Source organism: Pleurodeles waltl, chromosome 4_1, assembly GCF_031143425.1.
Source record: "Pleurodeles waltl isolate 20211129_DDA chromosome 4_1, aPleWal1.hap1.20221129, whole genome shotgun sequence".
In the NCBI taxonomy this organism is placed as follows: Eukaryota; Metazoa; Chordata; class Amphibia; order Caudata; family Salamandridae; genus Pleurodeles; species Pleurodeles waltl.
The window spans coordinates 787,281,153-787,425,331 of record NC_090442.1 but is presented as its reverse complement, the minus strand read 5'-3'; positions in this window follow the sequence as shown (position 1 = coordinate 787,425,331).

Below are 144,179 nucleotides of genomic sequence, written 5' to 3'. Positions count from 1 at the left end.
TGTGTTTCCCATGTTAATTCTCATACACTCTCTAGACACTCCTGCAGCCCGAACCACTGGACAAAATTACAACAAATTTGGCAGAATGGAAGCTTTTGGTCCGCAGGTGAGCTTTTGTTTTATTTGGTGTAAATCTGTTCAGTAGTTTAGGAGAAAATAAAGGAAATCTAAATTTGTATATCTAGGGTCGTGAAAAATTTGTTAATACTGCTAATCTCATACAGAGATCTGATTGGCTGCTGACATTTAAACCAAGAAGTGTTGGTAGCCATTTTGGGATTTGGCTTCAGCCGAGTTTAAAACAAAAATGAAAAAAGAAAAGGGGGTAGGGTAGAGCTACAATACTCCCCTAGCCTTGGTGCAGGGGGTCCCTCAGGGAACCCCCAGGGCCAAAAAGCATTTTCTTTTCAAATCATGGTGAAAATTGGGAATATTTGTGAATTTCACAGTGATTTAAAAAACATAAAGCAACTGGGGTCTCCCACCCTTGCTTTAAATTTTGCCCCTGGAATGCCCAGGACCTGGGGACGTTTTGGGCAAAATAGGAGGTGGACATGGGGCCTCCCTCCTAAGGTTTAGAGAATCCCTGCGACCACTACCTTCATGGAGCATGAGATAGTAGGCTGGCAGGAATGTCTCCTTTATGATGGTGTGGGCAGTGTGATGTTTTAAAATAACATACCTGTTTTTCTACGAACTGCCCGGAGGTGACAACGCATATTTTTGTGTGTAGAGTAGACAATGTACCCTTTGGACTGGCAATATCTGGTCCATGTCTGGATTCGAGAGGAATCCAGACATGGCCTACTTGCTGCCTCACTTGTCTGAAACACCCCCCAGAGGCAGAAGCATCAGATTTCTCGTGCCTCCCGCAAGTGCCCTAATGATGCCATAGATGTGCTGTATTTACCATACAGAGCTCCATGACGCAAGTTTTCACAGATGCTTCAGAAATTCTGGCGCATCTGTTGCTGCCAAAGTGACACATTGCTGGAATTGAAACAACTCCAGTAATGCGTCAGAACACATAGAAGAGTATGTTAAAAGCCCGGCGCCAATCCTTACTCCTGGTCAGAGCAGGCATAAGAATTTTGACGCAGTCAAGTCGCAGAGTGATGCAGTGAAAAGTTGTCAATTTCACTGTGTCTGTCCTGCATGGCTTTTACTATGGGGGCGCCTACCCTACATACATTAAACCTGGTGCAGATTTAATGTGATGCAGACCTCTACAAACTGATACATTGTGCCCATTGCATCAGTTTGTAGATATGGAGAAGTGTGGAGCACTGATTGCGTGTCTGCTCCATCAAATAAAATGATTCAACGGCGGCACAAGCTCCTTGTAAATGAGGCCTTTATAGCCTCATTTACAAGCACCCAATTCATTGCCTTCGATCCATCAGATTTCTTGCACCTGCTGCACATCCCTTAACAACGCCATGAATGCACCGTATTTACAATACAGAGCTCAGTGGCACATGTTTTTACAGATGCATCAGAAATTCTGATGCATCTGGTGCCCCTAAAGTGATGCATTGCTGGAGTTGCATCATCAAACTGACGCAATTACATCAATGCAAAGAGAGCCCTATTGGAAAAAGCCCTGCGTCAATTTCACGCCAGGTCTGAGAAGGTGGTTACATATTAACACAGTAAAGTCGTAGAGTGATGCAGTGAAAAGTTGTAAATTTCACTGCAACCGTTCTATGAGGCTTTTTCCGTGGGTACGCCTACCCTATATACATTATGCCTGGCGCAGGTACAATGTGACGCAGGGCTTTACAAACTGATGAATTGGGCCCAAATCATCATTGTGTAAATATGGAGCAGTGTAGTGCACTGCTAGCGCCGCTGCTGCATCAAACAAAAATGATGCGGTGGCAGCGCCAGGGGCGTGTAAATGAGGCCCTTAGTTTAGGCTTTCCCCTGAATACATAAAAAAAAATATTGATACACGTTTTAAAAACATGGATGGGAGAATGCTGTAGTTGAATAAAAAAGCCACCTCAGTGCTTTGCATGAGGTATAATGCCTTATAAGTGATCAGTATCAAAATGCATTAACAATTATATAGAATAAGTCAATACTATAGCTCACATTCAATATTTGGTGTACCTGAATTGGTGCTGGTGGCCAAACCATCATTGTTTTAAATCTCACAGTTGTGTCTCTTTCTGTAATTTAACAGTTCATTTATTTATTGGTACCCACACTAGGAGAACATTTAAATCATTACACTTCGTGGTATTATTTGGGCTCCCAGAGTTGTTCTAAGTATTTGTTCCACTATAATCTACTCTTTGAACAAGCATTTGGCTTTGAACGAAATGCGTTATGTTCTTGTCATGTGAGCACCCTATTTACAATAAAGGTAGAATATTAAATAGATTTTATTTGCGTTAGTACTTGCCTTATTACGTATTTGTCCTACTCAGGGGGTTCTTAATTTCAGCAATGTGGTCAATTGTGACGTCATCCGGATCTAGGCCATCTGACACCATCTAATTTCCTATGATGTCATTGAATCAAAGGGTATTTTGGTGAATCCATGGGTTTGAGCAACCCCTGCTATAAAGCGAAAAGACATATGCGGGACAAAGGCTTTGTGAACGCTCAGCCTTCTGAAGGCTCACACGTGAATGAAGAGTGCATTGGAATTGATTGGTGACCTGGTATATGAGGAGGAATGATATTTTAAAATCAGATATGATCTCCTCATAAATAGACAAGTAAAAGAAATGAAGAAGTCTGAGGATATATTTAAGGGACTACATCACCATCGTACTAGTCCTGAAGAAGATCCATTGTGGTGCTGGGATTTGGCCCAAGGTATAGAGGGGTCGAAACGTCGATGGATATATCATAGTCTGGATTGGTTCCTGCAGAGGATCTTTGGAGGATTAAAGGAATTGATTTAGACTCTCTGAGGATTTGGAATGGAGTTAATGCAGCAAACAGAAAAGAACCAACCGACTTTTTTTAATGTTTTTTTGTATAGGTTTTTGATTCATTGGAATATGTATTATTATTCTTTCTATCATGAGCACTTTTCTTTTTCACACTATCTGTCCTTTGGTGTGTTGTTTTACTAGATGGGTTGTCCATATAGGATGAATATATTAAATTGATATTTATGTATAAGTAAAAAAATGAATATATATATTTATATGAATAAATAGTTTTTCTGTTTTCACCTATAGTGTTTTATGATATAAAAATAATTTGTCAATCTTTCCCCGTCAGGGCATTGTTGTATGTAATGGTTCACATATACGCAGCACATGGATATGCAATACATGCACACCCATAGTGCATGGCCAACCATTCATATATCTTATTACTGGACAAAGAGCCTTGGTATAGAGCATAAACAGAACCCTTTTAAAAATATGGGGAGGCTGGTAAGCTGTTGCCTCGACATTAGTGACAGGGAAAAATGCCTGCTCCCACGCAATAATCTTTATCTTAACACCATTGTCGGTCCACTACACGACGGACAGATAATAGTAGTCCCTAGTATAAGAAATGGAGGCGTAGTTGGTGTGCCCTTCAGACCAAAGAGCTAGCTCTGGGTCTCAAGCCACATTTTTAAAAAGCCTCAGTGCACATGCATGATTTTGTTGCTTGTTGAGACATGGGCAAAAAGATACTAAATCATTTTATGGGGACTTCAAGGAAGGGGTACACACTCTCCAGAATCATAGTGGGGACCTTTCTCTATCCAAAGAAAAAGCCTACCCCTTTACACATCTACAAGCTTTTAGGTCCGCAGTATGGTCAATCGCCATAGCATGCCCCTTGAACATATTAATACAGCCACACCAATTAAATACCCACATAAACATTCACCCCATGCCATGACAACACTCCATCACCATCACCTACATGCAGGTGGTGCCTTGAGTGCACTTGAAAATATCTGTTGACTTGGTGGTACACAAATTTAAATTGCACCCAATTAAGATAGAAAGCGGCACTGCTTGCTTTCATAACACAGGGCACAATGGATTCATTGGTGGCCAGAGAATCCTATTCTGGTGGCAGAGGAAACACCATTGCGATTGCGGGACCATTGGAGGAAGGACAGGTGCATGTGTTTGGCCATAGTGGCAGGTGTCATGTGGGCATTATTATCTGGGAACTGTCATCAGAAAATGTGGGAACTGGAAACCTACCTAATGTTAGAAGTGTCTCTTGCCTGTTTGTTTTTCCGAGAGCACCAGGGACAATTTTTCACAATTACCTGTATGAATACTATGGTATAAATGATGATTTGCACAGAAGTGGTGCTACTGAAAGTGGTGGCGGAGCAGCATATGTTACTAGGGTAGGTAGTTTGTCACCATTTTCGATAATGCTATGGCTGCCAGATGGTGTTACCAATGGCAGACCCAATGACAGGTCAGCTGTCAAGAACACATCCATCCACCCACGTATGAGGAAGGGGACCAATGATGTGCGTGAGCAGAAATTCTGCAGTTTTTACATTAAGCTGTTAAACAACCCTAGTATATTCTTACAGACTGTCCTATAATAGCTGGCAGTCAAAATTTGTCTCACATGCAACTAAGACTTGCTGATAGATAGTTAGAGTCACCCTCATAGACATCCCCAATCTCTTTGAGAGAGTATCAAACGCTTCCTGATACACATCATGAAACTTATTGACAAATAGTATCTCCCTGAAAGTATTAGTATTACTTAACTTTATTGTGTATCCTAGATCATTAGTAACTCTTAGCCTTGTTGGTGGTCATCAGGAGGAGTAATTGTTAGGCGTAGATGACCATAAACATACTTTTGTACCGTAAGGTACACAAGTACATTTATCTTTTGAATTACTTTAAAAGAACCCACTTAGGAGATGCAGAACAATCCTCCCAAAGAGGCCTCGGAGAATAAATCATTCCTTATTCCACTCCCAGTAGTCTGCAGCTCTGCCTCGATTCTTATACTACCGTTCCTAATTGTGGAGTAAGAAGTTTAATGATAATGTTTTACAATATGCCATTTTGCACTTGGTGTAATTACAGGTCTTTGTCGATCTACCATTCTAAAATACTTAGGTCTTGAAACACCTTCTGAATTGTGTCTCGGGTGATTGTACAACTCCTCCTCCTGAGCTTATGAGAGTTACTGATGATTCATAGATACATTTCAGGTCTCTATAAAAGGTCCTGTTCAGAGCACCATACACTGCAGTATCTTGATGACCAAAGAAACAAAACCTAAAATGGAAAGTAGTGTATCGCATCCTATGGAACAAGAAAACTAAATGGCCAGGTCCGAATAGAGTGATATTCCTCGCATCTTGAGGTATGGTGCACAACAATTGTTTGGTTCTTTGCTGCAATCTAGAGCCTCTCCTGGAGCACATATGGGTAGTTACGTTGGTAGTTTTAATATGTGAATATATATGGCTGGCTGATAGGAAATACAGAGAGCAGGGGATGGATGGTGTGCACTGTTATGAGATAAGAGGCAGAATTACACTTGAGTGAGGTCAGGAAACTGAGAAGAGTATCGAATGTGCAGAACGAAGGGAAAAAGCGATTTAGTCTGCTGTTGAGTAGAATGACAGTTGTGTGAGAAGTGGTTTGATGGGTTGAGGTATTTGAGAAAGGGAATTAAAGCATTGTGGCAACGTGTTTTATGTTTAAGTATTTATATAGCACTACCAGGCCATGGAGGTATACAGGTGCTTGGCGTATAGCCAATAACACTTTTACAAGTGGTACATCAAGATAGGGAAGGGAAGAATTCATTGAAAATAGTGAAATAGCCCTTCATTAATACATAGAAGTATTAGTCAAGGGATTTCATGCAGAATAAATAGGATGAATGTTGAAAAGATGATCATGTCCCATTTTCTTCATTAATGTAGTTGTCCTTTGGAGTAAACTAACATTTGGTTACAAATTACTTGTATATATGTGTATATTGAAAAGGGTGTTAACTCAAGTAGCAAAAGGTGTGAGCTTTCTAAAGTTTACGGCGAGAGAGTTCCATGTGGTGCCACTGCCCCAGAGAATAACTGTTTTCTTGCTAGTGAAGACGTCCCTCTAGCAACAGAATGGCTTAGCTTCTGAGGCCCAAAGAAAGGCAACTGATTCTTAAGTGTTAAATTCAAAGCTTGCATACCTCAAAGTAGGAGACGCCTCCCTTATAATAAGGAGGGCTGAACTACTTTACCATTATCACCTTTAGACATTTGTTCTGTGGGGAGGGGGTTCCTGGTGTGACTGGAGCTTGGGATGTTGCTAGACGGTTGCCTGACTCACAGGATGACAAAGCTGAGGGCCGGCATTGTATGTGCCCTGTATGCATACCACATGCACTTTCAGCTGATATGTAGTTAGTGATTTGGAACTAGAGTAAGGTATCATCAAGGTGAAACTACAAGACGATGAGAAGAGAGGGTACACTTAAGATAATTAGGATGTAGCTCTTACAGCAGATGGGAGCTAGGTGATCAGTTTACTGGAAGAGCAGGGAAGCTAGGCCCACTCATGGAAAGTTAGAAATGGTAAGAAAGAAGTATGAGGGGTTTTACAGCAGTTCCTGCAGGGTGAGGTAAACATTGACCTATTGGGTAATGCACAAGATTAACTCTGGACTCATGCAGTCTGTAGCTTCACCACTACATTTACAGCCTAAAATTGTAATAAAAACCTGATAATGAAGCTAGATGCATGCCACAGTAGAAGAACCTGAATGACTAAGGTGTATGGACACTGTGGATTGAACCAAAAGTGTGCATGTGTGTTCTTGAGAGAGGATGTAAAATATGGACCCATTCTCCCTTCCCCATTCCTTGCATCTTCTGATACTCTGACGTTGCCTGGGCTTTTTTGCTCAAAATCCCTATTTTATCACTCCTGCATTTTTTCTGCACTTCTCCTTGAACCCCAACTTCTATTCCGGCATGGTTGACAGAATGAACTCTATTTTCTGCTGTGAATTTGCGGCATACCTATATCTGTATCTATAACTAACTATGGATTGAGACTTTCACTCCATCTATCCACTCTTGTCAAAAAGGCATATGATGACTACAGTTCCACCAATCGACATCGGAGCTAGCTAACAAGTGCCCAGAGGAATAACTTATTCAGCTGAAGAACCCTTGCTGATGCAGGAGGAGTAATATGCATAAGCCCAAGGTAACTGATTAAAAAAAGTAAGTAGGCAGGACCCTACATATGCCCCATCAGCTCTGACCCAAAAGCTTGTGTGGTCTACAAGATAAGACAAGAGGGGACACAGGAGGGCATTGGAAATGAAGAACTTAAAGTCCTGCACTTTCTGCTTTTCACCCTCACTGTCTTCACAGTAGCAACACATTATCCTAGACTAGCTGGGATGCAGAATCAGCTTCTTTTTAGTATATTCAAAGAGTTATGCATACACCTTTAGTCCATACCACGTACTTTAATACTGCATGATCAGTTTGTAAATGGGATTAAATGATCTAGTCTTATACTGACGCAGGAACTCTCCGGCTGATCAATAACTACTTTTTGTGATCACGTTGAGAGGTGGAGTGGCACATATTTCAAGTACACAAATGCAGAACGTTGATATATTACTACAAGGAGGAAATGCCTAATTAAGGATAGTAAATGACAAACAAGTAGCTTTAGATGATGGTACGGCTGAGGGTCTCAGGGGAATGCTTAGAGAGGTGGAACTCATTAATGTCCTAGAACCCTATGGAAATGCCTTTACCATTGACTGTGGCAAGCTCAAGACAAACGCACCATAGGCGAGAAAAGAAAGGGATGTGATTGAAATGTGTGGGTCTGTGACTGCACAGTGTCATAGCTAATTTTTATCAAGAGGTAAAGACATTTTCTTTGGAAACGTCACTTTGTATTTCATGATGTGCGGAGTCTGTAAACAAATGAGTGCAAGCAATCAAGCATCAGAGAGACAAACATCCCATCCAATAGGGGCATGCTCTCTGTATTGGCTGCTGCATCTCACACTGCCAGCTTCACCACAGCAGTGCTACAGGTTTTCTTTTGGTGTATTCAAGCAGCCAGTGGACAATACCAGTATGACAATAAGCATAGGAAAATGTGTGCAATTTCCTCTGCATAAAGTACACAAAATGCCCCACAAATTGCCAAAAATAAAGTGCTTTTAAGTCACATGAAATGACTATCTGGCATTTTGCTCTATATTTTAGGGTCAAATGCACAAGCGCTCTGGCCTGTTGAAGTCTCTCTGTGGCCGTTTAACCACGTCCATTCTTGCTATTCATTCTTTGGTGCGCTTGTTTTAAATGCTTCATTTTTATTGGTGTATTTTGAGAAATGTCCCTCCTTTGTGTGCTGAGTCCTGCCCAGGCGATTTAACTAAGTGAACATTTTTGCTGGCTGTCACACTTCCTCCTGTTACAGCGTGTGATGGCCCCTCCTCTGGTTTCGGTTTTCCTTTCATCCAAGCAGTGATCCTTTCTAGTCATTCACGCAGGGAGCCAGTAACTCTCACACTCACGGCAACCACGGCCCATTGAATTGACTTGCTTATGTCAACTGTTTTACTTTTCATTTTCAATTTAACTGGCAAGAAAAGTTCAGTTAGGAATTTACAAGGCTAATAGCTCTAAGTCGAGCAAACGCGCGACCCCTTGCTTTGCAAATGCTTGTTTAATGTGAAATAAGTCTCGGCGTCCATTTTGGATGAAAGATCTAATTTTACACAAATAAAGAACAAAATCACGAATGCGACACACACGCTTTGATTGTTCAAGATGATCCCACGCTTCCGTTGTCTAAGATTTTTACCAGAGCCAAATCGCAATCATTCAGAATGATATAATCAGTGCTTTAAATGGGCCGGTACTCACAGGTACTGAGTACCGGCACTTCTTATTTTTTCCACTCTGAGTACCGGCACTTCTCTGCTGCCAAGGAGAGTACTGGTACTCATGAACAGTAGGCTCATTAGCTGCTAGTGCTGGTGAGCACTAGGCTGTCAGAGTTGAACCTGCCTCTGACAGCTAAGGTGCTTCTGTAGCCCTGAGCCGATCCCGCTGAGCTATTCAGCAGGCATTAAGTGCCTAATGTCCGGGTATTCACCATCACGCTGTGTCCATTCAGGCCCTGTGCTGTCAATCACATTTACACTATTGTATGCATTTGTGCAAACACAGGAATAGAGGCAGCCCAGCTGAAAGTGACAACTAAGAAAGCCATGGGAGGAAATAAGTTTACAATGGCATTAATCCCACCTGAGTCTTTTGAACGAGGGTCTGCTTATGTATGTGTGTTTGCCTGCTTGTATGTGCGTGTTTTGGTGTGAGAGAAAAGCAAATGAAAGAGGGAGAGAATCGGAAGACTTTAAGGAGGACTGTGTGGAATGCTTTGTGTGTGCGTCTGCTTGTTTCTTTCTGTGTGTGCACGTTCAAGAATATATAGTATTGTGCAAAACAACAGCAAATAACAGTATAGTATTAAGAACTGCAAATATTACAAAACAAAAGAAATGTTAAAATATCATTGTGTTTAGCTTTCGTTTTGTGTAACGAGTTAACTTGTTTTGTTTATTTAAATACATTTCTCATGGGCCTTTGGGATGTGCTGCAACTGGTATATAAGTCATAAAGTACCCTCATGTCTTGCTCTAAGCTCCGCCCCTAGCCCCACCCACCACACTACTAGTTCATGCTAATGAGTACCGGCACTTATTTTTTCCCATTTAAAGCACTGGATATAATGCATTAATTTCACGCATTTCACAGAACAAAGGTTACACAAAATGCGAGCATTTAGTAAGATTATGCTGTTGTAAACGAAATTTCACGTAAAAGACACCAGATTCGTTCAATACTTTATAGTCAGAAGAGATTCATAGCCGCATGATGTGCAAATGATTAGCAGAATATTTGTCAATCATTTTTACAAATTAAGTGTGTTGCTGAGCCCATGACAATATATTATAGAGTGAAGCGTTTCAAACATAAAAAAAAATTAACAGTACACAATAAAAAGTAAAACCTGGAATAATGATATTCAAAGATACGCAAGCATCCATAAAATAAAGTCATTAAAATGCATATTAGGGTTTAATGATATGGCAGGTAAAGTAGTCTTTGCCATAGTTCTGCACTATCATCTAATCTAATGGAACCAAAAAGAGCAGGATTCTGTTGAAAGATTTTCCACCCAGTGTAAATGAGTCACTCTTCCAAGACAAGGGGCGTTTCTTACATTTCCCTGCTTTGTTAAGTTTGTTTCTTTCATACAAATTTACTGTCCATGGGTAAACAAAACATGAGTTCGTCTGACAAAGAGACAAAGAGATATCGTGGCACCAGCCCAGCAGGTAAAAGGTGGCTTAGCGCTGATTAAAGGCATTCGGCCCTCGGTGAAGGGGAAGCATTTTTTACTAGGGGCATGTAGTTATTTCTACAGTGGCAAATGAGATGTCTTGGTTCCTAAGTGCTGCTTTGGACGTCTAAGGAAGTTCACGTGAATACCCACTCGTGTCCATGGAAGAGAGTTTTTTGCTAAGAAATATTTAAGAAGGCTTCGTTTACAAAATAAGGTACTCGCGGCCCTCTTTTCCTCCATAGCCACCACAAACAAGAGCCTGAGATGAGTTAGTTCCTTCAACGTTTCTCATACCTGGATGTCTTCAGATATAGCACTTTTTTGCAAGCCTGTGTATTCTTAGTCAACGAGATAATGCAGAGTTTGGCCCGTCTCCATTAATCTCTATTAATGCTAGAAGCAGAACAGTGTTATGTTTGAGAGATTGGTTGTCCTAGGCACGATTCGTGTTTATATTCTCTGACTGCCCAGAATATATTTCTAACCGACATTTTGAAAGCAAGCATTGGCAAGGCAGATAGGTTTGGCTTGAATGTGCTAATAAATTTAAATAGTATAGTTCTTGCATGCTCTTTCATAATGAAGCTAGGCTTATTGACTTTGCCAGCACTTCTTTTATTGTCGTTACAGTAAATAAATGTAAGAAAGACGGCAGTTCGGTCCCATTCAACCAAAAAAAGATCCTTAGACAGGCGATGGTGTTGATTGGGTGAGTTCCTCAGGAAAGGAAACCTTTCAGGGGGTCTGCAGCCCCTTCAAAGGGGACCCCTATTCAGCCAAAGACCAATGAATTTCTATATGAAACTGGAGACTCAGAGGCTCTCTTAACACTTTGCAGGCACGGTGTTAGAGGGCGGACCATCTTTTTGTGTTATCCCATTGATAGCAGGCCAATTTCTTCTCTACTCATTAGCTGCTGTCTAGGAGCCATGTTTTGCTGTAAAATCAATCGAAATTGTAATAACAATATTCTGTCCCATGGATGTTTGGGATGTGATATTCACAGCCTACAACAACCTGAGCGATTTATACCCTCCCTTTCACATATACATATATTAAATGCAAAATATAATATTGTTTATTACCAAAACGAATTCCCATCGATCAAATAATGTATCTAGTACATCCTTTTTGCCTGTAGGGACCATAATATGTATTTGTGCACACTGCGCTATAAATAATAGTTCACACCAACTTCTATGGGATGTAGAATATGCTTCTCTTTATTGAAACTTTAACAGGCAATTGAATATTTATATGACAGTCTATACTGACCTCAGCATTTATTTACACCTCTTCGTGTCTCACCAATGTGTAAAGTGAGTAGGTGCTCCTATGACCTGCGCAGACACACTAGCACCCCTCAGAAAACACATCACCACCCGCAACATCAAGAACGCCCCATGGTTCTCCCGTGAACTCCAAGACTCCAAGCGCAAATGCCGCCAAGAAAATATGGAGACTAGAACCCTCCTCAACCAACTTCTCCACCCTCAAAACCACCATTCGCACCCATCACCAACTCATACGCACCGCCAAAAGAGATCACTACAAGACACGCCTTGACAACAACTCCCAAAACAGCAAAGAACTCTTCACCATCATCAATGAACTTGCCAAACCCAAAACCAGCAACATAGACCCCGCACACACACAGCCCCTATGTGACGCCCTTTCCAACCACTTCCTCCACAAAATCCTGGACATCCACAACAGTTTCATATCACACACACCCACCACACATACCCCTCACTCACCCAACTCAACCCCCACTCAAGACCCTCCCACCACACTATCCACATGGACCCCTACCACACACGAAGAAACCGAAAAAAACATGAACTCCATCCACTCCGGTTCCCCCTCTGACCCCTGTCCACAACGCATCTACAACAAAGCTAGCCCTACCATCGCCCCCATACTCTACAACATAACAACTCCTCTTTCGACTCCGCCACCTACCCAGACCCCTGGAAGCACGCGGAAATTACCGCTCTCCTAAAAAAAAAACAATCCGACCCGGAGATCCTCTCCAACTACCGCCCCATCTCCCTGCTCCCTTTCCCCACCAAGGTTGCAGAGAAATTAGTCAACACCCACCTATCCCACTTCCTCGAAGCAACCAACACCCTTGACCCCTCACAATCTGGGTTCCGCAAGAACCACAGCACAGAAACCGCCCTCATCGCATGCACTGACGACATCAGGACCAAAGTCGACAAAGGCGAGACCGTTGCACTCATCCTCCTAGACCTCTCCGCAGCTTTTGACACTGTCTGCCACCACACACTCCGCACACGCCTCCACAACATAGGAATCCGCCACAAAGCCTTAGACTGGCTCACCTGCTTCCTCACCGACCGAACCCAGAGAGTCCGCCTTCCGTCCTTCCACTCCAACACTACCAAGATCACCTGCGGAGTCCCCCAAGGGTCCTCCCTCAGCCCCACACTCTTCAACATCTACATGATCCCCCTAGCCAACATTCTCCGAGCACACAGAATCACTATCCTCTCCTATGCAGATGACACCCAACTCATCCTCTCCCTCACCCGCAACCCCACCACCGCCAAAACCAAACTACACGCCACCCTCCTAGACACCGCCAACTGGATGACCACTAACCACCTCAAGCTCAACTCAAACAAAACCGAAATCATCATCTTCGGCCCCAACAAAACCACATGGTCCACCGCCCTAGGCCCCGCTCCCAACCCCGCAACCCACGCACGCAACCTCGGCATCATCCTCGACCCCTCCCTCTCCATGACACAGTAAATCAATGCTCTAAGCTCCTCCTGCTTCCACACACTCCGCACTCTAAAAAAATCCTTCAAATGGATCCCCCCAGAAACCAGAAAGACAGTCACCCACGCACTCATCAGCAGCAGACTGGACTACGGCAACGCCCTCTACGCCGGCACCACACTCAAACTCAAACTCAAACTCCAAAGAATCCAGAACACAGCCCCGCGCCTCGTCCTTGGCCTCCCCCGCCACGAACGAATCTCACCACACCTCAAATCCCTTCACTGGCTCCCCATAGACAAGAGAATCACATTCAAGATCCTCATCCACGCACACAAATCCTTCCACAACACCGGCCCAACCTACCTCAATGAAAGAGTAAACTTCCACACTACCACACGCAACCTCCGATCAGTCGACCTCGCCCTAGCCACAATCCCCCTCATCCAGCACACCACCACAGGACGCAGGTCTTTCTCCTACCTCGCCCCCAAAACCTGGAACTCCCTCCCCACCGACCTTCGCAAAACCAAAGACCTACTGGTCTTCAGAAAGAACCTCAAGACTTGGCTGTTCGACCAGTGACCCTCCCTGGCCCCCTCCCCCAATTTCTCCCCCCCCTAGCGCCTTGAGACCCTCACGGGTGAGTAGCGCGCTCTACAAATTTCTTTGATTGATTGATTGATTGGTTGCACCCTATTGTTAAATGTAACAAGAACAGATTCATTTTCAGCATGTTCCAAATGTCTCTTTATTTCATAATTGAAATTCGCCCTAGGGTTTGTTGATGAACAATTCTTCACTTAAAAACATAATTTTCCCTATGACTCGTGGTGGCTGCACATGGGGTGTGCTATAGGCCATTGCTATGGTGATATCTGCTAATTCGTCTCACATGCCTTCATCTCCATTATTCAGTGTCACTTGCTTGTGCTTCAGTCCTTGCAGGCATAGAAGTGAAAGGCTACAGCACCTCAGTGCTGCCCAAATGTTGGAATCCTGGTAAACCTAGGGCACCTCACCGAGGAAACCTAGTACTTATTCATGCCACATTGCAGACCATTGTTTTTGTTCACTGTGCTGCTAGAGTCCAGCCATATCCAAATCACATTTCGATCTGATGTTAGGGAACTCAACAGAGTAACTTGGAGTAGTTTAGATGAATTGAAGCATTCAGTCCATCACTTTTTGCAGTTTCAGTGAGTTGTCTTCAGTGGAGAAGGTATGCCGAGATGTGGACCCCTGCTCGCTTTGGCATAGGAGCTCTAGCAGCACATCGGTGGTGAGCACTAGCAAAGCCAAACCTGCTGTGCAGTTGCCTGTGTTCGGCTTCGGAGGGAACAAGCATAGCAGTTTAGGTTAGACCGATTATATGAGAAAAAGATAACAACTGATTTGACAGTGGTTTAACCCCTTCTGTAATGGTACAGCCAAGCTAAACAATAGTCGTATGGAATGCATACACAATAGTGGTCATTGGGTCAGATTTTTTCCAGTATTTCAGAACATTACTTTCTCCCGACCTTAGAAAATCAGAACCCATCATTAAAGCACATATAACCCTTCACTGTGTGCCTTTTAATGCTCATGGGCCATATGTAGCAAAGGTTTTTACCCATTCTATGTCTACGGGAAAATGTGTTTATACATATAGCCCCATATTCACTTTCGGGTGACTGCGAAACCGTTTTAGCTGACAAGTTTCAGCCTATCAATATTCCATGGAATGAAATCGCCATTACAAGTACTCTCCGCCTGTTCATCCTCCTACTGCTGATGTAGAAATCTGAAATTTCCTATCTTGAACCTTTGAGAAATTTTATATTTCTATACCACCCATAACTGGCTGAAAACATGGCTTAGGTTCAATCATTCATCTCCAGCTGGTTACTCCTGCACCCAAAGACTGCTTGTTTGCTGTGCCATATACATATTCTAACTAACCACAAAGAGGTCTTGCTTGGGTTATATGTGGTGATGCTTGCAGATATACAATATTGATGTTTATATTCTTGTGTAATGAGTTGTCATGCCACCTGATCTCCCAGTTTCACATTTATTATTAAACATGTAAAAAGCAAACATTAGAATTCTGTGTATTGCGGGTATTTAAAGCTTGAGTGTGTATGACAAATGTATCTGTCAATGTTACCGTGATACCCACATTTTACTGAGGTGGATTCCATGTAAAAATCAAACACTAGAATGCTTTGTAATATAGATATTTAAAGCTTGAGTGTATGTGACAAATTTATCTGCCAATGTTTTCCTGATATTCACATTTTATTGAACGTGAATTCCAGAAAGCCTTAAGTTCATTTTCATTAAATCACTGACAAATCTATGAATACCAGCACAGCTGCTTCCTTAAAATCCGGGAGGCTGAGGAGATTACCAGGTCCTCGGGGCTACAGTCTCTGTGTTGTGAATGCCAATTATCAAGGAGTGATCATTCCTGGAAGTTTGAATCTGGCTGTCATTTCCTTTCTATAGTAACCAATAAGAACTGAATCCTCTCCTTAGATGGTGATGTAACCCTCAGAAATGACACAAGCCAACAATAATACGGCTAAGATGCAGGTGGCTCTGGTTGGGATGCTGGTATTTTTGGCGGCTCTACATCCATGGGATGCCTCTGCTAGCAAACTCCAGCGCTTCACACTTCAGGCATACTCTAAAGAAGGGGATGTCATGTTTGGTGGCCTGGCACCTGTACATATGGAATCCTTCAGCAGACCTTTCAGCTTCACGGCACCTCCTGCACCAAGAAACTGTAACAGGTGAGTATGCTCTGTAGGTCTTTCGGCACACTAGTGATAAATATGCATGTTTATATATATATATATATATATATGTATATATATATGGAGGACAGTAGTTGTTTCTGTAATTGCGTTTATGTATACATTTTAAATATGTGCTGTTGTTCGGCTCTTTTGGAAATGGCCCTTTCTGCAGGATTGTCCCCAAACATTTTGCCTTCCTCTTATTTTCCAGACCTATTTGTTTTGGGCTTTAGGTCTCTGGGCACATTACCACTGCTGATTAGTGCTAGAGTGCATGTGCTCACTCCCATAAATTTGGTATGATTGGCTTATAGCTGTTTAACATATTTAACTTAGCTGTAAGTCTCTTGTAAGTGGTATACCATATACCAAGGCCTGTAAATTAAATGCTACTAGTGTGCCTGCAGCGTATATTGCGCCACCCACAGAAGTAGCCTTTCAAACCTGTCTGAGGCCTGCCAGAAAACTTGTGCTTTCATAATACCACAGTGACTGTTTGTTGCACTACAAGCACTGCACTTAGACCATTAAGTGTTGTGTTTTTGTCTTTCTCCTGCACTCTCTTTGGTCATTTTATTGTTACTCCTGTTTCAGCTATTACGCCTGTGAATCTTGTTATTGCACTTGTGCTTTGGTTCCTTGATAAAACGGAACCTACCTTTGACTCTGACATCCTGTTGTGCTACACTCTGGTTGAGTTAAAGGGGTTCTGCATGGGAGAGGGGCATACCTGTGTGTGGGGAACCTACTTTGAGGGACCTTTGGGGAGCCCTGTTGATTTTGAAGAGGACCGGGTGGGGGCAGGGTTGAGCAAGACCCTGAGGAGGATCCTGGGATCAGTGAGGACTCTGAGTAGGAGGGTTCACAATCTGCACCCCAAGTGGGCGTTGACATTGAAGAGTTTAAGGAGGAGGGAAAAAATGACTGGACAGAGATGTCAGTAAAGAGTGATAGAGAGTCCCTTACTGGGTCTAGTGCCAGGAGCAGTGTCACCTCCGACATCCTGTCACCTGAGAAACTCAGGGATAGACAGGCTGAGAGGCACCTGTGATTGCAGTTGGCACATCTGGCCGTGGAGGAGAGAAGGTTAGAGGCTGAAAAAGCCATATCACAGGATAGCATGGCAGAGGCTGAAAGGGCCTTCACTAGGGAAAAGCTTGCTTTTGAGGAAAGGAAACTGACCCTTTAGCGTAGTGTTAGAGTTCTGGACTCACCAGCACTGCAGGTCGTGTCCGTTGGTGGCAGCAATTGTAAGTCTAGTGTTAAGAACACAACCCACCTACCCACAGACTTGGTGCCCAGCTTCAAGGAGGGGATGACATATGTCAGTGGCTGCAGGAGTATGAGAGGGCTCTGGCAGTGCACAGGATCCTTGAGCAGGATTTGGAAACTGGCCTAGGAAGTTATATTCCTGGTAATCGAAGGGATGCCCCACTGGCCCTAGAAGGGAAAGACAGACAGGGACACATCCCCATGAAGGAAGCTCTGATTGCAAAGTGTGGAGTCACCCCTGAATAGTACAGGTTGAGGTTCAGTGGCAGCAGGAATCTGTCTCACCAGTCTTCGGAATAGTTTGTAGAGGATTGTTGTAAAGTACAAGAGGGATGGGTGCAGGGTAGTACAGCAAACAATTTTGAAGGGCTGTACAGTTTGGTTATCAAAGAGCAACTGATCCATTGTTGTTTTCCAGGGCTACGCCAACACCTGTTGGAGTGTAAGTTGTTCGACCCCAGGGAACTTTCAAAGGATGCAGACCTCAGGGTGAGTCCCAGAAGGTCTAGTAAGGCACTTGTGAGTGATCCTTAAGGGAGTGTCTCAGGTTCCCTCCAACAGAGGGTGGGGGGGGTTCAGAGTAGCCCAGACCGGTCCCCTTGTAGTTGGGTGGATACATGGTCCCATGCCCCTTCTCAAAGGAGAGGAACAGGTGGGGGTGGGAGATGTCTCAAAGTGACCTATTTACAGCCACAGAGCCTTGAGAGTACACAAGAGCTCCACAGGAGGGGAATCTGGTTTGTACCAGGAGACCATCCACTGAGCGGGGGGTACAGAATGCCAGGAGCACTTGGGAGGCGGCTGACACAAGCATCCACCCAGTTCTGATGTTTGGCAACACCACTCTGCAGAGAAGGGTGCAAAAGCCCCGATTGGGGGGTAGGCGCATGAAAGACTCACCCCTAAACAATGTCCAGCCTAAGGGTACAGACACTGGGTTGGAGGGCCAGGTTCAGGATATCACCCCTGACCTGGGGGAAGGGGCCGCTGTCACAAGCGTCCCTACCATTTTATCTTCTGGGGTACCACTCCTGTTCAGAGGGTGGGGAATTCTAGAAGGGGAGCAGAGGGAGGAAGGACTCACCTCTGACCCTGGTTCAACCCAAGGGTGCAGACCATGTGTTAGGAGGCCAGTTGCAAGGTGGAACCCTAAACTGGTGGAAGAGCTGAGAAGGACAGCTGACACAAGCACCATGACAGTTCTGTATTCTGGGGGTACCACTGCCAAAAGGAGGGTATGGAACCCTAGAAGGATGGGCAAAGGGAGAAAAGCCTTACCCCTGGTTCCTGCCCAGCCTGAGGATATGGATCCTGGGCTGGAGGACCAGTCTCATGATACCATCCCTGAACTGGTGGTAGTTGGAGTGGAGAAATTACACAATGCACCTGGGGCTACCGCCCCCACTCTAAAAAGCCATAGACCATTGAGACCCCCGATGGTCTGGGGCTTGGCTCTTGACACTGACAGCTGTTAGTGGCCTCTGGTGGTTGCTGTCCTCATGGACATAGTTGTCCTTCGTACTGTCTGCCTACTGAGATGCATCTGTGAGCAGATTAAAGTTAGGTGCTTCACACATGGGGTCCTCAGGTGAGGAGAATGATCCCCCATGGGCTAGCTTAGTTCGTGTTGAGAGTACAGAGAGAGGGATCCAACTGGGTTCAAAGAGGGGTAGAACTAGCATGTGCCCCTGCAGTTGGGAGCCATTGTCCATGTTTATCGCTCTGAGCAGGGAAGCCCATCAAGGCATTGATTGGTTTACCCTGGCTTTAGGCTGGAGGGGGTTGTGTTGGAAATGGCCCTTTCTGCAGGGTTATCCCCAAATATTTTCCCTTCCTCCTCCTATTTTTCAATCAATCAATCAGTATTTGTAAAGTGTGGCTATTTACCCGTGATGGTCTCAAGGTGCTGGAGGGGAAGGGAGGGTCCTCATCCGAAGAGCCACATCTTGAGGTTCTTCCTGAAGATAGTGAGCGATGGGCTTTGTAAGAGGTGCAGGGGGAAGTTTTTCCAGTTCTTTGTGGCAGTGCAGGTGAAAGATCGTCCTCTGGCGGTAGTTTTGTGGATGCGAGGGACGGTGGCCAGGGCCATTAAGGACGAGTGGAGGGATCTGGCGGGGTGTGGAAGGAGAAGTGGTGGTTCAGGTAGGCTGGTCCTGCATTGTGTATCGCCTTATACTTGTGGGTGAGAACCTTGAAGGTGATTCGCTTCGCGACCGGTAGCCAGTGGAGGGTCCTCAGGTGTTGGGAGATGTGTTCTTGGCGTGGGAGGTCCATAATGAGTCTGGTGGCTGCGTTCTGGATGACTTGAAGTTTTTTGATGTTCGTAGTTGAGGTGCCAACATAAATGGAGTTGCCGTAGTTGAGCTTGTTCGTGACTGAGGCGTGGGTGACTGTCCTGCAACAGTCTGCTTGGATCCATCTTCCGGAGTTTGCGAAGTTTGTGCCAGCAGGAGGAGGCGACAGAGTTCACCTGGCGGGTCATGGATATGGAGGAGTCGAGGATGATTCCTAAGTAGCGGCAGACTGTGTATAAAGTGTTAAACTGCCAATTTGAACTGGCAAATTAAACCTTTTGACAGGCCTAACCTTCTTTTTGGAAACATATGTCACTCCTAGGGTAGGCCCGAAACAGCCCATACGGCAGGAGCATACAATGTTTTTTTTAAAAAGCTGGCGATTAACTTTTAACCTTTACATGTACTGGTACTGAAAAACTCTTAAATTCATTTTTCACTACTACAAGGCCTAACTCTTCCTTAGGATAACATTGGATTGCCCTATTACATTTAGTTATAATTTTCAATTGGGAGCAGGTAAGAGTATCAAGTTTGGTAACTAAAGAACTGTGATTTAAAACCCTCTTTAATTGTAAAGTTGGATTTTAAGTCACAATTTTGAAAACTGACACTTTTAGAAAGTTAGCATTTTTTTGTTGTCCCAACTACTTGGGTCTGCAGCCGGCTCCTGGATCACATGACTACGTGTAGTTGGTAGTTGGTCTTTGTGCATTGCTCCGAGATCTTGAGGCAAAGGGGGAATATGTGTTGGCAGGATGGGCTATCTCTGACATGATAGGAGGGCGGAGCTGTCACCTACCACACCTGCACATCACAAAGACTCTGCCACAGCACACTCAAAAAGGGTTTGACACTGGTCTTTTGTGTCCCCAGACAAGTTAGGGCCATGGCAGGGAGGCAGGGAATTCCAAACACCTCCTATTTCAAAGCTGGCACCAAGTAAAAATAGTGGACCCTCAGCCACAACTCTTCAGTACACATTTGGACCTGTAGAAGACTGCTGTGCTGTACTGCTGCAATAAGGACTGCTACTCTGCTGCCCTCCTGCCTAAGTAAAAAGACTATGTGCATCCCAAGCCACCAGAGTGACTCTAAGGGCTAGTTGGCTGGCCTCAGGGACAGAAAAGGTCCCAACCACCTTGAACCCATCACTTTGACTCTGTCTGCTGTGAGTCCTGCCCAAAAAGTTGTACCACCACAGTCCTGGACCCTTGGAAGTGGGCCTGAAGGTGCTCTGCCAGTCCAGCTCGGGTCCTGAGGGCAGAACCGATGCAGCATGACACATCACCTCGCAGACCCCATGGGAACTGCTACTGCATGACTAATTCCCGTTGCAGGACTTCGCATCACTGCTCCGCAGCTACTCCGAACTGCTGTTGCTCGACGTATCATCAACGTGGGATCTTACATTGTTCCTTAACTAGGATTTAAGGCACTGTGTTCACAGGGCCTAACTTGATCCCTGTATCCAGTCTGCACTCTGTAGTGGTTGGCCTGAACTTGTGGCTTTATCCTAGTTCAGCGCGACCAGATACCCACAGTTGGTGCTCTGTGCTTCGAAGCACTGTTTTCACTTAAATCTTTAAAATTGCATACCTCTGGATCTTGTTGTTTTGGTCTCAAATAATTTATAACATTTTACTTTATTTTTCCAAATTACTGTGGGATTTTTCTTGAGTTGTATTTTTTCTTTGTTACTGTTTGATGTGCTGCATAAATACTTTACAAATTGCCTCTAAGTTAAGCCTGACTGCTTTTGTGCCACGCCAAGCTGCAGAATGATTAAGCACAGGTTAATTTGGGGTTGCTTGTGACTTTATCCTGACAGAAATTGTGGCTGCCGCTTCAGTAGGATTTCACCCCTCTGTCAGTAACCCAATTTCCTACAATAGCCAAAAACAAAAGGCTCTTCAGATTGTTGTGAGAAGTGCTCAACATTCCTTACAAACAGTAACAGTGGAATTTAGATTCATTCATATATTATCCTTATAAACCTGTCGGCCAGATTGTAAGAATCAATCCAAAAGACAATAAAGCACCAGAGAAAACTAGGCTGCAAATGCCCTGCTGTGTTATGTGTGCCTATGAGTTCTTATTGCTATAGTCAATTAATGGTGACAAGCGACTCTTGCTGCACTTCATAGAATTTGGCTGAAGCACGATTATAAGAGAACTGTATTCAGGCTTCCCTATTTTTATGTCTGTACCTCATGATGCAGCTATTTAGAGCCCCCGGAAAAGCCAGCACACTTTACAAAACAGAAAGTCTTCTGTACAGTGTACAGAAATACAAAGGTACAGAATTTAATTCAGCATTTTGGTCTGGACACTGCTTAATTTGTAAATAAAAACATGCCGGTGCCCAAAGCTCTCCTTTGAAACGCACCGCTGCTGCAACTAAATGTGCGAGCACTGAATGCTGAGGCAGAGTAATCCTAAAGCCATTTTGAGCCTCTTTAATCCATTTACAACCACTCTGTGTTCCATGGCTCAGCTTTGCTTCTCTATGTAACTGCATTTAGTTCACTATGAATTTCTCCGAGTTAGACAGACAGCACAACTATGAAGCAGCGATGGCAATACACCTTCCGATCCCGTTCCATATCAACACAACACAGCTCATCCCATCCTATTATAGCATAAACTACTCCATCCTCCCAGGCTTCACCGTTCTCACTACCACTCTTCGCCTAAGCCCAAACATATTTACACTTATATCCTGCCTGCCCTTTCCTACATTTGACTCTGTTAGTACATGAAAGCCATGTTTGAAAGCCTTTGACATCCATTCATCACCATTGTGGCGTGCACTTCCATCATAGTCCACAGAGCCCTGCAGAGAACACTTTTCTTTCGCTCCTTGGTTCTCTGCCGAACAGCCCCTGCCTCTCTCTGCTCACTCTGTTACTGCAAAGGTGCTGCTGTTATCAACGCAGTTTCTTCATGGACAGGCTGCAAGTGGAACAGACTCAAGGTTTGGACAATATTGGCAACTGGGGCGAGGCTGAGAAAGAAGGTGAAGCATATGTGCAAGTCTACCTGTGTTCGTGCGAGGTCTGTAACGTGAACCCTCTTTTGCATCCCTAGAACAGTCCAGCACATGCGCAACTATTGCCGGGTACAGATCTCATTGGACCTGCATAAGTACTGACTCATGGGAGGAGGCACACCGGCTGGGTAGGCCCAGGGCTAGGTCGCTGAAAGATTAGGACATGCTGCCCTGAGATGGGACAGCCTCAAGTCTGTCCTTTAGCACTCCATCAAAAGCCTACCTTTCAAACCGTGCTGTCCTTCCACAAGCCTGAATTCTTCTACAAAATAAAAATTCAATACATGCTGGTTCATTCCCTTTCAACTCGTTGTCCAGGTAGATGTATTAATTATTGAGGGGGAGCATGAAGGTCTGTCGGTCTCTGCAGGTAAACGTATCAATTACTAAAAAGAGCAACATAATCTGCCGTTTCCGGTAGGCCTCCTGGTTGAATTTCTGGAAATCTACTAACAATGGAATAAAGATCGATTGCACTTGGTCAATTCTAACAGATTGAGCAGCTATAGACCTTGGAGCTAGTTCTCTCTTGTCAGAAATAAAAGAGCTAACCCCTCGCTTGCCACCATCAGAAGCGCTATCCCTCACTTGCCACCCATTGCAAATATATCTTTCACCTTAACAGATAGTAAAAATGCTCCTTTTTCAGTAGACCGATACCTTACTCAGTGCAGATAAAAGAGCTACCCCTACTTGTCATATACAGCATTATGCTTTGTTCCACTGACTTGACCATGGATAAGTACATGGCTGTCCGTCTGTCTACTTGTCTGTCAATCTGTCTATCTATATCAATCCAACCCAGTCACCCTTGAACAAATGACCTCAAGGACCAAGAATTCTGAGGGCCAGTGAGCCATTGAACAAGCCATACTGGGGAAATTAATAATGACTTTGGTGGAACAGGGGAAGCAAGGATACAGGGAGGCAAGGGGAACAGCCAGAGGGAGACTCACACCAGCCACAAAGATATATATACAGTGGACTTCAGAACAACAGAAACAGTGCCAGACTGGGCCAGATCTATCTCAACTATACAGTAACCTGGAAACAAAAACCCAGAGCGACATGGGCCAACTTGAAACTATATCAGAAACAATACACTCCAGAGAGGAAGCATAGAATTCACAATTGCTGCACCATGAAGACTGTGACAATCAACCAGCCTGGGCATTTGGATGGGCACAATATCTGTTGCACGCACACAAAAGCATAACATTGACTCAGGTAGTGGCCTTAAAACCCAAAACCCTTATGTTAGAGCACTTCCCAGGTATTAAAGCTCACTCACAGGTTAGGATGGAGGGTAGCAAAGTCCGTTCCCACTATCCAACACCCCAATAGGGAAAAACCCTCAACTTACAAATTGCACCACCCATATATTTTTTTCCAGGGAAAAATGAATGTCCAGCCTCCATCTCCTACCCCCTACAGATTAGCCATCAATTAAATACACAGCAACATACACCAATCTATCAATGACAGGCTAAACCACCAAGATCCCTTACTAAGCGTGGGATATCATTTCATGTCATATAAGCAGCTGACAAGCAATGATCTACGTAAAAGTAGTGTACCGAACATAAGAGAGAACCCACTTGTATTTTGCAGGGAGTCAAAGTCAAAAGAGCTTTCCCCTGAGAAATGTATGCTTCAACCTAAATAGTGCTGAATCTGTTCCATTTCTTTATTCGTGATACCAAAGTTGCAAAAAAATCCCATCCTAAAGTTCTGTCTATTCATTGCTTGCAGAATATATGCAGAGATGTACCAATGTGTACTTGCCATGGTATTTGCAACTGAAGAAATCAACAGAAACACTGAGGTCCTCCCCAACATTACACTCGGATTTCGAATTCTGGACTCCTGCTACACAGAATCTGGGTCACTTCAGGGAACCTTTTGGCTTCTGACTGGTCAGAAAGGCATGATTCCAAACTTTAGATGCCAGCCCACCAAGAAAATGGCAGCCATCATTGGAGACTTGTTTTCTCCAGCCTCAGTTGAAATGGCTCGAACTTTAGGGCGTCTTAACATTCCACAGGTAAGGGAAAACCCAAAGTTGACTTTATGTATGGCAAAATAAGGGACCTGACATACAAAGACTACATTTGCAAAAAGTGATCACAAACTGCACTCTGACTTTTTGTAAATGTAATCTGATTTTGTGACCTGACCTATGTTTAAAGAGATCAGGTCACAAAATTCCGAATCACAGGGGGTCTCAGAACGACTTGTTTAATAATGTGATTTAGGAAGATCACAGTTTGCAACTCGTTTGATTGACTACAGTCAAATGGATGGTGACTTCTAAGGGACAGCAGACCACCATCCTTGTGATTGCTTTCCAAAACTGAAAACTATGGGGGTCATTATGACCCTGGCGGACGGCGGTATTTTGGAGAAAGGTACTGCCAACAGGCTGGCGGTACCTTTCTCCAAAATATGACATTGGTGGTTTGGCTAAAGCCAAACCGGCAATGTACCACTCCGTCCGCCAGGGCGGTAAAAGCAGCCGGGCTGGAGACTTCAGTCTCCAGCCAGGCGGCCGTTACTGTCCCACCAACGGGATAATGACCCCGCCTATCGCCATGGTTTTCGTGGCAATCTTACCGCCACGAAAACCATGGTGGTAGGCACTATCAGTGCCAGGGAATTCCTTCCCTGACACTGAAAGGGTCTTCCCCGCCTCCCCTCCTCTGAGTCCTCCCCCATCCTCCCACTCCCGAACCCCTGACATACACGCACAGTCACACACCAACATACACACACTCATACCCATATCCACCCACTCATGCATACATTCATTCACACACACATCAACACACACTGACATACATTCTAGCATACACACATTCACACCACACAACATACACGCACACTCACACCCATTTATGCACACACGCATTCCACACACCTGCATGCATGCACACACATACATACACACACACACATACACAACATCCCCCATCCTCCTCCCCTGTCAACCATCCGACTTACCTGCTTGCAGGGGGTCCTCCAGCAGGCGATGGGACGCAGCGCTGCTGCCAGCATCAGCATCCACCAGCAGAACACTGCCAGGCCATATCATGTGTCATGATACGGTCTGCGGCGGTCTACTGGCGTGGTGCTGCTGCTGGCAGCAGAGCCACCTAACCGCCACCCACCGCCATGACCGTAGCTGGAATTCTGCCAGCCTTCTGGCGGGATTCTGGCTACGGTCATAATATGGTCGATGGTATGTAGCCGCGGCGACAAGGTTTTGGCTGCCCTCGCCGCGGCGGTAGGCGGTCATTACCGCCAATGTTATAATGAGGGCCTATGTTTTTTTAAAGTATCCCAAGTTCCTTAAAAGAACCCGGACTGAATTAAAAAAATAACATTTTTAGTTTTGAAAAACTTGCCTGAAAAACTTGTTCGGAACAGTTTTAAATGTATGATCCTCAGCACTTTCATGCCCTCTTTGACCAGGTCACTGGCAGTGAACAGGCACACTCCTCCAAATTTTAAACGTGTTCAAATCTAATGTTCAAGGATAGTAATGTGTTTCCAATATTGTAACACAGCAGCAGCTCACTAATGTTACTGCAAATAATATGTTACAGCCCCCAATTCTCATATATGAGGTCCTTTTTTGATCTAAAATAACTTTTTTAAATGGATGCTTCATGAAATAGGAACACAGCATTTCTCTCTAAAATGTCTGTAATATGCCACATCAAAAATACATAAAAGGAAAATGGTATTGAAACAATACCTTTAATAATTATTCAAGGTCATCAGGGCAAGACTCTATGCAGAGCTGGGTTTATCAGGGCCCCCAATTGACAGGCTGGTGCCCTGGGACAGAGCCCACTTTGCCCATGCCTTAAAACGTCTCTGCCCTGCACTGTACAATGCTGGTTCGCTGGCCGCATATCTGGGCCACGTATTTGTGTGACAGGCATGGTTAGTGCCTATTGCAAAAATGCCACACATTTTGCTTTTTAGAGCTTCAAATGTTTTTTTTTTGTTGTTTGTTTTTTTGAGGCAGCAAAATTTGCCCACACAAACCATAACATCCTGGGGAGTCTGCTCAACATTGTGTCCCATTGATATTCTGGGGTCCATATTCAAGGTGCACACCAACTTGCCATGCTTTTGAAAGGCACTGCTTTTAACTTGTGTCACCTATGTTAAAAACATATATGTGCAAATTAACAAGAACAGATCTTAAATACTGCAGATATTGGGCACATAAATATATCTCAAAATGTCCTAGTGTGGTCTCTCTACGTATACTTCCCTACAAGGTTGACAACATTAACTTGAAGAATTGCACAGGACAGGAGTAACTGAAAGCATGTTAGAGCACTTCAATTAAAGTGGGTTAGGAATTTAAACCGGCTGATTTATTAAGTGGGATATTGCTGTGTCTCATGCAACTCCTTTTGAGGATGGTCTTGCTGATGTGCCACATGCCTAAGGGCATTCCTCACATAAACCTTTTTTACTTTCAGAAGAATTCAACACTGTAGGAGGTCAGCCACAGATTGTCAGGTCTTACACTTATGCTACTCATCACTGATCACAAAGGTAGCAGCAAGTTCAACATCAGATTTGGAGACAGTCAGTAGATCAAGTTAAAAGGGTTAGTGAGTTAGAACATCTAGTGCCTGCCGAGATCCAGTGGAATATAGCCCTTGCACATGCCTGTTTTATTTACGATCCATTTATTTGGTGTTTATGTTTTATTACTGTTAGAAATTGGGTTTTTGGTTGGCAAAGGTATGTACCCTATCCAAACAGGAACCACAATCGTAGTCAGGGCAAGTCGGATACACACCATGAATTAACCTGTACTCACCATCTTGTTGTTTGGCACAGAGCAGGCCGGCTTAACTTAGGACGCAAGTATTTGTGTAACACTTAAAACAGTAAAACAGTATAAATACCACACAAAAAGATACTACAACTGGTTAGAAAAATAGACTAAAACAGGACTAAAACAACAAAAATCTAATAAGTAGAAGTTGAGACATGAATTTTTAAAGAACATCTGCAAATATTGTGTCTATAAACATAAAGCGCCAACCAGGGCTATCTGGTCACCCTTCATTAGGTCAAACCTGAAAGGTCAGGCTGACCGCAATGGAGCTCTGGTCAGATACAGGGGCCAAACTTGTCCCACTGAAAAAGTTAGTTAGATAGAAGGATGTGTTGACATTGAAGGTCCGATGCAAGGAGCAGAGGCGGTGATACATTGGTTTGATCTCTATGGATGCAGGCGATGTGTTTATTCAAACATGCAGAGTTGTGTTGTTGTCGAGGCGAGCAGCCATCATTGTGATGTCCTTGAACAGCGTTGTGTCGGTGAACCCCTTTGCGATGAATGCGGTGGTGTTGAGCCATGCAGGTGGCAATGCTATGTCTTTGTCCTTGGTGGCAGTGGCGGTGCACAAGCATCAAGGGGAGATGCGCAGGTTCCAGCCAACAGATGCATGGATTTCACAGTTGCAGCACTTTATACCCACTTCCAAGTGACTAGTACTGGATTGGAACCACTTGTCAGGACAAGACTTGCAGCAAGCAAAGTCCAAATGCTGTTGCAGGATGAAGTGAAGTCATTGATGCCCTTAAGACTTCAGAAAAGGAGGCAAGTCCTTGGAGTCACTTCTGGGTACGTAGAGATGGAGGGCGAGTCCTTTTCACACCCAGGCAAGAATGGCAGCCCGGCAGTTCAGCAGAGCGAGAGTCTAAAAAAGTCCAGCAGAGTCTGGCAGGTGAACATCCTGTCAGCAGCATAGCAGTCCTTCTTCCTGGCAGAATGTCCTCAGATCCATAAGTGCACTGAAGTGGTGGTTTTTGAGGTCCAGTACTTATACCCTGTTGTGCCTTTGAAGTGGAGAAAACTTCAAAGAGAGGACTTTGAAGAGCACAGAATCCCCGCCCTTCCTGCTGTGGCTCCAGACTCACTACAGTAGGTCATTTAGCTCTTTGTGTGGGATCAAGACACAGCCCATTCAGGTGTGTCAGCTCATCCCTCCCATTTCCACCACGATGGCCCATGAATATGCAGATGGTCACTCATTCTCACCAAAGCTCCCTTTGTGTGTGGCTCTCTGGAGGAATGCACAAGAGTCCAGATGTCACCCACCCAGAATGGTTAAAGTAAGTAAGAAAATGCCAAATTTCCAAAAGTGGCATTTTCAAACTTGCAACTTAAAATCCAACTTTACCAAAAATTGTGATTTTAAATTATGAGTCCAGAGGCACCAAACTTTAAATATCTATCTTTTCCCAATTGGAAATTACACTTATAAATGTAAGAAAGTAATCTAAATATTAATCTATGGGAGAGATAGGCCCTGCAGCAGTGAAAAACGAATTTAGGAGTTTTTCCCTACCTGCACATGTAAAACTAAAAAGTGTATGCCCCACTTTTTAAATACACTACATTCTGCCCTTGGGGCTGTCCAGGGCCTACCTTTAGGACGGCGTGTATGTATTAAAAAAAGGGTTTGGGCCTGGTAAGAGGGTTAACGTACCAGTTTAAAACTGCATACACAGGCTCTGCAATGGCAGGCTTTAGCCATGTTCAAAGGGTTATTGCAGTGGGTGGCACAATCAATGCAGCAAGCCCACTAGTAATATTTAATTTACAGGTCCTGGGCACAGGTAGTGCACTTCATGAGGGACTTATAAGTAAATTAAATATAACAATTGTGGATAAGCCAATGTTATAATGTTTTAGGGAAAGAGCGCACACACATAGTGGAGAAGTGTGGTACAATGGTTAGAGCGGCAGACCCTGAAGCAGAGATCTGGCTCAAGACCAGGGTTCAAGTCCCGCTTCGGCATGTCTTGGGCTCAATTCCCTTAGACCAGATAATTCTCGCCTCAGTGCCTAATCTAATGATTGGGTCCCACTCTGCAACTCTGGGCAATAGCTTGCTTAATCTCCACAACGGCCCCAAAAGTGCTTGGATGCCTGGCTTCACCCTGGGGGTGCCCAGGAGTGGGCACCTCACAGGGAAAAAGCCAGGAGGGGTTCCATAGTGGTATGAGTACAGCGCCTTGAGACCCTAACGGGTGAGTAGCACGCTATAAAAGTGCAAAGTTTACAGTTTACATAAGCAGTGGTAAAGTGCCCAGAGTCCTAAAGCCAGCAAAAAATGAAATCAGCAAAACAGGAGGTCAGAAGGCCAAAGGTCAGGGGAACCAGTTTCCTTGAAGAACACTGCGTGCACTTTACTGGGAGGTGCCGGGCTCCTACAACATGGGCGGTATCTCATTGTTAATCTCTTTTTTTTTTTAAATTGATTTTATGGTTTTCTTTCTCACTGTTGTGCTAGTTTGTGTTATGTTACCTTGATTTCCGTCTAATAGGGGATCCTGGTAAAAGGATCTGGGATTGCTGGACCCCCATTAACTTTTTACTTTGGCCTTTTGTTTTTCTGCCTCACTCTAGCACCAACAAGCACTGAGGCCATGTCCATCTGGCATGTCCACTGTTCGTGGTGGGCTATTTGAAGGTACTCAGCGTCTGTGCAGCTCTACTTGACACCAGCACTGAACTGCCCACATCATATCGCATTTTAATTTCCTTGTAGCACATTGCGTGCACTTTACTGGGAGGTGCCTGGCTCCTACAACGTGAGCGCTAACATATCTAAGGGTTATTCCCTGTTTTGATTGATTTTATGGTTTTCTTTCTCCCTGTTGTGTTTGCTTGTGTTATGTTACCAGTATTTCCTACTAACAGCGGAGCCTACTGAAAGGATCTAGGGTTGCTGGACCCTCTGAACTTTTTACTTTTCCCTTTTGTTTTTCTGCCTTACTCTAGTGGTGACAAGAGCGCATGCCCCCCTGCCACTTCGCCTGTTCATGGATGGCTATCTGAGGGTACTTAGAGCATGTCTGTGCCACTTGCATGCCAAAGGCAACCCCGTCTACATCCGTCAACACCTGGATCGCACAGAGCGCCAGGCCTCTTACATCTGTTGGTCCTTATCACTCGTGCAGGCTAACCTATACAAAATACCAACTCACCTTGATCAAAGGTCCAGGTGAGAATACTAATTGCTTGCCAATAAACTCATTAGCATATGACTCCTCCATTGTATGCTGGAGCTGCAGCTTGATTATTAAAGAGGAGGACAGCACACTACTAGCAATAGCGGAGAGGAACTGTCGAAATACGCTAAGCCCTGTGCAGCGCCATAATAAGAAAACTTCAAACAACAAAATACAGAATGCATTAGTTAACACTAGATTCCTAGTAAAACATAAATATGAAGCGGCTGATTTCATTGAAACACAAAAGTTAAATCTTCTCTTTGTCACAGAAACCAGGCTAATCCCATGTCAGCACCAGATATGGTCTTAGCGTGTCCATAGGGATATGATATTAACAGGGTGGACAGACAGGAGAGAAGAGGGGGCGGTCTATGCACAATGTACCGCACCAACATGGCGACTAACTGTCAGCCAGTAGCTCTTTCAAACTGTGAGGCTCTCTCTTTCGCCATTGAAATATACAATACTCAAATCCTAAATGGTGTTCTGATCTATTGGCCGGCTGGCCTTAGAAGAACATTTCTGACAGACCTGAGCTCTATACTGGAATCTGGCTCTTTAGTAAAGGACTTTATTTTACTTGGAGTCATTATTTATTGTTTGGAAGACCTCTCACACAAAGATACATAAGCCCTATTAGATTTAACATCTAGCTCTGCGCTCAATCAGCTAGTACCAGGCCCAACTCACTCTGCAGGTCACTGTTTAGATGGTATCTTCTCATGCAACACTGAGCTAAAGGACGTAAACACTTTGCCACTAATGTCATCAGATCATCATGCAGTTTTATTTGACCTACATAGGCCCCCTAAAGATGAGATAAGTATTCCTCCCACTAGGGTGCTTAAACATTGTCCGTGGCACCACATCTCAGCAGATCATCTCCAACAGACCCTAACAAAATCTATGCCCACATTGACAGAGGACCTAGACACTGTTGTTGATAAATATTTATCTTGGATCAAAAATGCAGTGAATACCCTGGCACCGGTTGAAACTGCATTCTCCAAAAAGCAGAATCCCTGTCCACCGTGCTTCAATGAAGAACTCAGAGCCCTAAAACAATGGTGCAGAAGGCAAAAACGGAAATGGAGAAAAAACTACCTTCAAGCAGAAAAAGAGAAACATAAGCAACTCATGACCCAATATAAAAAACTCCTCATTAAAAGTAGACCTACCTATTTCATCCAAAAGATCAAGGCTGCCAAAAACTCGGTCAAAGAACTGAACAAGCTAACAGCTATTCCCTGCAATAACTCAGCAGCCAGTAGTCAACAATTTTGCAACTCACTAGCAAGTTTCTTCCAAAACAAAGTGGATAATATATTTTCTGGATTTTCCTGCGCCAGTTCTGGTCTCCAGTCAAAGGTGGCTGCCTTCCCCTTCACCCCTGTGTCTGAGCCTTTTCTAAACTTTATTAATACCTCCACTGATCAGGTCACTCAGCTTATAAAAACCACAGAGCTAGGCTCACCTTTGGACCCTTGTCCTCCAATAGTAGCAAAATTAACACTGGAAATTATAGCTGCCCATCTAACAATCATGTTCAACTAGATGTTTGTTAGAGGATATTTTCCTAAGCAATTGAAGACAGCATCTTGTCCCCTACTGAACCCAACAGCTATTGGCCCATTTCTCAGCTACCTTTCCTGCAAAGAATGTTGAAAAAATTATGAACCAACAATTTGCAATCTACATAACAGGGAATGAACGATTGGATCCCACTCAGTATGGGTTCTGTGGTAGCCATAGTACTGAAACTGCCCTTATTAAGGCAACGGAATAGGTCAGAGAATCCCTTGATTAAGTAGGAAGTGCTGCTCTTATCTTATTAGATCTTACAGCAGCCTTTGATACTGTCCACCATGATCTCCTGATTGGCCGCCTCTGAAACATCGGGTTCGGTGGACCTCCTCTTGGAGCTATTAAGCTTATTCCTGCTTGATCGGAAACAATCAGTGGCACTCAATGAATTCACCTCAGATTTCTTTTCCTTTCCCTGTGGAGTTCCCCAGGGATCGTCATTGAATCTGACTCTATTTAATATTTATGTTTCAGGTCTGGCCGAGTTAATTAGATCTTTTGGATTCTCGCTTACATCTCGTACCAATGACACAGAGATCATGGTCTCTCTGACCAACAGTAAGCAGGACACTGGCATGAGATTTCCTAATTGCATGCAAGCAGTTAACAAGTGGATGGATAATAACTGCCTGAAGCGCAACTCCCCAAAGATGGAGGTCGTTCTTTTTGGAAACCCAACCTCATTCTGGTCTCCTTCCTGGTGGCTGCTTGTACTTGGATCTCTTCCCACTCCTGGTAAAAAGGTTTGCAACCTGGGAGTATTGTTGGATGATAAGCTCGCATTTAGAACCCAGGTCAATGCAGTTACATCATCTTCTACACTCTGAGGACTTTGAAAAAAGCCATGCCTTTTATATCGGGAAACGCCCTCAATGCCGACTCCTAAACAACTAAGTCCTGGTTAACGAAAGCGGAACAACGCTTTCGTTAACCACAACTTCGTTGTTTTGTGCCTTAACCATGTATGTGCTGAACAACGCACATGCGTGGTTAAGGCACAAACAAGGGAGTTCGCTGAAGACGACGACTCGGCAACGACTCAGGTAAGTGGGGCGGGCTGGGGGGGTCGGGGTATTTTCTGGTTTGGAGCCAGGGGGCGGGGTTTAAGGTTTAGGGCCGGGGGTATTTTCTGGTTTGGGGCCGGGGGCGGGGGTGGGGTGTCGGGGTTTAAGGTTTAGGGCCAGGGGTGGGGGGTCGGGGTATTTTCTGGTTGTGGGCCCGGGGGGCAGGGGTGGGGGGCGGGGTTTAAGGTTTAGGGGGGGGTCGGGTATTTTCTGGTTTGGGGCCGGGGGTGGGGGGTCGGGGTTTAAGGTTTTGGGCCGGGGGTCGGGGTATTTTCTGGTTTGGGGGGCAGGGGTGGGGGGTCGGGGTTTAAGGTTTAGGGCCGGGGTGGGGGGTCGGGGTATTTTCTGGTTTGGGGGGCGGGAGTAGGGGGTCGGGTTTTAGGTTTAGGGCCGGGGGTGGGGGGTCGAGGTATTTTCTGGTTGGGGGGTGGGGGGTTCGGCGTTTTAGGTTTAGGGGTGGGGGTATTTTCTGGTTTGGGGGGTGGGGTGGGGGGTCGGGGTTTAAGGTTTAGGGCCGGGGGTGGGGGAGCAAAGGTATTTTCTGGTTTGGGGCCGAGGGCGGGGGGTCGGGGTTTTAGTTTTAGGGCCGGGGGAACGAGGGATCGGGGTATTTTCTGGTTTGGGGCGGGGTGGGGGGTCGGGGTTTAAGGTTTAGGGCCGGGGTGGGGGGTCGGGGTATTTCCTGGTTTTGGGGGTGGCGGTGAGGTGGCGGGGTTTAAGGTTTAGGGCCGCGGGTGGGGGGTCGGGTATTTTCTGGTTTTGGGGGGCGGGGTGGGGGGTCGGGGTTTTAAGTTTAGGGCCGTGGGTGGGGGGTCGGGGAATTTTCTGGTTTGGGGGGCGGGGTGGGGGGTCGGGGTTTTAGGTTTAGGGCCGGGTGGGGGGTCGGGGTATTTTCTGGTTTGGGGGGGCAGAGTGGGGGGTCGGGGTTTAAGGTTTAGGGCCGGGGTGGGGGGTCGGGGTATTTTTCTGGTTTGGGGCCGGGGGCGGGGGTGGGGGGTCGGGTTTTAGGTTAAGTGCTGGGGTGGGATTTTTTCTGGTTTGGGAGCGGGGTCAGGGTTTAAGGTTTAGGGCCAGGGTGGGGGGTCGGGTATTTCCTGGTTTGGGGGGTGAGTGGGGAGTCGGGGTTTAAGGTTTAGGGCTGGGGGTGGGAGGTCAGGGTATTTTCTGGTTTGGGGGGCGTGGTGGGGGGTCGGGGTTTTAAGTTTAGGGCCGGGGTGGGGGGTCGGGGTATTTTCTGGTTTGGGGGCGGGGTGGGGGGTCGGGGTTTAAGGTTTAGGGCCGGGGGTGGGGGGTCAGGGTGTTTTCTGGTTTAGGACCGGGGGGCGGGGGTGGGGGGTCGGGTTTTCGGTTTAGGGCGGGGGTGGTGGGTCAGGGTTTTAGGTTCGGGGGTGGGGGTGGGGGGATCGGGGTACTTTCTGGTTTAGGGCTGGGGGTGGGGGCGGGGGGTTGGTGTTTTAGGTTTTAGGGGTGGGTTGGGGGGTTGGGGGGTTGTGTAATTTAAGGGGCGGGGTGGGGAGCTGGGGGAGTTTAGGTTTAGGGGCAGGGTGGGGGGCTCAGAGTAGTTTTAGGGGTGGGGGTTGGGGTACTTTAGGTTTCAGGGGTGGGGGTTGGGGTTGTTTTAGGTTTTGGGGGGTAGGGTGGGGGTCAGTTTTAGGGGCGGGGGTGAGGGGTTGGGGTTTTAGGTTTTAGGGGTGGGTTGGGGGTCGGGTAATTTTAGAGGCGGGGTGGGGGGTTGGGGTTTAGGTTTAGGGGCAGGGTGGGGGGCTCGGAGTAGTTTTAGTAGTGGGGGTACTTTAGGTTTCAGGGATGGGGTGGGGGTTGGGGTTGTTTTAGGTTTTGGGGTAGGGTGGGGGTAAGTTTTAGGGACGGCCGGGGCGGGGTAGTTTTAGGGGCAAGGGTGGGGGTGGTTTTAGGGGGTGGGTCTTGATCATTTTTAGGGGCGGGGGGCCAGGGGAGACGCATGCAGGACCAATGGATGCCTATCACTAATGCCTTTACCAGGAATGCCTTTACAACGAAAAATCGTTGTTAAGGCATTCATGGTAAAGGCATTAGTGGTAACAATGAGGTCTTTGTTCCAACCTCATTGTTCAGGCATTCGTTGTTCCGGCAGGCGTCGTTCCGACATACATCCTTTTATATCATCAGAGCTTCAAAAAACAGTAGTGACATCTATGGTCCCTTCAAAAATAGACTACTGCAATGCTCTATACATACATGCAACAACAGCATTTGAATAAATTGCAAAGTCTTCAGAATGCTGCTGCTCAACTGCTCTGGAGCACTCCAAAATTCCAGTCTGTCTCACTAGCACTTAGACAGCTTCACTGGCTGAATGTTAGACAAAGATTCATCTTTAAAACTCTTTGCATCACATTTAAGACCTTACATGGTATAGGATCGGACTACCTGAAGAAGAAATTCAAGTGGCACTTCTCACAGAAGACCCTAAGATCCCAGACTGCAAAAAATTACTCTATCTCAAGATTCAAATTAGCCTCCTGAGGAGGAAGAAGCTTGGTCAATAGTGCCTCCAAATCATGGAATGCCCTACCTCTCTATCTAAAAGCCATTAACAATCTACTCCTCTTCAGAAAAACTCTTAAAACTTTTCTCTTCAAACATTGATTGCCACTGGGCAGGAAGCTATTAGGTTTAGTTGAGCTAGTGACAAGACACCTTTGGGTATGCATGTGCTCAAGAAATTAATTTAAAATAACAGAACTTGACCTGTGGTTGCTGGGAAACTTGGGGTTAGCTGCAGTGTTCTCTTCCAAATCCCTGATTCTTTAGACAGTTCTCATCAAAAGTGTTCCATTCCTCTCCGACAGCTGAATAACCAGGCCTCCTACAATGCAGCACTTCAAATCTGTCAAAACCAGTGTTACAAAAACACTGGCTCAAACAAAAAAATGTTATGCATCTCATGGTGTATTGCTTTTTGTTGCAATAGTGATGTGTTGTGTTCTCTTATATGATAGTGTTTCTGTGCTGAGTTGTAGCATTATGATGCTGTGTTCTACTGTGGCTGTGGGTTGTGTTCTCTTTTCATTGTTATTTTTGCCATGTTATGTTTTCGATATTTTGTTATGTTACTTTTTGTTTTGTCCTGTTTTCTTTAGCTATGTCAACAACTGCTGATACATTTAAGTTAAAAGCAGCACTTTCCTTTAAAGTTGAAGGAATTAACATGTATTTACCTCTAAGAAGGTAAAAAATTGGTGATCAACCTGTTCAACTATTTAAGACACCTTTAAACTCAAAACTCACCTTATGTGATATTGTCAAAGTCTCCCATTGCTTACAGAAAGCTACTTTGAATGTAGGAAGTTATTTTCTGTCTCCATAGACTGCTATATTTTTGTGGATCTACAAACAAAAATAAATATTTAGATTTTCTTTATAAGGTTGTTATCAGGCATAAAGTTAGATGGCAGTGTGCGAAACTGAAAAGATGTTTGCAAAAGTGTTCAATTTACATTGTTCTTCATTTAGTTTGGTTTTAACCTGTTGAGTATGGTGTATGAATCATTCACATCTGTTTGCACCAGAGCCTTCTACTAACTAAAAACTTTATGTAGGCTGACTTGAAATTGCTTTAACTCAGGCCCCTCCCAGGTCATAATGTTATCATGCGTACAAAGGCACTGACATCATTGGCCAACCAGATGGAGCACTCTAAGGAGCAGTTGGTAGCTTCACACAAGTAGTGGGTTTCTCCTGCCTCCTCATGCCACCAGAGTCCCTAATGATGAAGGTGGGATCACTGGAAAGAAAAGAGTTTTCCCTTTCCCAGTGCTGCCTCTCCTAACTAATTCCAGTTGATGGGTCGAAGGGGCATCACGATCCACAAGCAGGAATCACCACTAGAAGCCAGGGATGATTGTTTTATGTTGGGCTTGGCCATCTCAGCATGATTCAACCCCTCTTGGGGTATTAACAACATTTTGATATTTAGCCTTCTCAGGAAAAGGGGTGAAATATCCCCCAAGCATAACACAATTGGTACCCCCTGGAGGACAGAAAATATATGGCCATTATGTTTTTGGTTGTGCCTGCCGGGCTCTTTCTGCTAGCCACCTGGGCAGTAATTGTGATGTGAGGGGTACTGTTAGACCTGTCAGCCTTAGGGTGGTCTTCCCTTAAATATTTTGCCTACTCCCATCCTATCTTGTGCTGAATTAATGTTTGTTGGTCTTAGGACTCTGTGCACTTTACCACTGCTAAGCAGTGCTAAGTGCTTGTGTGCACTCCCTAAAACATGGTAATATAGGCTGATATTTGTTTGCCAAATCTAGTTTACTTATATTCCCCCATTAAAGTAGTATTCCATACATCTAGGTCTAGTAAACAAAATGCTACTAGTAAGCCTGCAGCACTCATTGTGCCACCCACCTAAGCATCCCCTTAAAACATGTCAGCAGTTTTAAACTGCCAATTCGACTTGGCAAAAAAATTCCCTTACCAAGTCTAAAAATCTCTTTTCATTATATATAAGTCACCCGTAAGGTAGGCCTAAGACAGCCTCAAGGTTAGGGTGCAATGTATTTAAAAAGTGTGACATGCATTTCTCTGTTTTACATGTCCTGGTAGTTAAAAACTCACAATTTTTTTTTTTTCATTAATGTAAGGCCTGCCTCTCCCATAGGATAATATTGGGTTACCTTACTACATGCATTAAGTGATAACTTTTGCTTGGAAGCAGGAAGAAATGTAAGTTTTGGTGTCTACAGAATTATAATACAAATCATTTTTAATGGTAAAGTCAGATTTTAAGTCACAGTTCTGAAAATTGCAGTGTTAGAAAGTTGTATTTTTCTTGTCCTAACAATTTGATGCCTCAAGCGTGTTTCCTTGGTCACATGACTAGGTATAGTTGGCAGTTGGCCTTTGTGTATTCCTCCCAGACAGCCACATAAGAGAAGAACTGGGTATTGACGGAATCGGCTATCCAAGGCTGAATGAGGGGATAAGCAAAGCCCCACTTGCTCATCAAAGACATTGTTTCACATCACACACATAGAATGTCACACTAGCCTATTGTGCATGCAGACAGACTGGGCCAAGGGCAGGCTGGCAAGAAGTTTCAGAGACTTCTGTGGGTTAAACGTCAAGGAGCTTCTCCCACTTTATTGATGGAATCAGAAATAAAAATGAGAGCCTCAGATTCTCTCTTCAGTTTACCTCTGGAGCTGCGCAATGACTCTCAGGGGTCTGCCCTGCTACTTCAGGCAACTGCCCTGCTGCACCACACGGACTGCCCTGCAGCCTGAAGCCTCCCCTGTACCCTCAAAGGACTGCCCTGCTTCCGGAGACCTGCTCTCCTGTTTGAACTCAAGACTTCCAGACTGACTCCAAGGTTTAGTTTGCAGGTCTTCTAATCAGAGCCTCGGCGACCAAAAAGGCTTCAATCATCTTGAACCCGCACCTCGATCCAGCCTGAGTGAGTCCTGGCCCTCGAAGTGGTGGCCTTACAGTCTTGGACCCTTGGAAGTGGCGCTAAAGATGACCACGTAAGCTAAATCGAAAACTTAGGACTTACCAAACTTTGGGCTAAAAAGTGTTGTGAGAACAGAGAGAAGAGCGGGGCCTACCTGCTTGGCGATCTGCCCAAGGTGCATTACAGGTTGGCCTGAATCTGTGGCCCGCCAAGCACTTCTTCACAGCAACAAACCCTGTTCAGCGGCTCCTTGCAGAAGGGGTATCAGGCATTGTGGAGCCCTTGTCAGTTACAGCCTGCAGCTTCATCCCGCTACAGATTTTCAACTTCCAAAAAAGAGACTAAGGCCCTCATTATGAACTAGGCGTTCTGGGCCGCCATGCTGGCAGTGGCGGAAAATCCCGCCATCCGGCATGGCGGCCCAGACTGCCACATAATGAAGACATAGAGGGCCACTATAGGCGGCCCTCCTCCACCGCCAGGCTGCCTCCGACAGGCAGCCTGATGGTGGACGGGATCATTATCCGACAGGGCAGCGCTGCTGCCCCTTGGATAATGATCCCAATTCCCCCAGCCTTTCCTACCAGGGAAAGGCTGGTGGAAGTGGTGCTCTGGGGCCCCCCAGGGGCCCCTGCACTGCCCATGCACTTGTCATGGGTAGTGCAGGGGCCCCTGTGCAGTGCCACATCGCAGTGATCTGCAGTGATCTGCGCGACGGGTGCAGCTGCACCCACTGCACAGAGGCATTGACGGCAATGTCCCGGCCAGGCATTCTGCTGGGCTGGCAGGCGGAAATAATGTTTCCGCCGGCCCAGCAGAATGTTTATAATACAGCCAGCAGGGTTCCAGGGGGGCTGGCGGTCAATAGAAAGACTGCCAGCATGAACACGGCGGTGTTAACCGCCGTGTTCATAATGAGGGCCTAAGTCCGAGCAAAGAAATCTTCACCAAGGCTCCATCTAGTGGCTCGCCAATGATGACGCCACAAGCTGCCTTGCCCTGCTGAACTTTACTTTCTCAGACATTTTTCTTTAAAATTGCTTCTAAGTCCAAAGAGAAGTGGAGACTGGGCCCAATCCACTTTGTGTAGTTCAACTGTGTTACATCGTGGTCAGCATAACTTTTGGCTTTGCCCCAGTCTTGTACAACTAGATTTTTGTGATTGGTGCTTTGATCTTTTATGCGCTATTTCTCGCTTAAATCTTTCAAAATTCATAACTCAGGTTCTACTGAATGGATTTTTGTCATTTTGGTGTCAAATAATTTATTAAAATTTACTCTGCTTTTCTAAATTGGTGTGGGATTTTTCTTGTCTTGTGTTTCACTTCATTACAGTTTGAGTGCTGCGTAAATACTTTGAATGTTGTCTCTAACTTAAGCCTGACTGTTTTTGTGGCAAGATACCAGAGGGTTAAGCACTGGCTCATTTAATGACTTGTTGTGGTTCACGATGACAAAGATTGTGACTTCTGCTTGAGTAGGGTTTCACCCTTCCCCAACCAACAACCCAGTTTCTCACAGGCACCATTGAAAGGGAAGTGTGTCCCCTTTCCATTAGTGCCTCTCTCCTGTGGATTCCTGCTTGGAGATAGTGCTGGGACTGCAATCTCCCAGAAGGAATCACTCTAAACCACTAGGGACATTGTTTCTTGTGAGGGATCAGCCACTTTACCATGTGGGCTGACACACCTGGCATACATTGAATTTCAGTCCATTTCAGCCATTGTCTAACCTTACTGGTATTGAGAGTAAGGGGCTTTCAGCAAGCCCTCTTCAAGGCCTCGACATCCATGGACCTAATGTTGTGCCACTCATATCCCCTTTGGCAGACTTCAGCAGCCAGCATGATGCAAGGGAACAGGCCACCTCAGCCACTGGCTAATTTCTCTGTAATTGAGGGCAAGGGGTTTTCAGCCTGGCTTCTTCATCCACATCCTTAGTTTTGTTGCATTAACTTTTTCCCTTGGCCCATTTCAGCATACACCTTGGGGCAATAGGTCGGCCCACGTATGCCATTGGCTACTTTCAAAGAGATTGAGGTCTTTCTGCGCTTTCACAAGAAGTGCATCCTTACATAAAGTAGGTCCTTTTAGTGCCAGGGACTAGTACAGCAAGATGTGCCTTTTCAGACTAAAACCAATTGGATTTCCTTTTCCCTTATTGTGACTATTGCAGGTTGGAGTAAAATATTTTTATTTTTTCTCCTTAACTTCGTTGGAGAAGGTCTTCGCATTGCAGACTTGTAAAAGAAACGTGCGGTTTTGATTTTCCTGAGCCAATTGATTTTCTTGTTTCTACTACTTTTCTAATATTCTCACTTGCACAGCATTGCGTTACATTCTCACTTTCCACACATATCACACATAGTATTCTCAGTTTTAACATTACTATAAGTGTTTCTGCTTTATAACTAGGACATAGCATTTGAGGATGAAAGGTTCAGATGGTTAACAGAGACGGCATCTCATTGGATTACTGCTGTCCAGGCCGTAACTCAAATAAGGTAGGGGAGCTCTCAAGTAGGTTCTGATACAGAAACAGCATCTGAAAAAAACGGATATGGATCAGAATCTGGAAGTGATTTTTCAGTAGGTGGTGTGCAGGGTCGAACTGAGGAACCAAAAGACGCCCTGGAAAAAATGTTCTTTCTTTCCATCCATACATTATCTCGCTCTACTTCTCTCCTGTCCTCCCTCTCTAATAATTGTATCTCTACCTCCTCTTCTCTCCCACTCTACCTCTGTCTCACTTGACTCATCCCTATACCTGCTGCTACTACCCTTAGGGAGCTAAGGAAAGTGACAAAGGGACTAGGAGTGGCACTGGACTTTCAGAATAACTCTCCAAGGGCTCCAATCCACTGGGGACGTGCCAGGTGAAATAAAAGGCCTGTCTGGCCCGATGGCACTAGCCAATGATGACTCATCTTCCAGTCATTCTGAAGTCCATGGCCATGGCAGTTGTGATGTCCCTTTGTAAGCACAATCTGTGCAGTTGAGAGACAGTGGCTGTGTAGCCCAATCCTGGGCATGGGCAGATACCCAGTGGGGCCTCAGTCTAGGGCACACCTGAGTTGAAAAATATTCTAACCCTTACACTCTTCATGAGACTGATACAAAAATCCACAATGCAGTCTTGCTGGTTGACTTTGGTAAGGCTTGGGCAACATCCAGCTAAGCATGGGTAATGAGCAGCATTGTGTCTTTGAGTCTGTAGCTTATGCATTGCCCCAGGACTATACAGTCCATGACCTGTTTTTCTAAATTGGGCCTCTAGAGAAACGTTTGTCTACCAAGGTTCCAGACACGTATACTCCTGATAATAGTGTAGCGGCTAATGGGTCATTGATCCTATACAATGGGAGGCTTCTACTGAAGCAGCACATTTGAAGCACAAAAGCTTAATATGATATCTAGCTGTACAAGTTGTGTGTCAGCTTCAGTTGTTACTTATGCAGCCTGAGAGTATATACTGGGAAGGACTCCAGTATAAATCCTACAAAAAGGTGTTAGCTCAAGCATATACACAAATAGCAGGGACAAGTTTTCTTTGTAATGGGCATAAATACACATTTTTTTAACACATAGACCTATCGTATACATAAAAGCAACCATGTTATTATGGCAGCAGGCTTTTTATGTTTTAGTCATGACTTAAACTGCTGGGTTTGTTGCTTTCAGGCAACGCAGTCTAATAAAAGAAAAATATTTGAGGAGAAGGACACTCCTCTTTCCGAGGGTGCACTCACTGTCATAATGTTAGGCCTGATACAAAGTACAGCAGTGGCGGCCACTACATATGTCAAGGAGGGGGCAGGTGCCGGGAGGAGGGAGCGACGAACGATGGGGGAAACATTTCAAAAAAAGAAACCACTTACCTTGTGCGGCCTGTCTTCTGTCAACGTCTCCAGCCACCTCGCTCCTCTTGTGGTGTCCCAGCATTTGCTGAGACACCAGCACAGGCTCCCCTGCAATCCTGGTGCTGCTTACATGCTAAACATAGCATGTAAGCAGCGTCAGGATTGGTCTGAGCGGCAGTCACTGCTGCACAGGCACAAGCTTGGGGTCTGTGCTGTTTCTCCAGCTCGGCTGTGTATGCAGCCGGGCAGGAGAAACCTAAGTGCGCATGTGTGTTTGACCGGCCTGAAAGGGCCGGCCAAACACACTTGTGCACTTAGTGCACTCTCCCCCCTCCCTGTGGCCCAGCCCTGCCCCTCCCTGCACCTGCTGGCTGAGCCAGCAGTTGAAAAATAAAATGATAACAAGCTATTGTTTCATTTTTCATCTGCTGGCTCATCCAGGGGGGCCGATGCCCCTCCGCCACTGCGGAGGAGCCGCCCCTGAAGTAGAGGAGCGAGGTGGCCCCTAAGAAATCGCTTGAACTGGAGATTTGTAACTAATAACTCACGAAGCCTTCACTCACCCTTACAAATGCCTAGCAGAGTGTGTCTGGAAACCACTGTCTAGGTCACTAAACTTATTTAATGTGTAAAAAGTTGGTTTCCTGTAAGTCACAACCCCTTGTCCACTTGCAAAAGGATATCAGTGTTTCCTACATCGCTTGTGCTTGCAAGAACACACAATTAAAAATAATCAAACACATAATTTATGAAAAGATGTTCAGAACTTTTTTGCCCCTCCTATAATTATAGTGACCAAGGCAAACGTTTAATATTAAATTAAAACTTACATTTTTAATCTTGTAGATCAGTTACGGCTCTGGACTGCCACTCCTGAGTGATAAAATTCTATTTCCTTCCTTTGTACGCACCAACCCAAGTGCTGAGCAGGTGCCATATGTATTAGCGCAGCTTGTGGTCCATTTCGGTTGGACATGGGTAGGAATTCTGGGCTCATATACTGATTATGGTCTGCATGGGATCCAAGAGCTGAAGAAAGAATTTTACCGCAACAATGTTTGTGTGGCTTTCCTAGAAACTCTCAGACCAGATATGAACAGAGGCAAAATCCTTAGGATCATTCAGACCATCACAGAGTCAAAAGTAAAAGTTATCATTTTGTACGCCTTCGCCCCAGAGGTCATCCCAACAATGGAGGAGTTGGTCGCTCAGTCGGTGACTGGAAATATCTGGATTGCCAGCCCTAGTTTGATTGGTTCTCCTCTGTTCTTCAGACAAGATCTCTGGAACTTGCTAAATGGAACAATAGGAGTTGGAATCCGTGCAAAAGACATCCCGCTTTTCAAGGAATTTCAGAATCAAAATAATCCTTTGACATCTTCTGAGGACATTTTCATTAAGCCATTCTGGGAGCATGTTTTCAGGTGCAAGTGGGTTGATGGTGTGACCCAAACAAATGCTACATCTGATAGGAATTACAGTGGATCAGTTCTCTGCACTGGACATGAGCAGCTGGAGACACTACAAAGTTCAGTGTATGATATAAACAATCTAAGATTCAGCTATACAGCGTACAATGCTGTGTACGTGTTTGCCAAAGCCATCCATTATCTACTGTCGTGTGACCTTAACAACAATGAATGTGCTGGACTTCCGGATTTGCAGCCTTGGCAGGTGAGAGATATTATGCCTACTACAATTGGGTTTCTACTGATGATACAAAGAGGAAATACAGTAGAACCAAATGTGTACCTATATGATTTATATGTTAACATCAGTAGGAAAATCAAAGTTTCTGATAACAGCTATTCCTATGCAAACGATAAGTGGTGCATTTGGTGAAAGGAGGCAGACGGGAAATTATTTCAGGAGCCTTATTTAGAGTTTGGTGGACGGGTACCCTATCACCAATGTGACGGATGTCCCTTTCACTGTATTACAAATGCATTGCAGTCATAGACACTTGTAATTCGGCAGACAGATTCCCAGCACACTTTGTACATAATACGGAACTGACATCGTATTTATTAAGAGAATGAAGTAAAAAACTCACAGACATACAATGTTTAAAATGAACAATTAGGTGAGGGGTGGAAAGGCTTAGGTGAGAAGAGTCATTCAAAGGAAGTCGGCACGTTCAGAAGGAACTGGGAATTTAGCAAATAAGGCCATCTGCAAGTTGTTACCTCATATTGTAAAAATAATGTAGTGGTCCAGTAGTTCATAGACATAAGAATGCAGCAAGTAAACGTACACTTGAACAGGCATTTTATAACGAACACATACCTTTACTGAAATACCGGGAATGTGGGTGCAAAGGAAAGAATAAGGCAAGTTTGAGACTGTAATGGCGGTCAGATGCATGCAAATGACTTACTATGTGATGCGGGCTACAATAGTGAAGAAGAAGCCATCTTGGCAGTAACGAAAAGAGAGAGACAAGAAGGCAGTATAAAGAAAGCAGCTCAACAGTTTATAGAAAATAAAGAAACTAAAGTTTGTAAAATAGTAGATGATATCAGGAGGATTGTAGAAGAGATTACTATAAGATTCAAAAGCTGACATATAAAGACCAACAGCACTTAGGACATAAAAGCTGGGCCTAGGATATACATTTGAAAATCACTAACCATCAACAGCAACAAAAGACTCCGTAGGTGGTGGGGAGGATTCAAAGTTAAAGAGATTGAATCACTACAGTACTAACTCTCGCTTAACAGAGACCTGAAGAGCAGGACAAAAGAGGAAGCCTGTCAACAACAATTTTGTGATAGTCAATGTGGAAGACAATGCAGCATAGAACTATTCAATTACAAAGACGAGAACTGGTACAATCCTTTCAGGAAAAGCAAGCAGAAAGTATCACGTGATTATTTCAAATGGAGAAAAAAACTGCACATTCGACTGGCCTAACATTTGAAGGAGAAGGAGGAGAAGGAAGGAACTTTAAATTAGAAATGAAAGAAGAGCAGCTGGAAAACGTTAACTTAAAAACTGGCTTACTGTGAGGGCCAAATTTCTGTTGAAAAGGAAGGCCAATTGCAATATTCTAGGGAAAGCTGGACTGATGAGAATGCCTGCATATTCCTAGGGTAGGCTATATTTTTATAAGGTGATGGAGATACTATATACAATGAATCATCTAACTTGATCACTTAAAGACTTTTTAAAACAATGAGAATATTCTTTTGCAAAACTTAAAAAGCTGGTTCTAACTGAATTTAGTTCTATAACGCTTGACCAATCTGAGCCCATCGTGCATTTGACGCCAAATGTTCTATACCATTACAATACCTACGGTTAAATAGATCACATTTATTAAAGACACAAACACAGAACAGTTTTCCTAAAATAAATGCTTGTTTTAAGAGCATAGATTTGATTCAAAATATTCTGTAAAATAAATATGCATCTAATCATTCCTACAACACAATATTAGCCCTGCTGTCTACAGATCCCTGTTTAAAGGGTTATTTGGAAATAGCGTTTCAAGCAAAATAATTCATATAATCTGTCATGCACCTTACCAAATTTAAACATGAAAGGTGAGAGAAGAAAACAACAAGAAGGGGGCAAAATATGCGTTCACTTGTGATCTATCACAGAATAATTGAAAACGGGCCTGCCAAAATGTATAGCCTACATTGTACTTAAAATAGAATGAACGTTTAAATATTACCTTCATTAACACAGTAGCTTTCGAAGAACTCCTACTGTTAATTTAGCATCACATATGTTAGTAAAAAAAAGAAGCACTTATGTGTCAAACGTAGACTGAACACAATCCATTGTAGTATATACAGTATAGTCTATCGCCAATGTCTGTTTAGTCCTGAGTAGAGTACATACACATCACGTCTGCATGCTAGGCTCAATTGAAATTACAAACATTTAATTTCGTTGAGGCCCATAATATGTGACATAGCAACACAAAATGCTGTGTACTTAAACGGTTGTTTTCCGAAGGCTAGCAACACAATTATTGTTAGGGCACAAATAAGTCACCAGAATAATACTTTGTGCCTCAGCTCACCCTAAGAGACAAGGCAATCAGTCTGGCTTTGGCAATGGTGTGCAATGTCTAATATACTTATTTCTAATTGCAAGCGAATGCAGCCAAAATAAAAGAAAAATAGAAGACATGCCAACACTTAAGGGAGTGCATTATATGGTTGCAATAAAAAAGAGTAAAACAAATAAGTGTCGTTGTTTTACTAGTGATTTTGTTTAAACTATCAAGTCTTTCAGCTGTCACATAAATTGAATTATTTACCAACCATGCATTTAACTAGTAGCCAGCTAAAATGTTACAGTATCACTTAAAAACTTTATAAAACCAACTTTAAACAAGCATTCTCAATGACAATACATGACTTATAATATGATGCAGGCTACAATAGTGACGAAGAAGCTAACTTGGCAGTAACAAAAAGAGAGATACACAAGGTACCAATATAAAGAAAGCAGACTAACAGGTTAGAAAAAAATAAATAGACTAAAGGTTGTAAAATAGTAGGTGATATCAAAAGGACCGTTGACGAGATGGCCATAAAAGTCAAAAGCTGACATACAAAGACCAGTACCAATAGTTTTAGCCACGCTGCACACAATGAGATTGGCCATCATTTTGTAGGCACATGCACGAAGCATACTCCTGCCTACAAAGGACACAAGCCCTCTTCTTCATTGTGTTTGATGATTTGGACCAGTAAACAGAGAAAACAAAAGGTAGGCTGGATTGGGGGGAGCAATGCAGAGGGCAGCGGAGGCAACACAAAGTATGGGTGGGGGACAAAGCAACACAGAGGATAGGTTTGGGGCCAAAGCACAGAAAGGACGGGGAAGCAAGCAACTTAGGGTCTTGGGTGGGGGAATCAACACAGAGGGTGTGGAGGAAGGCAGACGGAGGGCGCAGGTGGGTCAGGAAGGAAACAGATGACAGTACGCAATGTGGAACTGTGGGGGGAGAACCACATGAACAAAAAGCATTGCATGGATGGGTGAATAAGCACATGAGGGGTGGGGAGAAGCACACAGGCAGGGCAACAGCAGCGAAGAGGGGGAAGACTACATGAGGGAGACTGCTGGAAAATACATACTCTAGTCGAGTACTTAAATAAGAACAAAAAAATAGTGCTTGAACAAGGAACAGTAGAAAGACACTAGTAATGGTTCATGTTCCAGGTGAAGGAATAAGCACATGAAGTGTAAGTAAAGGCCAAACGTGCTAACAAATGTGAAGTTTGCAAACAAACATGAAAATGAACCAATGGTAACCAATGGGAGGGTACTAAACCCAAGGTAAGCTAACAAAATGTCCTGCAAGTGACAGTGTTTGCAGTGTCTCAGGCAAGACCTAAGAAGAATCAGAAAGTAAATCACCTTCAACTGTGCATCCAAAGTGCAGGGAAAACAAATGGCTGATATTTAAAGTTAATATAAAAATAAAATAAAAAGCATTATTTAAACCATCTTAGTTACTGAAGAGAAATTATCTGTTTTTGGTTGATGTGAACAATGTGCATAGGTTGGATGAGTCACTCAAATTGCAGGAAGCAATTGGAAAAAGTGGGCAGATCCAATGCCCCAAGCAGTTTGATGTGGTGAGCGGAGGCAAAATGTAAATTACAATTTAATGGACCAGTGAATGAAGCCTGACGACCAAAATCACTTCGATGTATGTATTTTAAACAGTTATCTGGCGAGACAGGCAAAGCCATCGCAAAGGCCAGGCCAGAGCTCCTGTGATTAAGGCAAACAAAATGTATGGGCTAATTCCAAGTCCAGTGAGATGTCATTACTCGACATTACTACCTGTCATTAATTGTTCTTTCTTCTTATCAGCTCTCGTTCTCCCATTAAATTTAACCTCAGTTCCAGACCCAGAGAAAGACAAACCAACAGCTGATTTGAAAATGTATGCAAAGAAGCACCCATTACCGTTCGACAAGGTGGTAAATGAGCATGTTGGGTATTGTTCCACCATTAGAACTGTCAGGGGCTGGAATACCGAACGATTGGAGTAAGGGGGACAGAATTTTAGGATTGCTGAAATGTAGAAGGCACTGATAATAAACACAATGATTATTTCATATCACACAGATATATTGGTAGAATATAAAAAACATCTAAATCAGGGGTCGCCAACAGATAGGTCTGGAGCTACAGATAGCTCGCCAGTACACCAGAAGTAGCTCCCTGAGGTGCCCAACAAAGGGCTTTATGCTGAGGGTCTACACTAGCCATCTTGAAGATCACTTTGCAAGAAAAATATAAGATTTTCTTTGGAGGAGTTAAACCTAAATTGAAAGTACGAATTTTCTTAACAATTCCAATTTCCTCAGGTGAAAAAAACTCAGAATACTAAGGCAATTCTGCGTCCTGACACTATCAATCTCTGTCGCATACATGCCAACATTTTAGAAGAGGAAAGTGGGAGATTCAAAAAAAAATAATCGGGCGACTGTATTTCTCTAAGTGACTTCTATTGAGGGTGGAATCGGGTCTGGTGTCATGTACGGGGCTTACAAGTGTGCTGCAGCAGGATGGGATTTCAGAAATGCAAATATACATTTTTTACCCTTACTTGTGAGGAGCATCGGGAAAGCGCTATGGCAGGCAGAGAAAATGTGACAAAGGAGCATGTCACAGGCAGTGCATACTCCGAGACGGAGTCACACAAGAACAGTCTCTGTCACCAAAAGCCCGCCAAGGAATCGGGTTTTTGGATGCAGGAATCGGGAAACGGGAGACTAGCCTTGAAATCGGTAGTCTCCCGTCTGACTCGGGAGGCTTTGCCTGTATGTTGTTGTATCAGTAATTTCTGATTCAAAATTAGTGCTTCAAAATTTCCAATGCACTTAGACGACATTTGAGTTGCCTATGTCATCTAGAACAAGATCTACCAGCAAACTTATGCCCTGAAAGCAATTGTAGTTGTGAAAGTCCACTGCCCATCCATCTTAGCTGAGATGAAGAGGGAACACACATACATGGGCTACTTACTTTCACCTAGGCAAATGATGTACTCTGTGACTATCACAGCTTATGGTGTCCAGCCCAAGTATTGGAGCGCCAGCCTGAGAATTGACCTGTGGCAAAGGAGGGCCTACAGTCAATACCCAAGCTACACAACATACACCAAGTATTATTGGGCACCTACTGTCAGCAGAGACTGTGAGATGCTTTCCAGATATCATGGGAGGCCTTCTCAGCGGATCCCGAATGCTTACCCTTCACAAATTTGAATAAAAGGCTTGTTGATTTGTTACCAACTATCATGCCTTTGGAATGTAGCTGAATATATACCAGTTCATACGTTCATCTTTGACTGCAGGGAAGCCATGCGCATCTCCACGTGACGGAATGGGCCATGGGCAGAATGTCGCATTGTTGTCATACCCCAGAGCCAAAGTGCGACAGGGACCATGTCTTATCCTAGTGCTCCTAGTGCTAATTTTATGGCAAAAGATCGCTGACGCTTTTCTGCGCAGAATTCTCATAAACGTCCCATGATTGCTGTTTCAAATATATATCCAAATGCATGCATCCATGCTCGCACGCTCTAAAGGCGAGCATTACTCCCTTGTTACAGCAAAGCGAAATGAGCATTTGTTGCACAGTGCAGGCACCCATCTCGGCTATTTCACTTAGGCAGCAGAGGTGTGGATCGTAGTGTATTGGGGCCTGTGGCCAGCGAACAGGTCCGAATCTTTGATGTTTGAAGATTTAATGGGTCCTGGTCTGCACTTCATCCATATATGCCACAGTCTTTTCCACACCGAGAGTGGCTCATTCCTTGCCATTCATACGCAATTCATTGCACGATCCAGTGGGAATAGTTGTACGGAATGCATCTTCAAAGTTCTCTTTATCACATTCTGTTGTGTACATTTTTAATTAGTTATTTCTTTATTTCTATAGCTACTGCATTTTGTGAAGAATATACATTTCAACAACCCAGTGGGTGACGACCTGTACTTTGACGAAAATGGAGACCCTCCTCATGTTACTGATATCCTGAACTGGCAGTTGGCACCGGATGGCGCTAACAAATATGTCTATATTGGCATATTTGACTCTCGGCTACCTGATGATCAAAGACTTACTATTCATGATGACCGTGTGTGGTGGGGAGGAGGCTATCTACAGGTGAGATATCTGCACATGGAAGCCGAAGAGAATACACGGTTTTGGTTCCAATCAAATTGCAAAACACCAAACACTGAAACATTTCAGTGACATTACAACCCCTAAGTTCAATTAACGCTCCACTAGGGGAACAATCTCTGTATTTGGACATTACCTTCTCTTCTCATCTCTCGTTCCATTCTTTATTAAAATAAGTTGAAGGCACCTTTTCGGCTCCTTGCACTCCCTATTCAGGCCTTATACTCTTAATGCTTACTCTACAGAGGGACCACTCTCCCATCATAAACCACACTACCACCCTCTTTATTTTCTGTGTATTTTTTAGTGCCCATGTTTTGGCCCTGCAGGTGCACACGTTTTGTTATCTGTTGTCTGATGCACCAAAAGACAGTGGTGCTGTTACCCATGTGGGAGCAAACTGGTACCCCAAAATTAACTCACCTCCAAATCTTACATAAATCAAATGATGGATTACAAACTGTGTTAAACCTCAGTTTTATGAGGCATTGTGTCCCCATGTTAAGGCAGCTGCCCAAATATCAACTAAGCAGAGTAAAACAGTTAATTAGGTAATCAGATCCACTCAATAACTGAGTTCTAGATCAATAAAAAATTAAAGGGTTTTCTTACAAATATTCAAATTAAGTGGCAGAGTCAACACAATGTTATACAGGGAAGGCAAAAAACAGAAACAATTATAAGTCCCAAAGAGCAGCAAAATCGGAAAGAAACTGGGCAACATTTCTAGTAGAAGAGGAAAGTCTTCTCGCCCCCCCTAAAATCAAGAGGTTTATATATACAATTTTTGAATATTAATTTACCAGCTCTGCAGTTTTGTCGTGGTGGAAGCAAATGCATCCTTTCCACAGCAAACAAAACACAGAAAATAAAAGTCTCATAACTTTAGCACCTAAGCACTAACACCATTCTAAAACATTCCTTCAGCATTCTCGATGTTAATGGCATTTGGAGATTACAAACAAATTATAAATCTTTGACAATAAGATTTTCTTCAAGTGAATAGGTCCAGTGTAGAAGATGTGGTTAAAAGTAACAATTTTACCTCCTCACCATGGAAAGTTCAATGTTGGCAAAACAGTACATCAAAAAACACTTGGTGCTTGGCTGTGTGCTGCATAGCCTGTGGGGAGAAAATGTTCATGGGGGTGGTGGGGTAAGCTTGATTTTTTAATTTATTGAACTCTGGTGAAACTGGTTTGTTTATCCATATTATATTATTAGGTATTTTTTTTTTTAAGTAATGTGTCACAGATATTTTTGGAGGCGTCTCTCTGCAAGATCCTTCTGTAATATGTATTTGTGGGGGGTTTCTGCTTATTTCTCAGTTCTTGATCTGAAGCAGAAGAAATTATGAGCATGGAGCCACGAGACATGACAAGAGATCTGTTAATTCTCCTATGTCAAGGAAATCCCTTCGGATTATGGGGAAGTCACTGTCAGATGCCCATAAAAATGGAGGTGTATGCCTTCTCTCCCTCATGGAGTTTTACGCTATTATTCTGATTGCTCTTTTTAAGAAATTGGGTTATTGGTTGAGGTGTTGGAAGCCTCATTCAGGCAAAAGCCACAATCCCTGTGCTTAACCGTCTGGTAGCTTGGCACAAAAGCAGTCAGGCTTAATTTAAAGGCAATGTATCATGTATTTACGCATCCCAATCATTAATAAACCAAACCAATTTAGAAATGTAGAGTGAATTAAAAAAAAAAAATGATACCAGAGTGACAAAAATCCAATAAGTACACTTTGCAGTCACCTGATTACGCTGGACCAGGGGAAAGTCACAAGTTCAGGCTGACCCAATGGAGTACGGGTCAAATACAGGGACCAGTGTATTCCCACTGAGAAGTTACCCTAAGAGTCTGGCACACAGGGTTCCATTTGCATTGGAGGAAACAGTGAGGAGACAGCTTAACATTGGAGATGGTTGTTGCTATAGTGCAAACAACAGGTTGAACGTCACGGACGGTCGTCGCTGTAGCTCAAAGAGCTGGGTAAGCATCACAGACAGTTGATGTAGTGGCTTTGTGTTAGTGCTTTCAAGGGGCTGTCACTATAGTACAAAGTACGGGTTTCGCATTGTCAGTTGCCGCAAACTATCATTGACGCAAGGAGGAGGTTTAACCCATACTTTTTGTTGGTGGTTATCATGGGTGGCAATGCCCTGGGACCCTTTGGCAGCCGCAAAGGGCCCAAACTTAATTTTTTTTAACTTTTCTTCAGGAGGCGTTCACTCTGATGCCAGCCAAGTATCCAGGACCTAGAGAGGCACATTTGGGTGATCAGTAAGCACTTCAAAAGAAGCCAGAGGGTCTCTGGAAGGTCCAATTGCAGGTCTAGGCAGGTCCAGTTTCAGCAAGTCAGCTGGACAGGTCATGGGAGGACTCTGACAATTGTTGTGTTCCTGTAGCTCACACAGGAGGTCAGCCAACTTACCCTTTGATTCACTCTCGGTGGCTTTGGGGTGAAAGCAAGCTGGTTCAAACTACTTTCTCAGACAGTAAGGTAGTCCTTCAAACAGCAGGGCAGTCCTCTAGCAGCAGGACAGTTCATCTTCTGTAATGTCCATAGGTCCAGGAGTGGTTCTGGAGGTCCAATATTTATACCTGGTGCTAGCCTTTGCATGGGTGAGGGGGGATCCCTGTCCTACAACCACATCTGGCTCTGGAAGGTTTATCCACTTATCCTGTCAAGGCTTCAAACTGTCTGGAACTGACAAAAGGCAGGGCAGGCCTGGTGTGTGTGTTTCTTTGTGTGTGCAGGAGACAAGTTCCTTTAAAGTGTAAGCAGGTCTGGGTGCAGTCCCTCCCAAGTCATCCTATCAGGATGGCCCACACTGTCCACACCTATGACCCATTTGTGCTACTGTCTGGAAGCACTACCCAAACCCCAACAGCAGACCATTCACAATCATGTGACCCAGGGGACCGGCAGAAGGCACAGGTGGTGGGACAAAAAATGCAAACTTTCTAAAAGTGGTATTTTCAGACTTGTGACTTAAAATCAGAATCTTACCATCAAAGAGGATTTTAAAGTATAATTCTTTTGAGTGTAAATAGCATATCTCTATCTGATCCTAATGCAAAGTTAACACGTATTAAATGTGGTAACCCAGTGTTAGTCAATGGGAGAGGTAGGTCCAACAATAGTGAAAAATGAATGTAGGAGTTTTTCACTGCTAGGACACGTAAAACGTAATTAAACGCATTCTACTTTTGAAATTCAATGCACCCTGGCCTACAAGCCTTTAGTGCCTAGGGTGAATTATAAAGTATTAACAAGCATTTTCAAAGCAACGGGGCTCGCATTTGCTCGAGTTGGAGCTATTTGCATTGTTAACTCCTATCCTAACTTTTCTTGCCACACAAATTAAAAGAAAAAAAAAAACACAGTGTGATTGCGCTATGTAAAATGCACCGTGATCGCTCTGAAATTGAAAACAAAAAAACGCAGGCGCTATTGCGCTATGTAAACCCCAGCGCAATTGCGCTGCGGGGAAAATTAACAGATAAAGTAGCCCAGAAACCAGGCTCAAAACATCGAGCCTCCTATGTTTCTAGTAGTTTACCGGTGCTGTGTAGGTGGGCTAAACACGGGAAAAAGCATGGTGTATGCATGCCTTTCACAAATGAAAGCAAGCAGATTTCAACGAGCAAGCCCAGGAACCAATGAAAGAGACTGACGTGACCTGGGCGTGGTTTGAAGCCCAAAGAGAGATTACTTTATGAACGGAGCGCTTTGCGCTCACCCATAAAAAAGGACGTTTTTTATTTTACCAGGTCAAAATGACAGTTTAAAAGTGAACTACAGGCTACAATGGCACCCTGAGGCATGTTTAAGGTGCTGCTTTAGTGGTAGGGGTTGCAAGGCCACTAGTACAATTTAATTTATGGGCCCTGGGTACATCTAGTACCATTTACTAGGGATGTACAAGTAAATTAAATTTACCAGTCAGGTATATGCCAATGGTACCATGTTTTAGGGTGAGAGCACTTCACCACTGGGAAGCAGGGAACAAGTGCACAGAGACCTAATAAAAACAAATATGGGTACAGTAACAGAAGGCAAACATCTGGGGGTGTCCCTGCAAAAAGGGCCATGTCCAACACTCTCTCATGTTAGTTTCTTACCCTTTTGCAATGCCTCACTTAGTCATCCCCATATTAAGATGAAGATCTGGGTTTTCTCCCTCCAAGGAGAAAACATATTCACAAAGAGGAACTGCATCCTTTAGTATCATGTTTGCTTCTAACCCCTAAAGAACAGCCTACTACTAGAGAAGGTTCAGTAGTTCTATAAGCCAACAATTCCAAAGGTTTTTGTCATTGAGCAAGTTCTGGCTCATTAAAAGGGACTGGAGGGACCCCAACATATCATATATTTCTCATTTATGGGAAGGCTACATCTTTTGGCAAAGGGTTATATGGAATGTTCTCAATCCTCGTTCATTAATTCTTTTTCGGCAAACTTATTGGGTCAGACTGCTCTCATGACCCTCTGGATAGGAAAGCAGAGGGAGCCTTAAAGATATGCTGCGTTGTCTTTCAATGACATCTCAAATTAATTCTGAATATGCCTCTCAGTCCGTGGTTTAGGGCACATTTTTCATCAGTAGGGGCCAGATGTATGAAAGCATTTTCTGGGAAAAGGCTTTTCCCCATGTATACAATCTTATTCTGCAAGTCAGTAACTTGTTATTGACTCGCAGAATAGGTTTGTGAGTCGCTAGTGGGAAGGGGCGTGCCAAGGATGTCACTTCCTCATAGCAAGTCGATGGGGGAAGTAAGATTGTTTTGCGACCATGAATGCGGTTTCAAAATGATCACAGTTACCACCAACTTCGGATTGGTGGTAACCCATTTGCAAACTGGAAGGGGTCCCCACTGGACCCCTTCCACTTTGTGAATGGAAGCAAAAATATTTTTTCAGAGTAGGTAGTGGTTCCACGGAATACTGCCTACTCTGAAAACATGAAAAGAAAAATGTTAATTTTTTTGTTTGAAATGCATCCCATTTTCCTTTAAGGAAAACGGGCTGCATTTAAAAACAAGCATTTGCAATGCAACGGGTCTCGCGTTTGCTCATGTTAGAGCTGATCGCGTTGTAAACTCCTAACCCGACTTTTCACCTATCAGGCAAAAGTGCATTTATGTACAAAACCAGAAAAAGTGAAATTAACTATGTAAAGCGCTGGACTTCTGCCAAGCGAGATCACGCTCGTAAATTAGAGAAAAAGAAGTCCACGAGCCCGATGGAAAACAGCGAGCCTCGCATGTTTTCTGTACTTGGTCGCTGCGCTCGAGGAGGGCTAGCCACCGGAAAAGGCATGACGTATGCTTGCCTTCAACTAATGAAAGCAAGCAGATTTTATTAGGCAAGCCCACGAACCAATAAAAAACACTGACGTGAAGTTGACAGGGCTCCGAGCCCTTTTCTAAATACAAAAGCGTCTCGCTGCGATACGCATGCGCGAGCGCATGCAACGCAGGCTCGACCCTAAAAACTGTTTTATTTAAAGAGCAGTCACAGACATGGTGGTCTGCTGTCCCCAGCCCAGTAGGTGTGGCCATTCCCATTGGGGTCGCAAATTGCAAACTGCTTCATTAATATTGATGAGGATGGCCTTTGCAACCTCACTGGGAATCGCTAAAGGTGTCTCAGACACATTTGTACATTTAATTTTGCAAGTCTCTTTTTGCGACTCTCAAAAAGTCGCAGTTAAAGACTTGCAAAATGTTATGGTCATACATCTGGCCCATATTGCTTTCAACGACATGAGAACTTAAGCAATAGTATTGAGAAGAGTAGCTGTAGCACATCAACATTTGCATTCCAGAGGGTAAATGATGGATGCTTCACAGAAAAATTACTTTCCGAGAATGCCCTTTTCAGGTACCTAACTTTATGCTAAGGAGTAGGAACCGGTTGTACAAACATGTTTCAAGGATGAGCACCACACACGCTTTTGAAACAAGGCCAGGTCTTTGAAAAGAGGTAGGTTATCATTTGAAATAAATCATCAGACAAAGTCAGATTGCTTTCAACAGGTCCCATTTTTATCCTCAGCATGTTCCAGTTAATGATGCTTTCACTTAGGCCCTGCAAATAAGGGAAATCAAAAACTACATTTCAGACTATGGCAGGACAACGTGTTTTTTCAGAACCAGTGGGAGGCCATTTTCCCTGTTCCAGGACAGATGGTGCAATCTTATTTCCGAGAAGTGGGTCCCGGAAATAATTTCAAAGAGAGAAGCCACTGCCATTTGTTCAGTCCCCGACATATTTACATTTGATTCACGTTCCGGAGATCAGCTAAGGAGAAGGGCTTTAGAGGAGAGCATCACTCCTCTGCTGCTAGGGAAGGAAATTCCCCTCATGCCATCGCGGAGGGGGTTATATTAGTATAAAGTAGTCTTCCTAGTAAAGAAATCTTAGGGGAATTACAAAGTGGCAAAATGCCTCAAGATGGTGTATTATTTAATTATTTCAAAACATTTTAGGATTAAAACTCTGCAACATCTAAATCTGTTAATGTCGAAAGGAGAAGCATATCACAGATCCCCATCAGAGACTCTCCTCAGTTGTTTCTCAGGTGTTGTGGAGATATTCATTGGCGGTTCAGAGTTCTCCTATTTGGGGTCAAGGCCGCTCTAAAGGCTATCCCAAATGTTTTTATTCTACTGATGACTATTCTTCACAAGTCCATCAGGAGCCACTCTTACCCGGATGCTCTATTAATTCATTCATCTTCACCTGCCCAGAAGTTGACGGATTTGGATAGTATGATGCAGATTCTTCTGGGTCTGGACCAATCATTCCAAGTCTCATATTCAGTGTAAGCACAGCTTGTAATTTATCAGCCTTGTTTCAAGGCAGATATGTAGGCGAAGTCTTTCTTGCGGAAACAAGAAGAGTCAAATTATTGCTTCATTTTGACAGTTACTTTCAAAGGTTAACGCTACCTATCCTTTTAAAGCAACTGTCAAAGATGAAGTAATAATTTGAGTGACTTTAAATCCAAGGATACATGGTGAATATACTTATCAAGGAGAAGTGTTTCTCCAAATATGGTATTTTTGGAGGTTTTTTGTATTAATTCTTTCCCCTTTGTCTTTTCGTTTCTGGCAGCAAACTTACTCATAATTCTGTGGTAACATATGTACCTAGGACAAGTGGTGGTATCCCACACTCTTAAGCATAGGTCTCCTTCTATACTTTGTTTTGATTACGTTAGTTCAGGACATTCACGATTACCACTGGCGATGGTGGATTTAATCAACCTTAAAGTCAAAAATGAAGTTTTGATTTTCGACTCAGTACACTTAACAACATATGCCCTCAGCCTGCCGTGGTGGGGTGACTCCAGGCTCCACTTCAGCTTTGGGTCATTGGACCAGAAAGAGATATTTTAATGCAGTTGGAATAACCCTGACGGGATATCCACCATGTTTGTGATGGAGTATCTGTCCGCCAAACTCTAAATGTGGCCGTTAGTTCGTATTTCGAAGAAAGGGTCTCAGTCACTGCCCTCCATAAATGATCCTGACTGTTGCTGAAGGGAAGGATATCATGTTGTGAGCCTCGATGATAATGGCAAAATCACAGTATTAATGAAGGAAAGGCGAGACGTTGAAGAGGTAAACATACATCATTGCTTACCTTCTTTTCCACTCAACAGTCTGGTGCCTTTACTGGATCTTCACCAGCTGGTGGAAACACTGGAACACAGCTTCCTTTTGGAGTGCAAGCGTGGTGACGTATGTATCACCATAACATTTTTTCCAGAGCTAGCACTTAAATGTAAAGCATTAGAGTTATGCCCCTAAGTGTGAAAATTCTGCTATCTGTTTAGTAATGCCTTCTGGAGTGATAGATGTTATAAAAGGAACAGGAGTAAAGGGCCACAGGTGCAACTCCATGGGTCCCGATGGATTTCTCTATTTTTAGGAGGGGTCCCATCCATTCCTTATGAGGTGTGCACCAAGTCTTATAAAATATTGAGTGTCTTTAGATATTTATTTGAGTTATTGGAAACAGACCGTGAATTCTACGAGGCAAAGATGGCTGGCTCTGTGCCATCCCTGTGTTGCTACAATTGTCTCCAACATCATTGTTTAAATCAGATATGTCTATGTTAAGTGTATCCATCCACCTTTGTTCTCTCACGTGTAAGGCATATCAAGCAGTGTTTTGCTATGCTGGGATTCAGTTTCTCAGTTATTGGCCCCACTATATGATACTAGGAGCGACTCTGTTTCTTGTAATGGGAAACATTTGATTGGCAAATAAGCATAGTAAATGCTGCTTCTACGTTCTGGGATTCGTGGCTTCACCTTTCGTGTGGTCATGCCTATGTAAATTAGACTATAGGAAAACATGATGAGGTAGATGACCGAGATACAGTTACAAGTTGTGTGGAAGCTCTTTAACCACAGGGCCATAAAATATAAGGCCTGAATCCTAAGGCTTAAGATGTGCATCATTGATGCTTCTGTATATTTGAAGACCCTACAGTTTCCACAAACGTACTGGCCAAAAACAGGAGGGAGAGACCATAAGGTGGTGTGAGTTCTGCTCCTCTGTCTCTCCTCTGATCTAGTCTGGATCAATTTGTTACTCTAGTTTTGTCCTCTTTTGCAGGTGAATAAAAGTTTGTTTTAACTTTTTAAAGTGGGTGGATATAGGTGTGTATATAGTCACACATGAAAGTTGTCATGTCAAGCTATTCCTAGATAACTTGTGCAATTTGTCCATGGTCCACAAATACATAGAGTCAGGCACAGTAGGAACTTCAAATAGAAAAAACAAAGGAGTCAATTTCAATTTTGCAGACCTTGACACACCACAGGAACAATTTTCATGTATTTGTTCATCTCAGATGTATGGATATGTGCCTTAGAGTGGCAGGAATTGGTCTCTGCAGAACCAAAACAATGGAAATGGCCTTTAGGCACTACTCGTCAAGGCGGTTTATAGCTCAAATGAGCTTGCGTCTGCTATGAATTTAGATGATGGACTTGCAGGTGGTATTACCAGCTACTGCGCATCACTCTCCCCTAGGAATAAATTCAGATATTTTCTGCATATGCGATGAAATAAATACTACCTAATTCATACTTTTTTGTGAAAAGAACAGTTTTCATAATGCCCTACGGCCCCGGATTTATGGACCATCACCCTCTAAAGACCAGATAGCATGCTGGACCAGTGTGACATGCCTTAGATGTTTATACTTAAACACTGTACTCCGTAACAGGAAAGAAATGTATTGTTTTGCTCTAAACCTAGAAAGGAGACTTGCTTTTTTGCGCCATCCTCAGCAGAAGATCTGCCGCTGCATGAAGCAAAGTGGATGATCACCTATTTCCGGGCTGCCCCTATATACAATTTTTTTTACTTGTTTGTTCATTTTGACAGTCGACCTTTCCTCATGATCTGCAGTCCAAAAGTAAGACCTTTTGTCCAAGACTACTAAAAGGCCAGCTATAGTGCTCCGGTTTTGGCATCCATGGCTTCAATGCAGATTAAATGTTCTTGAGTAGGTTTAGTAAAGGAGCCTTACCCATGCATGTAAAAGGACTTACTTTGCCATTGTTAATGGAGGTAGACTGAAGATGTTGAACGCCATGCCCTAGTTGCTCTCAGTGGGGCTTTTCCTTTAGTTTTCTGTGGTTCCCTTCATGCACAACTTAAGCCTCCTAAAAACCATGAGTAATACTTTAAAATCAAGATGGCATTTTGAGCATAATAAATGTAACCCACAGACTACTTCCTCAGACATGTGGCAGCAACTCTCACAAGCGGCGAGTTGGTGAACACTCATGAACCAGCATAAGTGTTATTAAATTGCCCACCAAGGAATATATCATGATAAAATATACTGGACTCACAGATGAGCACAGACGAGAGGAAGAGGCAGCAGAATACTTACCTCCTCATAGCTCATAGCTCCATTCTATTCAGTACTGGTTTGAGGTGAATCCATCCCTATGCAGATCATTGCTACATTTTCCTTTTCACAGTGTGAAAAGATACCAAATACGCCCCTCGTTCCAACAATTCTTCTGGACAGGGTAGTTGAGTTCTTTCAATCCAAGTTTCTTGTGCTTTGCTGGTCAGACCTGATGAAGGACTTGCTGCTTGGCATAGGTTCTAATCGTAGATTTAAGAACTGTGCGAAACTGCATAATTTTTGTTGCTACATTGAAATCACTAAACAATTTGCTAAATTATGCTTTCAGGGCAAAATGTGGTTTGCCATAATTTTGTGTGACTTTTTATGCTCGCTGGCACCTCGAATTTATAAGTCTCACAAAACTCCAACAGGGGTCTGGTTTGAGCACAAATGTCTCTCATTGAGATATTTTCTGCATTAACCAATCTCCCAATGGAAAACCTGTGCAGCACTGCATAATGCAGAATTTAAACAAATTTAATATATTTTGCGTAACATAAAATTAGGAAATTTGCAAATATTGATGACTTCATAACATTTTTGCCCAGGCTTCACCTAAAGACATGCTTTTTAAGCACCTGTCACGGCCATATCTAAGTTAAGTACTGAAATTGAGTCAGTGGTGTGAGAAAGTGAGAAAATACGGACTGATTGTGTTCTAAAAGAAGACCCTAAAGTCATGAGTGCACTTTTACTGAATCCCTGGTGAAAGACCCTTTAAATCCAGATGGAGTGTGAAACCTTACCAAATGCTGCCGACAGATCTAAATCTATAAGGGCAGCAGAATGCCCTTTGTCTAGCAGCATTCTAAAATTATCCATCACAGGTATCAGGGCTGGTTCTGTCCTATGAAATGACCAAAAGTGGAATTGCGGGGACGCAAGAAAGTTGATTCGATGTTTTTCTCCAGGATTTTGGCGCAGTGAGGAGGCTAGGAAATAGGACAGAATATATTCATGATGGAGGGATCAGCATTAGGCGTCCTAAGAAGGTGGATAAGGGCACGCTTCAAGGCACATGGGACCATTTGAGAACTAACGGAAAGATTATATAGGTTGATTAACGCAGGGCCTATGATATCAGGCACCAGTCCAATGATGTGCAGTGGGCAAGGGTCCGAAAGGGGAGCTGGTAGATTGAAGGGTTTGGGTGATATTGTCAACAGAGAGAAGTTCAAAAGAAGGGAGAGATATCACCGGCAGGACGAAGCTAAGCAATGATTTGGAAGTTCTAGGTTGAAACTCGCTTGAGTTTGAAAGCAGGATTTGATTGACATGATTGATATGATTTTATGAAGAAAAAAACCTGAACGCTTACTGCAAAGTTCTTGGGAGGGTTTATTGGGATTATTGCAGCCAGAGGAATGTACCAAATCTCTGACAATCGAAAATATTTCACATGAGGTGCAATCCGAGGTTTCAATTTTCCTGACACAAAAGTTGTCCGAATTACCATGGTAATCAGCCAGAAATTTTAGACATTGAACTGCCTCCCCCCTATCTCGGACTGCATATTCTTTTTCCACCTTTGGAGGCAGATTTGGGGGTTCAGAACTATCTGACTGCAGCAGGGGGAATAAAGAATGACTAAATACCCGGATTTGTGGATGGTAGAGAAGACCTCTTGTGGCACAGGCCAGCCTCTTCCCAAACATCTTGGTAGTTTTTTTCAAACCACTGGGAGATGGGCAGATGGGTGCAATGTTCCTCTAATCATCCTACCAGGAGTGAGGAAAGGAAGGGAGATTGTGTGTAAATTGATATGTGCTAGTAGTGTTGAGTGGCAGCATGGAGTCCTTTCAGGACAATGAGTTCTTCAAGGGGCCCCTTGGAGAACTCCTTGTCCAGAAAGGTCTCCATGCTCAGCAATGCCAGCGCACTTCGATTTTTGGGCTGATTCAAGACCAATCAAGGAAGCTGGCTTTCAACCTTGAAACCCAGACAATATGCGTGTCCCCACCGTGGGCTGATTTGAGCCCCCTGTGGGTATCCAGCATATTTCCAGCTCAGGCCATTCCCGCACCTCCTGTTCCTGGGACTCCCTCCTTTACTTAACACGTCTCAGTCCTGCCATTGTAACCCGTAGTGCAGTTTTAAATTGCCTTTTTGACTTGGCAAAATACACCTTTTGTCAGGCCTAAACCTTCCTTTTTAATGCACATGTCACCCCTAAGGTAAGCTCTAAAGGTCCCTAGGGCAGGGTGCATTGCATTTAAACAGTAGGACATGTGTTACCTGTGATGGTGGTGAAAAAATCTCAAATTTGATTTTTACTATTGTAAGGCCCATCTCTCTCTTTGGATAACAGTGGTATACCTCATTACATTTAATAAGTGCTAACCTTTTATTGGGAGCAGGTAAAAATATAATGTTTAGTTTCAAATCAATTGCAATTTAAAAATCTCTTTGATAGTAAAGTCAGATTTTAAGTCACAATTTTGAAAATGCCATTTTTAGAAAGTTTACATTTTGTAGTCCTAACCCTTTGGTGCATGCTGCCTGTGTCCTGGGTCACATGACTGTGAATGGCTCTGTTGCTGGGATATGTGTATTCTTTCTAGGGGTGGACGGAATTTGCAGAGTTACCTAAAAACTCCACAAGATTCTGTGGAGTTCCGTGCATCCTGAACTCACCTATTTAATGGTGCTCCAATATGTAATAAATGGAATCCAGGATCAGCAGCTGCCCCAGAACATGTCTGGGCAACAGAGCTCTGTGTCAAGACTCACAGGTGCGTGTGAGGAGTAGTGGCGCGCCACAGGAGACATGCTGCAGTGACACTAAGCGCATAAAGCACTCCATACTGAGAGCAGCGGCCCTTATCAGCAAGTCTGCTTTACGGCGGCAGCTCCCACCTGTGCCCTGCGGTCTCTCTCCTCGGCAGGAATGGGGGTCTTCCAGATGCTATCTCGCCCGCTGGAAGCTGCTCACCTGTTCGCTGTCATCTCCGCTTCCCAGTCGTTACCCTCTCCCGTCTTCCAAGCACCCAACATGAAACAGACATTTGGAGGCAGCTAGCAGTAACGGTGCTTCCCTTTTGGCAGCAGCTGAGCAGCTCGAGTGGCTACTGCTGCCTATGGAATTGTAAACCCCTTGCCCTGGATGTGGATCATATGATCTACCACCTAAAATGACTGCCTACCAGATTTGTGATTCACACGACTTGCACGTCTAGTGATTCTCCATTCCAAGTGACAAATTGCTGTGTGTGGTGCACATGTATGCGGAGGATCGGGGTGTCCTGACGACTCATGCAGAGTTAGCTTGTGGATCACGGTCTGATCCTCTCTTCCCACTGCCACCATTAATACTACCCTGTCCCACGCCAACTCTATTGGCTTTCTCCCTGAATGTCTTGGCCACCCTCACTTTCGGCTGCTTCATAACTACTGCTTTTAAGGAGAGGTCATGCCTATGGACATCCATGTATGCTGGGTCATACTTTTACTATCATGGTCATGGAGTGTCAGCTCACTACCAAGGTATGGCATTGATCTTGAGACCATGGCATTTCACCACTCACTATGCAGAGAGACAGGTATACCTGCTTTTATGCTGGGGCACCATTTAAGAATGTAATCCATTTGCAAAAGGAATGGGGAGTGTTTTAATTAAATGAGTATACTGTTCAACTGAGGTTATTTGTACTGTTTCAACCGTTTGAAGATGGCTATAACAGGCATTATACTGACATACTGACAGGAGCTTTGGATGCCAATTTGAGGTTTACAGGCACAAACAATCCCTCAATAGACTTTTTCAACCACCAGAAAATTGCCTTTATGTATTCAGAGAATTCTACAGCTTCGATCAATATACATTCAATCTATCAATTACAGACTCTTGCATTCTGACTATGTTACTTTTCCTGTTGTATACAAGCAAGTTTGGCATCAGTTATCCGCATAGCAGCAGTTGCCCTTTCACCTCCTTCCTTCCGCACAAATCCATATCTACGTAAGCAATCCCTCTGCCATGTCAAAATCATCCACTTAAGCTAACGCATCTACTTCCGTCCCAGAAAAATTTACCCACCCCCCCCTCGATCGTCTACTTCTGGCACAGCCACATCAAACGTTCTGTATGTAGCTACAGCCAAGGGGAGGCTTCAGCAACTCTAGGTTTCAGGGTGTCATTACCTGTTTACATTTTGTGGTGCAGTTTTATGATTTCAGAACCTCACTTAAAATGTTTTTGTAACTCACAGGCACACATTCATAAGAAAATCCACACATCCTACGGACGGCATTCTCAACAGTGACATATATCCCTTTAATCAGTGACTACAGCACCAATTTCACAGTCAGGGACTCAAACTACTGCTTCCCCAGAGACACCTGCACCCATCCCCAAACACAGCACCCGCTGGAACCCCAAGAGTTCCATGTGCAAACTAAGATACAGGCATCTGCACTCCTGACACCGCACAACCCAGATACAGAGGCACTGCACCATTGAGTGTTGACTTACAGCAACAACTACATTCTGTGAAATTGAACCACCTGTCTCCCTACCAATGTGTCTGCTGCCCCCCAAGGCGTAGCACTAGTCTCTTTAAATACAGCACCATTTCTGAGCACAGCATCTCCTGCAATGCCATGCCCAACATGCTGACACAGTCCTATCACATATTCAACACCCCAGAGTTATCCTCAAAAAGCCATACCCTGATTCTAAGACTCTGTGCCAATGTGCATCCTGGCACAATATTCCATGCTGCCCACATTACCGCAGCATCCCCCGGTAATAATTAATTAGTGTAAGCTTCACTAAATAATGTACCACATACACCACTATCACAAAAAGCTTGAGTTTGCCCCAGTGCAACTCACTACCAGGGTTTAGTTATTGCTCATACTCTAGTTGTTCCAGGCCTTGCTCTTGGTCCGTTCATCCATGTTCAGACTGCTGCACAGTTCTTAGAAGCATTGTTGTGTGTCCAGCTCCTGCTGTCACAGGTAGGCCTCATCCTCCCGTTCTGACTCCGAACAGCACCCAGGCCAGGAGGAAGCTGCAGATCACAGTAACACACTGGGCCCTCAGTCTAGATAGGACACAGGTTTTTTGTATGGTAACACTCAAGCACTGCTGACTTGACAACTAATTAACTACCAATGATGAATCTGACCCCTGGATCAGCTGGTTCTTCAGACTTCAGAGCTGAAATATGCTTCCACACTGTAGCTATTTGAACCCAGCTCGTAGACGACTCTGCTCTTGGACGTAAACAGTGAAACCTCCCTAAATAAAGGAGTGTTATTATCACTGGGCTACCCAAAGGAAATGGCTTTGGATCAACTAGAGGTGGCTAGTAAACTCCACCATGTGGTGGCTGGCAGAGTTTTTGCCGAACTCCACCCTTCAAGCGGAGCGCAGAGTGGACAAACTCTGCGAATTCCATCAGAAGAGCAGAGTTTACTGCCCATCCCTAATTCCCCCCAGACAATGAAACTAGGGGGTGTTAAGTGTTGGCAGGTTAGCCCTACAGGGACATATTAAGCTCTAGAGACATACTCTACCCCTAGCCTCTGCTGGAGTGAGTCCTAAACACTCAAGTGGTACCCCTAGGTGCTGGACCATTGGAAGTGGTGTTAGAGGTACTTCTCCTGCCAAACCATAAAACGTAGGACTTCACCAAAAATTACCTGGAGAATCAACAGAAGACCGGGATCTAACTACCAGCTTTTATTCCTACGGTGCATCGCTAGTCAGCCTGACTTCACAGTAGCACCCACTACGTTCTTCTCAGCAGCAACAAATCACAGGACCACTCAGCAATGGTATCTGACCTAGGAGAGCCATCTTGGGTTGCAGCTGGCAGTTTCGTCCTACTGGAGGTTTTTGACTTCCAAAAAGTAGTCTAAGTGCAAAAGTAAAAATATTTACCGGGCTTAACCATGACTGGCTTCCTATTGAGGACCTCTTGGGCCTGGAATCCAGCTTTTTACACTCATAGCTTTTTGCTGTGATCTTCAACAGCTTCACCGAGACTTCGTTCAGCCACTTCCCAACAATAACGACTCCTCAACTGACAGAGCCTTCGGCCTCGCTCAACTTAGCTCTAACTTCTCCTTGACTTTTCTTCAAGAACTTTTCTAGGTCAGAAAGTAAGCTGGGCCCAAGTCCCCCCTTGTATGCAATCCATGCTAAATCACAGTCAAACCTAACTTTTGACTTTGCGCCAGTCTTGCGTGACCAGATTGTTTGGTGCTTGGATCTTTTATGCTCTATATTTCACTAAGATGTTTAAAAAGTCATAACTTCAGTTCTACTGATTGGATTTAATTATTTTTTTTTGTAATTTTATTCATTACATTTCTCTGTTATTCTAAATTGGTGAGCAGTTTTCCTGTGTTTTCACTTTATTACTGTTTGTAAGCTCCAGAAATACTTAACACTTTGGGGGTCATTCTGACCCTGGCGGTAATTACCGCCATGGCGGAGGTCGGCGGTAGCACCGCCAACAGGCTGGCGGTGCACCGCTGGGCATTCTGACCGCGGCGGTTCAGCCGCGGCCAGAAACGGAAAGTCGGCGGTGTCCCGCCGACTTTCCGCTGCCCTTGAGAATCCTCCATGGCGGCGGAGCGCGCTCCGCCGCCATGGGGATTCTGACACCCCCTACCGCCATCCAGTTCCTGGCGGTTCTCCCGCCGGGAACAGGATGGCAGTAGGGGGTGCCGCGGGGCTCCTGGGGGCCCCTGCAGTGCCCATGCCAGTGGCATGGGCACTGCAGGGGCCCCCGTAAGAGGGCCCCAAAAAGAATTTCAGTGTCTGCCTAGCAGACACTGAAATTCGCAACGGGTGCAACTGCACCCGTCGCACCTTCCCACACCGCCGGCTCAATTCTGAGCCGGCGTCCTCGTGGGAAGGGTGTTTCCCGCTGGGCGCCAGCCCAGTGGGAAAGCCAGAATGACCGCCGCAGTCTTTTGACGGCGGGAACCGCGTGGCGGGCGGCGACCGCCGTCCGCCGCAGTCAGAATCACCCCCTTTGTCTCTAAATTAAGTATGACTGTTTTTAGGTATTGGCTCTAGACAGCGCGCATGTGCTGTCTTGAAATTAGACATGCTGTATCTATATTGTAAGCTTACATTACGCCCCTCACATGCCCCTCGCTTTTTATTGGTGCCTTTGTGTGTCGTTTAAAATCTGTGTCTTTTGGGTGATGAAGCTGTCCCAATTATCCTACTTTTTGTGTTTTTGTCCCAATCCATGGCGACTGGCCTTTTCACATGTCTTCTTTCTCTAATGTGCACTCTTTTCTTATTTTCACTTGCCGCAGCATTTTGTGAAGATGTGCTTTAGGTGTAGTGAACTAACTGCACTTAAGTGTATGTGAGCTTCGCGTGTCTTAAAGAAAATGCACCTTTTTTAACGGTGCATGCTTTTTTTTCAGTTTTTCCGTTATATGGTCCATGTTGTTGATTGTTCAAAAAAGACAGCAGTCACGCACGCACTGTATGCAATTCCCTCACTTTTATATTAGTGCTCCAAAGGTTACATAGCTGCTTTGAAGACACAGCAGTTGCACTTACAATGTGTGTTTTTAAGCCATTTGTCACGTTCATTTCCGTGTGCATTGCCCAGCGTGTTTTACTTCATTTTCTCCATTTCACTCATCGCTTCAAGGCTAAAATTGTACATTAATACATATTAATATACATTTTGGTTTCAGTACGGGCAGGTTATGGTCCACTTGTGGGCTTTAAACACAGCCTTTGCACACACATTGTGTGCTTTTGGGCAATCCCTACACTTTCACTAGAGTGCTACAAAGCTTAGATAGTCAGCTTAAACTTGACATTTGCATTTGCACAGTGTGTTGTACTTCATCATCTCTATTTGACGTCAGCGCTCTAACACTAAAATTGTACATTATAATTTTAGTTTTACTACAGGGAGATTACGTGATTTGATTGCTTGAAAACATAGCATTCACAATTGGACAGTGTGCTTTCTTTTAATTTCTCAGTTCCATTAAAATGCTCCAATGCCAAAACAGGACATCAACATGTTAGTTATTAGTCCCAAGCGTCACAGCCGTTTCTAATTAAAACACGCCTACATTACGAATCAAGGGGAGCATTATATTACTCTGGGGTGTATTGCATTTTACATCAAATGCTGTCAAACTGTATGTAAGAAATCTACTGTGCTGGTTGTTTGGTTATGTTTGTGTGGTATCAAAGTTGAGGAAGAGTCCAAGTCCACGCAGGTGATGATTATAGAACCATTTATTTCAGTAAAACTTCACAGGTAAAATAACAGGAACTCCAGCCTACAGTAAAACCTCCAGCTCCATCAACTGTCCAGCACGGAATGCTGTCCAGCTGAGGGAGAAACTAAATGCTGAAGGAGGGACCAGAGGATACCAAATGAAAACTACATAAAACAAATAACCTAAAACATAAAATACTAACATACCATAATATACTACAAAAACAATAACTACAATGTTGATACAGATATAAACACAATACCACACCACCCCCCTCTCTTTATAAGTTAAATCACAACAATTCTATTCATATTCCAGATCCGCCCATCATCAAGTTTGACAGCCCCTCTAAACACTTTAACAACTTCATGTACAGGACTGAACTTGGATGTACTAGACCTGTAAATTCTAGGTAATTTAACTCTAACTTTGTCTCCAACACGTACAACGCTTTCTTTGACAGATTTACGAACATCATAGATTTCTTTCCTTTTAAGACAGTGATATTCATCTATATCTTTAGCATTTCTTTCAATAGATTCTTTATCCACAACACAAGAGAGTTGTTTCCTGAGCCAGGGGGGATTGATCTTGGTATGTGGCACTCGTTTCCTAAACAATAAGAACAGAGTCTGTCCAGTGCTGGAATGTGGAGTAAACCTGTACTCTTCAACTTTTCTTTCCACCCAACTCTCCCAAACAACTCCATTTAATTTAGCTAATTGTATGGTTTCTTTCAAAGTTCTATTAAAACGTTCCACCATACCATTGGTTTCCGGATGATAAAGAGCTAATTTTTTGTGAACAATTCCCCTTGACAAAAGAAAATCTCTCATAAACTTCGAGGTGAATTGAACCCCATTGTCTGACAAAATCGCACCGGGATTCCCCTCCCTGCTGAAAACTTTGGACAAAAAGTCCACCACTATCTTCGAAGTGACCTCAGAAGCTATGCACACCTCAGGCCAACGGGAAAGCATGTCCATCAGCTCAATGATATACTTAGAGCTAGACCCTGAGGACACAGGACCCAAAATGTCAATAGCAACTTCTTCCCACACTTCTTTTGGAATTTCTTTAAGTACTAACGGTTGAGTCCTCACCTTAAGTGTCTTGTCTTCCAAACAGCATTCAACACAATCTCGTACTCTCCTTTCTAAAGCAATATCCATTCCTGGCCACCAATAAGAAGCCCTCATTCTTTCCTTAGTTTTGCTTATGCCAGGATGACCCAAATGAGAGAGAGAAAGAAGCCGGTCACGTAAAGATGTTGGAGGAACAAGTTGGTTACCCCTTAGCAACATACCTTCATGTGACCACAACTCATCCCACACCTTCTTGTAAGGAGAGATTGAAGTGCCAGGATAATCCTTCAGTTTCCCAGACTCCAACAATTTCATCACCTCAGAAAGATCTTGATCTTTACTTAATTCTTCACGCCATTCACCTTCTAAAACACACCCATCCGTTATGGTACAAACTTGTACTTCTTCATCCGTCCACCACGACATACTATCACACTCATCAGTCTCATCACCAGACCCTAACCTAGACAAGCAATCTGCTGTCTTGTTGTCACATCCTGGAACATATTTTACTGTAAAACGATAATCTTGGAGGCCAACAATCCATTTACAAATGCAGGAAGAAATATTATCCAAACCTTTCTTCCCAAAAATCTCTTGTAATGGTTTATGATCGGAGTGAACTTCAAAAGAGATTCCCCAAAGAAACTGTCTAAATTTCTTAATGGCCCAATAAATTGCCAGGGCTTCTTTCTCTATGGTAGAATAATTAAATTCTGCACCACGTAGAGTGCGAGAAGCAAAAGCAACCGTAGATTCATTTCCCCCCCTTAGTTGCTTCAACACACAACCCAGACCTTTATCAGATGCATCTGTAATAAGATGACAAGAAAGGCCAGGTTGAAAGCCACAAAGAGATTGAGCAGAAGAAAGAGCTTCCTTGATATCTTGAAATTCTTTCTCACAATCTGAGGACCAAACAAACTCACTTCCCTTCTTGAGCAAGGATCTAATAGAGCATGATCTTTTAGCAAAGTTAGAAATGTACCTGGCATAGAATTCTGCCATGCCTAAAAAGATTTGAATGTCTTTTTTACCCTTAGGAGAAGACAAACCTGTAATGGTACGTACTAGATCATCTTTCGGTTTGACCCCATCACATGAAATAACATGTCCTGAATACGTTAACTGAGACTGAACAAATTTACACTTTTCTTTTTTCAGCGTAATAACCTTGGCTCTGAACAACGAAAGGACACTTCTTAATTTCCTAAGATGTTCTTCATGAGTATTGGGGAAAACAAGAACATCGTCTTGGAAAAAACATACACCTTCCAACTCCCCTAACAAATCTTGCATAAGTCTTTGGAATACAGCTGCTGCAGAACACAGACCAAAAGGCATACGATTGAATTTGAAAACGCCAAAGGGAGTAATGAAAGACATGAGAAGTTTTGAATCCTCAGTCAGTTGCACTTGATGGTATGCAGAAGTAAGATCAAGAGTAGAAAAAACTTTTGCATCTCCTAATGAACTTATCATTTCCTTAATGTTCGGTAATGGAAATATGTCTTCAACCACTTGCTTATTCAGGTTGCGAAGATCAATACATAGTCTAATGTCTCCAGAATGTTTGGTGGCAACAACTACCGGAGCTATCCATTGTGCTGCTTCCACTTCCTGGATAATTCCACTGCCTTTAAGTCTATCAAGCTCTTGCTTCACTTTACCTCTTAAACTTATAGGAATATTTCGCAATTTTGAAACTATGGGTTGTGCATCTTCCTTCAAAACAATTTGATGTTTGTAGCCTTTTATGCATCCTAATTTGGCACTAAACACATCCGGGTATTTATTCCATAATTGACGTTCAATGTCTGTCACCTCTTGAACCGTAACTTGAGGCACAGCATTAGGGTTTAAAACTATTCCCAATTCTTTCTGATGTGGCCAACTCAAAATGGTGTCACCAACCACAGGAACGTAAATTTTACCAGATATTTCATTTCCTTTGAAATTAATCATAGCGTTAAAGTATCCTTTTAATTCAATGGGTTTACCACCATACGAAAAAGGCAAAACATCAGGAGATAATAGGTCAACTTTGCCCTCAAAAGACATCATATAATCTTCCACAGATACACGAGAGAGCTTAGCGCCCGAATCCATCATCATAGTGATCGGGATTTCATTTATCATTACAAGATCTCTTGGATACTCACACTGGACGGTGGAAATACAGTTAACATCATTTACCACTTGTAAGATGAAAGATTGATTATCATTATCGTCAGACACTTCATTAATTTTCACATTACTTTTGTTAGTGGACTTACAACACTTAGCAAAATGACCCTTTTTGTTGCATTTGTTGCAGACAACATGAATAGCTGGACAGTCTTTAAAATGTGCTAGATGAGAAGGTGACCCACATCTAAAACAAAATGTTTTGGTTTTGTTCCTTGGGTTGATGAAACTTTTAGACTTCGAATCAATTTTGTTTATGGAAGAAGAGGCTTTAGAATTCTTTAAAGTTTCAATACAAGATTGAGAATGTTCAATTTGCTTTGCAACCTTCAACACTTCATCAAGAGAGGGATCACTCTTGGACCATAGAGCCTCCCTAATTTTATCACTTTTGCATTCCAACATGAATTGATCCCTTATGCGTTCATCTATAGAAGAGCCAAAATTGCAAAGAGAAGCAAGTTTGCGAAGTTTCGTTATATAATCTTCTATAGATTCTTCATCCATCTGTTTACTTTTGCCAAAATAGAACCTTTGTAGAAGAATAGATACTCTTGGTAAGAAATGAGTGTCAAGGCGAAGCAGAGTTTCTTCAAAGTCATTTAAAGGAGCATCACCAACAGCTCCATCCCCAATAGACGCCGCAGGTAAGGTCTCCAATATTTATTGCCCTTCCGCACCTAAGCAATGTTGAAGAAGTGAAGTTTTCCTTTCAATAGATAAATTGGTTCCACAGACCTTTAAATAAGTTTAAAAAACTTTTTTCCATTTTGGCCAAGGAATTGTCGGATCACCAGGAGAGGATAAGAAAAAAGGAGGAGGAGAAATATTCTGCATTACAGAAAAGAAAGAAAATGAGTGTCAAGGTGAAAGAGAATCAGAATAACAGAGCAAAAGAAAAGGTAAAAACAAAAGCAGTATAAAGCTCAAGGAATACAATGTTCCTATTAATAAAAGAATAAACATGTAACAATGAAATTTCCGATTTAAATATAAATCGGAAGAACATAGCAGGAACAACAAATTAATGATGTTATTAAAACGCGCACAATTTAAATATTCATAGGAACCAAAGAGATATAAAATATAAGATAAGCCAGAAAGTAGAAGCTTTATAATGCACGAGGAGACACAGAAGCAAAAGGAAACTGGACATGCACGAATGCGCGCAAGAAGGAAACCAGCTGCACAGAAAGGCGCGTGTATAAATACAACGCGTGCCTCGTTGCTTGAAAACCGCACGCGCGGCCAAGCAACAAAGAGAAAGCCAGCGCTTGTAATGCAACACGTGCCTCGTTGCTTGGTAACGAGGCACACGCGGCTGACAACAATGAGGAAGGCGGCGCGTGTAAATATGAACGCGTGCCTCGTTGCTAGGTAATCGCAACTACGGCCAAGCAACAAGAGAATTCGTTGGCTGCACGTAACGGCGACAGAAAACATGCAACTTTGGAGGGAAACAAAATAGAAATAGCACCCTGAAGAACTATAAAGCGCGGAATAAACCTAACTAATAAATAATGAAGACAATAGAAAAGTGAGGGAGATAATCCACTGAAAGATTAAAGGTGCACAAATACTAAAATAAACTTTTTAAAAAAAAACAGAAAAAATAAATAAATAAGTAAAGATAGAATATGAAAGATAAAAATGAATGGAGAGAATAACACACAAGGAAAATAAAAGATTAGAACAATAAAGAGTAAGATAAGGTGATCAACAATACCAGGGCCAAAAATTAGACTAGAGTTCCTGTTGCAGGGATGAAGTTCGCCAGCTCGTCGCCAAAAATGTGGTATCAAAGTTGAGGAAGAGTCCAAGTCCACGCAGGTGATGATTATAGAACCATTTATTTCAGTAAAACTTCACAGGTAAAATAACAGGAACTCCAGCCTACAGTAAAACCTCCAGCTCCATCAACTGTCCAGCACGGAATGCTGTCCAGCTGAGGGAGAAACTAAATGCTGAAGGAGGGACCAGAAGATACCAAATGAAAACTACATAAAACAAATAACCTAAAACATAAAATACTAACATACCATAATATACTACAAAAACAATACCTACAATGTTGATACAGATATAAACACAATACCACAGTTTGCTAATAAGGAGATTCTCACTTTAGACATAGTTTAGCTATTAATCCACCCGGAATTTTTGCACAGATGAAGATATTTTACAAGGGTGTCAATTAAGCCCAAGGGGAAATTACCATGTATTTTTAGCTATCTCTGAGTGTTTCCGTTTGTACTTTCTTCAAGCTATTTTGTGTAAGAAAACAGTGTGTGTGTGTGGATGAGCTGTCCCCTTAGTCATACTTTAGCACTTCACAAGGAAAAATCACCTATAGCCTTATCGGGAAAAAAGAACAAAAAAGGTTACATAGTCAAACAAGAGAATTTAATTTAGGTGTTTTTTTTCAGGATGGAGAGATAATGTAATTTGTTTGCAATCTTAAATTACCGGTCTAGGTTGCTGCGCGCGTTTGGATGACACCGAATTCGCAGACAGGTGTTAGCATTTGTTTTGTTGTGGTAAACATTCCCACAAGCGCTCAAGGGTTCTGTCTCATTGGGGAGCTTTTGTCTCCTATCTATATTGCCATCTTTTGACAGTATGGGTCCAGCACCCCCTCTACTTATCATAGGAAAGTAAAAGAAAAGTGAATTTAACCTCCTTCTGCCACAGTTTACACTTCTTCGAAAACCACAGCACTTGTGTCTCCATCCTGTCTCTGCTATTTTTTTTATTCTTATAAATGCTTCTTTGTTCACATTCATTTCCCTTCGTTTTATGACCTTTTATGTGTTTTTGAGCCATTTGTCATGTTCATTCGCCCACGCACTGTGAGCTTTTGGGTGATCCATACACTTTCACTACAGTGCTACATAGCTTAGATAGATGGCTTAAAGCATGACATTAGCATTTGCACAGTGTGTTGTCCTTCATTTTCTGTGCTTGACTTCAGCGCTACAATGCGAACATTGTACATTAAAATTTTTATTTTACTATGGAGAGATTATGGGATTTCTTCTCTCGAAAACATGACATTTGTGCACGCATGGTGTTGTTTTGGGCAATTTATCAATTTCACTTCAGTACTATAAACTTAACATTATTAATATACATTTTGGTTTCAGTACGGAGAGATTATAGAATTTCCAGAGTCTGAAACTGTGTTGCTATACTATTGGAGCACATTCCAACGCGCTAGGTTTTAGTTTTGCTCGTGGACTACTTTTCCTGAGATAGAATACACAATTTCTCACATTTACAAAATGTTGATGGCATGTTGCGGTATGCTTTAAAAAGTTGCCATTTGTGCCCAGATGTTAATATTAATTTTTCGTTGGCTTTAGGGGAGCTGTGTTTGTACTTGGTGGGTGGGGGCGCATCCTGTAGTTTAAGGCAGGTGACCCAATTGATTTGTCTTTTTCAACATCTCAAATGCAGCTTGTAGAACTGATAACGATCTTACTACATGCTAATGTATTCCTTCAGACAGGCTAGCAGACTCTTCTGTTAATAGAGCCTGACAGTTTTTTTTCGAAACCATCCCACATGTTACTGCAATCTGGCGCCGGGTTCGTGCCAAAAGGAGTGAGTCTGTTACAAGTTTGGACGCAGATAAAGTTTGACTAAAGGCTAAAAGCAGCACTATAGTTGTTAAATCCACTACAAACAATTGTATAGGTATTTGTCACTTCAGATGGACAGTGGAGTTGTGAAACATACCCTAGTACAATGGATTTTTTTTATTTAAAAGGCCGCCTTTTTTACTTTAAATAAAGTGGCAAAGTGAGTTTATTTTTTGGTACAAACGTTTTGGTTTTTTTTCCAATTGAAAGGCACTTAACTAATGGATTAACCACTGAAGGTGTGGGATAGTTGAGGTTGAGGGTGGAATTAGACCAGTGGTACCTCAATTATCAGTACCGGTTAGGTAGGGATTCGTGATAGAAGGAGAGAAATGTGTGAAGAGTGTCTCTAAACGGGTGGCTGTGTTAAGTAAGGGGGGGAGTTCCTTTACGGACTAGGTGGTCTCACACACATAATAGTGTCTTGCTTCATCATTTGACCACCTAGCCCCACCCAAGTAAGATGATACTACTTGGGCGGACTCAACCTCTTTGTTAAAAGAACAAGAGGGAGTGCTGAAATTAATCTTACTGGATAAATATCAGGGATCCAGATAGGGTTAGAATAAAATTACCATACATGTCACCTATTTCAACTGATTAAATTTTAATGGAAGTGCATGTTGGTAAAGTTAAAACAAGGGGGGAAAGACTCACTAGAGATTAATGTCTCTTAGAGTCTAAAAAAATATGACCAACATGTTTCTGCCCTCTCAATGTGCTGGAAGGTCAGGGGCATTCGTCAGGGTCTAGGATCCCAGAGCACTACTACTAAAGGGTGTGCTCGCTAAGTGAAGTAAAAAACGGATCTAAAGGCCTACCTGAACAGGTGGTTCATTTTAGGGTAGGTCCCGGAAATAGGGGCGATTGGCCTCTGGTCTGGGTAATGCCGGGGGTGGGGTTTTCCCTTGTAGTCACACTCACTCCAAAGGGAATACCCGGTGAGAGTACCTACATGCCGGTGCCCGACCGCTCTGCTGAGAGCAGTCGGGCACCACTTAGACTCTAAGAGACATTAATCTCTAGTGAGTCTTTCCCCCCTTGTTTTAACTTTACCAACATGCACCTCCATTAAAATTTAATCAGTTGAAATAGGTGACATGTATGGTAATTTTATTCTAACCCTATCTGGATCCCTGATATTTATCCAGTAAGATTAATTTCAGCACTCCCTCTTGTTCTTTTAACAAAGAGGTTGAGTCCGTCCAAGTAGTATCATCTTACTTGGGTGGGGCTAGGTGGTCAAATGATGATGGGCTCTGATGAGAGCGGTCGGGCACCGGCATGTAGGTACTCTCACCGGGTATTCCCATTGGAGTGAGTGTGACTACAAGGGAAAACCCCACCCCCGGCATTACCCAGACCAGTGGCCAATCGCCCCTATTTCCGGGACCTACCCTAAAATGAACCACCTGTTCAGGTAGGCCTTTAGACCCCTTTTTTACTTCACTTAGCGAGTACACCCTTTAGTAGTAGTGCTCTGGGATCCTAGACCCTGACGAATGCTCCTGACCTTCCAGCACATTGAGAGGGCAGAAACATGTTGGTCATATTTTTTTAGACTCTAAGAGACATTAGGGGGTTATTACAACTTTGGAGGAGGTGTTAATCCGTCCTAAAAGTGACGGTAAAGTGACGGATATACCACCAGCCGTATTATGAGTTCCATAGGATATAATGGACTCGTAATACGGCTGGTGGTATATCCGTCACTTTACCATCACTTTTGGGACGGATTAACACCTCCTCCAAAGTTGTAATAACCCCCATTAATCTCTAGTGAGTCTTTCCCCCCTTGTTTTAACTTTACCAACATGCACCTTCATTAAAATTTAATCAGTTGAAATAGGTGACATGTATAGTAATTTTATTCTAACCCTATCTGGATCCCTGATATTTATCCAGTAAGATTAACTTCAGCACTCCCGCTTGTTCTTTTAACAAAGAGGTTGAGTCCGCCTAAGTAGTATCATCTTACTTGGGTGGGGCTAGGTGGTCAAATGATGAAGCAAGACACTATTATGTGTGTGAGGCCACCTAGTCCGTAAAGGAACTCCCCCCCTTACTTAACACAGCCACCCGTTTAGAGACACTCTTCACACATTTCTCTCCTTCTATCACGAATCCCTACCTAACCGGTACTGATAATTGAGGGACCACTGGTCTAATTCCACCCTCAACCTCAACTATCCCACACCTTCAGTGGATAATGGATATATAGATTTCTTTTGGGAGTTTGTGTGGGATAGCATCACTCCCATAACTCTCTCTTTGTGTTTCATGACTTAACTAATGGATACATTACTGACTTAGTCCCAAGTATGTCATCCTTTTATAATTAAAACATGCCTACATTACGAATCAAGGAGAGTATTACATTACTGTGGGGTGTATTGCATTTTACGTTGCATGCTGACCAACTCTATTTAATAAATCTATTATCCACATTAGAGGAAATGATTACCTATTAAACGCACTCACTCTATCACAATACATTTTAGTGGCAACAGTAAATAAACACAGAAGACACCCACACTGCTAAACAATTCAACTAGAAAAACTATAGGCATATTGGCATTGGCAAAGCCAACAGTTCTCAGCAATGTGAGTGCTATAGGTGCTGGCAATGTTAATGCATTTGTGTATATCAATAAAAACAGCCACAGAGTCGCACACAAATGCATTTACATTGCCAACGCCTGCCTACAGCTCTCAGATTGTCGAGACCTATTGGCTTTACCAGTGCTTTTTGTGCCAAGCTACCAGAGAGTTAAGCACAGGTTAATTTATTGACTTTTGAGGCTCACCTGGACAAGAATTATGGTTTTGCCTGGGTGAGGCATTCACCCCCTCAACAAATTTCTTACACCCCATTTGAGCCCATCATTAAAATTAAATGTAAATGTTGGGTAGAAGCCAGTTGAAGGCACACATTTTGACAGGAAGCCTAGGTCTGCACTCTTATCTTATTATCTTATTTCCAAGGAGATTTTCAGGCTCCCCAAAGTTGTCAAATCATGGATTTACATTTCAGACTTGCTCCCCTGCAGTGCTTAAATGCAGGTGCTGGCTAGAGTCCAGCATGAGGCACTCCTTGTACCAGAAGGTCAAGCCCAGTACTCTATATCATTTTTTTGCCACTTGACCAAAACTACTCCCTGGTATTCAGGGACCTACTGAAGGATTTCTGCTGAGTGATATTAGCTCAGCTGCAGAGCAAGCTTCCATCAGATTTCAACCACTCCACCATCCAGTGTAGAATAAATCTTCCTGATCTTATCTCAGACGGAGCCACAGAAAGAACCACTCGTATCAACTGGTCACTGGTTTTCTTAATAACCACTGGTGAATCCCAGGCCATTAAATACACGGGTGCTCACGCTTTGGTATTAGTTTACACTTTTGAGTAAGTTTACTACTTTTCAGTATTCACAAAATGCACTTTCATTAACGTAGTGCCTGATTGACAAAGGTAAGTTACTCTTTTGAGTACATTGAAACTTTGTGGTAAGTTTTCTACTTTTGGTATTCACAAACTCTAAGTGTGAACTTACTATGAAAGTGATTGTTGCGAGTCTCCAAGTCAGGATACACATGCAGTAAAGGACCTGGTAATTCTGGACATCGCATCTTATTGCCTTTTCCGGACCCAAAAAGAGGCAAGTATGTGGTAGAGAGGCAAAGATTCCCATCTGAAACAGTAATCCTTGACCAGTTTATTGCTGAAAATCAGGGGCCATATGAACAGAATATTTGAATCAGAATTCCTAGTGTACAAAATAAAGATTTCCAAAATAGCAATTTCTAATGAGTTTGTAAATAGATCTACCTCATGAATATTAATGAGGGAGATCACAATTTGCAACCCATTAGAAACCACAGCCATCACAGGGATGGTGTACTGCTGAGGTCCGTAGACTACCATCTCTGTGATGGCTTTTTAATAAAGCAACCTTTTTTCATGCATTCCTTTAAAACGGGAAAACGGGATGTGTTTAAAAAAAAGAAAACTAAACTTTCAAGTTTCATTTTTAAAAAGTAGGCAGCGGTCCATGAAACCACTGCCTGCTCTTAAAAATATCAGTTTCAACATTCACAACATTCACAAAGAGGATGGGGTCTTTGGGGACTCCTTCACATTTGCAAATGGTTACTTCCACCTTTGAGGTACGGTTAAAACATTCATTGATACCCCTTCTATTCTCTATTTGGACGCCCTTAGCACACCCCTATCAAATACCAAATCGAAAACACAATTTGTGATTCAGCAACATGATACTGAATCGCAATTTGTGATTTGTACATATGTAAAAACATTTTTGCTGTCAGAAAATGGCCCAATTCTGTGAATCGGGCCGTTTCCGACTGCAAAAATTATTTATACATATGGCCCTAGTACCAAGCGACTCAGAATTGGCCCCTCATGCACTCATCTCTTTCCTGGATGCCATTCTACTAGTCACGGTCATTGTGCCAGATGGTGTAATACACCACTTCGGTGATGCTACTGCATTATCGTTTTGAATGATTAGAGGCATGTTCCATTTGCTTTGGGTGAAGTTACAAACTTTTCTTCTCTCTTTCGTCCCTCACTGTGTCGCCCTTGATTCAGTATTCTGACACCCTTTGAAGGAAGTTATTTTTTGTAATCTTTTATACATCAAGGCAATAAAGGGACTCATAAATACACTAAACGATGCTTTCCTATTTAACACAACCACCCAGTACTTTATCACGTTGTTAAATGTGAAGGATTAGAACAAAAATACACAAAAGTTCTCCTGCACAAAGCAAACTATATACCCATAAGACAGGCACCCAATCCCAAATCGACTCAAGATTCCGGGAGTATTTTGAACTCCGTGAAACTGGTACATTTATATTATTAGATCTTCTACAGATATCTTAAACTATGTTATTATTGTTTTAAATATGCAAAGGTAGAATATACAACAAACACACATTTTACTTCTGTTTAATTTCAGAAACCTCGTTCTGTGTGCAGTGAAAATTGTCCACTGGGATATAGAGAAGTTGCACAGGAGGGAAAGCCAGTATGCTGCTTTGATTGTATCCTCTTCTCTGAAGGAGAATTTTCAAACATAAGTGGTAAGAAGTAAAATCAGAAATGTGAGTAGTGGTCAAGGGATTTAATAGGCAGTACTGTGTTAAGACATGGTCAACTATGGTTTTAGGCACACTGACATCATATTATTAAAATATATAGACAGGGATGCAGGATTTCAGCATCGTTGGCAGTGGGATTTGTGTCCTTTACAATGGGCATGCTGTTTTGAACTGAAACTGTAGCTACCTTTTTTGAAATCTAAAAAGGGTGTCCAATATAGGTCCAGTCTGACTTTCACAATATAGGTTCCATGTCTGACTTTCACAACTTCCACATGAGCTACATTTACAATCAGTGAATCTCAATGGCACACATCTGTATACTCAGGGCATTATACACAAAGCTAAATTTACACGTGTAGATTGACTTGTGTGTACATTTATTCTTTCACTTTAGCCCAAGTCTTAATTTTTTCTATTTACCATTTCCGAGTGTCGATTCACACTTTAATTCTGCCTATAGTAAATTACAGGAAAAATTATAGTTTTTAAAAAATTTGGAACCTTGATTCCTATGACTAAATGATCCTCCTCATTTTACTAATTCCTAAAGGAAATGTTTTAAGCTTATAACATGAGGCAAATTAAGATGGATTCATTTTTGCTTCACCTTTGCCATAAAAAGTGTCTTAGAGCTCTTGTGGTTCATTAGAATACTATGGGAGGCTGCAGTAGAACACTTGGGAATCCTTTGACAGGCTGCTGCTACTGTTGGACGTAAGTGTTTTACTCACTTAGTAAAGAAAATGTCTCATGTTAGCTCTTAGAGCACTTTTCATAACATCTAGGAGAAAATCATACATGGTTCATCAAATCCCATCGGAGGTTTGCCATTTTACCCAGGATAAAATCATCTTTGAATACACCACAATTCCTAAAAGTAGTATGGCACCACCAACAAATAATTTTCATTATGAATGAAATCTGTTATCACAGTATATATGTGATCCTTTTTGTGACCCTCAAACAGAGGTTTTGTGGTATCTTCCACACCCAAAACCTTTCCCCTTTCCCTGTGTTATTGGAAACATTCAACCCCAATGTTCTAGAACCCAAAGTATGTTTAAAGTATGAAGACTGTTTAGTTAAGAAAGTCTGTTATCCGAATAGCTAGATTTCTTGCAAATTTAGTTTAATTCTCTTCAGCTATTTCTTCTGTGTCGCTGTCCAAAATTTCTATGTGAAATTGCATAGGAGCAATGTGTTTAGCACCCCCCTTTTACCCAGCCCCCACTTGACAGATAACTCAAAAACTTTCCAGGATGGAGCTGAGGTGCTTAAATTTTTTATTTTAGAATGTTTTGTTAACATTTGTCACTGGGCACCAAACTTTTTAACAAAACCAAACCCCCAAAACACCCTTTATGGAAACACTGACCTATCATAACTACACACTGCAACTATGTAATTAATACACAGAGACAGTCTTACACTGCAAACCCAGACAGACACTCTCACACCCACTCACGCATCCATGTAGACACTCTCACACTCACTCCCACACTCAGAGAGAGATACTCTTACACCCATTCTCTCATTCAGGTAGACACTTTTGCACTCTCTCTCACACCAAGACCGAGACTCTCACACCCAAGCAGACACTCCCACACTCACTCTTACACTAAGAGACACTGTCACACCCTTTCTCAAATCCAGACTCAGACTGTTACACTTACTCTCACACCCAGACAGACACTCTCATACCCACTCTCACACCCATGCAGACACTCTCACACTCATTATGACACTCAGAGAGAATTACTCTTACACCCACTCTCATATTGAGGCAGAGACTGTCACACTCCCTCTCTCACCAAGAAGGAGACTGTCACACTTACTCTCACACCTAGACAGACACTCCCACACATAGTCTCACACCCAGAGACACACTCTAACACTCACTGTCACACCCACACAGACACTCTCATGCTCTCTCTCGCACTTAGAGAGTCACTTTGGCACTACTCTCACATCCAGGCAGACACTGTCACACGTCCTGCTGATTGTGACTTGGTTCTCAGCCAGCCTCTTTATGGTGGTTTCACCACCATGAAAAGGATAGTGGAGAACAAGTGCAGGGAGCTATGGAGTGGGGGGGTCTTGTCCAGCAACCTCCCAATGCTCACTGTCTGCTGCACAGGCAGTGAGCATTGTGAGGCTGCTGGTGCACCCTGCGGGCGGCAGCATTGCTGCCAGCTCAATTACGATCTGGCGACAGTGCTGTCGCCACTTTCCTGCTGGGCTGTTTCTGCCCGTCAGCTCAGCGGGTAAGTCAAAATGGGCCAGGCAGAGAGGAAGCCGGTAAGGCGGCAACCGCCCGTTGGAAGTTCGGCTTATAGGTCATCCCTTTCGCCAAACTCATAATCAGGCCCATAGTCTCACACGCAGAGACACACTCTCACACTCACTCTCACATGGAGACGTACACTATCACATTCACTCTCACAGCAGGAGATATTGTCACAGCTGTCTCACAGCTAGAGAGATGCTGTAAAATCCAGTATCCAGACAGACAGTCAGTATAAAAGGGTTCTGGGGCCAATATGTGGGCACTGATGCATATAAGTACGTTAGGGAATGAGTTCTATCAGTAAATAAATGTAAATAAATATGGCCCATTGAAAAAAATGTGTACAGGATGTTAGAAATAGTTTTCTTTTTTTGGATTCATACATATGTATATTTGATGGGTGGGGCGGGGGAGGTGGGAGAAGATTTCCTTTTTACCTTACAAAGTGGGTTAGTGTTAATGTTGTGATCACGTCATTGTTTCTGATTTGCCAATGGGACCCTAAGCATGATCATACCATGCTGAATTTGCAGAATCCATTAACAGCTTGTGTGGCTTGTGTGATTTGCCTAAAGAACCTTTGAATTCTTGCCTTTTGTGGGCACTCTTTGCCATTTTCCTTTTGGGTGACTTCCATTTTCCTCCTGGGACTCTGACTATTTGGCCTTAGACTTACTGTGAATGCTGTTTATGATTTTAACACTTGAAATGTTGCTCATTTGCTCAAATTTATCCTGTTTAAGGATTTATGAGTTTTATAATTTTGTACTTTTCTTTGGGTTTTATGGAAGTTCATGCAACTTACTCTGAACCACATTTTTACCTAATCTGTAATAAAACCACCTTTTGCATATTTCTGGATCTCAAACTTAGTTATTCATGGTAACAGCATTTATTTATTTTTACTCTGTTAATTTGTGTTGTCCTTACTGAGGGGCACAGTCTCTAACTACAAGATCAACTGGAGTTCTTGGAACCAAATTATTTAGGTAAAAATTGGGTTGATCAAATATTAGGGTTCAGGTAATTATTGGGGTTTGGCTCCCACACAGGTAAACCAGGAAACAAAAGATACAGTAATCTAGCCTAGTAAGAATGGTCAAATGGACCACCACCGGCCACAAATAAGGATGATTTTGCATAGAAACCATAAAAGAAAGACAGGTTGAAGATAAGTGGCTGATCTGACTCGTAAGGGCCAATTTGTTGTCAAAGTAAAAACCTAAGTTATGAGTGGCTTCAGTAGGAGTGGGAGAGGTGGCTAAGGTGGTGGTCAGAAATTAGTAAGGACAGCTGTAGAAGGAGAGCCATTTGAAGGAAACAGAAACTTTTTCTTTTCAGCAGTAATTTTCAAGGAGTTCTGAGACAACCACCATGCACTCTTGAAAAGCTGCACAGGCGGTAGACACTGTGGCATCAAAAGTTATAACCAAGTGGGTATTGTAAGTATAGTTCATACATTTAACCCCAATGATCATATAAGCTCAACCAAAAAGCTGCTGTACAAATTAAAGAGTTTGGCTCAATGAACAGCCCAGAAGAACGCTTTGCCATAAGTCCTTGATCTCAGGTCAGAATGGAGGAAGATGGTCAGTCTAATATCTATTCTCCAAATAAGACTTAATCCATGTAAGGAGTGTCTGCCAACACTCGACTGTCTCCCATGTTAGATACCAAGGCTATTTCCATTTACGCAAGGTGAAAGCCAGATTATAGTGGGTCCAAGATGTTATACTATTAGACACCTAGAGATCTGCGTGATGATACATTTCTCCATAATATTCTCAGGGAATGGCAGCAACAATGTAGGGCAGAATTGCTTAAGATGAAAGGGTCGGCATTGGTCTTCATCAGTAATAGTACAAACAGAGCTATTCGTACCCAATTGGTACTGTCCCATCTAAGATGGATTTACTGTAAATGTTCATAAGAGGATTTGACATACAAGTGGCTACTAGTTTTGAGATCCCAGGAGGAAAATAATCCAAAGGTGATCCAGAAGTAACAGAGTTTGCTAAATCCGAAAACAACTCAGGGGTAAGCGGTTTGAAACTGAAGAGCATCAGCACTTTAGCTTCCCCTGGCAAACTGCAATCTATATCTGGATGAGGTGTACTAGCTGAGATATTAGAGCCAGGAGGAGGGGCTACTAGGTTTGCACAAATCCTAGAGGATGTTATCATAAAAATGGACAATGTGTTGTGCACCTTCTGAGTATGCTCAAAAGTATGTTTAGTGCAAGGGGAGGATACAAAGAGCATACAATTAGGAATATCGTCTTGGAGTTGTTACGAGCTCCAAAAAGTCTGTTTATGGACACATTAGCCTTCTGGGTAAGTACTAGCTTTTGTAAGCTTTTAATGAATCCTTAAGATTTAGTTTAGCCTCCAAAGTGTAGCTAGTTACCAGATCCTTTCCAACATGTTGCAGCCAGTTTTGGCTACTCTCAGTGAATAGTCATGCCAAGGGACAGATTTATGAGCTTGTTCTTGCAGAAGGATGTGAAGCAGAAGCACAGTGTTGATGGCTGAGGAAACCCACTCAGAATAGATTTTCTAATCAATATTCACTGGGCCCTCCCTCAATAAAAATTTACTAGTTCTTGGTGTGAATATAAGATCATTGGCTGATAAATTCACCCAAAATCATATTGGATTAGGTTTCCTATTCATCTTGGTCAAACCATGCTTGTCCTTGTCTCTGTCCTAAACTGAATTAGCAAATGGTCGGTCCAGACCCAGGGCACAATATCCTTAAGTACTGCAAGCTCCTACACAGCAAAAATCAAGTTAAGCATAAGAGTTTCCGGATTTGTGCAGGCGGGAGCATTTGTGGAAGATGTAACATGGCTAGTGTGCTGATGAAAACCTGCTGCCTGAGAATGAAGAGGGAGCTCCACCAACACATTAAAATCATCCGATAAGAATAAAGTTGTATGCATGACTAATTATTGTGTGTTATTGATACACACAAATGCGCAGGTGAAATCACTTTTTTGAATGTATAAAATGTGGTAATTGGGCCTTTCTCAATTTTTCCAGGTATAAGAAACTGCTTGCAGTGCCCAGAAGATCACTGGTCCAATCCTCAGCGAGATGAATGCATTAAAAAACTTGAAGAGTTTGTCAGGTTTGATGAGGCCCTTGGAGCAGTGTTAGTTGTTATTGCCATCGTCTTGGCTCTGGCCACAGCCTCCGTTCTTAATATATTTCTCAGGCACAGAGAGACCCCAATCGTCCGAGCCAATAACCGAACCCTTAGCTACCTCATCCTCATTTCCCTCATCCTCTGCTTCCTCTGCCCCCTGCTATTCATTGGGAGGCCTGAGAACAGGAGCTGCATTTTCCGCCAGATGGTGTTTGGAGTTGTTTTCTCACTATGTGAATCTTGTATCTTGGCTAAAACATTCATTGTTGTACTTGCCTTTAAAGCTAGAGAACCAAACTGTAAATATAGGAGCTGGCTGCCAGTCAAGATTCCATCTTCAATAATCCTCACCTGTTTATCTATCCAGTTGTTCCTCTGTATAACATGGGTACTCTTTTCACCTCCTTTCCTTGAATTCAATATGAAGGACTCTGTTGAAAACATCTTTCTGGAATGCAATGAAAACTCACAAACTGCTTTCTATTGTATGTTGGGGTTCCTCGGTCTCCTAGCTTGCCTCAGTTTTGTTGTGGCCTTTAAGGCAAGAAATCTACCAGATCGCTTTAATGAGACTAAGTGGATCACATTCAGCATGATGATCTTCCTCAGTGTCTGGACTTCCTTTCTCCCTGCGTACCACAGCACAAAAGGGAAGTATATGGTGGCTGTGGAAATCTTTGCTATTCTGTCTTCTAGTGCTGGAGTGCTGGGCTGTATATTTGTTCCCAAATGTTACATTGTTCTTTTAAACTCTACAATAAATGCCAGAAAACAATTAACTGGGGAAAAACAAGTAGCCAAGTTCAAAATTAAATGAATTATTCTGAAATGTCTGGTATAAAATAAATGTTCTTATGAATATGTTGATCTCTGGGGTCAGTAATACATGTATGTATGCATGTAATTTGTAAAGTGTGAAGAGACGAACCCTGTACAACAGCATGAGTTAGAAAAAAAGAGTTGGGGTACAACTGTGGGGGACACACAAAGAAGAGTGACTAGGGAGATACATGACATTGAGTGGAAACAGCACTCAAAGAGTAATGACTTGGGCAACATAGATAAAGGGGAATAGGTTGGGTGGTATAAGGGGCCAGGACCCCCTTCTTCATGGGCAGCCCAGTTACTGGCTAAATACAGTGCAAAGAGGTGTTGGCTAATGAAGGGGATCCTCAGTTCCTTTTAGAAGTAGATAAGGGATTTCAGATTTGGACAAACAGGGAAGTCCAGAACCTTGGTGAAGTGCAGGAGAATGTCTGATGTTTCAGCTTCTTCTGGCACTTTATAGTTGTAAAACTAGAGATGTTGCTGCTGCAGGTGTTGCCAGATACTGTGGTGTACTTGAATTGATAGTTCGGAATAGATCTCCTGATATATACTGGAGGAGGTCTTGAAAGTGATTCCAGCAGATGGGGTGCTAGTGTTGTTCTCTTATGGTAGGTAAGTTTATGTTGCTCTGAAGACCTGTGATTAGGCTGGTCCCAAAATGTAGGATGTAATTTAGGCAGGTAAGGAGTGGATTATGGTGCCAAACAGCAGAAGTTAGTAGATGGAATCAATGCTTCTACTACAGTTCTAAAGTCTGATTCTAATTCAAAACATTCACTGTTCAGAGCAGAGGCAATTAGTGTGATGTAATTTTCTTCTTCTAAGTTATGTCAATCATGAAAATGAGCTTGGTGTTCACGGCAACATCAAGCAATATTGAGACTTACAGACAGTAGAGTATCTCTGGTGGTTTGAATCTCAAATTTCCCAACTAAACAAAGCAGTCGACCACAGGGTAAATGGGTGAAATGACTGAGACTTGGGTTGGCCCTTTCCCATTAGGAGCAAGGTCAATATTGTTTTGCCTCAGGGGTGATTTAGAGTTTTTAGGTCAGATATTACATTGCTTGGAAACGGAGTACCCTATTCACCAACTTTACCATTAAAGAAGGCTTTAAATGACAATTCTTTAGGCACCAAACTCAATTTTCCTACTTGCTCCCAATTGAAAGTTATCACTTATTATATGTAGTAAGGAAACCCAATAATAACCTATAGGAGAAGTAGGCCTTGCAGTAGTAAAAAAAACAAATTTAAGAATTTTTCACTTCCAAGAAATGGAAAAGTATGTGTCCAACCTTTTGTGTTCACTGCACCCTGCCCTATAGGCTGTGTAGGGCTTAACCTAGGAGCGATAAATGTATTTAAAAGAAAGGTTTAGGTCTGGCAAAAGTTTTATTTTGCCAGGTTGAAATGGCAGTGCAAAACTGGACACACAGGCTGCAGTACCAGACATGGGACATGTTTAAAGGGCAACTTAAGTGGGAGGCACAATCAGTGCTGCAGTGCCTACTAGTAGCATTTAATTTACTGGCCCTGGGTCCAGGTAGTGCTACTTTGCAAGGGACTTACAAGAAAATTAAATATGCCAATTGGATAAAAGTCAATTCCACCATGTTATAAGGAGAGAGCACAAGCAATTAGTAGTATTCAAATGTGCAGAGTCCTGAGGCCAGTAAAAACAAAGTCAGAAAAATTGGAGGTTTGAAAGCAAACCATTAGGGGGAAAACCACTCCAGGGATGCCAGGTTCAATATGTTCCACCCCTGCTGAGAGTGGGGAGATCTACCCAACCCCTGGGAATATTTATCACTAAGGCAGAAAAACCTGGAGAAACCACCAGCATTGGCATGGTCTGTTTCAGGGCAGTGTTCCACCATAAAGTCCATTCCTTGACAGGAGATGAACTACCTCAACAGTTTGGGATTCTCATGCTTCATCTCCAGTAGTCATCTGAGGGGTCTGTTGTCTATCTGAATCCAAATGTGAGCACCAAACAGATATGATCCCAAAGTCTTCAATTGCCAGACCACTGGAAAAGCTTCCCTTTCTATTGTGCTCCACATCTGTTCCTTGGGAAGTAACCTTCCGACAATGAAGGATATAGATTGATCCAGGCCCTCTCATACAGATGTGAGAGCCAAGTCCTTATGCCGTGCTCTGAGGCATCTGCACAGTTAATTCTATAGGGAAGTCAGGGGCCCTGAGCATGAGTGCTGGGCACATGGCCTTCTTCAGTGTGTCAAAAGTGTTCTGGCACACCTCTGTTCACATCATCAGTCAGGGCTACTGCTTAGAAGTCAGCTTTGTCAAAGGGAGCAACAATGGTGCTGTACCCTTTGATGAATCTCCTGCAGTATCCAGTGAAGCTTAGGAAGTCTCTGACCTCTGTCTAGGAGTTAGGGGGGTCCAAAGCCAGAATTGTTTGGATCTTGGCATGGAGGGGCTGCACCTTGCCTCCTCCCACTTGGTGCCCCAAGTAGACCACCGACCCTTGCCTTGCCTGGCAATTACTGGCCTTGATAGTCAGGCCTGCCCACTGCAGAGCCTGAAGCACTTCCTTGACCCTCCCAGCTGGAGCTGAAGACCACATTCTTGTCTAGGTTGGTGGCACTGAAGTTCTCCAACCCAGCCAGGTCCTGGTTGATCGACCTCTAGAAGGTGACAGGGGTGTTATTTAAACTGAAGGGCATTACCTGGAACTGGAACTGCATTATTGGGTAGACAACATGGACCTCTTTTTGTCCCCATCAGTCAAAGCAATCTGCCAGTACCCAAATGTTTAAAAAAACATGCTGTGGAACTTGGCAGCTCCCAACTGATCTATGAGCTCCTCAGCTCATGGGATGGGATGTGGGCCAGTCTCGGTGATGAAATTGAGCCACTGGTAATCCACACAGTCCCAAAGTTCTGGCATGGTACTTGGAGGAGCAGTCTTGGGGACCAACACCACTGGACTGGATCAAGGACTGTTTGAGAGCTCAATGACCACTAGCTTCACCATTTTGGAGACTTCTTCCTGTATGCCCACTCCCACCTTATCAGATTGCCTGTAGATTTTATTCTTCACAGATATACAATCCCCTGTAGCAATATCATTGGTGCACCATTTAGTGAGTCCTGAAATAATAGAGAAGAGAGAAGCAAATTGCCCCAGCAACTGGCAGCAGTCCCTCTGTCACTGTAGGGTCAGGGTAGGGGAGAGGCTGACTACCTCCACCGACCCATCATGCTCCTTGTATGAAAGAAGGTCAGGGAGAAGTTCACTCTCCTCCTCCACTCCATCATCCGTGACTAGGAGCATGATTACCCAGGCCTCTCAAAGTGGGAATTGAGGCTACTGACATTCAAAACCCTTAAAGGAATCCTGGGAGTCTTGAGGTTCACCAAGCAGGTGACGTCAGTCTTACACTCTTTCACCTACTAGGGCCCAGACTATCAGTCTTGGAGCACCTTGGGATCTACAGGCTCCCTCACCAACTGTTTTTAGCCAGGCTGAAACTCCATCAGAGTGCCCTTACCTTCTGTTCATACCACCATTTCATGGCATCCTGGCTGGCTTCTAGATTCTCTATGGCCTTTTTTCCAGAAGTGCTTCATCTGGGAACAGAGTGTGAGCATGTAGCTGACCACAGCCTAGGTGGCTTTCTTGGCAGTTGATTCCAACCCATCCTTCACCAGGCTGAGAGGCCCCCTCAGACGGTGCACGTACAGATGGCCATTTGTTGTGAAACCAACCCCCTTCTTCGGTACCACCCTGGAGAAGGGGTACCACCCTTTATGTAAACAACAGGCATGGCAGGAGGACATCCAACTTCCTCCTCAAGGGCTCTGACAGGTCCATGATCATGCATTTTTGGGTATTATTGAAACTCTCAACAAGCCCATTTAATTGGGGATGTAGGCTATGGAGAATTCCTACTCAGGAGTCCATTCTCCCAGTAGATCACCAGAGGTGTTGCCAGCTGCCTGGGACTCAGTCTGCCGCCTTAGGCCCTCCAGAGTAGTGTACTTCATCAGCGCCTTGCAGACCCCCTACCCCCACTCAAAGGGAATCAGAGCTACTGGACAATGAATCTCATGGTTGTCAGGTACAATAACCTGGTGAAATGCATTAGGGGCTACCTTCTCTGAGGTCACCAGATTACGTCTGACAGTTGTCATGCTGGCTCCAGTGTCTCTCAGTGCCTCTCCACTCTGCCCATTGATGGTGACCTACTGCCTGTATTTCTTCGTATTACTAGGCAGATGAGCCCTTGGCAAATCTGCCATCAGCCAGGAACACTAGGGTAACCTCTACCCTTCCCCAATATTATCTGGAACAATATCCTCCCTAAGCACTACACTAGCCATCCCCAATATCTGCCCAGCAGTGGGGGCTGTGCCCATGCAGGACACCTGGTATCCCCTTTGTAGTGCCCAACCTGCTGTCACTCATAGCACCTAGAGTGTGTCTTCCCTGAGGACCTACTATCAGGGAGCCATTTCTTGTTCTGCTCAGAGGAGGATTGGGAGTCCTGACAATTTTGAACTACTTTTGGGACCTTCAGAGAACACATTGTTTTTAAGTTTGTCTCCCTATTCCTTCTTCTGGTGGGGACCCTGCCCACCATTGTGGTGATCCCCCACGGATACCTTTTTTGTGGACCCTGGTGCTGAGCCAACAGTTTGCCTTCTTAGCAAGCTCCCTGCGATCAGTCAGCTTACTATTAATCAAGCCTTGGTGCAGCTTTAGTAAACAATTACTGAACATGGGCTCTCTAGCAAACAGATCATAAAGCCTTTGTAATCTTTCACCTCAGTGCTCTTAACCAACCATCCAGTGCTTTTCAAAGGGAGTCCACAAAATCCACCCAGGACAGCTGGTGCAGCTTCTGGCTGCCCCTGAACTTCTGCCTGTACTTTTCAGGGGTGAGGCCATATTTCCTGACATGGGACCCTTCATGGGGGGGATATCTTTTCCTGTCCCCCTTCTCTAGGGCCAGTAGTATGTCCCACCCCCTCATTAGGTATATGCTTCCTGAGTCTAGCCCCCAATCCTCCTCAGGGATCCTATGCACCAGTAAAGATATCTCCTAAAATTCAAACCTCTTGTCAATGTCACCTCCCACAAGAAAGTCAGGCACCAGTCCCTTAGGAATGTGATCCCTCTTGTCTCCAGAGAGCACTGTAGGTACACTGCCACCATCACTGCTAGACCCTGCTTGTCTGGCTTTGATGTCCAGCTCCTTAAGACTTAGGTCCATATTTATACTTTTTTAGTGCTGCGTTTGCGTCATTTTTTGACGTAAAAGTGGCGCAAACTCACAAAACATAAATGAATTTTGTAAGTTTGTGCCGCTTTTGCGTCAAACAATGACGCAAATGCGGCGCTAGAAAAGTATAAATATGGGCCTCAGTTTATGAGCCAACAACATTTTTTTCTCCTCCATGGCCAGTTTCTTCTGCTCTACCTGCAGGACCACTTTCTTTTGCTCCATTTTTAACTGGGCCATCTGCAGCCTAAACTCCCTTTCAGCCTTCCTGTCCTCTAGCTCCTCTGGGAACAGGCCTCTAACTCAGGACTCCATCTCAGGGCTGGTATCCAGGCCCTCCCCTGGCTCCTCCACATCATCCTCTCCATCCTTCTCATCAGTTGTGACTGGCAGCTTGTGGGCCTCCTTCCATGCCCTCAGAGACTTTAGTAGCTCTGCAATCCTGGTTCTCATTTGGTGGGCAGCCCCTTCTCCTAACAAAATTCCTTGAGTTCAGCCACTGTGCATCTCTCCAGATTGAGGAGTTCAAACTTCATTTTTGCAGGTGAAGACACAAACAGTCAGGTAGAGTAAGGGTGAATTTAGAGAAAAAGCAAAACGGCCAATCAAGGAGAATTTAAGACTCAAATCGGTCTGATTATTTACCTGGACGTTTCAGTGTAACACAAAATCACTGTTTGGCCCTGCACTAACAAAAGTCCTAATCCTTACTGCTGATCAACAATGTGATACATTGAGTTACTGTTTGGGGGGGGGGCTACTCAAGCAGCAACCAAAAGCCTTTTCCGGCTGAGGCACAAGGGCACAAGCAAACTCCAAATTAACCTGTGCTCAACCCTCTGGAAGCTTGGCTCAATTTAGAGGCAATGTGTAAAGTATTTATGCAGCACTTCAAACGTTAATAAAGTGAAAACACAACACAAGAAAAATTCCACACCAATTTAGAAAAATAGAGCAAAATGTAACAAAACAAGACTGAAACAACAAAAATTCAATCAGTGGAACCAGATATATGCAGTTTTATAGATGTTCGGGAAAATGGTGCCAAAAAGGCCAAAGCTCTACTTGTGGCTATCTGTTTGTGCAAGACCAACAGAAAGTCACAGTGCAGTCCGACCACAGTGGATCATGGGTCGGATACAGGGACCAGGTTAGCGCCACTGGAAAAGTGACCTTCTTAGTCCAGTGCGGAGTCCCTTTCAGGGTAGAGGGGGTTGAGAAGAGCAAGCCTGGCATCGTGGATGGGCATAGCAGTAACACGAAGATGCAGGTCTCATCACAAGCAGTCGGCAAGAACTTTGCAGTGGTCCTCCCAGTGAGCGGCCGATGCTGTAGCGTAAAGGGTCAAGTTGACAGAACTTAACATTGGCAGGCAGTACGAGTGACATGGTTTTGGGGCCAATGGGCCGTTTACTGTCACATCGAGCCCAAAAACTTCAATTCAGCTCCACTGAGGCCACATCTAGGGTCCAGGACCTGGGGGCTGGATCTGAGTGCTGGTTCAGGTGCTGGGAGCCTAATATGTTCTGTGCGGCTCTGAACAGGAGGCCAACAGACTAGCCCTTGGAGTCACTCTGTGAGACCTGGGTTCAGGTGGAGGTCCAATCCCTCTGACTCAGACAGAAGGGCAGCACTGCAGTAGGGCAGCAATACAACAAGGCAGCAGTCCAACAAGGCAGACGTCCAGCAGCACTGCAGTCTAGCAGAGTAGCAGTTCTTTCAGCAGTACAACAGCCCTTTTTCCCGACAGAGTCTCCACAGGTCCAGAACTGTACTGAAGAGTTAGGGGCCTATTTACAAGCTTGTTTGCATCGCTCTTGCACTACGCAACATGGTGCACGATCAACGCAAACCTTATGTCAGATTCATGAAGCCACGCAAGGCCACTTTGCATGGTCCAGAGTTGCTCCATCAATCTGGAGTAAGGCAATGCTGCGCAAATCACTGCTTTGCCTTACTCTGCCCAGGGAAGGCATTCCATGGGCCCTGCATGGGTGTTCCCCTGCAACTCCCATGGTTTGTGACGCATTCTCAGATTTATCAGAATCGGTAAACCTGGGAATGCACCTAAAAGATACACCTTCCCTGGAGAGGCATGACAAGGAGAATTATCTTTATTTGTCCTTTTTACTTTCTCTTTCTATGTGTGCTGAATTCTGCAGCACACATTATGAAGGAATTTGCATCTCAGGATTGCTTTTGTGCAGGAAGGTGTCCCTGCATGCAACACAGGCACCCAGAAGGCCAGAATGCATCATATTTCCTTAAATATGGTGCATTCCTGCTCTTTCCATGCCACACTTTGCAGTGCAGCAAGGTGACCCTGTCCTCTGGTCTGCCCAGTGCCTACCCTAGGGGAGACATATGTATTAAATAGGAAGGTTTGGGTCTGTCAAAAGGTTTCCTTTGCCAAGTCGAAATGGCAGTTTAAAACTGTATACACAGGCTGTAATGGCAAACCTGAGACATGTTTAAAGGGCTACTTAAGTTGGGGACGCAATCAGTGCAGCAGGCCCACTAGTAGCATTTCATTTACAGGTCCTGGGCACAGGTAGTGCCACCTTACTTGAGACTTACTAGTAAATAAAATATGCCAATTGGGTATAAGCCCTACCATGTTTTAAGAAGAGAGAACAAGCAATTTTGCACAATGTTAGCAGTGACAAGGTGCGCAGTCCTAAGGCCAACAAAAGCGAAGTCAGCAAAACAGGAGGCTTGAAGACAAACATTAAAGGGGGAAACCACACCAGGAATGCCAGAACTTGGAACACTTGTATCAGCATTAGCTTTACATAGTGCCCTATTTCCCTCTGGGAAAAGGGTATCCTAACCACCTTCAACGTATGTTGACCAGTATTTAGACTTTCTGGAGATCCATAGTGCTCTATGATGCCATGGCCAGCTTTATTTTATGAATTAGCTTGTGTTTGCTTGCAATTATCTGAACTTTATTTATATAATTGAGCTTTTGGCACAATTGAGCAAGGAAAGTGATCTAACACAAACTGCCAGAAGTTAATGCATTAAACACGAATATGTCCTTGCCTTATTTGTCTGCTCTCTAAATATCTCTGTTATATTCGGCTGCTTTGAAGATGATGCATTTTTTTCAATATAAGTTGGGCATGGCGCACATCCTGATCATGTCATATGCAGATAACACTGGTGTCTGCAGTTAGACACAGGTGAAGGCTCTACTACAATTGCACGATTCTATGATGTGGTAATACTGTGCTTAGTAATGACACAGTGTAAGTTGTAGTATTTATGAGGTTCGATAATACTGAAACATTTCAAGTTCGCCTCCTCCGGATAAGGTTCCAAATCAGAAATGCGCTGTATTTTCGTTGCACAAATCCTTCCTACCTGTCAAACATATGCAGCAAAAACCTCTGGCCTGTGGTAATTACAGCAAAACCACCTGGAACTCTTATTCTGGCTCAAATTTTCACGTGTGTTTCAAAAGAGATTTCTGTGGTAATGAGAGCCTGTCAGTAAACAGTATTACCTGCTTTCTGTGAATATTTTAAGCTGACCCAGTTTGAAATCAACCTCACAAACACTTCTCACTATTCTGTATGGCTTCAGGAGCAAAAGCCCTCATCTCATAGGCACTAGACTCTAGTCTGGTAGGTGTTAGATATGAAGACATTACTCGGCGGGATCCTGCTCATTGAAAAGCTGGTTTGCTTTCCAGGGATTGTCTAATTGACATGGTTGGGCAGTTTCGTAAAAAGCACCTAGCCAGTGCAATATTCTCGCAGCAATCCAACTGTCCTTGTGGTTGAAAAAGACATTGATACCTTTCCATTGTATTAGCTGCCAAATCTCACCAATCACTGCAATTAATACAGGCTTTAATATAACAAAATGGGAGAATGGTGTGTATATGATTCTTAGCTTTCCTTTCACCCTTAACACTCTAGAGGGCAGAAATGAATTTGAAATACTAGACCAGCAAAAAGTCAAGCAAGACGTGCGTCATTTAGAAGCAGTTGTTATCGATTACCTTGATTGAGGACTAACTGTTACTGATGGACTGAAAATCTGTTAGGATGCATCTCAATTTCCATAATGCCTGTCTTTACAGACGAGGGATCGCCATTAATGTGTCACTCCCAGAGAGCTACAACAAGTGTAAGGTCTGGGATTTCTCAAGGAAAATAGCTCAATTGGCACTATGCAAGGAAAATGTAATAGGTGTATGACTTTCCAAGCTGCCACGTGGGTACAGCCAAAACTTTGTCTAGTGTATTTGCAAACCTTGAGTGGAACTGGTAAGTCCCTTTGTGCAGCAGACAAAACAAGCCAAATACGATGTATAGTTCTAAGATTCACGGAAAAAGTTATGGGTAAAGTGGCACCACCCTCCTTCCCATAGGGACAGAAAAATCACTAGATAGACATGCCAATATCCACAGAGATCTTTTAGGTACAGTAAAAGTTAATGAATCTTTGTGGACTCCTGCGTTATTCAGAAATTACACATTTGTTGTGCAACGGCAAACTCACCCTGATTAAGGTTGCATCTCTAGTGAATTTTTATGGACCACTGCCTCATGTCAGCTTGGATGAGGGAACCTCAAACCTGGCACAACAGGTTCTGGACTGAAATTATTCCTCACTGCTGAAGGTTCACCATCAGGTCCCCTAGGATCGTTTCATAAAACCAGCTTTCATTCTAACTCCTTTACAGGGGTGTCTCCTGGCCTCTGTGTTGGGATCATATAACAAATTTACTAATACGTAGAATGAGGATGTGGAATGTATTTTTGTTTAATAAATGAAGTGCATGTGTAATGAAACTTCTCTAGTATGATCTCTATAAAATCAATTATCTAAATTTACCTTTCTGATGACCATCATTTAGAACTGTAACTATGCCTTAGATGACCCTAAAAAGTGTGTTTGTGGCTGAGGATCTTTGAGTCTGTTAGACTGTACCACCCCTGGTCCCCTGGCTTTTACTGCCCAGCACTACGCCGCACTGTATCATTCTTCATCATTGTTTTATAATTGAGCAGCAAAGGTTTTAATAATAATATTTCCATCCTGCCACTTTTCACAGGGTATCATTAGAGGCCTTTTGTCTCTCTGTGTCATTATTCTAAAGTAAAATAACTCAGAGGTAAACATGCTTAATTATGGCTTTAAGGCATGCATATTCTCCTCCGCTTGAGTCCTCTGGGTGTTTATGATTTTCTGTGACTGAACTCCAGGCCTCTATAAAAAGAACCTGTTTAGTGCCCCATTCACACATGCATCCTAAGGAACAAGAAGATGTATAATATGAACAAATCCCTATGTGTGCTGAGGAACAAGGACACTAAAGTGGCCTTCTCCAAGTAAGAGTACTATTCTCTGCATCTTGAGGTATGGTTTGCTTGCTGCTGTCTGGTGTTAAGAACCCCTTGGGGATAGCTTAGGTTCTTATATCTGTCTTGAAAATGCATGTTTCACATGGTATGAACAGTCATATGACATGGAATACTGGCAACAGAGTGCGAAGAATCTGGAGGAGCAGCATGTCCAAGCGGTGTCACTTGAGATGTTAGGAGGGTGCATTATCGATTCCGCCAAGCATGGGAGAGAAGCCCTTTGAATATGTTCATGTTTGTAAGTCTGGCTGATGACAAAGAGGGGGCGGTTACACACTGATGTATTGGACTCCCGAGACATTACCCATAAGTACATTCCAATGACAGACAGGCACTATGCAAATACCAGTCCAGTACTATATCATTATAACCAATAGGATAGCAAAAGACATAGTGATCAAACCCATAACAAAAAAACATTGTGAGCACCTGCCTTCGGAAACCTGGCATATCGTCCACCTCCAACTAGGCCAGGCAAACCTTGAATTTGGCATCTAGGGCATCCACCAGTTCATGCCCCACATTCACTTAATTCTACATTACCCCATTGGTTTGTTTGGGCTGCAAATACAAGCTGGTTGGGTATTAGCAGCTATAACCAGACGGGTTTACTGGGAGATGGAAAGATAATGAGGTGACATGGTTGAGTATAGCCATGCAAGGTTATGGAAGGTAGGCAATTAGTTTAGTGATAGAGCATCGAAACTGAGGGCACACCAGGAAGTTTAGAATGGATTGAAGAGAAGTGTTTAGGTGTTGGAATGGGGACTCTTCTTGCACACAGGCTAGAGCACAAAGACACTGATCGAACACAGAGTCGTTTTAAATGCCTGTGGTGCACCAGAGGGCCTATTGGTCTGCTGCAAATGGTTGCACCACTTCAAGTACTTCCTGAAATATTATTTGTGGTGAGAATGTAGATAATATGGTGTCTAGGTGCGTGATCAAGGATCTGGATAAATGAGGTGGCTGGGCACAGAGGACAATAGCTGCAGAATTGTGTCTTCACAAGTGAGAGCCTGAAGGGTCCATGTGGTCTTATTTAGAGTGTTGGCAGTGGTGGAAGGTCATAAAATGGCATTTCAACCTGGCCGGGTCCTATTTTTCATATTCCTTCCTCAACTATCAACTCTTACCTAATGCTGAAAATAATTTTGCGTCTTGATGTTGACCTTTGATATACTTAAGGTTGAAAGGCCATCAACATTAAAGCAACTACAACAGTTGACCTTTTTTTGCCTAGAATGGAGGTAGTGGATATGTTTTTGGTTCAACCTCTCAACGGGTTCCACATTGATCTTTTACCTTTCCTGTCTATATACCTGATTCTATGTAACTTTACTCACACTGTGTGTGCACCCGAGCGCTAAGCACTTTGAAATGTTAAGACTAAAATGACTGATTGAATTGTTGGCAACGGTTTCAGTAAGGCTTTTAGAAATATTACCTTCGTTATTTTTGTTGTAAATTGCTATGTAACAACATACCTTTATGACTCATATATCAAATGTGAATAATACCACAGTGAATCTTTACTCTTAGGTGTATTGAATGCCAAAGATACCTGGTGGTTTACAGGGGGGACCCTGTTCCAATATTGCCACTGGGTCCATAGCACCACTTCCACCCTCCCTCGTACTCGTGTGTAATCTCCTGCATCACCTCGGAAGATGTATTGAAATCGCCATCCAGTGGAGCCTGAAAATTAAACAAACATTCATTTCCACAACCTCATGATCTCTTTGCTCATTATTTATTTCCTTAACGTCATGATCTAAAATAAAAATTCTACTAAAAAGTACTGAAATATATCATGTCCCGAATATCATAGAAACTACACAGGTCTAACCATTTAACATTATATTGTTTCGTGTAAAACCATCACTTACAAAATTACATATAACATCAAATATAACATTTTTTCTATTTTAAAGCAATTACCTATAGCATTATATACATGATAACACATAGGTTTTTAAATAAAATCGACATATGCATGTCTGTGCTCTACAGTCATTCTAAGGACATTATGTGAAGTACTTCACCGAAAATGTTGTGGATGTCTAGTCCTCCCTATTACAAAAATACTATACTCAATAATACTTTAAATAAGGAGGCTGGAAGATGCACATTCTATTGATTGCGTTCCCTGTTTGGCAAACTTTAAATGAGACTCTCGGATAGAATGCGTAATTGAATTAAGTAATGGGCCCAATTATAGATAACATAGCGCAACTAATTTTTATTGAATATTTTTCAACAAACTGACCGAAGCACCTCCGAAATGCCGACTGCTGTTCCCAAAGGACACCAGGTCTTAATCGCCTGTCTCGACCACAGCCTACAGCAGGCACGGACTGGAAACATGCGACGTAAGGCGCAAAGAGAAAGAGCATGTTACACATGACTAATGAATGTGTGGCTTAAAAATAAAGCCACACAGTGATTGGCCATGTTCTGCAATTCTCCCGCCCCCACGTTGACTTGAGAGTACGGAGACAAACCATGACAGTGAACCAATCCACATTTTGCTCTCGTGCTGTTTCATAATAGTAGCAGCATGAGAGCAGAAGCAGGATCGGGTGGGGGCAGCAAACAAAGAGCTCCAGAGTAGACGGGGGACTGCAGTGAGCACCTTTTGGCTCTCCTAGTACAGCGCAGGTTTGATAGGCTTGAAATGGGCATGTCAGGCTGGCCTCAGTAAGAGACCTGTCCAACCTGACATGCATACATTTTGAAATAAACAATGCCATGGCTCATTACAACTGAAGCTCACTGCGAGGGCAGCGCTCCCATGGCGAAACCGCTGCTGGGTTTTCTACTCATCATATTTGCGAAGACCAGGATTTCATGTTTCCTTGTTGTCGTAAGGCAGTGCACTTCAAACCAAGTATTAAAATTGTGCATTGTTGTTTTCAAATATATATACACTAAGATTGTAGATATGACTCTTTTGACAATACATTTATACTTTACAGTAACAAGGAAAATGTTCTAAAACAACTATGCCAAATACATTATAGTTACACACGTGTTGGTTCATTTTTAAACGTGGATATGACCTAATGCCATCAGATCTTCCCTTATCGAACATTTGAAATCCATTATCGTTTTTCTTTAATTGATGTAAAATATAATTTAATATCTCAATACTTATTGGAAGATTGTAGTGTTTATAAGTATATTCAGCCACCATAGCACAATAAATGAAATCCTTTTTTTCTCCACGTGCAAAGTCAACCATGTCCTTATTGTCCTGTTTATCCGAAACTGGGCTGTATTTAGAATGCAATTAACAACATTTCACTCTTAGTCCAATTTATAGGGATCCATCTTTAACATAGCTGCATCATCTAACAAGTACTTCACTCACACAGGACATATTTGTGGTAGTTGCCCTAGGTAATGCATCGCGTCATATGCTACTTAAAAAGCACGCCTTCATATCGTACATTGGACATACTTTGGAGTGTTATGGATGGTGCATATTAAAATATGTATGTTCTATCTATCAATTGAACATACATTAACTTGTTTGTCAATGTCATAGAAACATTTTTGAGGGAAATATCTGAACATTGTAATGAACTGATTCAGCATCCAGTCAAAGCAAAATAAGGTTTGAATACATGATGATTGTTATTAAGTGACATGTTCAGTTTGTCACTTTACAGAAATTGCCTACCGGCTTATCTGTATGAAGCCAATCATTTTCATGCATGTATGATGCATTATATTCAAATTATCTTGCAATATATTTTCATATGCAAGATAATTACATTACACATATACTCTGTCAATTAATAATTATTTTATGTGAATGAATTGCACTTGCCACCTCGCTGCCGCTCCTTCTCATTAAGTTCTTCCAATAACTTAGGCTCGGCCACCTCCAATATTTAAGAGTTGAGGAGGGATCGTTCTAAGCACACCCAGAGTCAATGCACCATCAGCTGCAAACTAAAAAGTGTAAAAAAAGAAAGAAAAAAGAAAAACAGCCCTTTTCTTGCTATGCACCCAGGATCTGGAACAACATCCCTTCATCTATCAGGGCATCCCCAATGCTGCTTCAGTTTAGGAAACAGTTGAGGACTCACCTATTTCACTACATCAAAGTGCATTACCCATCCACAACTCAGCGTCTTCTCCTATTACTCATCAACTTCAATCTTTCCTTTGACCATGTACAGGGTTCCTGCTATAAAAACACCATATATGTATATACATAAATATCTTTTTTTTTTCTGGGTGGCTGCCACAGCAAGGTTAAACATGAAAGCTGCATCCAGTAAAGAATGTCCTCCAGCATTTCTGATAGCTTAAGCTAGGACACCAGCAGACCCTCTTGTGGTGAATCCTTCTGGCGATGGCTCTCTGTGAATTTATTTTTTGCTTGAGGGCTACCTATACAATGTATACAATCTATATCAGTGGTTCCTAACCTGTGGTCCATGGACCCTTGTGGGTCCATGACTGCTTAGAAAAATGACTCATATTAACAGATCAATACAGTGCATGTAAATAAAGTGACTAAATGTACAATTGAAAATTTTAAAACGTACTGTAAATGTCACGAAATTTGAAATTGGAGGCTAAAATTAAATTAGTGTCCTCAGATTGATTCTTGGGAGCATTGCAGGTGCATCAACAGAATATTATATGGACAATGTGTGACTTCAATTGAACTTAGAAAAACTCCAACCTTCCTAATAAAATTAACATTGTTATTTTCTTATTTGGTTTGCAAAATAAATAAAATGTGTTATCATTTGTGTATTTTTTGTGTGCAGTTTTGCAGTTTAGACCATCAACAGTGTTTAGGCCTGAGTCCCCAGCTTCCCGTAATGACTTAGTGGATGTTCTGGATTCCAATAATCATACAGTGGGGGGGGTCTCCGGATTCCTATAATGATACAGTGGGGGCCACAGAAGTCAAAAGGTCGGGAACAACTGATCTATATTGTATTTTTCTAAAATATTTATCAGAAATTTAATTTTACATATTAATTACACTCTTCCTGTATATGTAATGATTGTAAGTATGGTCTTATTATCAGTAATATTTTCTCAAACATTGTATCCTCTGTGACCTGCATCATGAAACATGAATTAGAAAATGTGTAGGTTTTGGTTTCAACATTTGGCTGTGTTAATCTGTAAACGTACGTTTTCTGCTGTTGTATTGATTCAGTCAATACAAATGAAACGTTTATGTCTTCGCCATCTCATACACAGTGTTATTTTTTCGAAAAAATATAATATGGTGGATGCAAATTCCACAAAATGTTTTTGGTGGAAGTATGACAGCATTTAGAAAATAACCAATAACCTATTTGTCATTTACACGTACCTATGCATTTTGAATAGGTTGGATGGTTCATATATTTGTTTTAATAATTACATACATATTCAAGACAAAATTATCAACCCACAGTCTTTTTAACCAAACAGGAGCCACTTTTGTTATGTAGTTCATGTATCCTACTCCTTCGTGGTATATTTAACCTTAGTGTGTGTAATTAACAATCAAAAACAATATAGAAACATCTACATTAGATGTATTAAACACCAAAGGTAACTTAGGCCCACATGTTCAACATGCCATAATATGATCCTCGTCTGCTTGTTTGATTACCCCTATAAATACGAGCATTTCGCCAGTGCCTCCTCTGCTGAGAAGACCAATTGTTAGGGGTGTAGAAAAGAGCCATGTCACTTTCAAGCTCGTGCACCTACAAGACAAGTAGCACAGGTGGGCGGCAGCACTTGTGGAGTTTTAATGAGGTAGTTGATGGGAAAACAAGTGAATTTCTCCTGGCAGCAGGTTTTAAAATGTATACATGACGAAATTACTCCATGGATGGCAGCTGGATAAGCGTACATCAGCTATATGATCCACCCGATGCTGAACACACCCCCTTAAGGACGGTGGTTATATGAATGGCAGTCAAGTATGTCATCACCGTTTAACACAATCACGGTCACAATGGTTAATGCCTGGCATTATGGCAAATGTAAGTACTTTTATTGACGGAACCAGCTATCATCTGCAATGGAATATATACCAGGGACGATGGCCTTGTCCGCTATGATAAATAACATTAGCCACAATGAGACACAATATTAGCAATCGTGCATGTAACATATTGGATTACAGCAAACACCACCTTTAGTGACAGACTCCATTGTCCATTTACATGAATTCTCATCTGATGGACAAACTCTGTCCTCAAGCAATCAGTAGGATTCCTGTTCACAGACGAACCATCCACCAAGGATGGCAGTCAATAAAAGAGAAAGTCAAAATGTGAATAAAGATGTTTTTAAAAAAATGTGTCAAGATCTCCTATATCAACAGGGATGGGAAATCAGGCATAGGCAGTGATTTAAACGGGAAGGTACTGCCTGGTACTGAGCACCTGCGCTTCACTGAAATCCCATTAAAAACAAAAAGGCTTTTGAAAAATCTTTAAGATAAAAGGTATATGCAATCTATTAAAACATGAACAGAGAAGCAGCACATTCCTAACCTACAATGGCAAATCCCCGCCCCATTCCATAGCCATAACCCGTTTGCCCTCAATAGGTCGGGTTCAATCCCACTCGAAATCTTAAAACTGCTAAAGGAATTTGCGGGATGGGGTAACTAGCTAAATATGGTAAGGGCAGTGTATGACCCCAGGAATCTCTTAGATACATGGTGGAATTTTCTGTACTTAAATATTCCAAGCCTCTGCTGTTGGATTCGAACCCACCTCTTTATCTTAGATCCCTTTTCAATGTTGGGGGGGCATACATTTTGTAACCCTTTATTTTCAACACGCAAGCCAACCTTGAGAGACAACCTCTTACCAGTCTCACTAGAGCATATTTCATTGATGCATAGAGCATACAACTTTACATTACTTGCTGTTACAAATTTATGACGAAACCATAAACAAATAGTTGAAACAGTGGCATTTTAATAGTTTAACTTAACTTTCATCTGATCCGTGTCGCCCGAAAAGCATAATGGGGATTTAGGAGCTTTTTTAAAAACACGGTCCTTTCAATTTCTCATAATCATGTCTAGATTCTAAGCCCAGCACCTTTGCCCCCTTAAAGAAATTGTGGGGGTACCATTGCTTTATAAGCTGGGAGGGCTGGTTAGATAGAGGAGCCTTTAAAATCTATTTTCAATGTCTTCAACCCACCCAACCTGGATTACGCCCAGGTTTTCAAAGCTTCAAGGTTCATTTCCCACTGTAACTTATTATTAAATATAACCCCTATATATTTGAAGGACAAGGACACCATCATGGGTATTCCTCCTAATTTGCAGTTAATTTTCTTTGCAAGCGCACCTGTGTTACATCCAAAATAACCAGATCATTTGCATAATGTAAGCAAGGTGTATGCCACCCTCCCATACGTGGGGAACATGAATGGGTTGATTGTAAAAAAGCTAGCAGGTCTGCAAGGTACAATACAAACAATGTTGGCACCAAGGCACATCACTGGCGTAGACTATTATTAATAAATACTTTACAGGAAAGAGTGCTGTTCTTATTTGGAACAACACTGGCTGAGTCCACATCATGCAGTGATTTCAGCACTACCAAAAGGGTACTGGGACTATTCATATAACTCAGTTATCCCCAAGAATAGCACAGTCTACAAAGTTGGAGGCAGCATGAAAATCCACAAAACAACAGAATAATTTACCACTTGTCACTTTTATTTTTTGAGCCATTGCCCAGAGGCTAAAACAGAGATCTACGTTGAGGGCTCTTCTTTAAAGCCCCCTAGCTCAATGCGCACCAAAGTGTTATCTTCTGTCCAGCCCTTCAAATAAGATAAAATTGCCTTGGAGCAAATTTTTACACCAAGTAAACTTATGAGGCGAACATTTTTTAGATTGGCAGGGTCAGCTCTTTTTAGTACTGATTTACGATTGCCCCTTTCCAGCTCCTGGAATAACAGCTCGACCTAAAAAATTTATTAGAATCCAAACTAAAAAAAAGTGGCCATGTTAGTTTTAATGATTACTGCTCGCAGATTATCTGGTCCAGCTTCACTTCTCAAGTCAGTTGTCAAAATTATTGTTTTATGGACCCTACTGTAAAAAAAGACAGTAAATCTTCATCGGGCTGGGCTATTTCCCTGTATGAGTTCATAGAGTCAATTGTATATACTGCGGACACATAGATAACCCAGTCATCTTCAGGGATCATTGAAACTGGACGTTTTTATGTGACGCTATTTGCACAAGTGACCAAAACGTTTTTGTATCTTTCAAAGCCAGCCCTGAAAGCATTTCCTCCCATTCTATCTTTTAGGTGACCTATTTGCTCTTTCTTGTGTGTTACTAGTTGGCTTATTCTTAAGAACTACTTGCAAGCAATCAGCAGCTCTCTTTGTTATGAATGAATACTAATTGGATGACCCTTGATACTTCCAGGCCTCCTTCTTCAATTGTATTGAAAACTGGAATTGGACCAACAGTGCCAACTGCTTTTTATCAAATAAGCTTTACCCATCATTTGGGAAAACTAATTTCCAGGGGTAAAATTTGTTCTCAAGCATTCATTTTCATGTGTGAGAACCATTATTGTGACATCCTCCTCACCTCTTGCTTCCCATTGACCCTCGATCTTCTTCCCTTAGCCTTAACCAGGGGTATTATGTGACAGTTGTTGACAATCTCTAATGTCCTAGACCCATAGCGCTCCCCTCTTCTTTATATTACCACTGGGGCCCTTCAAATATAAACAGAGAATGTTAATCAGGTTATTGGTCTAGGGATGTGTCAGGTTTTGGTAGCAGTTACTGATATTGATTTCTGTACCTTGTAGCTACCTCTCAACAGCAGAGAGTGTTTCAGCGGGCAGTACACATCCACATGAAGCATGTGCTGTGGCCCCAATACTCTATTCTCCTACTGACAACAATGTACAATTGGTCTGGGCAGAACAGAGATGGCCACGTTGGAAGCAGTGTGTTTTAGGGCACTGCTGCTTAACATTTTTGTAAATGCTGGTGGTGGGAGGGTGAAGCAAGCCACTGCAGAATGGTGTTTTGCTACGGGGAAGGAATTAAATGTGGGTATGAGCAACCTGATGTTGTTTCTTTGTTCCTCTTAGGGCAGAATGTAAGCTGGTCTCACTGAAGGCACGTGATGTACATTCTCCTGACATAGGTGACAGCATTGAGCCAGTGTTTGATTATTATCTTGGTCTGACGCCTAAAATGGAGGCGCATATACAATGTGCAATGGGTATAAATGAGGTATTGTGTTAGTAAAAGATCACTTAAGGCATTATTCTTTCAGATTATGGCACATTGTCAAACAGGTTCACCCAGTGGTGATGGTTCATATAGCTGGGATTCACATGATTTGTGCTTCCGTAAGAGTGTCTAAATCCATTAAGGTACACCCAGAGATGCACCCAATTACAATTAGGTTTTCTTGGAAGTAAGGAAATTCGGTTTTCGCGTTTTATTTTGGAAAGCTTTCAATAGTTGGAGGGACCTGTCTTTGAATATTGAAAAACATACTTATGTTGTTTGTGGTGTAGAATTCATATGAAGTTGATGAAGCTATATTAATTTTAATGTATTATCATGGATGTAAATGGCATTCTGATTTCCTACAACACTGCCCTACATAATGATATTTTAATGTATTGGTCTAGGTATGTGTTAAGTACAAATGAGAACTATATTGTGCTGATTGAAATTAGGCCTGTGTGAAATTCATAAAATGTACTTTGCGGAAATTATGTGACATTTACACAAATATATGTATTACATGAAATCCCGGTCTTGCATCTGTCCCATATTTACTGTAAAATGTACACTCACTTCTATTTTGGATTTGAGGATGTATTTTGCGCAAAAAAAAACACAGTGTAAAATTGAATGTGATGCAAACAACAACCGCTTGTGTTTTTTTTCGCATTGTTCCCATTCTATTGCAATAGGTTTTTACACAAACAAAATATTAATTTAGGCTACAAGGCATCTGGGCAATCTGGCCCAACAAGTGAAATATAAAATGCTAGAAATGATGTACGATTACGCCAGCATAAGCAACATTTTCCCTGGATCTAATAGAAATGAGACAATTGGGTTGAGCTTCATTATGACATAGCAAGTGGAGTATCTTTGTCACAGATGTGAAGTTTGTTCAGGAATTTGTTACATCACTTGTGGATACCTGTAATGAATATTTGTCCTTAGTTTACCTTAAGGTTATAAATGTTATTTTGGATGTGGAAAAATTCTTATGTATACAGCATTCTTTGGTTGTACAGACATGTTAGATGTGCCCTGAAGTCTACCTGTTTAATAGCTGCCTGGATTTCTGGGTGACAGAACATACCAGTCCCCAAAACATGCATGCTGACGTTGTTGAGATGCTGTCATGTGATGCGCTGACCAACTTTAGGGTCAAACAATTGTTTGGTAATGCATGAACAGCTGAATAATGACTTTTATTTGTGCGGTATTTTTACAATCATTCTTTAGAGTTATTTTACCTTGTTATGAAGCAAAAATATACTTATGGTAAGGATGACCACCTGACCGCCTCACTCCAGGTCACTAAAAGGCATTGTTCCAGCCCTGGACTTTCATGTGATAGTTCAATGCATTCTGGGTGATACAGTACTATAGTGCTTCTATTAATGTAATGCAGGCACCACACCTGAAAACAATGAACTATATAAAAAATGTCAGGACTGGAGACAGTTTCTGTAATGACCCAGAGTGAGGTGGCCATCCAGCACATGGCTGTGCATGCATGTGTAAAACTACGTGTCATAATGCAGGTGTTTGTGATCTTCCAAACAGTAATGCTTTATTTGTCATATTTCCACACTGATGAAATGCTAGTTTATAAATGTGTGTCGAGGTAACCAAGTACTGATTGGGCTTCTGTATTATTTTTGTTATTAATTTTGCATTATGCTTGTTGCATTATTTTTGTTATTAACTTTGCATTATGCTTGTTGTAGTATTTATGTTCCACTGGTTTTCATTCACTGATCAATCTTTACATGCATGCTAGAGTTAATGAACCTTTTAATTTAACTTATAGGAAACTACATATTGCTGCATCCGGTTCATAGCTTTACAAATGTGTGATGTTGGGTGACAACCTATGTCCTGGCTATCTCAGACAGAGGGGAGAGGGAGTAAGAGGGCTATTCACAAAGATGTAGATTTACTAAAGGTAAATGTATTCTCACACTTTTGAGTAATATTACTACAATTGGCTATTCACCTTTTACAAATGTAAAGTTCCTCAAAAGTGAAGACTTACATGTGCCCATCCCCTGAAATACGGTGATAGTCTCTTAAAACATCATATACAACTGTAAAGTTATTATTCAAATTGGTTTTATTATCGTACTTGATGTTGCACACACTTGGCAGAGGCTCTGCAATTTGATATCTCCGTATGGTAAAGTATAAAGAAAAGTTTAAAACCTTTATGAACTGAAAAAAAATAGGATGTTTTTATATTGAATAATAATATTAATTAATTGTACCTATCACTTTTAAATGTGGAATAATATAATACAAATCTAGATTAAAAACTTTTAATTCTTTGAAGACATTACATTAAAATAAAATTATTTTCCTGAAGTTTATATTAAGAAAATAAATTCCCACCTATAATGAAACATATTTTTACTATGCATTATGAATTACTAAAAGTCAGATATAGAATTAATTGAAACAATTTTCATGATTTTTATATAAAGAATTGGTACACAAATTTCTAAACTTAAAAGGTTATTATAATAGTAAAAATAATAATACATATCTTTAATTTACGGATACTTTGGTTAAGTATAAATTAAATGTATTTATGTTTTTTAAATAGTTTAAATACTAGTTCCTATGGGATTTTCAGTTCCCCACCTCCATCTTTGGGTTGATGTTGTAGTATCAATGGGTGGCCATGAGAGGTGCTAAACTTAATCCAGCTGTGAACTGTATGGGTCTTTTCTGGCTGTAGTAACCATAGAAAGGCATTTTGTGGCTGGGTGGGTGCATGTACCTTCCTAAACCCCTCTTTAACCCTCCGTAAAGCTCTCTTACTCATCCATTATGCCATCCCCTTTAGTAGTAAATACTTCTCATTTTACAGGCACTGCTCTCTGCCCCTCCTGCATTGCCACTAAAACGTATACTTACATGTGCAGAAATCACCATAGTCAGGGTAGAGAACTCTGCCTATTCAAAGACAGGAGAGGCGGAGGCACATGCCTCTGCACATAGGCATGTGAATAGCATTTTGTAGTCTGTTAGTAGTACTACTGTGCAATTTCTACATGTACAACAAAATGCAGATTGTCAATAGACCCACTGTCTACAATGCAGGACCTTTGTGTGATAGTATAATGCATTTTGGATGTTGTAGTACTGTTTTCTTACATTGAGCTAATTAGAATAACACCCCTGAAAACCTAATGGCACAAATAGTGCCTTGAATTTGAAAGTGAGTTTATAATCAATAAGAATAATTTTTTTTGATTTGAGATTTGTGTGTGTGTCTTTTTGTGTCACTTAGTAAATTGTCCTAAAGTCTCATGAGACTTCCTGTTTTTAATGATCTTTCATATTTTCATGACATATATTTTGCCTTTAAAGATCTTTCATGGAATGCCCTTCTTTTTGGCCGAACACAGAATCCATTCAAAGTGGTTACAAAATAGGGGAAGTATTGGACACTTTAGGTTGCTTAGGGAATATGGTTAGTAACACTTCAGAGAATGAAATGGGTAAGATATTCCTTCTGATGAAGAAATCTAAAAGTGGTTGCATAAAGCTGTTTGGTGAGTAATTTGAGGCAAGTAACTCAAAATAACATAAATATATTAAATAGGTCACAAGCCACTGGTCCTGATGGGTCTCAAATGTTGCCTAAAGCTAACGCTGCTTTGTTATGCAGATAAGTGATGTTCTTTGATCATTCAGTGCTTAGTTCAGAAGCATATCCACTCATCGTGGAAAGGCAATACTGTGATGCACCTTTACAAAAACAGGCCCAAAGGAGGTCCTATGACCTTCTATAACATATATTGGAATACTTATTCAATAGCACTAGAACATGGTTTAGTGAATATTTATTCATGTTATGTTGTGCCATTCATGAGATTAATGGTATTCAGGCCAAGTACAGCCTGGGAAAAGCTGGAAAACTAATGCAAACCAGCCTTTAGGGCCTTCAGGCAGGGATAAGGTGATTTTTTAAAAGTTGCTTTTCCTCTGTAGTTATTACTCTAAAATTAAGTTGTTTTTCAATAAATATAAAAAATTGTTGTTTAATTATTTATCTAGTTGGTCCCATGTTTGAGACACCGTATTAATAGTTTAATCTGTACTCTGATTTTCTGCATAGGACAGCTAAGCCTACCACAATAGATGCTTTGGCCGTGTCACATAGGGACAAGATAACACTAATTTTCAATTTGCCTTACTATTAAATACCATGTACCATCTCTTGTGGGCTACAAGGCAACATAGGGGTGACTCGCTAACACTTAAAAAGGAGGTTTTTACAAGTCATAAAGGATTCCTTTAACAGGCCGCAGTACAGTTTTTATATATGCAGTATTAAGACTGCAATGGTGGGCCTATAGCCATGTTTTCTTTTGCTACACTAGTGTAGTAGTTCCAAACCTGTGGTCCGGGGCCCTGTGGGGCCCCGCAACTGCTTAGAGAATCAAATGATATTAACAGATTAGGTCCCCAGCTTTTAGTAATTACTCAATGGGGGGGCCCCCAGATTCCATTAGGGATTCAGTGGGGGTCCCCGGGTTCCAGTAATGATAAAGTGGGGGTCCACAGAAGTCAAATGTTGGGAACCACTGCACTAGTGGATGGCACAATAAGTGCTGTGGTCCACTGCTAACAGTTAACATTTCATGTCATGGGTGATTTCCGCATCAAATGTGATAGACATAAAGAAAAGTTAAATATGCCAATCAGAAATTAGCCAATTTCTCCATGTTTTCGTGATCACAGCACATACACTGGCCACTGGATAGCACTGCCCTTGTGTCCAAAGTATAAACACCAGCAATAAAATAGGGTCCAGCAAAAGGTGAAAAATTGGGGTTGCCACACAGGAAAGATGGATTTCCTATGATGAGGTATCATGCATGGCTTCTTGATATCACAGATGTACAATGTGCAGATTGAAAAATAAGTGTGTAAAAGTAAGACCTTCAGATGCAGCCATATATAGAGCTTCGTGGTTCTTGAACTAGGTGACAAATTCAATCATGAAAGAAAAAGATTACATATTTTGTAAAACCCTGATCACCCCATTTAAACTCAGTGAGAATTGAAAAAAAAACATTATTATTGTGATCAATTAATGAAAGATATAAAATTGCCAGGACTGCTGCTCCCACCAAACCCAGGAGGTTGAACAGTTAGTCAGATCCTTAAGGCTGCAATCTCAGTGCTGCAATGACTTCTAAAAAAAGGCTATATTTATGAAGGAGTCATCATGATTAAAGCGTTAAACCTGGTTGGTATTCCCTTTCTGTAGTAACCAATGAGTACCAACTTTTCTTTGTAGATTTTGATGCACTCAGAAAAATGATACCCATCAGTGATGGAACAGCAATTTTGCAGGTGGTCTTGGTTGGTATGATGGTTCTCCTGGCAGCCCAGTACCCATGGGATGCCTCTGCTAGAAAAGGATGCATGCTCCGAAGCCCTGAACTCCAGGCATACTCTAAGGAAGGGGACATCATTTTTGGTGGATTGGCTCCTGTACATATGGAAACCCTCACAGCACCATTCAATTTTACAGCACCTCCCCCAACAAAGAACTGTAACAAGTGAGTACCTCTGTAGAACGTTCAATGTCCTAATGAATGATAATAATAATTTGTACATAGAATAATAGATGTTTCTGATTACCGTTGTCAATAACTTTAAGGGTATGGAAAGTTGGGGCCATCGGGGCGTGGCCAAGCCGGCAATAATGGCGGACACAAGCTGGGAGAGCTACGCACCCTGCCCAGCTTATCCAGCGGCATACAGGGGCTTTGAGGCCGGCGGCGCCCATGCGGCAGGCGTGCTGAACAGCTGCGGCAGCACGGAACCCGGCGATCTCGGGCACCGGCTCCCTTGGGCGGCGCAGAGCTGTATCGGGCCGGGCCCACGAGGGTCCGCGGCCTGCCGGGCTCAGGTGAGCGGCAGGCGCAGGCTCGATGAGGCGCGCGGCTGAAGTGCCGCGGAGGCCTGGCTGCCGGGGCCAGTTGAAAGAGGGCGCCTGGGGGACTGTTGCTCCTCTGGGAGCGGAGCTGAGCCTGGGGAACCTTGAGGTGCACGGCGGCAGGGGACGGCCTCCTAGATAAGGCGCTACCGCACTGGTGAAGGGGCCCGGGCCTACCTGCCGCGCTGCCTGGATCGCGCTGTCTACCTCAGGCCAGGGAACCTACCTGAGATATCTGGGGGCCTGATATCGGTGACCTGTGGCCCGGAGGCGGGCGAAAAAAAGTTTGCAGGCCGTTGTTGGTTGGGCTGCTTGTGCTGCTGCGCGGCGCCGACCTGGGGCGCAAGCAAGCGGGCCGTGCCTTCGTCGAACTGGTGGAGCATTGGTTCATATGGCGCCCCGAGTGACCTTAAGGACTTGTTGTTGGTTTTCGGTGCTGGTGGCGGGGAGTAGGTCCCCACCGGATTACAGTGCTGTGAGACTGGGCCACTGATCTGGCTGACTGAGAGGGGACAGGGGCTGACCTGGGAGGCCCGTTCTGCCACACGACTGCCACATTTGTTACGCCGCTGTCCTGGCTCAGTCCTCCTGCTCTGGCTGGGTACATCAGTGGGCCCTTGGGTGGCAGCACTGGTTGTGTATCATATGGTGAGTGTACTGGCGCCAGTTGGAGTCCACATAGATTTTGGATATGGTGGGGATGGGCTGCCGTCGCTCTGACACAGGTGCTGGGAGAACACAGGACGCTGCAGCGCAGGACAGCCAGAAGCTGGATGCGGTGCTGGCCGTGGTGGAGCGCATCAGTGACTCGCTGGAGCGAGCTTGCACATCCCTGGAAACCAAGATAGACAAGGTGGCCAGTGACCTTGTCCTGCTGCACGCTGACCACCACAACCTGGCAGACAAGACAAGTATGATAGAGGTGCGAGTGGACGAGCTGACTCCGGCGACGTCTCGTCTGGAGGCCAAAATGGGGGATTCACTGACACGCATAGGAGAGTTGGAGCGCCGTGTTGAAGACACGGAAGACCGCACCAGGTGAAATAACATACGGGTGGTTAGATTACCGGAAGGTGCAGAGGGCTGTGATGCGGTGGCCTATTCTGAGAACTGGCTTCGTGGGCTAGTGCCGGAAGGTACACTGACCCCATTCTTCTCAGTGGAGCGGGCTCATCGAATCCCCACGTGACCAAGGCCTCCATGTAGCGGCCCTCGTCCCTTTATATTTCACTTGCTCCACTATGCGGACCGAGATATTGTTCTCAAGACTGTGAGATCCTCCCCACCGCCTCGGGTGGATGGTGCGCAAGTAATGCTGTTCCCGGACTACACTCTGGCGGTGCAAAGAGACCGGGGCTCTAACCTACCCTTGAAGCGTAGACTCCGGGCGCTGCGCTTGGAGTACTCTCTCTTATTCCCAGCCAAACTCCGCATCATAGCTGAGAACAAATCTCACTTCTTCACCACCCCTGAAGCGGTGTGGGAATGGCTGCAGTCAACGGGCCGCGTTTCGGACCGTGAGACGGAGAGGAACCCGCCTGCGTCGAAGAGCAGGCACAACCGGGTGAGGCGTGGCCATAGGGGAGGCGGTGTGACAGCTGAGGCTGCGACGCACGCTCCTGACCTGGAACAGCTCATACAGGAGCAGAGCGAGGCGCTGCAGTCGGCGGCGGCTATCAGGGCTTCTCCGGCGGCATCAGAATTGGAAACTGGAATTTCACAGCCTCCCAGCAATCGCCCTGCCACACCGGACCGGTTCTCTGAACTGGGTTTTTCGGAGTGTCCGGCTGTGACCCCCGGTACTGCGGATGACCTTTTTTAGGCCCTGCAGGAGCCTATCTGAACGGCTCGGAGATGATGTAACTTTTTACTTGGAGTGAGCAGTGCGCCTATAGAAATTACATGCTACCCAATATATGCTGACTGAGAGCACGACTGCCAAGCATGGGATACTTTGCGGGTAGACTGTGTAGCTTTTACTGGTATTGTAATTGTTTCAGATCACTGTTTAAGAGCGCAGCTCGCTGCCGCCCCCCCCACTCTGTTATTCACTCTAGCCGGGGTGACTGCCTTAGTGCGTGCTTATTTTTTGTGTGAGCTGGCCTACCCCACTCTCCTACTAGCGGAGAATTAACATGGGTGATTATTTTGTTGACTGTAAGAGTTGTTGGGTTTGGGCGGGAACCGGTTGTTTATCTGCTCTGATGGTATGGTTTTGTTCTGGTTAATTTGGAGACTATACACAGGATGTCTGACTGGGTGCTGGGAATCTGACAATTGTACGCAAAGCCTTACGCTTAAGGGCAGAACGGGCAGTATATAGGCACACTGAACTGATGCCGCCATGAACCCATACATTGCGATTACTTGGAACGTGCACGGCATACACACACCTAGGTGCAGGTACTCCATATATTCATATCTTAAAAGGCACTCGGTCCACATCGCCTTCCTGCAGGAGACCCATTTGGTGCTCTCGGAGCTCCCTCACCTGCAGCGGCGTTGGAGACGGCAGTTATATGTAACAGGCCACTCTACCTATGCTAGGGGAGCCCTGGTCTGGATCAAGCCGGGTGTCCCCTTTGTGGCAGAAGACCAAATCATAGATAGGCAGGGGAGATTCGCCCTGGTTCGTGGGTGGCTTGCAGGTCGGGCCATAGTGCTAGGCTCTATATACGCCCCAAACGTGGAGCAGACTTCCTTTCTGCACACTTTGTCCCATCAATTATCGGGTTGGAGTGAATACCCTTGGTTCCTGGGAGGGGATTTAAACAGCGTGCTGGATATCGACTTAGATCGTTCCTTCCCCCCATTGTCTACATCACCTACTGTGGCAGCTGCGTGTGGACTAGCCACCTGAACCCAACACTGGCACCTGATAGATATATGGTGGCAGCGGAATGTCACAGACAGAGTTTGCTCGTACTACTCTGCCCCGCACTCCCTGCATGTGCGACTCGACAGAATATTCTGCACACAAAACTTGACCTCTGCGATTGTGGATGCAAACTATTTAGGACGCACGCACTCAGACCACAACCCACAGATTCTGCGCTTGGGCTGGGATAGTTCCCTCCAGCTGTCCCTGCTTGGAAGCTCAGACATGAACTCCTGGAGGATGCAGCCTTTAAAGCATCGCTCGATGCGGTGATCCCTGAATTTTTTTAACACAATGACGCCACTGCCGCTATGGGCCTGTTAGAATGGGACGCCTTCATGGGCTTCATCTGAGGCCACTGTATGGGGACCCAGTGGAATCTGCGCCGCTCGATTGAACATGACCTTGCCTATATAGAGCAAGGCTTGCTGTGCCCTGAGAGAGAGGCTGCTCGAAGCCCCACAGAGGCGGCTCTGATATCCAGGGCCCGCGCCGAGCGCTTATCCCTACTCGAACGGCTGCGTCACTTGACTTATGCTGCTCATTCGGCGCGAACGCACGCCTCAGCAAGTCGGGTAGACTTCTGGCCTGGTTGATCAGAAGCGGTCGCGATCACGGCCCAATTACGGAGATTCACTCAGAGTCTGTTCGTTTGCTTCATACACCTGTGGAAATACACTCTGTGTTTACGCAGCATTATAGGGCAATGTACGCCTCAGCTGCGGCTTACTCTGAACGGTCCTGCGCTGAGTTTCTCTCTGGGGTGGAACTTCCTTGTCTTATGGCTGACCAGAAGAGTGCGCTGGAGGAGTCTCTTGACCTCACTGAGATTCAGGCCAGTATCCGCGAGCTTTCGGCTGGCAAGACACCGGGCCCAGATGGTCTGCCGGATGACTTCTACAAGGCATTTACTTCAATCCTTGCACCCAGGCTACTCCGTGTCTATGAGGAGGCAATGCAGAAGGGATTCTTGACGACATCCCAGAACGAGGCGATGCTTGTGTCCCTTCCCAAGCCTGGCAAAGATCCGGTGGAGTTGGGCTCATACCGACGATTGGCAATGCTCAACATGGATTATATAATACTGGCCAAAACCCTAGCAACGCAACTAGTGCCTATGACGCAGGGCCTGGTGCACCAGGATCAAAACGGGTTCGTACCTGAGAGAGATACGTCACTCAACATCAGGCGGTTGTTCCGCTGCCTGCAGCGCCGCCATGGAGGATTCTTTAGGCCAGGGGAAAACCGTCGGGAAACCGCTGGTTTCCCTTTTCTGACCGCAGCTTTACCGCCGCTGTCAGAATTGGCCTGGATGCACCGCCAGCCTGTTGGCGGTGCATCCTCCGACCCCGGCCCTGGCGGTCCTTGACCGCCAGGGTCGGAATCAGGCCCATAGTAACTTAATGAAAGCACTACAAAATGGCACAACACAGGTTTAGAAAAATAGGGAATATTTATCTAAACAAAACAAGACCAAAACGACAAAAATCCACAATACACAAGTCAAGTTATCTATTAAAAAGCAAAAAGAGTCTTTCTGTAGTTTAAAACACACACTAACACTGTTAGCGTAAAAATGTACCTTGGGTGCATCAAAAATAACCCAGCACAGGCGAGGGTGCGTCAAAAAGAGCTTGCAAAGTGTCAATTGCACACACGAGCGAGACCTTGCGTCGTTTCTCCCTTCATCTGGTCGGGGTGCGTCATTTCTTCTCGCCGCAGGAGAGCGATGCATCGATCCAGTCAGCACTCTCGGGTCCAGGCTGGCCTTGCGTTGTTTTTACACGCCCAGCGGTGCTTGCATCGGAAATCTAGCTGCACGATGATCCGAAAACCACAAAGCGTGGGTTGCGATCTCCCAGCCTCCGTCAACAATGCTGCATGTTGTTTCTCCAGCTCTGTGTGTCAATTTTTACTCTGGCAGAAGCAGCAACTGCAGGGTAGCTCCACAAAGCACAGTCGCAGGCAGGGCAGCTCTTCTTCCTCAGCTCTTCAGTTCTTCTGCAGGCAGATGTTCTTCTTGGTTTCCAGAAGAGTTCTAAAGTCTGTGGTTTTGGGTGCCCTTCTTAAACCTAATTTTTCCTTTGAAGTAGGCCTACTCCAAAGCAAAGTTTCTCTTGAATGTGAAATCCTGCCTTGCACAGGCCAGGTCCCAGACACTCACCAGGGGGTTGGAGACTGCATTGTGTGAGGGCAGGCACAGCCCTTTCAGGTGTAAGTGACCACTCCTCCTCTCCCTCCTAGCACAGATGGCTCATCAGGAAATGCAGACTACACCACAACTCCCTTTGTGTCCCTGTCCACTGTGAGGTGCAACCAGCCCAACTTTCAAGTTGACCCAGACAGGGAATCCACAAACAGGCAGAGTCACAGAAATGGTATAGGCAAGAAAAGGCTCACTTTCTAAAAGTGGCATTTTCAAACACACAATCCCAAAATCAACTTTACTAAAAGATGTATTTTTAAATTGTGAGCTCAGAGACCCCCCAAACTCCACATGTCTATCCGCTCCCAAAGGGAATCTACATTTTAATCATATTTAAAGGTAGACCCCGTGTTAACCTATGAGAGGGACAGGCCTTGCAACAGTGAAAAACGAATTTAGCAGCATTTCACTGTCAGGACATATAAAACACATTACTATATGTCCTACCTTAACCATACACTGCACCCTGCCCTTAGGGCTACCTAGGGCCTACCTTCGGGGTGTCTTACATGTATGAAAAGGGAGGTTTAGGCCTGGCAAGTAGGTACACTTGCCAAGTCGAATTTTCAGTTTAAAACTGCACACACAGACACTGCAGTGGCAGGTCTGAGACATGATTACAGAGCTACATAGGTGGGTGGCACAACCAGTGCTGCTGGCCCACTACTAGCATTTGGTTTACAGGCCTTGGGCACCTCTAGTGTACTTTACTAGGGACTTACTAGTAAATCAAATATGCCAATCATGAATAAACCAATTACATGCAATTTACACAGCGAGCATATGCACTTTAGCAATGGTTAGCAGTGGTAAAGTGTTCAGAGTTCAAAAGCCAACAGCAACAGGTCAGAAAAAATAGGAGGCAGGAGGCAACATGATTGGGGATGCATAAACTCAAAAGTCTAACAGTGACCAATCCCTCTTTCAGGGCTATTTAGGGTCTCTCCTTTGGGTGGTTTCTTAGATTCTGATTGCAAGACTCCAACAGGACTCCTCTGCAACCTCCACTTTGACTTCTGACTGAAGAAACCGCATCTGGACTCTTCAGGACCCCACAAGCTGCAACATAGAAGCAAGACGCCTTCTGCAACATTGTACCGCCGGCTTCTTCCAGCAGCTGCAACATTTCCCGGGTCGTGCATCCTCTGAGGAAACCCCTTCTTCAGCCTGCATCAGAAGGAAGAAGGATTCTCCCTTGGGGTGAAGGAGTCATTCCCCCGCTTCTGCAGGCACCAACTGCAATGATGAACGGCTGCGTGGTAGACGGGTGGAAGACTGAAGTGGTTCTGATGGTCCTCTCTTAAAACTATTCAACTTGCGTGAAGGTGCGCATTTGCCTGCCCAAGCTGCACTGCACCCCTGTGCACCGTATAATTTGCAGCTGCCAAGGCTTGCTGGCATCCTTCCCCCAAGTTCTTCATGCATCTTGAAGCTCTGGCCCACAGCACTCATTCCTGTGACCCACAGCTCCCTGAGTGATTCTCCGGTGGCGTTGGAGCCTTTCTCGTAGTGCTGCATGGGCCTCTTCTGCGACTCTCCAGTCCCCATCCTGTGGGACTCCTGTGGGTACTGCCTGGGCTTCTGTGTGTTGCTGAGGGCCTCCTTTGACTCCCCCGCCTGGGTAGAGTCTACCTGGTCCTTCCTGATCCCCGGCATCTCCACCTTCCGCTAAACACAAGTTTTGCATGTGCCAAGGCTTGTAAGCGGAACTCGAAGGCGCAAACCCGACTGCAATCCTCCTTCTGGCGTGGGATATCACCTGCATCCTCCAGAAACCCGACTTCGTCTTCATGGGTGCAGTGCTGACTCTTCTTCCTCACCGGTGGTTAACTTCTTGCACCTTCATCCTGGTGGGTAGGGGTTCCTGCCCTTCTTGGACTCTGCTGTGCTTCTTGGATTTGGTCCCCTTTTTCCACAGGTCTCCTTGTCAAAGAATCCACTGTTGGTGTCTTGCAGTATCTTCTGGGCTTTGCTTAATTCTTCTTCTCTTCTCTATGTGTGATCAGGGGAATTTACAGTGATCCACTCCTGCTTTCCTGGTCGCTGGGGAGGGTTGTGGTACTTATTGTTGGGCTTTCCTAGTACTCCCAGTTCCCCTTTACACACTACACTTACCTAGGTGGGGGACTGACTTTCGCATTCCACTTTCTTAGTATATGGTTTGTGTTCCCCCAGGCCTATTTCTAACTATTGTGATTTTCACTATTTGCACAGTTTTCTAACAGTTTTTATGCCTATTTCTGCATACTAGTGTATATAATTTGTGTATTACCTACCTCCTAAGGGAGTATAGTCTCTATGGTGTTTTTGGTATTTGTGTCACCAAAATAAAGTACCTTTATTTTTATAACTCTGAGGGGGTCATTCTGACCCTGGCGGTCGCGGATGACGGAAGCACCGCCAACAGGCTGGCGGTGCTTCATTGCCCATTCTGACCGCGGCGGTAAAGCCGCGGTCAGAAAACCGGGGCCGGCGGTTTCCCGCCGTTTTTGCCCCGGCTGGGCGAATCCGCCAGGCAGCGCTGCCATGGGGATTCTGACCCCCTTCCCACCAGCCTGTTTCTGGCGGTTGTCACCGCCAGGAAGAGGCTGGTGGTAACCGGTGTCTTGGGGCCCCTGGCAGGCCCTAACATGGTTAGCGCCCGCCGGCCCAGCGGGAAGGTTGGAATGCCGGCCTGAGTGTTTTCTTTCATGTGTGCAAGTACTAATTGTGACTAAGGTGATATTGCATGAGCTTTGCATGTTTCCTAGATACGCCTTGGCTGGCTGCTCATCCACAGCTACCTCTAGAGAGCCTGGCTTCTAAACACTGCCTACACTGCACTAATAAGGGATACCTGGACCTGGTATAAGGTGTAAGCACCATAGGTACCCACCACACACCAGGTCAGTCTCCTACAACGACCCTGTGGAGTTATAGCTGATATAATACAAACCATCCATCCTTTCTTTTGCTCCCCTCTCTACACTGTCATCCTATGTTACCAGTTTATGATATTACTAATGGCATTGCTCTAATCAATCTACCCTAATTCAGATGTAATTAACTCATCCACTCACTTGTTCGTTCATTCACTCACTCAGTCTCTCATTTACTCATTCTGTTCATCAAATTCCTGTCCTGGTACATGGCCTCACTCACAATCTACATGGCAAACATTGTTAAAACCACAGACTCAATATCGTCTCCTTTGCCGATGACACTCAGCTGATCCTCTCCCTCACCAACGAACCTACAGCAGCAAAGAGCAACTTTCACAGTGGGATGAAGGCAGGCTCTACCTGGTTGAAGGACAGCTGCTTTAACTCTGACAAAACTGAATTCCTCATCCTGGGTTCCACTCCCTCCACCTGGTACAACTCCTGATGGCCTGCAGTGCTCAGAAGCCCCCCCCACACCCACCGACCATGCATGTAACCTTGGCATCATCCTTGATGAAATGCCAAATCAATGCAGTCTCATCCTTCTGCTTCCACACTCTCAGCCTGCTTTGAAAGATTTTCAAATGGACCCCCACAGAGTCCAAGAGAATGGTTACCCAGGCGCTCGTCAGCAGCAAGCTTGACTATTGCAATGCACTCTATGCTGGCACCACTCAACAACTCCAAAAGAAATTGCAGAAAATCCAGAACACCTCGACCAGACTCATCCTGAAAGTCCCCCGCCCCAGCTACATCACCAATCACCTCAGAGACATTCACAGGCTCCCGAGCACCTTCAAGCTCCTCATGCACTCCTTCAAGGCCCTCCAAAATCGGACTCACATACCTCAAACACTGCCTGTTCTTCTACACACCCACCAGACATCTCAGCTCCGCCCAGCTTACCCTAACCCCCATCCTTAGGATCCACAAGAACTTCTACTGCCACATCTCAGGCAATCACCCTCACTGCCTCAATTCAAGACTGACCTCAAGACCTGGCTCTTAGACTGAACTGCAACATCCCCCTTCCCTAGCACCTAGAGACCCTAGTGGGTGATTAGCTACACTTTACAAGTACACTGAATTGATTGGTTGATTAATTGACTGGGAACATATTTTAGTAGAGTTCTGCTGCTACTTGCAACTTTGATCTTTCTTCGGCATTAGTGAAGAGAAGAGCCAGTCAGAGCTGTCACCTTTCCGGTCATTCTGATTTGGGCAAATATATCTTGCTCTATTAGTGTTTAGTGTCAGGGATTTGCCTCTGTTGATGCAGAGATTATTCACCTTGATAAATAGGCAGTAGGACCATCATTTTGAGCCACGTGGAGCAGGATTATTGCATGGAATTCTGTCCGAATGGATTCAAAGTGAGTTGTTTTTCCACACCAGAAGCAATCATTTGTAGGACAATCTGACCTAATTTTACTGTGTAGTTATCCTGTACTGTAAAACCTCATGAGGCTTTGACTGCAGTAGGAGCCAAGCATAATTTCCCATTTTGGAGAGTTTGTGCGGTTTTACAACTGGAAAAATAAATCCCTCATGGTAATTACCCCTTCCTTGGGGTTAAATTTGTAATTACATGCTATTGGGGTAGATTATCCTCATGGCAATTGTAAACTACAATACAAGTTTGCCATACACCCAGGACCATGAATGAGGGGCTGAGTCCGGTCACAGTCCTTGCTCTCCTGGTTGGGTTGGAGGTCATTCTTCAAAGAAACAATGGTTGTAGGTAATATCAGTCATCATTTTTATGGGTGCAATGGACATCCATTCGGTGTTTGGCTTGTCAGGCAGTGTTAATGACTTTACTTTTTAATTTCTCATCTGGAAGGGACAGCCACTGACACCCAAAAGTGTTCATATCCATCTGTCTGTATCTGTTGTCCCGGAACCTCTCTACTCACTATCTATCTGAGCACTTTACTTCTGCTTACAGCAATCTTGGCTCCTAATTTACTTTGCCTGCCCTGTTTGTCCTCCTTGTCACCACCACCGTTAATACCACCATTATTACCACGATTAATACCACCCTCTCCGCCTATTCCTCCAACACCATTCCCACTACATGCCACCTTTACCACCATCAATACTACCACTACAATTACCACCACCATTACTACCATTTCCATTGGCATTATTCCCACTAGAACCAGCTTTTCCACATCACCACCATTGCCATGATTATCGCCATCACTATTACCATTACAACCATTGCCATTACCACTACCAACATCACTACTATTAAAACCAGTAACATCATTACCAACACAACCATTACCAAACCATAATTATCATCACCACCATCATTAACATCACCATTAGCACCACCACCATTAATACCACAATTACCACTGCCATTACCACAAATGCCACTGCCACCACCATTATCGCCATTGCCCCTACCTCCATTACCATTACTACTATTACTGTCACCCCATTATCATCACCATTACAACTACCATTATGATACCCATCACTACCCCCCATTATAACCATCAGTTCCACTAATACCACCATCCCCATTAACACCAGAATCATAATTTACACAATCACCACCACCACTACCACCATCACCACCTCTATAACCAGCATATTCCTCTTTACTATCACCACCATCACCCACACCACCGCCATTTTTACCACCATCACTGCTACTGCCACCAGCACTATCACTACCTACACTATTACTACTACTGTCACTACCCCTAGTACAATCAGCATCACCACTACTGCACTACCATCACCAACATTACTACCATCATCTCCATCACCACTACCACCACATTCCCAGCTTTCTGTCCCACTGATGATTGTGTGTCTTTTTGTACAAGCATTCTTTATGTGACAGTGTAAACGTGCATTTTTAAACCAATAGGCCAGATTTAATCTGCTTTCATATGGAAACAGCATTTGTGTATACCTATGTTCACAAATGTTAGTCCGTTAAAGCCAGACCTATTAACTTTGCCAAGGTTTTTCGTGTGAAAACATAGGCAAGGAAGAACAGTGCATAAAAGACAAATTAAAACAACAATGGGAAAAATGATTAATGCAGGGAGATAACAATGCAAGGTATGCATAAATGTAAAATCAACAGGAGGCAAAGAGGGCATAAAACAATGGAGAAAAATAGAGGAAGAAACGCTTGCGAGTCCTGCCTAAAATTAAAAAAGAAACTCCTGAAGTTATAAAGAATTAAGGTCCTTTGTTGGGTGGGGTTCATTACTTCTGTCACCCTGGTAGAAGACCTTGGGCCAGATGTATCAAACCGTTTTATCCATTTTGTGTCTATGGGAAAATGTGTTCATACATGTAGCCCCATATGCCTTAGATAGACATTCCCAACTGCCTGATAGTAATCTTTATGCTGTGTAGAGGGAACTGGTGCGACAGTGGCTCTCTTATAAGCACTGAAGGTTTGCAGAGCAAGATCTATGTTTAGAGAGTCAGCAAAGCAAACTTTTTTGTTCCGCGAAACAAAAAGGAATAGTCCCAGTCAAACAGGAGAATTTCTATCTGCATGGTCGAGCCAGTTAACAGTTCCTTTGTCTACGGAAACAGAATGATGGTCTTTTAGTTCCCAGTACAGCAGGTTAACAGCCACTATGAATCATCAGTCCTGCGAGACACAGACCGCAGGCCAAAGGATCCCTTAGGCAGAGTTACCGCAGGCTCTGTCGATAGTAACCAAGCAGTTCTCCAATTCTAAACAGAGAGGGAGGACCGTAGGGTTGGGTGGGAAGACCGCTGGTATATGGTGTTCTTCCCGCTCTGCCAAACCCTGCCTGAGACCCTAAAGTGTGATTGATTCAGTGTACTTTTGAGATGTAAAATATTTTCTCCTTGGTTACAATACAAAGACTCCATAAGAAGTAAAATTATACACCATTCAATAGTTTGGGGGTGAGAGAGAAAGACTCCCCCAGGTGGAGTCAAAGTCTTCTCTATGTATATTTTAATTAATTGGTAACAATAGGCTTGTAAACTGTCAAGTTAGCCTAAAAAGACCAGGCACATTGGCTTCGTCCTTGCTTGCTCACAAGTCTTATATGGGCATTTGACAAATGGGTTCTCCACGTCGAAAACATCTTATGATGTTTATAAAATAAAGTGTTCAGCTATGCAGTTAAAAACATCTTGCAATGCATGCTAAGATTCGCCATATTCATATCTTATCTTGGAATAAAGTACCGCAGTGCTTTGTGAAAAAGTAGAATTAGGTAACTTACTCAGAACAATGCTTGCTCTTTACTTGCAGATTATATGCAGAAATGTACCAATGTGTACTTGCCATGGCATTTGCAACTGAAGAAATCAACAGAAACTCTGAGATCTTGCCCAATCTTACCATGGGCTTCCGAATCTTGGACTCCTGCTACACTGAGTCTGGAGCACTTCAGGGAACCTTGTGGCTTCTGTCGGGCCAAAAACATATGCTCCCCAATTTTAGATGCCAGCCAAACCACAAGATGATGGCTTTCATCGGAGACATGTTCTCTCCAGCATCAGTTGAAATGGCTCGAATTCTAGGACGTCTTAGCATACCCCAGGTAAATGAGAAGATGACCTAGGGAAAAGGCTCTAGTGCAAGATTGCCTTTGCAAGCAAGGCAAGTAAATATTTTAAGTTTCACCTACGGGTAAACTTGTCATTGCTAACTTTTTCTAACCCTCTTCACTGAAAACGTTGTTTATCAGAGATGTAGAAATGTGTTTAAAGTAGAGAATAAAAAACGGATTTTTTTGCTGTACGATTTTTAGGGCTCTATATTCTGGGAGTATTTGGTATTTTATTTTAAAAGCTGTGGAAAAACGCAATATTTTGACCCAACAGTTATGATGAATGCAGGGACATTTATGCATGGCAGTCCAGAAAAACTAACTTCCCTAACATCATCACCAGGTATATATACCACCAACTGTACACAATGGGGCTTATAATGACTTCAGAGGACGGAAAAGCCCGTCTGCTACAATCCTGACAGGTAGGTTGCCGCCGGTGTGGCAGCCTGTCCGCTGGGCCTATTACGAGTTTGCCATTGGCTCAGCGGGCAGAAACACAGTTTCCGCCCACTGGCCCAACGGGAAATGGCCTACAGCATTTTCTCCTTCTCATAATAGAGCCGGCGGCAATGCTGTAGTGCGTAGGGTGCACTAGAACCTGTCGCAATGTTCACTGTCTGCAAAGCAGACAGTGAACATTGCGATGGGGCTGGCAAGGGGGGCCCTTGCACTGCTCATATAAAGTGCATGGACAGTGCAGGGCCACCCTGCACCCCGTCTCCGCCAGCCTTTTCATAGCGGGGTTACTGCCATGAAACCGCTGGCGGAGAAGGGGGTCGTACTCCCCAGGGCAGCACGGCTTGCAGCACTTCCCTGGCAGATTAAGACGCCAGCACCACTACACCATAGTGTAGTCGAAATCTGGAGGTGCTGGCAGTCCGACAGTGGTGCAACCACCACGGTTGTGTTATGGTTCTTGGACCGCTGCATTGGCGACGGTCCGACCACCACAGCGGCCCTGGCGGTCATTAGATCGCCAGAGTCGCAATAAGGCCCAATGTGTTGTTTATCATGATAAATAAGTATATTTTCATGTTAGAAATGGGGTCTTTGGTTGGCAGTCAGGTTACCCCCTGTCCAAGCAAGGACCCTCACTCTAGTCAGGGTAAGTCACACACAATCCAAATTATCCTGTGCCCACCCTCTGGTAGCTTGGCACTGAGCAGTCAGGCTTAACTTAGAAGGCAATGTGTAAAGTATTTGTGCAATAAATCATACAATAACACAATATAGCACCACAACAATACACCACACAGTGTTTAGAAAAATATATAATATTTATCTGGATAAATGCAGGTCAAAACGTTTAAAATGCAATAAGTATATGATGAGATATCACTGAAAAGTGATATAAAGGCCCTCATTACAACTCTGACGGTCTGTGTAGAAGTGGCGGTAATACCGCCAACAGGCCGGCAGAAACAAAAATGGAATTACAAGCATGGCGGTTACCGCCATGCAAAACCGCCACTTCTACACTGTGACCGCCAGGGTGATAACGACAGTAGGGCTGGAGACTTTGGTCTTCAGCCCGGCGGCCATCACTAGACTGCTCGCGGTATCAGGACCCCGTATACCGCCATGGATTTCGTGGGGTTTTGTACCGCCACGAAATCCATGGCAGTAGGCACTATCAGTGGCAGGGAATTCGTTCCTTGGCACTGAGAGGGGTCTCCTTCTGCCCCTCCCCCTCCCTAGAGTCCTCCCCCCAAACCCACGACCCCCTACCACACCCAAAGGTGGCAGGACCCCCTCCCCACCCCCACCCCCCAACAGAAACATCCACACACACCCTCCCACCCCCTACACGTACGCTCACACAACTAATACACATCCACGCACACATACATGCACACATTCACACAGACATATACGCACACATTTCCCATACACACAACACATCCCCCGCATGCATACACGCACTCACACACCCCCTCTACACACTCACACGCACACCCCCATGCACGCACACAACACACAACACCCCCTCACGCCCTCCCCTCCCCTAACAGACAATCACCTTACCTTGTCCGGTGATCCTCCGGGAGGGAACGGGATCCATGGGGGCTGCTCCGCCGCCAGCTCCCCATCACCAGAACACCGCCACGCCGAATTCTGGGTTGTGATTCGGTGGGCGGTGTTCTGATGACGTGGCGGTGGAGCAGCCTCCACTTCACCGCCCACCGCCAGTATGGCTGCTGGCAGCTTTCCGTCAGAAAAGGGCGGAGGGCTGCCAGTAGTCATAATACGCTGAGCGGGAGACCGCCTGCACTGGCTGTCTTTGGCCTGGAGGTACCTCGGCAGCCTTGGAAACAGCCTGCCAAGGTCCAAATGAGGGCCAACGTGTCTTACGTCTTTTTAAAAGCAAAGGCCCTCATTACAACATTGGCAGTAAATCCCGCTTACCGCCGTGCAGAAGACCGCCAACACACCGCTGCTGCGGCGGAATTCCGCTACAGCTATTATGACCCACAGCTCGGAATCTGCCAAAATCCGGACACCCACACAAGTCCGCCACACCAAAGGTCAGTGATAAACTGGGGATAACAAATCCGACACCGTCACGCCAACAGGAATACGCCCACAGTATCACGACCCACGAATCCACGTGGCGGTCTTTCAAACGTGGTATTCCATTGGCGGTACACACCGCTGCGCTCAAAATACACACACACTTACAAAACACAACCACATTGGACGATTCCAAATACACTCACCTGAAACACATACACACACCACTCCCACACACCCAATCCAATATAAAACACACACCCACATCACCCACAAACCCTTACTACCAAAATTGAGAAAGAATGCCAGAGAGAGACACCACCAGAAACAGCACTAGCATCCACAGGCACGCAACATCATCACTCACACAACATCCACGCACCTCAGACAACACACACAAACATCCCCTCACACATCACAACACACACCACCTCACACATCACCCACACCACATCATGGCACCTCAACGACACCCCATGTTCTCTGAGGAGGAGCTCAGGGTCATGGTGGAGGAAATTGTCTGGGTAGAGCCACAGCTTTTCGGAGGACAGGTGCAGCACCCCCCCATTGCAATGAAGATGGAGATATGGTGCAGAATCGTCAACAGGGTCAACGCAGTGGGACAGCATCCAAGAACTAGGGATGACATCCGGAAGAGGTGGAAGACCTACGGGGGAAGGTGCGTTCCGCGGTCTCAAGACACCAGATTGCAGTACAGAGGACTGGCGGTAGACCCCCACCTCCTCCCCCACAACTAACAACATGGGAGGAGCAAGTCTTGGTTATACTGCATCCTGAGGGCCTCGCAGGAGTAGCAGGAGGAATGGACTCTTGTAAGTCAACTCTTAACTATTACATCCCCCACCCTACCTGCATGCTATCACATACTCCCTCCCACACATCCCAACACCAAGCCCTGCATGCAACACCAAAGCATCGACACCCATCACCAAAGCATGTCCACAACAGATACACAACCAGATCCCAAACCAATTGTCACACAAGGTACTAGACAAGAATGCAAGCACTGGAGTACTGGGTCACTCACCAATTGCACACAATGGCACACACAGATGCAATAATCATGCCTTTACATCCCTGCAGGACCCCTACCCAACGTCACGAGACAGGAGGTTCCAGACATGTCCACTCCCCCCAAAGAAGAGGCCAACAGAGATGACAGAAGCTCTGTCCAACTGGATCAAGATGACCAGCCCGGCCCATCTGGGACCTCGGGACAGTCGGTTCCCCTGACACTGGCACATGCCACCACAGAGCCTCCCCCTCAGGAAACACCAGCACAGCACCCACCCAGCGGGCCCATCCCTCTGTCCCCAGGACACGTCAAGCAGCAGTGTGTCCACCACTACAGGGAACCCAGGCAAACCCCCTACCCCAAGAAAATCAGGGACCTGGGGGCAGTGGGCACACGGTTCAGGGAACAGAGGCACAGGAAAACAGGGGAACTGGGAGGACAGCTGTGCGACAGGGGGAGGACAGGCCCAGGGAACCCACTCTCCACGAGGCCCTCTCCAACATCATGAGAGCCTACCATCCTTCCCAGGAGATGATGGCAACAGTACTGGCCAACTTTCAGGAGACCCAGCGGCTGCAGGAGGAACACTATATGGGGATCAGGGAGGAACTCAAGTCCATCAACACCACCCTGGTCACCATTGTAGGGGTGCTGAAGGACCTTGTCAACACCAGGCGGGACACTGTGGCACAATAAGGGGCCCCTGACAGTAGCCTGGATGATGAACAGCCCACCACCTTTGCCAGCGCTAGTGGACAGGAGGCACCACCACAGGACCACAACACCAGCACCCCGCCCCGTGCAGATGGGGAACCACCCCAAAAACGGTCCCTGAGATCCAGTAACAAGACAGAGAACAATGCAAGACCCCCGCCAGGAAATGAGACCCACCCTGAATGTTATCCTTCTGTCCCACTTTGTCACCCTGTCCATCCTGAAACTGCCCTAGCTCCACTTCCTATGTCCCTTTGGACAATGCACCTGTGAAACAAATAGATTGGACTCTGCCATGGACATTCCTCCACCATCACCCCTGCCCATTTTACAACCCCCTCCACTTATTTGCACAAAAATAAACACCCTTGAATCACAAAACAATCTGGAGTCAGTCTGTGCTTTCACAAATGTGTATTTACAATAACTATGGAATATAGCAATGTCAATTTTATTGTCAACATACCGATGAAACACAGCTCTAGTCCATGAGGTAATATAGCAGAGGGCACATAGTGGGACCCACATCTGTCAAATGGAAAGGCAAAGTGACAAGTCAGGGTCCATACACTGGGTAAAAGTGACAGACTTATGATAGGTCAAACAATTGTATGAGATGAGTGAGGCAGTGATATCTTCTTACTTGTGTCACACTGGAAGTATTGCTGGGTAACTTTGTTTCTGTTGTCGATATCCTCTTCTTCTGCCTCCTCTTTTTCACTGTCCACAGGCTCCACAGCTGCCACAAGACCTCCAGCTGGACCATCCTCCTGCAGAAAAGGCACCTGTCGTCGCAAAGCCAGGTTGTGCAGCACACAGCAGGCCACGATGATCTGGCACACCTTCTTTGGTGAGTAGTAGATAGAACCACCTGTCATATGGAGGCACCGGAACCTGGCCTTCAGGAGGTCGAAGGTTCTTTCTATAATCCTCATATTTTGCCCATGTGCCTCATTGTAGCGTTCCTCTGCCCTTGTCCTGGGATTCCTCACTGGGGTCAGTAGCCATGACAGGTTGGGGTACCCAGAGTCACCTGCAAATGTCGAGGGACAACTGTTAGATCACACACTAACCCGTTGGGACAACCCCAGATAACTATTCACAGGGTATAGGGTCCTTGTCCTCACCTATTAGCCACACACGGTGCCTCTGGATTTGCCCCATCACATAAGGGATGCTGCTATTCCTCAGAATGTAAGCGTCATGCACTGAGCCAGGAAATTTGGCATTCACATGGGAGATGTGCTGGTCGGCCAAACAGACCATCTGCACATTCATAAAAAGGTAGCTCTTCCAGTTTCTGTACACCTGTTCACTCCTGCAGGGGGTACCAGGGCCACATGTGTCCCATCAGTGGCACCTATGATGTTGGGGATATGTCCCAGGGCATAGAAGTCACCTTTCACTGTAGGCAAATCCTCCACCTGAGGGAAAACGATGTAGCTGCGCATGTGTTTCAGCAGGGCAGACAACACGTTAAAGAACATTGGCTGGGACATCCCTGATGCAATGGCCACTGTAGTCTGAAAAGACCCACTTGCCAGGAAATGGAGTACTGACAGGACCTGCACTAGAGGGGGTATTCCTGTGGGGTGGCGGATAGCTGACATCAGGTCTGGCTCCAATTGGGCACACAGTTCATGGATTGTTGCTCGACCAAGTCTGTAGGTGACTATTACGTGTCTCTCTTCCATTGTCAACAGGTCCACCAGCGGTCTGTACACCGGGGGATGCCACCATCTCATCACCTGCCCCAGCGGACGTGCCCTATGGAGGAGAACAGTGAGAAGAGAGTCAGCCAACACTGAGGTATCACAAACTGTCATTTGCACACATTTGTTAATAGGCAATGTGCCTGTTACTGTGTGTATGCAATGCCTAGATAGGTGTGACGCAGTTATTATTAATGCCATGTGGCCCCCTGAAATGGCGGCTGCCTGACCTGTAAGATGAGACAAGGGGATATGAGGTAACTGCGCTGGCGTTCTACACCATCGTGGTAGGCGGTCGAAGACTGCGGCGCAATCTTGCATTGGTTAACATTGGGCCCTATGGGTCCCAGGAGCCAATGACGATGCACGCCGGCGGTGACGGTGCGCACCGCCGCGGACGTGACCACCATTTTCTATCTGTACACTCACTTGATACCTGACCTTCAACAGGAGAGGACCTACACTGCAAGTGTTGCTGAGACCTCAGTCTGGAAGCGACGATGTCTCATGTTTCTGGGGAACAGGCCCCTGCCTTCACTTCGGAGGAGTTGGAGAAGTTAGTGGATGGTGTCCTCCCCCATTACACGCTACTCTACGGTCCTCCAGACAAACAGGTGAATACACTGTGAGCATGCTGCATGGGCAATGCCTGTTTGGAGTGGTGTGGATGGGAGATACATGGGGGGGAGACTGAGCCCTGCATGAGCGGATGGTGAGTGTATGTGCGTCAGGGCAAGGGTGGGAACATGGGTCAATGACTGTGAAGTTCCAGACGGTTAAAGTTTTTCCTTGTCCCCTGTACTATTCCTGTAGGTCAGCGCCCACCAGAAGAAGGATATTTGGCATGCCATCGCCAAGGACGTCCGGACCCTGGGGGTCCACTACAGACAGAGCACCCACTGCTGGAAAAGATGGGAGGACATTCGCCTCTGGAGCAAGAAGACGGCGGATGCCCAGCTGGGGATGGCCTCCCAATGTGGGAGGGGTGCCTGTCGCACCATGACCCCTCTGATGTTCCGGACCCTGGCAGTGGCGTATCCGGAGTTGGATGGGCACCTGAGGTCATCACAGCAGCCACAAGGGGGTGAGTACAGTCACATCCATCTGACTCTGCGCGCATTACGAAGTGTCTGGGTGGGGGAGGTGGACAGTGGGTTCCCCTAGGCCAGGGCAAGCTTTGTAGGCAAGGTCCCTTTGTGAGGCAGGCTATGTGGAACCCCAATCCCACCAGTGGTAAGAGCCATCTACACCTAGTCAGGCTCCTGTGACTTCCATGTGTGCAGCAATCAGGCATAGGCCTTGTACTAATAAACCAAATGTCAGTGCACTCATGAATCAGAAGCTCAATCTTTTGTAAATGTTTTTTAGTCCAATCTTAGTATTTAGTGCCAGTATCAACACAATGAATTTCGCTGTCGGACCGGGATTCGTGAATGAAACAGAACTCAATTTATTCTTGAGATAAAAAGTTCATCACAGCAACAATAGCCGTCCTTGGAACCATTATCCATGTAGCAACAACAGCCAACAGCCAACACGTGTTTCGTCCTATGAGATAATAACCTCAAAGACTTCATCAGGGCTTTGCCAAAGCAATTATAAAGCTACGTTTTTTATGTTCTACACCGACACAACGAAACGCTGCACGATTATTTGAACGCGGGTTTCTCATTACTGATATCTCATGCTTGATAGGTCACTTACACATTTTGTCTCAATAGTACTTGCTATATATTTTTTGGACACATTAAGATACTCAAATTGGTTGAAGGATTGGACTTACTAGCTTTATAATTGCTTTGGCAAAGCCCTGATGAAGTCTTTGAGGTTATTATCTCATAGGACGAAACACGTGTTGGCTGTTGGCTGTTGTTGCTACATGGATATAGGTTCCAAGGACGGCTATTGTTGCTGTGATGAACTTTTTATCTCAAGAATAAATTGAGTTCTGTTTCATTCACGAATCCCGGTCCGACAGCGAAATTCATTGTGTTGATACTGTCACTAAATACTAAGATTGGACTAAAAATCATTTTCAAAAGATTGAGCTTCTGATTCATGAGTGCCCTGACATTTTGTTTATTGTTATTAGTTTCCTTGGAAACATTAGAGGAGGGAGGAAGATCCTCTTGCCAGGAGCACCGTGCCAAAGATTGTGGTTCAAATGTTACTGTGAAGATTTACTGTGAGCGCTCATTTCCTATGATTTTCTTCCTAGTTGCTATTGTTTTGTCTATAGGCCTTGTACCCCATGGCCCTGTGAATTAACTAGGAACTATAAGTGCATGGCGTATTGCAGAGGTCTGCTGTGTCTGTAGTGTCCACCAACGGTAGTGGTATTGCATGCACTGAACATGTCTTTCTTCTGCCTTCCCCCCCCCTTTTGTGGTCTCTCTGTTCTTGTGTGCAATAGCATCATCAGGCAGAGGAGCAGTGGCACCGGAGCAGGAGGGAGCTGCATCCCACTTGGCCCTGGAGGGCGAGACAACGGAGTCTGAAGCCACCAGTGGGACGGAGGGTGAGGGGAGCTCCACGGCGGGGACAGGAGGTGACAGCAGCGACAGCAACTCCTCCTCTGATGGGAGCGCCCTTGCGGTGGCGGACCCCTGTGTGCCCCCCTCATCAACAGGTACAGCCACTACCCCCTACCAGCACTGCCCTCCCAGCAGCCCCTCAGCGTGTGTCCCGTGGCCACTCACCCAGGAGGGTGGGCATCTCCTTCACCCCAGGCACCTCAGGCCCTGCCCCAGTCAGCCCTGCAGCACTCAGTGAGGAGGCTATTGACCTCCTGAGATCCCTCACTGTTGGGCAATCTACCATTGTGAATGTCATCCAGGGTGTCGAGAGGCATTTGTAACAAACAAATGCATACCTGGAGGGCATTCAATCTGGGCAGGCAGCCCAACAGAGAGCATTTCAGGCTCTGGCCTCAGCACTGATGGCAGCCATTGTCCCTGTGTCCAGCCTCCCCCGCCAACTTCCTCCACCCAGACCCAATCCCCTGTACCTCAGCCTATCCCAAGCACACCATCTGACCAGCATGCGCACACCTCAACGCGCAAGGGTGGCTCTGGCAAACATAAGCACCACACATCCCACAGATACTCACACAAGCATTGTACCCATGCAGACATACCAACATTCTCTGCCTCCACTGTGCCACCCTCCTCCATGTCCTCCTCCTCCCTCCCTGTATCATCGCCACTCACACCTGCATGCACTACATCCTCAGCCACTACCTCCATCACCAGCACGCCCATCACCACACACCGCTCACGTGCACTCACCACCCCCACTACCATTCACACATCTTCTGTGTCCTCTCCCAGTGTGTCTGTGAGCCCTCCTCCCAAAGTACACAAATGCAGGCACACACCCACCCAACAGCCATCCACCTCACAACAGCCTCCAGCCCATTCACCTTCACCCAAATTCAGCAGACGTACACCTCCTACAACCACTACCTCTTCCTCTACTCCCAAACCCCCTCCATTTACCCGTCCCAGTGTGCCTAAAAAACTTTTCCTGGCTAATATTGACCTCTTCCCTACACCTCCCCCCGTCTGTCCCCTTGGGCCAGGCTTTCCATATCCCAATCCAGCAGCTGAGCCACCACATCACCAGGCACAGTGGTGCCAGCAACTGCGGGCTATTGGAGTGCGCCAACCAACAGTGCTGCCAGTGTGCCACGGAGCAAGGGCAAGGACATTCTGCCACCTGCAAAAGTTAAAAAGTTGCCCACATCCCGGAGGGAGAAGCAGAAAACACCTGCCACCAAGGGCTCAGGGAAAACGAAAGGGGATTGTGGCAAGACAGCTGCGCCACCGTCCAATCTGGGGAAGGGCCAGAAAATAAAGGGCAGGTCAGGAGAGGGCATGGTGGCACCAACAATTGGACCAGTGTCACACCTTCTGTCCACGCCGACTCAAACCTGTACGGCAGAGAAGACCGCCACCTGCACTGCCACCTGCACCCCCACCTGCACAGCCACCAGCACCGCTGTCATTGAGGCCGCCACCAGCACCATATTCACTGAACCCGCCACAAGCACCGCAGTCACTGAGCCCGCCGCCAGCACCGCGGCCACAGAGCCCGCCACCAGCACTGCGGCCACAGAGCCCGCAGCCAGCACCGATTCCACTGAGCCCGCCACAAGCACTGCCGCCACAGAGGCTGCCGACAGCCCCGATGCCACAGAGGCCGCCACAAGCACTGCCGCCACAGAGCCCACCGCCAGAACCGATGCCACAGAGGCTGCCACCAGCACCACCACGACTGACCCCGCCGCCAGCACCGCCAGCGGCCCCACGACATCCTGAGCCTGTGGCACCACCGCAGACATGGCTGGTGGTCAGTTCCGGGAGCCTGGGCAGCTTCGATGATGCACGACTTTCAGTGGAGAAAGGCATCCACTACCTCAGTCCTTGGCAGGATGGAGCACTCTGGGCACCAAGCCTCCTCCAGAATCAGTGGAGAAAGGCATCCACTACCTCAGTCCTTGCCAGGATGAAGCACTCTGGGCACAAAGCCCCCTCCAGAACAAGTGGAGAGATACATCCACTACCTCAGTCCTTGGCAGGATGAAGCACTCTGGGCACCAAGCCCCCTCCAGAACCAGTGGAGAGATACATCCATTTCCTCAGTCCTTGGCAGGATGAAGCACTCTGGGCACCAAGCCCCCTGCAGCACCAGTGGAGAATGTTATCCACTTGAGAGACTGTGGCTTTGCACTCCCCAGGATAAAGCAGTGGGCAACCCACCCACAGGAGAGACTTGAGAGACTGTGGCTTGGCACTCCCCAGGATAAAGAAGTGGGAAAACCACCCACTGGAGAGACTTGAGAGACTGTGGCTTTGCACTCCCCAGGATATAGCAGTTGGCAAACCACCCACTGGAGAGACTTGAGAGACTGCGACTTTGCACTCCCCAGGATATAGCAGTGGGCAAACCACCCACTGGAGAGACTTGAGAGACTGTGGCTTTGCACTCCCCGGGATACAGCAGTGGGCATGGAGTCCCCTTGTGGAGCAGTGGCGTCGTGCATTCATCAGGCTGAGGTGCCCCCCCTCCCTCTCCCCATGAGGTGCCTGTTTCATTTCGATCTGATGCCCCTGCAGTGTTCTCTCCGTTTGAAGTCTGATATCATGTGTGGGCTTCGCCCATGCATTTTGGGACTCTGATCCACGGACGATGTTTGAGTAATATCCAGACTTGTGTAGTTGGTGTACATATTTGTATATACTGATTTTTTAAATTACAATATCTGATTTTTATTGATTGCATTCGTTAAAATCAATTCCTTTTGTCCTTGCGTTATTGAAGTGGGGTGGGGGGTTGTATATGTAATGTTGCTGCATGTATTTATGTGTATGGTGTTGTGGGTGAGGGTGGGGGTGTGGGTGTTGCATGTTGCCTGTGTGTGTCACTCTCTTTTCCCTCCCCCCTCCCCTGTGTTGTAGGTGCAGTACTCACCGTGGTCGTTGCCGCCGTCTTTGGTGCTCCTGATAGAGGAGCAGGAAGACCATCATAGGGAGTATCTGGAGTTCTGGCTCCTTGGCGTCCTGGTTCCTCGTGGGATGTGCAGAGGTGAGTGTTTCCCTTCCAAGTCCTGTTTCCGCCGTGTTTTTATTCGTGTTGGTTTCGCCCCGGAAAAGGTGGCTGATTGCAGGGTTGTGATAGGGTGGGCGGTACATTGTCTTCCGCCTGTCTGTTGACGGTGACCGCCGGGGTGTTTGTTTGTACCGCCGTGGCGGTCGGAGTGTTAAAGTGGCTGTCTATGTTGGCGGTTTCCACCATGGTTGTGATGCAATTTCTTTTACAGCCGGCCTATTGGCGGTCTTACCGCCGCTTTTACACCGACCACCAGGGTTGTAATGAGGGCCAAAGTCTCTTTCAAGCACAAAGTACCTGGTTCGTGTGAAAAATCTCAGCAAAGAACCACAGAGGAGGAGATGCGTGGAAACAAAGTGGTGTGCATCGACTTCTTGGGTAGCACACAGCGATGCATCAGTTAGTTTTCACTCAGGGACGGCTGTGCATCGATTTCCGGCGCTCGGTCGTGCATCCTCTTCGGGTTGTGGGGTTTTTAGATGCTCTGGGGACAGTGCATGGATTTCCTGCACTGGCAGTATAAAGTCACAGGATCTACGTCGATCCAGTGGGTGCTGCGTCAATCTTCTCGTTGCGAAGTCGGGCTGCGTCATTCCGGTTCGGCGTGAGGTGAACTTGTCACAGCAGGGCAGGCAGTGCTTCGTTTCTGGCAGGCTGTGCATCAAATTTCAAAGCACAAGGAGTCCTTCTTGAAGAGATAAAGGCCCTCATTACAACCTTGGCAGGCGGCTTCGCCGGGCGGCCGCCGATGCGGCCGCACTCCCGCCACGGCCATTATGAGATCCCCAACACAGGAGCCAGCTCCAAATGGAGCCGGCGGTGTTGCGGCTGTGCGACGGGTGCAGTTGCACCCGTCGCGCTTTTCACTGTCTGCTTTGCAGACAGTGAAGAGCTGCATGGGCCCGTGGCAAGGGGCCCCGCAACTCCCCTTTCCGCCAGCCTTTTCATGGCCGTTCAAACCGCCATGAAAAGGCTGGCGGGAGGGGGACTCGTAATCCCCTGGGCAGCGCTGCCGTGGAGGATTACTTCCGCCGGGACAAAAGTGGCGGAAAACCGCCGGTCCCGGCAGTGCGACGCACCTCCAGCCTGTTGGAGGTGCTTCCTCCAAAACAGCGGTTGTAATGACCCCCAAAGTCTTTTAGGTCTTGAGACTTCAGGGAACAGGAGGCAAGCTCTATCCAAGCCCTTGGAGAGCACTTCTTCACCTCAGCCAGAGAGCAGTAAGGCAGCAGGGCAACAACAAGGCAGCAATCCTTCACAGAAAGCAGGCAGGTGAGTCCTTTGGGCAGCCAGGCAGTTCTTCTTGGCAGGATGCAGGTTCTGGTTACAGGTTTCTTCTCCAGAAAGTGTCTGAGTTGGTAGGGGAAGAGGCCCTGTTTATATACCCAAATATGTCTTTGAAGTGGGGGAAATTTCAAAGAGTGGCGTAGAAGTGCGCCAGGTCCCCTTTCAGTTCAATCCTGTCTGCCAGGGTCACAGTAGGGGGTGTGGCAGTCCTTTGTGTGAAAGTAGGCCCTCCACCCTCCCAGCCCAGGACGACCCATTTAAAATGCAGATGTATGCAAGTGAGGCTGAGTATCCTGTGTTTGGGGTGTGTCTGAGTGAATGTACAAGGAGCTGTCAACTAAACCCAGCCATACATGGATTGTAAGGCACAGAAAGATTTAAGTGCAGAGACATGCTCACTTTCTAAAAGTGGCATTTCTAAAATAGTAATATTAAATCCAACTTCACCAGTCAGACGGATTTTATATCACCATTCTGGCCATACTAAATATGACCTTCCTACTCCTTCCAGATCAGCAGCTACCACTCAAGCAGTGTATGAGGGCAGCCCTAATGTTAGCCTATGAAGGGAGCAGGCCTCACAGCAGTGTAAAAACTAATTTAGGAGTTTTACACTACCAGGACATGTAAACTACATAGGTACATGTCCTGCCTTTTGCCTACACAGCACCCTGCCCTATGTGTTACCTAGGGTATACCTTAGGGGTGTCTTATATGTAGAAAAAGGGGAGTTGTAGGCTTGGCAAGTACCTTTAAATGCCAAGTCGAATTGGCATTGAAACTGCACACACAGGCCTTGCAATGGCAGGCCTGAGCCAAGGTTAAGGGGCTACTTACACAATCAGTGCTGCATGCCCACTAGTAGCATTTAATCTACAGGCCCTGGGCACACACAGTGCCCTCTACTACGGACTTATAAGTACATTAAATAGTCCAATTGGGTGAGATCCAACGTTACCATGTTTAAAGGGAGAGAGCATATGCACTTTAGCACTAGTTAGCAGTGGTAAAGTGCGCGGAGTCAAAAAAACAGCAGAAACAGTATCTAGAAAGTGGAGGGAGGCAGGCAAAAAGTTTGGGGTGACCACCCTAAGGCTGTCAGGTCTAACATTTCATATCTGCTGAAATGACAAATGAGGGACGCAGAAATTACAAGGCCTCCCCCTCACAAATCCTTGGAACTTTTTCATTCTCCACACACATGCTAACATTTCTCTCTATTTAACTCAATGACTTTCTACTACGCGAATCCTACATGTACTACCTTCTGACTGGACATCTTGCAGAGCATTGTTCCTAACCCATGTGCACTAGCATCACATCCTACAGACTGTTCCTCCTTTGAAATAATGGTTGCAATGCTGTTGCTTTTGTTATTTATGTATAATACATGGGCTTCTGCAATCCATGTCCAATTTCTTTATAATCACTGACTAGTGATGCACTCAGAGACCTCAGAACTAGACTATAATAAGGTATTGTAATTAAGCTCTGAGGAAAAAAGTAGGTCAAGTCATGGAGCAGCTGTTTGAAGCAACGAAAATTAAAACTTGCTTTTCCTTCTCCTGCTTCATTTTTTAGTTTACAGTGGCTAACAGAAAAAACATGGTTGTTTTATACATTCCTTAGATAATTATAAATAAATTAGATTTTTTTGCATGTTTTTCCATGTCCTGAGTTACTGCTTATTTAAAAAATGACTTGTATTTAACTATTTCTAATATCTTTTGCAACAAATATCTAACAGGTTTTTGTTGTGATTAATTTTGCATTATAGGTTCTAATTTTATTCTTCATGTTTGCAAACTTGCTCTCTCTCTGAAAAAGTATGCACCAAGGTTTCAAGTGGTTTGTTGGAAAGGTGTTAGTGTGACCACGGCTATACGCAATAAAATTTCACCTTCCATCCATGAAAAAGACATAGCAAGTCACCTTGGAGTTCCATAACCCTATAAAGAAACTCGACCTTCGGCTTATGGTTATGGAACTCCTCGATGACTTGCAATATCCTTATAATGTACAGCAGGGGAAATGTATCCTTTATATTAGCCTTCTGAAAACTACTTTTACATTTCTTTAACCAGCTAAACTCCAACACCTTTTTCAGCAGCTGTTGAAGCTGTACAATTTTGTAAGCGAAGTTCTTAAAAACTTAGATGCATAATCACAAGCTCCATGCACCACCAGTCTGTCATTTGTTGCAACACAGAGGGGGTGCATAGTCCAGGCCCATATCTATAAGACTACGTAAATCCATTTTGCCTGGCTTTTAATGGCCTTGCAGATATGGTGTAAGGCAATGCAGCACAAGTCGCTGTGTTGCCTTATATTGCCTCAGGGAGGCATACCATGTGTGTTGTGGTGGGTGTTCCCGTGCATCACCCATGGGTTTTGGAGCATTCCCAGATTTATAGGAATCTGTAAACCTGGCAATGTGTCCGAACTGTACATCTCCCCAGGGTAGGTTAAATGAGGAGAAATATCTTTATTTCTTCTTGTTGTTTCCTCTTTCTATATGTGATGCATTTTGCAGCACACATAGAAAGAGGAAAATACCTCTCTTTGTTGTTATTGTGCAGGAAGGCATCCCTTACTGCGCAAAACAATCCAGCCTGCAACACAGACACTCTTGTACCATGGTGCAAGGGTGCCTGCAATGGCACTAGGCAGCATTTTTCGTGCCAGCGCTGGGGCAAAGGACAGAACTGCACTGTATTGTGTAAATACAGTGCATTTCTGACCTTTCCCCATAGCGCAGAGCAGCGCAGCAAGGTTACTTGCTGCTTTGCACTGCGCCGTAGGTCTTGTAAATATGCCCCTTACTATAAAATTCACTGAGTTCCAAAAATGAGATTAAGGGCCAGATGTGTCAAAGTTTTTACCCATTCTGTGTCTATGGGGAAAAAGTGTTCGTACATATTGCCCCAAATGCTCTTCGTTGATGGTGTCCATACAATGCTTTTAACTAGATACGATTTTTGTTTAATCTCTTCAGAGGTCAATAAATGACCTACATCTTGTATTTAATTTGCTATCAAATAACTTTTATTCCTTTTAATTGTAACTCCACTGGCTTTCAAAATCTGCAGAACCTTCTGAACACCTACATCATGTTCTTGTTCAGTTCTCCCAAGAATCAAGATGTCATCTTCAAAAATAACCACAAATTTGACATTTTTGAATACACTTGCCATAACCTTCTGAAATACAGACGCTGGATGGCTGGATGGCGTCCTACACAGGAAGAAATCATCATTAGGTGTAATGAAAGCCTTGGAAAGTTGAAAAGTAGCATTCAACTCCAACTAATAGTATGTCTCCCTTACATCCAGCTTCATGAAACTCTTAGCCTAACCTACTGCATCATTTGAGTTTTTAGTTCTGGGCATTTGGTAGCTCTCCAGCCTTATCCCCTCTTTCGGAATGTCAAAATCAATGCAGAGACAGATCTTTTCCAGATTTCTTAAGGGCTTGAACTATGGGAGGAAAGCCCAATCTGGCATCCATAGTTTTTGTTATGCTTTGTTCACACATGTCCTTTAGTTCTTTGGCCAAATCTGCACTGCCCCTACACAGTACTTTACACAATCTGTACTTAACAGATTCATACTCATGCCTAAGTTTGATAGTACGAACAAAATCAGTTATCTTGCCAAATGTTTTCTTTAACACACCTTTAGACTGTTGATTCACTGAATTTCTTTGCTCGCCTCCACAACCGATATGTGAACTTTTTCTCTAGGCATGAGCAACATCGTGAACTCTGCTTCATACCATATACATAGCACCATTATATCCTTCCTTGCACAATATATATTTTTCATTAGGTTGCATTTTTAAGTAGATTTCCAGCAAAGGCAGATGGTGGTAATATTTGGTTTCCCTAAAAGCATTTGAGACTGTCTTTCCTAAGTATGGTCATTTTGGCCCTGTGTTGTCAATTGTTCGGTTTCTATGTTATCAGTTGTTACACAAAGTTGGGGATCATCAAAGTTCTTGACATCTGGTTCGGGCAACATGCCCCCCCCCCCAACACATTTCCTGCAGTTTAAACCAGTGCTGGACAATTCTTTAAAAAAGACGTGCAACCCCGAGTGATTGATGCTCCTAACGATATACACTGCTTTACCTAAGGATGAATGCTTACATGTAAATGTGTCCTTTCTTTGAATTGTATATGGCTACAAACTAATCCCTTCTACGAACCATGCATGGGGCATTTCTGTGGAGAGTAGATTCGCGTCTTACTGTATGAGATGAGGAAGCCGTGGTGTTCTCAACTTCAAATTAAAGTACAACTAGGAGGAGTCCCTACAAGACACTGAGCGATCATTATATGATTATCCATAAGGAAGGAAGTGTCCGACATCTTCTCTAAAATGTGCCAGAAAAGGTATAATTGAACCAATGTAATATTCCTTCTTGTTGTCAGCAGTAATAGCAGTACGAGCATGCAAGTAGGACGGTAAAATTCATGTGTTTTTTGGCTTACATTCGTAAATGCCATAGCAAGTTTTGTGAAAAAGTCCACACCTCCACACCTCGATTAAAAACATGGTGACAACATTGAAATGGGCACTTGGATTCTCAACCTTTGATCTAAACAGAGATATGATTATTGCAATTATTGTGCTCGAAGAAATTATAACTTGAGAAGGGGTTCTAGTTTGGCTTGAATGAGCAGAGGCAGAATATTTTTTGGTCTGTGTACATGGCCTTTGTTTTTTTAATAATTTTTAATATGAATGTTTATCACTGACATGAGCACGTATGGTTTCCGCCCTGTGTCATCACAAGTCAATAGAAGTCGAGCATTTGCTTCCCACACGAGGACAGCTAAATAAAATTATTCAACCAGCTTTTAGAACTTTCTCCCTCTTTTCCTGAGAACTCTACCTAAACGTTTAGCCTTACTCAGTGAGCTGACAATGCACATAGTTTGCCTCCCTCTTAAATCATCAGATTCTTGCGAGGTGATGCTTGGTTCAGCACACTGGTTACAAATCCCCGGCTATACATCTCAATTTGAGCTGGTGTTGAAATGTCTACTGCAGTGCATAGGTGTCTTTTTTTGCAACATTTGTTTATTAGGATTGGAAAGTGCAAACATGGAATACATGTGTACAAATACAATTAGGTAGACCTTCACTCCGTTGTAACAGAGGGGGTAACGACAGGCAAGGGGTTAAATAGCCAGGGCTACATCCCATGAATCAGGTGATCAAGGTGAACACACTTTCTCAACCTCACTTCTGCCCTAGACCATAACGTTGGCAGTTGGAGGAGGTCAGGTACCCAGCTGAGCGTCCACTAACCAGAACTTTTCACAGGAGGATAGACAAGGGAGGGCAGGTAGGAAAATGGGGAGAGGAGCAGAGGGAGGAGAGCAGGTAAGTGAGCGAGGCTAGGGGAAGTCAAGGATGTGGTACGAGTAGGAGCATCGGGGTCAATAAGGGAGAGAGCTCTACTGTGCAATGAAAGCTCTGAACACACCAGACAGCTGAACGCTCCAAAAGAACAATAAAGTTAATCATCAGGTCGTGCCTCTCTTCTGTATACATCATGGGAAGCTCCCACAAAATCGTAGAGTGTGGACATGTGGGAGATGGGGAGAAGTCATGAGATATCAACTTCAAAGTTCATGAAATGTCCCCGGAACCTATTAAATATTCCTAGTTTGTTGATAAATTTGTAAATGACCCTCTGATGTCCCATCACCTTTGGAGT